Source organism: Barbus barbus (genome assembly GCF_936440315.1).
Source record: "Barbus barbus genome assembly, chromosome: 11".
NCBI lineage: Eukaryota > Metazoa > Chordata > Actinopteri > Cypriniformes > Cyprinidae > Barbus > Barbus barbus.
The window spans coordinates 16174555-16318733 of record NC_136739.1 but is presented as its reverse complement, the minus strand read 5'-3'; the positions used below and the strand labels follow the sequence as shown (position 1 = coordinate 16318733).

Genomic DNA, 144179 nt, shown 5'->3' with positions numbered 1-144179 from the left:
AAAAATATAGTCAAAGTGCGAGATACTAAGTTATATGGTGAGATATGGAGTCACATTGTAAAATATAAAGTCAAACTGCAATATAAAGTGGATATGACATTAAATGCTGTTAAATAAAAGCATTAGGCCTACTGCAGATATGTTCTGGTCTGTACACATTTCAGGAGACAAAACAATAACAAGAAGAACACAATGACAGTCTTGTTACAGGGCACAGATTCATCCAATCAAGGAAAAGATACTTTAAAAGACGAAGAACATCTAAAAAGGAAACAGGCCTAAATCCCCGGCTCATGAGTTCTTCCTGAGGCTCTTCTCCCTGGGAAAGCACGGGGCAAGCCAAACACCCCGAACTTTCTCAAAGCCCTCACAATCTGCAAATCTGACAGGCCCACTTCCTGTCGGGGGAACTTCCCACCTCTCCCTGCTGGAGAAGAACAGGATGCAAGGACCCCCTAGGTGATCCAATACGTGGAGAGGACATCGCTCTGGGGGCCCTGTACAGAGCTATCATAACACACACTACAGATTCACACGTTCCTACCCTTCCAACCCAGCCCGTACTTTCTCACAGAGTTTGCGATGAGCTTGTTTGTGTACGGCGGCCTCTCAAACAGGAGGACTGCCGCCTTTTCACCCCTCAGAAATTATTGTTCCTGCCTTGTCTATTATTTCAGCCAAAGACGCTGATGAACCAGGCTTTTTTTTTTCTTTCTCCCTCTTGCTTACTGTCTCTCTGTTTTTAAATGGCCAATTATCTTGATTTACTAAAACCTGACATGCGGTGAACTGCATTCTCACGTCAGCCCCAGGAAGAGCGACGCCACTCTCCCGGACATATCCCCATTTAAAAATGCATAAATATTTGTTCTCTTAAGGACCGCATTGACAAATGCCCTAAAAACAAGTCGTTTAGTGACTCAATAAATCTATATTTAGCTACCACTACAGCTGAAACTCAAGTCATTGACCCCGAGTCAGAAGGGATGGAAAAAAATAGGTTTTAAAGAGAGTGAAAATGTATTTGGTGCTGGAGCACATCTGGGATTGGTTACCCTCATGGAGGTAGGTATTAAAATGGGAAACACGCTGGATTTTCCCTGAGTGTATGCCTTAGTGACTCTAAACAAAGCAGAACATTTACACTTCCGTTTTACACGCGGATTAGAGAAAAGCAACATGCCCCCGTGAGTCCACCTGGTCGGATTCCGCTATCACAACAGTGTCGGACCAACGAACCAACGATCGGCCTAATCCTTGTGAGAAACAACCAACATGCCCTTTTGTAGATTGGGGGATGTCAACGAGTTAGAAGTTCTCCCGTACATTACTGGATGCTTTGCTGTTAGCGACTTGAAATTATCCCATGCTTCACTTGGAGACCATGTCATTTCACTCCATCCCAGATAAGTGCTCTAAGCACTGTGTTCTTTTTCCAGTTGCCTGACATCTCAAGCTGACTGCACTAACATCAGTGATATACAAATGAGGATGCGTTAAGGGCCGGCTAGTTCGTTACAGGAAGCTTTTCTGCAGGGTAAAATAAAAAACAGCTCATTTGGACAAGACAGTGAACACATCATGAGAAAACATGCCACTTGTGACACCCATGTCATTAGTAATCAAACAAATGTTGATAAATTGAATATAATTAGCATGTGTCAGATGCTTTTAGTGTAATCAGAAATGATGGGCCAGCCAGTTAAGCATACACATTAAAAAGTCCCAGAGTGCTTCTTTAAGTAGAAATATCAGTAATTTCTCTCTGGCAGTGTGTCCTTCAACTTTTCTGCGTGTTATCTTGGATGACGGATTATGGCGGATTTGTCAGTTTTAGAAGAATAATACAGAGTAATCACGCTGGCCATCTTAACACATCTATTCAGCCTTTGCGATATTTTCCCACACAACATATTGGGAAGTAAGAAAATGTAATGTTGTCAGGAGCATAAAGGGAAAAGTGAACCCAGACATTTTATGCTTTATTTGTTGAAGATTCAACAGTCATGCTACAGTACAACATAGAACGTACAGGGAAATTAAAACAAATAAAACTTTTTTTGTTTTCATGTGATATTGATATTGATGCGCTGAGAATTTTTTTAGTTATACGGTTGTTAATGTAACATTTATTGATTCTTAAAAAAAAAAAAGTATACTACTATTTTAAAGTTTTTAAAAAAAAGTTTATGCTCACCAAGGATTCGGTATACAGTAATATTGTGAAATTAATACAATACATTTTTTTTTTCTATTTTAAAATATAATTTATTCCTGTGATGATGAAGCTGAATTTGCAGTAACTGTTACTTCTAACCGTAACTGTAAACGTCTTCAGTGTCACATGATAAATTATTAATAATATGCTGATTTGATGTTCAGGAAACATTTCTTATTATTATCAGTGTTGAAAGCAGTTATGTTACTAATATTTACTAATATTAATATATGTAATATTAATTATTTATGTGGAAACTGTGATACTTTTTTTTAGCATTCTTGATGAATAGAAAGTACAAAAAAATGTTAATTGGAAATACTATAAATGTCTTTACTGTCATTTTTCATTAATTTAATGCATCCATGCTGAATAAAATTTATTTTTTTATTTAAAAAAATAAATACAAATAAAATAAATTTGCATGGTAGGTATTAATAGTTTACTTCCCTAGTGAAAAAAATATACTAAAATGTATTTAAAATACTACAAATACATTTACATATTTATGTGCTTTTGGTATACTAAACTGGTATACTTAAAGTCTGCTAAATTGGCACAACTACTGTAATTTTGTGCTTAATGCACTTTAATTGTGTGGAAGTAGTGCTGAGATCCAACTAAAGATATACTTAAGTATATTTGATAGTGCTAAAGTGGAACTATTGCAAGTACTTCAGGTACACTTGAAATATCTTACTTTTAAAGAATGATATTATACAGCGATCATACAGTCCTTATTAATAGTGATATTAAAACACATTTTAGGCATAATATTAAGAAATGTGAATTGTGTGGTAAAGAAATACTCCAAATAAAGTTTAATTATAATTTTATATCAGTATGTCAAAGTGATATGTCAATAAATATATGTTAATCGTTTTGAGGTATACTTTATGGCATAGCTTTTTTTTACTAGGGTTGATATTATTGTACTTGAACTCCTGAATGCATCAGGTGCATCAGTTGATTTGAATCTCTGTACTCATGTAACGCAAGTTATGTTTTGACTGTGGCGTGAAACTCCTGTGAAGAATGCAGTTCCCAGTAAGTGTATGAGCAAACTGTGATTATACTCATGCCTGATATGGCCTTTGTATCAACACCTCCAACCAGTGAGGGACTCTTAGCAGCCATTAGAGACCACATATATAGAGCTCTCAGCTGGAATCAAAACTGTATGCACTGCACAATGAACTCGACTTCCTCTAATTCATTTCCCACCTGTGGAGTTCCATGGTCCAGCATGTTCTCTTAAGGAGAACTCAGAACATTAAAGCAACTCTCCAAAGAACCAGTGATGAATAAACCAGAAACAACCTGATGGCCTTCTTGTACAGAGGACCTGAGAGAGAACAGCTGGCTTATAAAGGTCGAAAAACTCCTAACCCCTGATGATTTTTTTTTTTAAATAATGTAAAAGTAGCAGCCAGTTTCCAAACTGCAAACATACATTCAAAATGAAATAATCATGATTATTTTTGAGTCTGCTCAAATTTGGAGTCCCAATTGCTACTTTTTTTGCTTTCAAAATGTAGCGCATTCACTTTTAATGCATTTAGAGGGAATTCAATGATATTTAAAGTCCACCATACAAAGACTGCAAATGACTTTGTTTAATTTTCTATGTAAAAACAATTTAATTATGTTCAACATACTTTCATAGCTTTAGTATGTGCGTGAGAGACTTTGTTTAAGAGTGCCAATCATCAACAATACATTATACCAAACACAGTGGGCTATGCTTCTGCAAATAAAGACGCATTGGTTATGTTCTCAACAGAAAAACAATGGTATCAGATCTCTCCAGCCAAAGACAATAGCAACAACACATCAACATTGAAAACACTGAAAAAAGCACCAATATACAGCATTTATATGACCTATAATACACCTTGCAACCACAGACAGTCACACATTAAGCCAGCAGACCGAGGATTTAACCCAGGCTTACCTCTTCACTCCTGACATTATTTTTTTTTTCTCACCACATGGACGTTCAACTTGGAAAAACTACTCAGACAAGGTAGAGGATTTGGTGGAGCAGCTTTATTTTCATTAATCAGTCTTAAAAAAGCAATCTCCGGACAGATGTTTTTGCCTCCTCTTTTTTTATTTCTGACGGGCAGCTGTAAAGCCGTTTTAGGATGGGATTGAGAGCAGGACGCCACCTGTGTTGGCAGTTCCAGAGCACGGGCTCTTGTCTCTGGGAACATCTGAACTAATCCAGTCAGATACAAGAAGTGTTCAGTATGCTCATACAGATGTACTGGGCATATTGCTGTCGGTGAGCTGGGGCCAGACGTGTCATGTTGAAATTGAACAGCCGGTCAAGACAACCATGGATAAAAATGTTATTTTCCTTAATCTTGTGTAGAGTTCAGTGTGACCTCCTCATCGATCTCCAGGGTTATCGTATTGTAGAGCTTCACGTTTTTCAGCTCATGAATAAGTCATCCCATAGTAAGAGGAGTATAAATCATTAAAAAATATGGTTCATACTAAATAGTTGCATTAGACATACAAAATACCCCAAGTAGCCTACCAAATCACATGCTTGAACCACAATCATGGGTGTTTCTTCAACTGTATACACTCTTCACACTGCTCTAACAAAGGATTTACAATGTATCACATGCAAACTATTATTATTATTATTATTTTTTTCTGAACCAACTGATTCCTCCCAAATGATGCATTGTGTTTATGGTGGAAATGACAATTTTCGTAACAATTAGTTTTTTGAAAGAAGCATCAGCTCCTTTGTTTTTCTAAAGGTAACTATATAGATAGCATTTTGGTATCATAAATATTTTAATTGTATAATATTTTAAAATGATGTATTAAACAAATACATTATTAAACTTTTTAATATTTTTATTTGTGTTTCCCAATTTAAAATTACAGCTTGATTAAAAACATAACGACATATGTTTCATATTTCAAAACATGTTGGACATGATGGGATGATGTTTCGGCTAAGACATGCAAATTGTACATAAATTAGAATTTATGTAAATTATATGAATCGTATATAATAATTAAGATGGTTGATATATTTTATTAAATATGATGGATCACATTTTATTATTAAAAGTTTGGGTTTGGTACAAGGGAAAAATAATAAAATCTAAAAGGCACTTTAAAAGAAACAACAATAAATGATGAAAGCATGTTAAAAAAGTTTTAAAAATTCAAGAGAGAGAGAGAGAGAGAGAACAACACAATCAGGCCCAACCAAATCACACAGTTACAAAAACAAAACTACATCACCTATTGGAAAGATGCCACCAAAATACAAAAGAAGATGGAGCTGTATTTAAACCTGAAACGAAACTACAAACCAGCAGAATACCTGAGCTGTGTAAAATATCACAAATTAAGAAAGACACTAACGAAGTACAGACTGAGTGATCACTGTCTGGCTATAGTGAGAGGACGGCACAGACAAAGATGGCAGCCACGAGAAAAGAGACTGTGTTCACTGTGCTTGCAGAAAGAACTGGAAACAGAGGAACATTTCTTACTGCACTGTGATTACTATCACAACATTAGAGCTGCATATTTCACCAAATTCCAACAAATTAAACCAAATTTTATGACATTACCAAATTAAAAAAAAGTCACATTTTAGGGGAAAATCCCAAAATGATACAAGATATGTATCAGCCTGCCACAAACTAAGACTGTCAGCCAGTGGACAAAAAAAAGATAATTTCTTGCATGTTGTACAAAGATTTTTTTTTTCTTTTTTAAGCAATGTCTTAAATAATTATTTTACAGATCTATTCTGTTTTATGTATTATATAATCATTTGTTACTTATTCATGTAATGGACAATGCTTTGGCAATACTGTGCAAGTCATGCCAATAAAGCTAATTTGAATTTGAATTTGAATATGAGAGAGAGAGAGTGAGAGAGAGAGAAAGAGAGAGAGAGAGAGAGAGTTCTAAATGTAAAAAATAAAATAAAAAAAATCTGCTAGTTTAATAAAAATCAATGGCTGGAACATAAAAGATGCCATAGTTGAAGAAATACTGTAATATTAAAAGTATGTTTTCCAATGCCCTTTCTGTCTCAGAAGGCATCCTGTCATCACTCACCGCTTTGATATCATAGTCAGCACGCTGAAGGGATGATGATTCTAATCCTGAGGCAAGGATTTTGGTTTTGTCATTTAAAACTTCAGGACAGCCACATCCAATCAGATTCCATTCCATTAGAAGTTCAGTAGAGACGGTCTCCACCGCAAGACTCATGCAGCTCAAGATAATAATGCAGCTCAAGGTTAATTCTGCCAATGGCAAGCAGTCAGTGAGATTTGTGAATTTAAAATAATGGAGTGAATCATGCTGGACTATCTGTAAAGAGTGAGAGTTTATACTGCTACATGTAACAGGGGATACCCTGCAATTCACAACGAGGTGACAGTCACCATAGATGTGAGCCAAGTAGGGCGAGCTCCCAAAATCCCATTTACACTAAGGACTAGTTTAATCTGGGCTTCAGTGGCATAATTCAACATTTAAACCTTAGTATTTATGCAGCTCTTAAATGATGGATGCCCGCTTACAGTCCCCCACCTTTCTGTGCCCAGTTTAACCTCTGATCACAGTCTTGGCTTCCAGCAGCGAATTTAAAATTTATTTAGACGGAAGCCATTCAGAAGTCCCATTTCATAGACAAAGCGCTCAGCTCCTGAAAACCTCATCCATCCACCCCCATCCAGAATCATTTGTCTAGTGCAGCTGATGTGCATTCCCTACTGTTTGAATTTTCCTAAAAAGGAATATTCTGGGTTCAATACAAGTTAAGCTCAATTGACAGCATTTTTAGAATTATGTTGCTTATCACAATAAATAGTTTTGGCCTTTTTTTTTAAACAACAACCACAACATGATATTACAGTGAAATGAATGGGGCCAATTTTTTTAATGTTATGCATCAAAGGATAACTTTGAATTTAATGACTTAATAAAAGCATTTACATTATTCTTCTGTGTGTATTATTTGAGCTACAAGTTTTTCTTGTAATTTTTACAGTCATTTTAGAGTTTTAGCCATTCTGCTGTCATGGCATCGAAGTTGTTTAATTGAATATAGATTTACACAGAAGGTTAGTAAGGGATTTATTTTCCCACTAAAAATCATGTTAACACATACAGTATATATCTTGTGGATATCCTATTAAAACATCCATTAATCTAGGGTCACATAAATATTGAAAATGGGAGTATTTTTAAAGTTTATGGATTGGCCCCATTCACTTCCATTGTAATTGCCTCACTGTGAAGTTGAACACCACTATGATTTTATTAAGACAAGGATGGACAAGTGAAAATTATTTTTTGCCATTATGCCACAAATGCTGTCGATTGTGCGTAACCCAGAGTACTGAGTAATGAGTACACTGCTACACCAAACATTGCTTATTTGTGGCTCCTATTTTGACACCATCTGAACTCAAAGGGATTTGTTGGCAAATTCAGAAACTACAAAAATGTAGCTATGAACCTTAAAACTATCAGTTGAGCCGCCTTTCTGGAAAATGCTTCACAATTCCTGTTTAGGTGAAATGACTCTTTAATGAATCCACCAATGAACTGGAAGAGTATTGAATTACTTTAGGCTGGAATAAGCATACCCTCTACACTGGCAGCGTCTCACCACAAATTTGATATGATTATTGTTCCATTATTTTGCCTTTGGAAGGATTTGAGGCTCCTCTCTTCAAATGTAACTCAAAACAACCTGAATGAACGTGCTAAAAAGTCTAGAAAATGAACCGGGCTGATTAATTGAGGTGAGAGGCGCATGTCTGTTTAAAAACATCAGTGACATTTCACTGGGATTGAATAATTGCAGCCTGTCATATGCAAAAAACATTCAAAAGAAAACCGCACTCTTTGGCAGCGGAGACATCTCCTTGGTGAATTTAAAATTATATGTTGTCGATGGAAGTATTTGAGCTATAATTTGGTGTCTCTCTTTCATAAAAGTTTAAACTCATTTAATTTAACAGTGCTGAGGGAGCTTTCCAGTTCATGGATCACTTTCCACTCTTTTCACTCAATGGAGATGATCGCTGTCTTTGTTACTGAAATGTCGGAGATGTGATGCTATTATTCTTCCAGACCAACAAGGTCATTAACAGATGGCTAAAATGTTACATTTCCCCTTACGGCTGATGTGCCTATTAAGACAGATGTATATCTTCCCTTTCACCAGTGTTTTAAATAAACACGGTCTTCTTGATTGTTAAAGCATGAAAGGTTCTCAATTCACAGAAAGGTATAATTAAGCACAGGCTTCACTCTTTTAAATTCCTTAATGCATAATGTTTTTTTGGTTATGGTTTAATATGGTTTCCCACATTTTCCCTATGCTTTTTTTTGTATCACTTTGTTCCAACATCTGCCAAATAGATGTGCTATTCCAGATTTGTGGCATTTGGAGGCATTACATGGATTTATGGCTCGTTTTAACCTTTTTGCGCCTCGGAAATTGTGACAACAAATATTTGTTCCCTCAGAACCAGGCCCAGAAGAAAGGCATCTGTTCAGGGATACACAATGGTCTCAACATGCCTGACCTCAGAGCAGTGTCACAGATCAGTGGGGCCTGCGAGGATGAACCAAGAGGTCAGGATTTACCGATGTCCTCTCCGCACTCAGATGAAATCCTACTAGATGCTGCATGACTGGATATGTTTACAACGTACCTGCATTATGTTTGAAGGGTGACAGGCAGAAAGTGATGTATGGTCCTGAACCGCTCAGATGCTGAAGATATTATCAGATTACTGTAAGCGTCCTGCAGATAGTAAAGAGAAATAAATAAATAACTTTTTAAAAGCATTTATCCATGGAATTACAAGCTCATCTGAGGACATGGGTGTCTGCATGTGTTGTGACAGCAAAATCAGTTCCACAGATGTTTTAACATTTAGATTTAATTCACTTAATATAGCCTATTTTGAATCAATAGTATGTATTGTTAAATATTGTAATCTATCCATCTATCTATCTATCTATCTATCTATCTATCTATCTATCTATCTATCTATCTATCTATCTATCTGTCTGTCTGTCTGTCTGTCTGTCTGTCTGTCTGTCTGTCTGTCTGTCTGTCTGTCTGTCTATTAATGACTTTGCAAGTTAGTCAGGTGCTTTAAAAAAATAAAATCTTACTACGCTAGCAGTTAGCATAAAGTCCAAGCAAAAGTGACACAAATATAAATTAATTGTGTGACTCTTCTTAAAATAGCATGACCTTGGATATATATCTTAACCACCTTGAAACCGCTTGCCTGATATTCACCACTCAAACAACCAGGTTGATAGAAAGCTTTAAAACTCACTTGAAAACAGTGGTCTAAGGACCATCATGGTCAGCAATCGCATTTGAGATCCTCAGACTGCCAAGTGAAATAAGCATGGAGAGTAAAATTAACTGAGTGTCCATGTGCCAGACCTCAGCCTCAATCCTGGAATGCAGCAACCTCTCACAGGCAACACAATAGCAAGCCTCTGATGCCTCCTACCAGTCACACCCATACACGCAGACCCCATGACCTCATATTCCTGCTTCCCTCACCCTATTGCGAAAATCTCCCTGGCGTCAGCAGACAAAAGGAGAAACTCTTTCCAAGAAAAAGATATTAGGGCCTTTATTTGCTCAAGGGCTGTGAAGAATGCTCTTGATATAGAATCCAGTAGTTGATCCTCATTTTTATAATTTCATGGCCTCCTGAGCCCTAAGTATACAGTCGTACGGTGTGTTGATACAGTGGCGAATGGGGCGGTGGACGGGCTCACGCTGCACTATGGGCTGTTGAGAATGTGAAAGCACTGAGGTTTGAACTTTCTCCATGACAGATCAGTCCTCAGACCAACCGATCTTTACCACACTTTTGGTCGGCTCCTCTGGACATCCATTTGTTTTCTCAACCCACTGTATATGTGACTGAGGTTTCAGTCCTTGAACACAGTACGGCCACTAATTTGTACTCTTCCGGCTGTTTTTGAAAGATGTCAAACTACCACTGCACTGCTTGTAAGCTGTCAGATTCAGGAATGTGTCATGTTCTTGTTCTAATGCATTTTCTGAACTCCATTGCACAACAATTGATCAATGTCAGGGTCAGTGTTTTTGAATTTTGTCTCCAAATGTCAATTCACTGTAAAATAGTGTCACATAGCATGATATGATTGGAGCTGACTATGTACACTTGTCACTTTTGAAACATGGTATCATTCATAGACTTGCCATTTGTGCCTGTTGATTAGGCACATGGATATGTTTCAAGAGAAAAATACTGGAAAGTAGTTAAGTTGTCATTTCCACTCAATAGCATGTTTATACACAGCTGCGGTTTTGAAATCGGTACCTTTTGACATAAAGCACAGTCGATTGTCTAAAATTTGGTCTGCTGAGCACAGTCGAGGTTTTGTAGTTAGTCCCTCATCTCCGGCCTCCACAGGTATTTGAGGGAGGCTTCCCAAAACAGGACTGAAAAATAAAACAGTCCGGACCAAATCAGCCTCTTCTCCTTGTTTTTTTTTCGTCAACAGTTTTAAGACTTCTCATCTGACATATAATTTGAGCTGTGGTCCTTTTGAAAGCGGCACCGTGGCTTGGCTGACATTTGACAAACCTGTGTGGAGTTGACAGCATTGGTCTGTGGTCTACCTTATTTGAAGCGAGGCTGCTTACAGCACAAAAAAGGTTTGAGTTACTGTTTTGAGAAACACCGCCACGTTAACTGCAGGACCTAGAGAATGAGAGCTCAACTAGTCGAGGTAGTACTCCATGGTTAAATCTGAATTTTATGAAGCGACGAGAATACTTTTTGTACGCAAAGAAAATAAAAATATCGACATTTATTCAACAATTCGTCAGCCCTCTGTCACTCTTTGTCAGCTTAGAACCGTTTTGGAGATCATCCGATGGAGGCAAAGTGCGTACGCTATTCTCTGTCATTAATAACGCATGGATACGTATTGTACGTTTATTTACGCTTTGATTTGAATGGAAACAGCGTGTTCTGATGACCGTGAATAGCGTACGTACTTTGCGTCCATCGTATGACACAGAGAGACAGAAAGGTGACAAATTGTTGAATAAATGTCGTAATTTTAATTTTCTTTGCATACAAAAAAGTATTCTCGTCGCAGATTGAACCACTGATGGCAGATGGACTATTTTGACGATGTTGTTTATACTTTTCTGTGCCTTGACAGTGTAATTTACTTGGCAGTCAATGGGACAGTCACAAGCCTCCCGGTTTTCATCCAAAATATTGTGTTCCGAGGACGAATTAAGCTTTTACGGGTTTGGAACGACATGGGGTAAGTGATTAATGAAAAAAAAAATATTTTGGGGTGGAGTATCTATTTAATGAAATCCTGACATCACTAAAAGCAGAAAGTGTATTACAATGACTGGTAACACTTTATTTGAGTGTCTTATTCTAGTTGCTTATTAGCATGCATATTAGCCATTTATTAGTAGTAATTAAGCACATATTAATGCCTTATTCTACATGACCTTATTCTACATCCCTAATCCTACCCAATACCTAAACTTAACAACCTTACTAACTATTAATAAGCAGCAAATTAGGAGTTTATTGAGGGAAAAGTTGTAGTTAATAGTAAATAAGTGTTCCCTATTCTAAAGTGTTACCCAATAACTTTACCATGAAATATGGCTGTTCCTAGGCATAACAGAAAGCAGAGGGGTAAAAAATACTGTAATGCAGGTGTTTTGAGTGGTTAATTGCTTTATAAAATAGTGGGAACAGCAATGTGATAATTGAGTTACATTTATTATAAATAATTATAAAAATAACAATTCATTCCCCACATAATGACTCGTGATCCTAACAACATTATTAACAATATCCATTTTTAATAATAATATAATAATAATATAACTGTCTTTCAATATCTACCAAAATACACAAAAATGTATGTATACACTTATATTTACACATATACGTACTTATACATACACACAAATGCTGGACTTGCATATACAAATGAGATCACCTCTTTGTTGTGACTTTGAGAATTTGGTGCAGTACAAATGATTGATAGATGGTGAACATTTTTTGCACAGTGTATGTATCTCAAAACATCTAGGCTAATAAATATACCAGAGTACATTATGTTTGGACTGGTCAACAGTAAACACATGTTCTATGTTTCTAGCCAATACTCCTTCACTACAAATGCCGAAAGGCGGTAATGTGTGTGCATGCATTTCAAACACTCATAATTAAAGAGGTAAAATAAAAACGCATCACACTCATTCCCTGTTAATTTGCAGACACCAACAAAAATGGAAAACAGACAGCAAATGGACCTTCCGACCCCCATACACACTGGAGCCAGTGAAGTGTGTCAAATCTAATTGGAATATATGAATGTTTCCTTTGTCTGTTGCCCCATACCACTTGGAAGCAAGGGAAAATCAGCTAGATACTGCTTTTTTGATCACTGAATGAACCATAAACCTGTGGAAAAGTATATTTTATCTATCTATCTATCTATCTATCTATCTATCTATCTATCTATCTATCTATCTATCTATCTATCTATCTATCTATCTATCTATCTATCTATCTATCTATCTATCTATCTATCTATCTATCTATCCATCCCATGGCTAGAGTGACTCATTTTGTTTCTATTGAAATGTAAAAAACATATGCCATTATAAGTGTGATTGTTATATTTTAGACACAAATGTATTGCCGATTAAATTAGTCAACCACAACAAACTCAGTCAAACATCTAAGTGGGCAAATCATAAAAATGTGCAAACACAATTGACATCAAACCTTCCACAGAATCACTGCTGGCAAGAAAAGCAGTTCTCACCACATTTAGCAACATTCATTAAACTGTCTAGTATAATACCTTCACTCTAAGTATCCGCTTTTACAAAACAAAACTATTTTGTCACAGAAGTGAATTAAATCTTTCTAATGAAAGCCAACATAATCCTGTCCTGTGTGCAGATAGGTTAACCATTAGCCGTCAATCACACCAAGGTCTAGTGGGTGCCCCCTGGCACCCTGTCATCCCCTCACACAGAGGCAGAAGGAACACGGTGGATTCCTGGACCTGGGAAGGGCTGGAGTCTCTGAGAATAAACTATCAGAGGCTCTCAGCAGCTCCACCAACAATAATAAAAATGCCCCGACTTTAAGGTAACATTCCCAATTTATGAGTATTTGTGTCTATAAAGTGTATTCCTTGGCTCCTGACAACTTCAGCCTGTCTCGTAGAAAGAACAATACATTTGGCCTGCCTGAGACACTTGGAAATCCTTGTCCTTCTTTATTGAAACTACTCTCACCATCATGCTGTTTAGTTTACTTCATCTATTTGACTATATAATACATTACGTATAATAAATAATTACATTTTGATTTATGAATGCTATTATCTAGTATATAGTTATACAGTGAAACTAAGTACCCAAAGAAACTAACAGTAGATTTAAAAAACCCAGTCTACAGTTGCACAATTCACTGTACAATAACTGCACTGACCTGTGTACTGAGGACCCCAGTTTTCAGCATGCATTCCAACATTAATAAATCATGGAAATTGTTGCTTTTGTTTCAGATGTGGCTGTTTCCTTCTTATTTGACCAATTATCTGTACAGAACCACAACTATAAATATATAGCATTAATGCAATGCATGTACATGCATGCAATTGCTTTATTGGCATGACTGTAAAAAATACAATATTGCCAAAGCTTGAAATATATAGAGAGAAATATAATAACAATGAAAATATCAAAATATTAGAATAAAAACATTATAACAATATAAACTTAACCTGTTAACCTTCACTGCCATTTGTGGCCTCGCAGGTGAAAATAACCTACCTAAATTAAAATGGTAACAGTTTGTGACAAAGTGTGCTTACACAAACAAATTAGGTATCTTTGGAAAGAAGAGACTCTGGGCTTTACTATCTATCATCCAGAGTTGATAATGCTCAAAAAGATAAAAAGTTATAGGCACTGACGTGCCTTGAAAAATATTTTTCCACACTGTTGTTTATCCTCCAAGATTTTGTGACTGCTTGCTAATATCAGGCCTAATATGTCTCTGATTACTGGCAAAGACACATGTGAGTCTGCTGCGGTGCAACCCATTTTGTGGTATGAAGAATGGTCTTCCACTACAGTATCATTTGTTTTATCCTGTTGTGAACACTACATGCTCATCCTAAAAGGGAAATGATTTCTCAGGTTCATTAAGGAGTCTAGGTAGTTGTGAAGGAAACAGGTACAGAATCCATATATTTAAATTTTTTAAACAGTGTAACAAATAAGAACCTGTGTGTACATGCATACACTATCATTCAAAAGTTTGGAGTTGATCTTTTTTTTTTTTTCTATTATGCTCACTCCACATTTGAACTGTAGAATATATAAACTACTGTATTATTATTTTGTATTGGAAAAAACTGTGTCATAGGGTAGAGTGGGGGAAAATGCCCCCCTACTGTTTTTCCCAAAATAACCGATAAAAAAAGAAAGTCAAGATTATTTTTTATAATTTTAACTAAGGACTACGTTGACAAGAGTGATGTAGAAGTTTTCACTATGAAGCTTACACTGGTGATGTACTGGAGAGAAAACGGATTTCACAGTAAATGATCTAATTTTCAGCAGTAAGAAAAAAAGGGTTTTAAAGCTTGTTGTTTTGTAGAACATCACAGTTATGACATAAGAACAGTAGGGCCTGTATATATAGAGTATGTGTTATTTAATAAAAACATAATTATATTAATCAGAATAACAATTTTTTTCTCAAACATAGTGTGTGGGGTAAAACGCCCCCAGGGGGCAATGGGCAATTACTGTAGTGATTCTGTTCAAAATCTTCAAATCCTTTGTATTTCCATCAAATGAATAAAAATATTTGGACTTTATATTTAAAAATTACCTCAAGTTAGCATCAGGTAGCTAGTTAGCTAGCCAGTTATCATCAGCTATTTTTTTTTTTTTTTTTTAAATAGACTACTATAATTTTGTAGTTCATAATTATTGATTATATATATATATATATATATATATATATATATATATATATATATATATATATATATATATATATATATATATATATATATATATATATTTTTTTTTTTTTTTTTTTTTTTTTTTTTAAGCTAAAACTGCCTGTACTCTGATTTTGCTGTAAATATTTAAAGCAAATTGCTTTGTCAGACTGGGGGGCATTTTACTCCCCAGTCCCCTTGGCACAAATTAATTTTTTTGTTAAAAATCTAATAACATGAAAACTCTGGACATTTTTCATACTTAGTTTATAATTTATGTCATTGTCACTAAAACTATGATAATTTTTCTGAACACATTTAACTTTTGTTTCACTGAAAAAAAAGTAATATTCCGAGATCATCAATAGTTAATTGATTGCAGTAAATATGCCTAATCTATCATTACTCAATTGGGTAGGCAGGAAGAATATGGACATGCTTGAAATGCACAAAATAGGCTAAAACCAGCGGGACCGCAAAGCAACGCTTTATATTTTATTTGCTAAAAATGCTTGATTCTTTGTCTCATGCCCTGCAAGAAACTTCCTGTTTTGCTGGCCTTTCTTCCTCTTCTCAAAAAACAAGACAAAAAAGTTATGTTCTGTTCATAAAAGACATGATTAATGTAGAGAGCAAATAAACGGAAATTTGACGTCTACTGAAAAGGGGTCTCTTTGTAAAATGAAGCCATTGAGAACAATGAGCCATGCGGAGCCATTTTGGACCTGCCAAATAAAGTTTGACTTCTGTGGCGGCCACAGATGCTATGGCAACACGCTCTGACAGGGAGTTTATTTTCTCTAAGCTCTGGTGGAATATTAATAACTGAGGCACACATCCTGCCAAGTGGATCTGGATGGGGCATAATCCCAAACTGCGCGGGAAACACAAGTCGAATGTCAAATTGCTTGAGCTCCTGGTATTCCATCACATATATGCAAAATGTTTACATTCGACTGATGCCATTTTGGCTTTGGAAATGTAAGATGTTATATCTGTGAGCAGGTTATTTTCAACTTTTATAGCATTGAGGTTTTGTTAAAGTAACAAAAGACTGAATTAATCTCAACAGTTCAGAGCGTATTCAAGACAATATAGTTTTTTCTTCTCCTTTTGAGGAGGAGTACTTGCCTAGCAATTACATATTGCCCAATATATCTCAATAACACCACATTTGTACTGTAAAACACTGAGAAGCATCCAACATATTGTTATTACTAAATCATCAGCACAGTTTTGATTCCTACAATTCCCTGTTTGGGTAGAATCCCCCAATGCTCACACTACGGCTGCTTTCTCAGAGTGGGAGTCAGGTACCGCAGCCAGAGCACCTTGGGCCTGGTCTCTTAAGTGTAGGGACTACTATCTCACATGTGTTTGACAGTGTCAGGCCACAAAACTCCCACCAAAGCACTCAGGCACTGGGGATGTTATGTTTTCCCCAGCCCCTAATCATTTTTGGCCACGGACCCACTTCCTGTTCTGCAATGAAATGGCTCAGGAATGCCATTCCTCTGATACAAGCGAGGCAGGGAGAGAGAGAGGGCTGAGGAGGAAGCCTTCCTGCGCTCTATGTGTGTGTGAGATAGTGACACTGTCCTGTTTGAACAGTGATGGCTTGACTCTCACGTTTCTAAATCCCTTATGTCAACATACTACACATTAATACACATTTTTAGACCACACTCCCTCACACTCTTCGACTTGTCGAGCTGAAATGCATCAGGCGACAGGGGAGTACAGAGGACAAACTTTTCCCACATCGAAGTAGTGACAGACTTTCGAACCTTGGCCCCAAAAATAGCCCACTTCGGTTCCACAGAATTCGTACGATTGGAAATCAGCCGAAGACAGAGCTGGCCTCACATTTCATTAACACAAACAAGCACGGTGTCACAAACTTTCTGCATCTTTATGCACTGCTAACGGTCTCGGTTTTCGTCTTGGGCGAGGTTTGCTCGCTTGTAATTCATTACAATCTGTTCTAATGTTCCATATGCCACAACAGCATTGTAGAGGCTCAAATCTAGAGCACGATTCGGTATTTTATGGGTTTGATTTACATAACCCTCATCCAGACCACATCAAAGCCTCACGCGAAGAGTAAAGAGCACGTCAAAAGGCTCCCCGAAGCGACGTGATGTCTTGAGAGGATTCAAAGCAAACACACGCTGCCCACAGAAGTCCTTCGTATGGAGCCTCTCTCTTTTTTTCCGCTCCCCCCTCTTTTCCCTGCTCTTACAGGGGTGTTGAAGTGACTGCGGTGTATTTTTGTACAGTTCCATCTCCTCTGAAAAGAAGGCGCCTCAATTGGCTTGAACAATGTTTAAATAATCAAGGAGCTGTGAGTCTTTGAACTAATTTCACAAGGAGAGAGATCCAGATGTTGCGTCCCTCGCTCTGGCTCTCATTCTGGTTTTGAATGCAGCGTGAGTGCGAAAGGCCTTTACCTCATCTCGTGGCACCGTTTGGTTGAAGTTTGATTCTGTCAACAATAGAGCAGGAATGATGAAGTCAAAATAAACACTGCAAAAGTAGTAAAGATAAACCGACAAGTCACTCAGTGAGCTGCCAAATGCATGTGACATTTGCAAAAAACGTTCAAAGCAACAATTTGGAGAAATCTTTCATATCTAGCATATCTGCAGGTATAGCGTCTCCTGAAATGCTTTCTGTGCTTTCAGCCAATACACTGGAATTACAATTTATTCCTCCCTTCGGTGCCATGTGTTTGTAATTGCCCCAAATGATCCTGCCTAGAAATGTGTGCTCAACATTTTCTTGACTTCTCTTGGGTGTTGAGAGAGATAAACGTGCGCATGAAAATTCTGAGCGAGAAGGGCAGCATAAGATTTCATCAAACGTTTCATTTGTATACGTTCCTTCGGAGGGATATCTCTAATCAGATTTGAAAGGCTTGATTTAAGGATGATGAAAAGGAGTGGCTGCAGAGGAACTCCATTGCCTTTGGCAGGATGAAATTACTGAAATTTGGAAGGCAGTGATTTTATTTGAGTGCCTGTAACAAAGATAATTTTACAAGGTTTCCGTTCATTAAGTGCTGCTCAGGTGCAGCGCAGACAAGAGCGTTTGCATGCGTGCACACACACATTCACGGTCACGCACATCTGCACACTGTGATTGCAGAAAAAAAGCAATATTTAAACTTGAGAAGTCAATAATATAAACTTGGGGCATAGCTGAATAGAATAGAATAGAATAGAATAGAATAGAATAGAATAGATCAGCGGTTCTCAACTGATCGTTCCTGACACAAAATGGGTCACAGGTTGGTTGTGATAATGGACACAACAATTATTATTATTATTATTATTATTTTTAGTAGTAGTAGTAGTAGTAGTAGTAGTGAAATTTCTCATTCAATGTGTATCATAAAAAAAATATTACAGCAATACTTTTTTTTTTTTTTTTTGCTTTTGGACCTGTGTTGAGTCACCACTAATGTAAAATATACCAATAATTATATTATCAAAGGTGTTTCACAGGAAACATGCCACTAAAATGTTCTATCAACAATTAACGTGTTTGAAATGGGGACACACACACACACATTGGTTTTTGTGGTTTATGGGGACTCTCCATAGGCGTAATGGTTTTTATACTGAACAAACTGTGTGTGCTATTGCCCTACACCAACCCTACACCTAAACTTAGCCCTCACAGGAGACTTTGTGCATTTTTAGATTTTCAAAAAAACACCATTTTTTAAGCCTTTTGAATTATGGGGACATAGGCAGTGTCCTCATAAACCACCTTCATATTGTAATACCTCTGTCATACCCATGTCATTATACAAAATTGTGTCCTCATAAACATGCACACACACACACACACACTTCTTTTTCTATGAGATGTGACACAGAGAATGTTGAACCTTAAAGGAAAATAAACGGGCCACTTCTCAGCTGCTTGGGCTCTTTCCCAAACTTTCACATGAGAAACAGAGGCAGGAATGCTGAGGAGCAAATCTCTCTCTTACACAAGTACATCCTTCTCATGTATCCCTGTCATAACATACCTTTAATCGAGCCTATTTTTAGACGTTTCCTGCTTCTCCATGGGGCAGGACGGGGGGGGGGACGTCTGATGTATGTGTGTGTGTGTGTGTGTGTGTGTGTGTGTGTAACTTACAGTCAGTCACTCAGTTCCACAGGGAACAAGCTGTTGTTATAGCCTGGGAAAAAATGCACCTATCTCGTAAAGATTTTTGGGAAGGAGTAAAAAATGTTGGCAAGTCTCTCTGTCAAAAATCCCCCATTTATACAACAATGAGAACACCAATTTTAGTCATACTGTTTCCCATGATGCATAATGAGAAAGTTATATTTTCCAACACCTTCGCTCACATTACGCAACTCTGGGTTTACCTCTGAACTCATCAGAGATGACTGCATTGTTTCTGACTATATTGGACCTACCTATCTATCTATCTATCTATCTATCTATCTATCTATCTATCTATCTATCTATCTATCTATCTATCTATCTATCTATCTATCTATCTATCTATCTATCTATCTATCTATCTATCTATCTATCTATCCTCACACATCGCCTTATAAATCTGCTTTGTGTCTATATAAAATTCCATGAAGAAAAATGCATAGGGTGCAGGACAATTATGGTGCAATTTTGAAAGTAGAGCAATATCCATACCACTTTACTACAAACTGATTGTTTGCTTCCAAATACAGAATAGCAAAAATCTCTCAACGGAAACAGATATGTGGTCATGAGGATTGGCCTTTTAAATGAGCCTTGTGCTGTGTATGTGTGTGTGTGTGTGTGTGTGTGAGCTGGACAGCAGCATGAGGGTTTCCCACCAAACACACATGGCCTCTTCAAGCACTGGTGTGCTAACTAGCCTCCCAGATGTCAGGCGCTCTGAGTGACATCAGAGAATCCTGGACGAAGCCAGGGCAAGGGAAGAGAAAAACCAGCAGGGTCGTCTATCCAGAGAGGCTGGCACATACTGGCATTCCCGAGGTGGGCATTCCCTGTTTCTAGAGAGAGACAGAGAGAGGCTCAGACTTTGCTGCTAATGAGCGGCAACATCCCATGTACATTATTTAAATAGAGTAGAAATTAAGCGCGTGAGGGAAATAGAGATGGCCAAAGACAAAAACAGGGCGAGAGAACGAGAGACAGTTATGGAGACAGACAGCTCGAAAGAAACCAAAAGAAAGAATAAACCAGGAGAAATAGAGAGAGAGAGAGAGAGAGAGAGAGGTGTGTCTTGAGAGACGTAAGAGTTGAACTATGCTGCTCTTGGCAGCGCGGGGCCGGAGCGATGGAGCCGGAGGCGTCACGGCGCCACCTCAAAGAACGTTCAGGCACAGCCACTCACTCGGGCGTTCACTCCCAGCACATGGCATTCATTTAGAGGGGGGGCTGCCGGCAAGCATGGGCTGCTGTCTCCCCTCACAAAGCCCAGTGGTGCCTGGGCAATTAGGAGGCCGCAATTACCCGGGGTGGATCTCCTCCAGAACTTGGCCAGAAGTTACTGCAAGCTTCTGCCAAAGGGCTCTGAGAGAAATGACAGGGAGGAGAGCTGTGGGGTGCTCGGCGCACTTGATTTACGTGAGGAAAACTGTTTTTGTTTGTGGAAATGGGTTTCATTTGAGCCATTTAAGTCAAAGACACAAACACATTTGAGGCCCGGCCTCGGGGTGACGAGGATAATTAAAAATGTGTGTAAGCCACATCCTCTGAGTGTTGTAGCAAATACACGCAGTGACATCCTCCCCTTTGCGATGCTTTAGAGGTCTCCGATGGGCGCATTTCCTCACCGTTATTTTTAATGCCAGAGATTCCTCCCTACAGAGAAATAGGTTAGCATGTTCCCAGTGTGGCTGGAGTTTATTCAGATGATCTGATTCGGCATGAGTCATATATGCTGTGAGGTCAGGAAGGAATGAACATGTCAAGTGCAGCTTCAGCAGGTTTGCGCTCATTTAAAAATAGGTTACATAGAGGTTATTATACTATTTAACACAGCTAATGTCATTGCATTAGAAAACGGCATACAATCTACACTGCCGTTCAAAAGTTTGGGGTCAGGAAATTTTTTTTTGTTTTGTTTTTGAAAAAAGCTTTGATTTGATTGAACATACTTTAAAAATCTTAATATTGTGAAATATTAATACAGTTTTAAAATACCTGTTTTCTGTTTGAATATATTTTAAATGTAGTTTACTCTTGTCATGGCAAAGCTGAATTTTTAGAAGCCAGTCCTCAGTGTCAAATGATCCTTCAGAAATCATTCTAATATGCTAATTTGGTGCTCATTTTTGATAGAAATTGACCAATTTGATTTAGAATGTTTAAAATATATATATATATATATATATATATATATATATATATATATATATATATATATATATATATATATATATATATATATATATATATATATATATATATATATATATATATATATATATATTTAAATGTGATGGAAAAAAGAACTGGGCTTGACAAGAAAGAAATAGGAAAAATAGGCTCGAGTTTAAATACTAAAAAATTGTGACAATCTTATTGCTTAGGAAGCTGTTTGAAAGACACTCCTAATGTTGTTGCTCTCAAATTGCATTAGAGAGCTCTATTAGCACTGTGTAAACCTACATTAATGTCAAAGGAGCATTGTAGAAGAACACAGTTTAATGAGACGTGATCATAAACCGAGGTCAACAAAGTGGTTTGTAATCCCTTAGGCAGACTAGCTGACAAGTGACACGCTCTCAAACGGTTAAAAGTGAAGTGTTAAAAAAGCCCACACATGTGACCTGATAATCCTGCTGTTTTCATCCAGATTTTTGCAATAATAATCCTTAAGAGCTGCAGAGAGATATGAGGAGGGACACGTCTCAGGGGAGCGTTCAACATGAGAATTAAAATAGGCTAAATGGTAGGGTCCCCTCAAAAGAACCAGTGACTGGCACTTCATGTACAAACAACATTGCGGAAGCCAAATCTAAACGGTTGAATAAGTTATTCAATTACAATAAATTGCTCTTTACAGAAGCAACAGTGGAAGCGTTACAAACAAAACATCATGTCATAGTATTTTCGAGAATCATATATGAGAATATATATTTTTTTCAAATGTATTTCTGAGATTTTGCTTGCCACATGAATAATATATTTCAAACAAATTACCTTTGAATTTAATATTCAGCAAACAGACGAGTCTCTCTTGACGCTCTAAAGTCAAAGCAGCAAGTCAGCAAGAGCTCACTTCTGCATAAATAATCTGACATTTATATAAACATTCTGCTCAATTTTTAGTGACGGCTTTGTGCCTGGGCTGGACATCTTGAGGTTCTCTTACAGCCATCCAATGTTTGTCAATAATCATAAAATAAATTTAAAGAGACCCAAGGCCAGACAGTTCTCCAATTTAACCTGCCTCTGCTCTTCTCAGAAAACTTTTACTCTACTGCTGAGAAACCCAAGTGAGAATATCATTCATTTTCATTATAATATAAGATTCTATTGCTTTTGATCCACTGTGGTATTCCGTCATTGATGCTTTGGCACTGTAATGCCCACTTGAATTGTGACCGTTCCTGTAACTCCCTTCTAATGGTTCACATCTGTTATGGTTCACTCTTCTTTTGTTTGCATAAAAATTTTTTTTTCTTTATGATCATATTCACTGAGCAACAGTTAGTAAATAAAAGCTATATTTCAAAGGAATAAGTAGAAAAATTAATATGTTTAAGCTATGAATCACTGGAAGAGCACTTGAACTCCATCTCTGAAGAGTAATTGACGACAGAGGCCAGCAAAGATTTGTCCGCTCTATAAAAATGAATGAAATAATAGAGAAATACTTTGCAAATCTATATGGAACAGATCCAGCTGTCATAATTCTACTTTAGCTTAAAGAAAATATTGAAGGCAGCACACAGTGTTACGGTCTGTGTGGTTGTAGATGAAGGACGAGCGGACGAAAAAGGAGTAAAGAAACAGGAATCCATTTAATTAGCTTCAACTCACTTACACCATTTATTAACATTAAGAACAGACAAAAACTAGGGGAGAACTCAGGTCTTTTAAAGCAAACGGAAACAAAAGGAGCAAACAAGATAATTGATTAAACACAGGTTGACAGGATAAAGGATGATTAACTAATGACTGACAGGAGATACCAAGTGAAGGCAAAATAGAACTGAAATGAAAACCGACATGTGACAGATATCGCCCCCCCCTCCCGGTAGGTGCGTCCCGCACCGTAACAGTAACATCGGGGAGGGGGGGCGGGCGTCCTGGAGGCTGGCACAGGATCAGGACAGGGAGGAGAACAGGGAAGCCTCCAGGGCGGATCAGGGGCCTTGGGAGGCCATGGCAGGACTGGAGACCCGGGAGGCCATGGCGGGACCGGAGACTCGGGAGGCCATGGCGGGACTGGAGACTCGGGAGGCCATGGCGGGACTGGAGACTCGGGAGGCCACGGCGGGACCGGAGACCCGGGAGGCCACGGCGGGACTGGAGATTCGGGAGGCCATGGCGGATCGGGGTCCTCGGGAGGCCATGATGGATCTGGGTCCTCGGGCGGCCTTGGCGGATCGGGGTCCTCGGGAGGCCATGATGGATCGGGGTCCTCGGGCGGCCACGGCGGATCGGGGTCCTTGGGCGGCCACGGCGGATCGGGGTCCTCGGGAGGCCATGATGGATCTGGGTCCTTGGGCGGCCACGGCGGATCGGGGTGCTCCGTGGCCTTGGCCCTTGGCCTGGCCACACAGACTGAGACTATATGCCCCCCCCCCCCAAAATTTATTTGGGAAAGTTCCCCTCAGGCGGCCATATTGGAGGAGAGGGCTCTTGGGGGTGCTCTGGAGGAGCGGGCACTTGAGGGTGCTCTGGAGGCGCGGGCACTTGAGGGCGCTCTGGAGGCGCGGAGCTGGACGGGACCAGCGAAGACGAAGGAGAGCTGGACGGGACCAGCGGAGACACTTGAGGGCGCTCTTGCAGCGCGGACACTTGAGGCCGCTCTTGCAGCGCGGACACTAGAGGGCGCACGGGAGGCGCGAAGCTGGATAGAACCAGCGGAGACGAAGGAGAGCTGGACGGGACCAGCGAAGATGCAGGAGGGCGCTCTTGCAGCGCGGACACTTGGGGGCGCTCTTGCAGCGCGGATTCAAAGGAGCGCTCTCGTAGCGCGGAGCTGGACGGAACCAGCGGAGACGAAGGAGAGCTGGGCGGAACCAGCGGAGACGAAGGAGGGCTGGACTGGACCAGCGGGAACTCGGGAGGGCTGGACGGGACCAGCGGGAACTCAGGTGGGCACTTGCGAGGTGCAGGCACTAGAGGGCACTGGCGAGGAGCAGGCACTGGAGGGCACTGGCGAGGAGCAGGCACTGGAGTCCAAGACATTTCCTCATAAACTACCAGTATTCCCACCGGCACCTGAGCTTCCTCCTTCGGCGGCTCGGGAGGAGCCGAAGTAGGTGGCGGAACCATCTTCGCCGTGGACGGCGCAACGTTCATCGCCCTTTGCGGCGGAATCCTCTTCGCCGCAGGCGGAACATTCATCGCCGCGTACGGCGGCTTCCACTTCACCGTGGGCGGAACATTCAACGCCTCCTGCGGCGGTATCCTCTTCGCCGCGGGCGGAACATTCCTCGCCGTGTACGGCGGTTTCCTCTTCGCCGCGGGCGGAAACAAATTTGCCGCGGGCGGAATCCACCAACTCGTGGCGGACAGGGGAAGCGAGCTGTGGATCTCCGGAGCTCCTTTCCGGGAAACCAAAACTAACCGCCTCCTCTGCATGATGTCGTTCACGGTAAAGGTCTGTTCTTCTGTTACGGTCTGTGTGGTTGTAGATGAAGGACGAGCGGACGAAAAAGGAGTAAAGAAACAGGAATCCATTTAATTAGCTTCAACTCACTTACACCATTTATTAACATTAAGAACAGACAAAAACTAGGGGAGAACTCAGGTCTTTTAAAGCAAACGGAAACAAAAGGAGCAAACAAGATAATTGATTAAACACAGGTGGACAGGATAAAGGATGATTAACTAATGACTGACAGGAGATACCAAGTGAAGGCAAAATAGAACTGAAATGAAAACCGACATGTGACACACAGAGACACTGCACATAAATGCGATTTTAAAAGACCTGTCAACCTGACTCCAGACGAACACTTACTGGTTAGAAAATGTGGGAATTTGGTTCTAGATCACAGAAAAGTTACAAAGTTTCATCTTACCATGACTAATACCTCAGCTTCACCGCAGTAAACACTGCTTGTGTGCTAAACTCAGCTCGTTTGCGCTTACATCGATGGCCGTTTTAATGAGATAACGACATTATAATCAGGATGTGAGAGAGACTGAAATTGAGCTACAGGGAATGAGAGTAGGAGAGTGAGGGACACAGATAAAGAAAGAGACGGAGGAGAGGGAGGAAATGTAACATGACGAAAGAGTCTTCGTACAGACTGTGAGACGCCACACGGCCTGCGCAGACAAATAGCCTCTCCGAGCGTTGTTTGCTTGTCATGTGCTTGTCGCACACGGCCGCTGACATGACGGCATGTGATGGGAGGGCCTGTGATGATGTCAGTCATGTAGGAAACAGGTGGAGGCTTCACTGACTTCTGTAACCTGAGGCGAGTAATGAGTGGACAGCATGTGATGTCAAAGCCAGCAGAAGGGAAAATAAAAAAAAATGAATTAAAAATTAAAATAAATATAAAAAGTTTGGGGTGGTCTATTATGCTCAACATGGCAGCATTTATTTATTAGAGCAAAAATAAAGTAAAAATAGTAATACTGTGAAACAATATTCCAATTTTAAATAACTGTTTTCTATTTGAATATTTATATTCCTTTGATGCCAAAACTGAATTTTTAGCAGCCATATCTGTCCTGTCAGCCTTCAGTGTCACATGATCCTTCAGAAATCATTCTAATATGCTGATTGGGTGCTTAAGAAACGTTATTGAAAACAATTGTGCGACTTTTTTTGTGGAAACCATGATCCATTTTTTCTTGAGATTTCTTGATAAACAAAGTATGAGGATTCTTTTTGAAATAGAACATTTCTGAACATTATAAAACTTTACTCCCACTTTTGATCAATTCAATGCTTCTTTACTGAATAGAAATATTAATTTATTTTTAAAAAAATCCTACTGACCCCAAACTTTTGAATGGCATTAAATATTTCAATCACACTTAAATTTAAGGTCCAATTCTTGCTATTAACAAACCATTAACTATGACTTTTGCCTTTATAAACTACTAATTTGCTGCAGGTTAATAGTTAGTAAGGTAGTTGTTAAATTTAGGTAGGTTATCTATTTAGGTAGATTATGGTCATGCAGAATATGTGCTTTATAAATACTAATAAACAGCCAATATGTTAATAACAGGCATGCTAATAAGCAATTTGTTAATAAACAGAATTGGTCCCCATACTGAAGTGTTGCCAATATTTCAATATTGCTAAATGCTTTTTGTAATCGGATTATTACGGGGCTGACGAGACGTGAGACATGCGGATCCATATGCAAGGCTTTATTATAAAACATGGTCAGAAACAGGCAGGGTCAGACAGTGGCAAACAGGTATGGCAAGGGCAAGACAGAGCAATCCGTGGAGCAAGCGTGGGTCAACGATCAGCGAACAATATCCAAAGGGGCAAGGCAGAGAGATAATCCAGAGTCGGGAGCAATAATCCAAACGGGGAGCGAACACAGTCCAAATGGCAAGGCAAAGGGGTAAATCCAGGAAACACGGGCAGGGTCAGACACGGCAAGATAAACAAGGCAAGGCAAGACAAGACTATAACAATGGCTCTGTAAAGTTGCTATCTCTAGATAAGTGATAAACGCTAACAATACTCGGCCGTGAGCAAGAGCAAGTCCCAGGCTTAAATAGAGTGATGGTGATTGTGAAATGGTGATCAGGTGTGGGCGAAATAGTGAACAGCTGTGCAAGTCGTCAGTGCAATGGATTGTGGGAAATTGAGTCCAGTGTGCTGTGTAGTGTAAAAGTCCATGTGGTGAGCGGGTGACCTCTGGTGGTGAGTAAACTGAAGTGCATGGTCCAGATTCGTGACACGGATGGTGTAGTTCCAGTATCTACCAGCAGTGGCTAACTGAACAATGCTAACCAGCAAAACCCCGAGTCCTTTTTCAAATCTTTAGGTCAGGGGTCGGCAAGTAAGTTTGGCATCGGGCCAAAAAAAAAATTCACCACTAGATGGCGGGCCAGAACATAGTCACAATGTATTACAGTGTATGTTACAATGTATTTTGTAACTTGGTAGTGAGCTGTTACTCTGTGTAAAATCCTGCGACAGTCATTAACAAAAAGCCACATTTGTGTGGTGGTGTCCGATCAAGTGAGAGGAGTGGAGCGTCAACAATTTCCCCTCCGCGCATTTAATAATCACTCCGCTCCGCGTCTAAGTATTTCAGTATGTTTGAAATTTCACAGTTCTATGGAAGCCCGTTTCCGCCACTGAATAAAAGATAAATAAAGGTTATTGCGACTTTTTATCTGACAATTCTGACTTTTTTTCCACAGAATTGTGAGATATAAACTTGCAATTGCGAGTTATAGAGTCAGAGGGGGAAAAAAGACTGACATGTTCTCAGAATTGCGAGTTTATATCTCAGAATCAGCCTACAACTTTTTAACTCGCAATTCTGAGAAAAAAAAGACTTCCCGCTCATGTCCACTGCAGTCATCATAGCCTTCACATTCTTTTTGATTTGAGTGATCATTCTCTATCTAGCTAGCTAAATATGTTTAACGTGAATTCTCGCTAAATATGTAGTTATATTACGCGTCGTTGGCATGAATTGTACTCTTGACGGAGCGGTGATGGAGCGCTCGTGGAGCGAGTGAAAACCACGACGCTCTGACTTTTAAAAATCTGCTCTTCGCTCCATTCAAAATCACACCGCTCCACTCCGCTCACATACTCTGATTGTGAATAACTGTTGCTGTCATGAAAGATCTATTTCAGAACCAGCCGCTATCAAAATATTCTGACTGCGGGCCAGATATTATTGCTGGCGGGCCACTTTTGGCCTGCAGGCCACCTGTTGCCAACCACTGCCTCAGGCTATACTGGTAAGAGATGGATTGGATATTTAAAATGAAGCTAAATATTCAGCTTATGGATGTGTCCCTCAGTGGGCAGACAACAGTCCAATTGACTGCTTTCAAATCACACTTAAAAGAAACAGCGTATTGAAACTGTGTATCTATGCTCAATTGAAACTTAGCTGCTAGCACAGACTAATATGAAACCCGCTATAAGGAAATTGGTGGCCTGCTTGAACAAAGCAGTCATTTGTTGACACCAAATTCAACCAACGAGGTGTCATTTCCTCATATTCATTCAATTGCATTGCTTTCGAATGAAACAAGTCTTAAAGTTTATCACAGTGTTACCTTTTTATTTGTATTTTCAGCCTTATTTTATTTTTTTTTGCCTGAAAGGACACTAAATCACATTCTCAAACATGCAGTGCTATTGCTTTTGCATATAATAGAGTGTAAATGTAGTCTTGGCATCAGATCCACAGAGATACGGAGCACAAGCATTTACATGGAGAGCTGCTGTCATTACATCAGAAATACTCAAATTTTCACAAAAGCTTTTTTTTGTCTGTCTCACCAGATAAACACTGAGTTGTATCTATAGTTTAATTCCAGAAGTTACAGACAGTTATAGTCATGAATACAAAGAAGAGCACACAACTGTTGGACGGATAGGTGAAATCTGCCTTTTTCATTTGACTGACATTTTGATGAGCTTACTTTCTCAAGTTGACTTTCTTCCATTTATAATAAACTGGTTTATTTTGCACTGTTTTGGGAACATGTGACAAATTAGTTGTGAAATTCTTTTGTGACATTCCCATATTCTTTGTTGAACCCTCTTATTGTGCCTTTACTTTCAGTCCTCAACATCTGACATCATTCCTGTTAGGTTTGTCTAGGTGGACACGACTGTTTTCTCTGAACTAAAAAAGTCTGTTTTTGTTTCTTGTTACAAATGAGCCCGATAAAGAGATCGGTGGGATCAAAACAAATATCAGCTGCTGCGGTAGAGCGCCTTCATCAAACGTCTTGGGAGACCACCAACACTTCCCTCTTGGCTGGAATCCCTACTTATCCAATGTTTGTGTGTCCAGTGGACCGGTTGTTATTCTACACAACAAACTTGAGAGCAGAAAAGGTAGATCATGTTTTTATTAATTAGGAGAGCCAACAAGCTTTCACCTGCTAAAAACATTTTTCGCCCCCCTTATTAGGCACCTTGAGCGAACTAGAGCAACTTTTAGCAAATCTGTTTCTTTGAGGTCTCGGCAAGCTCAGCCAGCTGTACTGACAAGTCCTTTTGCCCATAAAAGTGACTGCTGACCTGGCCTGTGTCTTCTCTCAATGCATCCTTCTCCCCTTTTGGCCTTGGGAAAGCTTTGGATATTGCTTGCCGTGCTGAAGCAAATAATCTGGAATTAAAAAATGGATTCCTTACTCCTTATCCCTAGTAACAAGCCTTGTGCCATCTGCTAGACCAAAAGGGGCCACAGTCAGTGGGAATTTGGGCTGTTGTGAGGCCTCTGTCACCTGTTCTTGTGTGTTCTTTTGTCCATAAGATAATGATCCTCTTCAAATGTGAAGCAGTGAATAGCCACAATTCTTTCACTGGATCTCTTTTGTCAAAAGTTTTTTTTTTTTTTTTTCAAACTATGTAGGATTAAATGCAAATTATGTTTATTTAAAATTCTGATCATATGTACATATATCAAAGCAACCATTACAATGTTGACACAAAGTTTTTGTTCTCTTTTGAGACAATCTTAGGTTCTATACATATAGATCCATACATAAAATATATAAGATTCTATATAAGATCATAGATTTGTAATTAGTTAAGATTTTGTAATTAGACCTAAGTGAACTTTATTGTAAAGTGTTAGATAATTTCTATTGTTCGCTTAGCAACAGCTTTATAAAACTGTTTCTAGGAGATTCTGGGGGCCAAACAATTGTGGAAAGCGCTTTCAGGGTCTCATCTTACTAATAAAACAAAACACCAAAAATGAGCTATGCGATTACATGAAGGAAATATGAGTGAATGTTTACCCAGACATCTCTAGAACACTTTGAAGGATTAATCATTAAACTCTTACTGGTAGGATGTGAAGACAGTGGGAGATGACGGGGTGAGACAGTGCCATATCTCAGACAGCCTTAAGCCATGGGCGTCCAGCTCACCTGGGGGGCACCAACAGCTGCTGAGTTTCACTCCTGCTCACTTTAGTACCTCTAATCCAATCTAAAAGTCCATCTGAAACCTTAATCTGGAAGAACACAGATGCCACAAGTGTGAAGTTCCAGAGACAAAAAATATTCTTTTTTCTATAGTTTTTGCATTCTGTGAAACTACTTTTAATTTTTTATTTGTGCACTACACAAGACACAAAAGGTAACCCTTTAGTATAGGGAACAATTCTCCCTATTAACTAAATGCTTTTTAGCATGTCTATTTTTAACACTATTGGCTGTTTATTAGTACTTAATAGAACATATTCTGCATGACCATGTTCCACGTCCCTAATCAATACCTAAACTTAACAACTACCTTACTAACTATAAATAAGCAGCAAATTAGGTGTTTATAGAAGCAAAAATAGTAGATAATGGCTTGTTAGTGGTGAGAATTGTACCTTAAAATAAAGTGTGACCCCCCCCCCAAAAAAAAGAAAGAAAAAAGAAAATTGAATGATTACCACAGCTGCACTTTCACTGAATGGAAAAGTGCAACTTTATAGCTCCTATTTTAATATAACCCTTTTTAGTTGCATGAAAATGTCCAACAGGTTCATTTTTCCATGAAATCTCCCTTTAAATGAGCATTCACACTGTGCAATAAAATAAAACCCTGTAATTTGAGAACATTTTCTCTGTAAGATATGAAAACAGAACAATACTTGTAGTCAAATACTTGAATTATACTGTCCAAAAGAATAAAAAAGTTAAATCTAAAGTTCACGTTATCTTAATTGCTATCAAATGATAATCAATCAACTGTTTCTTGTGTAATTCTATTCATATTTTTTAAAACAGATGATTACATTTCAAATCTTAAAATCAAGCTGCTCCGTTTCAAACACAGGTAGTTTAAATACAGCAGAATCTTTTGCCTTTAAGATAAAAATACGAAATTACACTCCAGTCTGTGATTATCCAAAATCAAAGGATTTGTTTAGGCATAGATGACATAGTGACAAGGGGCATATTGAACCCAGATGGGCCAGTGCTGCAAGTCAAGATGTGCTCATCACTGGAATCAGAGTGCTACCTCCCACCAGGAGGAAACGGAGGAATGCAGCAAAATTATCTTTGTTCGGCTCAGGGGTTCTCCAGGGGGATAAAAGAAACATGATGAACAACATGGTGAATAGATATGTGCTCAAATGAGAATGTGGAAAAATCTGGATGAAGAAAGAGAGACAATATCGTTTAGGAGGTCAGTGGTTAAATTAGTGCTGCCACAACAGTCAGAATCCTTCAGGGAACCAGCGTCTGGGTGGCTGTAATTCAGGGAGAAGATCAAATTAAGGACATGCAGGACTTACTTAGGAACTCACTGTGGTAAAGTGCACAAAATATAGTCAGAGTGTGCAGTAATGATGTATTTGGTTAGCATGAGACTGGAAATCATGCTTAACAACAGGTATGAAATGTTAGTTCTTGGATCACAGATTAATAAATCATGCACAGCCCCCATAAAGTTAAAGCTCAACTTCAGCTCTGTGCCAGAATACAAGTGAGTTGATTAAATCTTTACTGCATGTACTTCTAAGAGCAGTAATCTGTTTGCTAAGCCCAGCGTGGCTTTTGTGTTCTTGGTCTCTATAAGTTTAAATAGTGATGGGTTGATGGTAATTAGCAAAGCCTTGTAAATAGTTGGCAACAGTGCCACAACCCTGTAAAATAAGATTAGACACTTCTAAACCATAGTATGTACCATGTGAGGGAAGTCGATGCTTTCTGATTTTTATGACAGATATTTGGAACAATGGATTTCTGGAAGGAGGAGGAAATGTGAGGAAAGTAGAAATTGGTAACTCTGGTATAATTTAGAATAAATCAATATACAGAACTGCATCGTCATGATCAGTTGTGTTAAAATTATGTGTGGCCACTCACTGATATTAAGGGGGAAATTTCCCTGCAGTCTCTGCACCTGCTAACAGGCAATCAATCAATCAATCAATCAATCAATCAATGGACTGTAACTGTGGATATTCCATTTACAGACTTCACTGAAGAAGTGACTTTTTAAACATGCTTTTTCCCTGCTTTGGAAAAGCCTTTGCTTCCAAACTGCCAATCAAAAATTAGATGGAAAAGGGAATCCAAGACTGAGAGCGATAGAGCATTTGCTATTTCAGAATGATTATTTCTGTTGCAATGCAGTCAAGTGTTAGTTATGCAAACAGCATCACTGTCAAAGGTTGGGTGCTACTAAAATTTGACAGTGATCAAAGTCATATTTCAGAACCATCCTAGACTTGTTTGTCAAGGTTTAATACATGACGTCTATAGCTAGACGTGTAAATCTATCCGTACTTCAATACAGGCCAGACACAGGATAATAACAGCACCCTGAGGCAAAAATATGTTAGACTATGAACAAAGAGTGTGTTTATTTGCACTGGAAACAACTTGCCATTTTGACAAAGGGATATTTTATTTACTTTCTCCTGAAAACATAACAAATAAAATCAAATGTAACATTCAGAACAAGTATGAGAGCTACCCATGTATGTTTTGAGTTAGTATTTCATTTTTATTTTGTCAGTTTGAAACCCCAAATGCAATCGTGTGCTACAGTTATAATGCTACCTCTGTTCCTAGAGCAGGGGGCAATGCGTAATTGTGCAAAGGAATGTATGACCAACTGCCATCCACAAAGACCTCCTTAATAGCGAACAGATCATCTCATATTTTTAGAATACCGTCCCAACAATGAGATTTCATCTACCCGCGAGTTGCCAAGCTTGAAATGTAAAGTCCTCTGTCTTCAATAAATGCAAAAGCTGGCATTCCACACACAGTCCATATGCATGTACTACCCCACTGATCTCTACCTCAAGCACAGAATCACATTGTTGCCAATCAAACCTTACAAAAAGCTTCTCATATACAGCACAATGTTATTCCACTTTTGATTTTGCTCTCAAGCCAAATAGTAAGTACATCAAAAGATATGTTATGCTGTCATGGAAAACTTGTAACCCTGGATGTCCAGCTCTTCTCCAGTTTCAGATACCAGGCTTCTCAGTTCCTCTAGACAAACAACTTAATATTGAGTGTTGAACAGAAGTCAGCATTTTAATACAAATTACTCAGGCTAATTTACTTGCAAATCCAATTTTATGGCAAAAGTAGCGCATAAACTTTAACTAGGGCTATTTTAGAATATTTATTGATATCAAGTTACAAGCCAATCTTGACATCACAGCTGGCTACATTATGACAGCAATATAAAGCACACATGCTACCATGGCTTTCAGAATACAGCTGATTTCTTTATAAAAATGTATTTATATTCTAACTTAAAATGTAATAATTCACTAATACTTTTACCTTATACACACACACACACTGATGAACTAGTATACAATTCTTTACCCTCTATAAAACCATAACTTGAAATGTGTATGACAAAATGTGACTTGTTTGTTAATCACATTTGTCCGCAATTAAAACTGGCTACATTAAGTCTGCCATCGGTACAGGTATCAAACGGGCATGTGTGTCAGGTGACTATAAGGGCAACCTCTCGTGTCAAGCAAGGCCACAACAAACACCACTTGCCTTGTAATCAGTTAATTATTCCTTTTTGGCCGGCATCCCACCGTGTCTAGGGCAGGGGGAGGATAACAGCACCCCTGCAGGCCAGTGAACCAGCCTTCAAGACAGGACTTTCCACCCCAAGCAGTGCAGAGAGGATGAAGAACCACATTGTATGATTCCCACAATGGTTACTCTGTCACCACAATCCCCACTAATTTCATTTGCCTGCGAGGTAGAGCAGAAAGTCCCCAAGAATTCCTGTGAAGAAGAGTTGCCCCCAGTCTTGTGAACAAAAAATGTATGTGTGTGCGTGCATACGTGCATGTCTTCCTGTGTACAGATCAAGAACTGCCTGAACTTCTTCTGAAAGGGGCATTTAATGTCATAAACACTCCCAAAATGGAATCATATCATCACTGGCATGAGAGTGCTGAACCGTAAAATATGATGGTTATTGTTTTCAGAGCCGTTTTTGATAAACCCAAAAGCTTAGATGATAGATTGGAATCTTAGTCTTATTATTAGCTTATAGTATAAGGGGTAAAAAAGTAAACTTTAAAGGCACAGTTCACCCAAAAATGAAAATCATGTTGTCCAAACCTGTATAACTTACTTTCTTCTGTGGAGAACAAAAGAAGATATTTTGAAGGATGTTGGTGACCAAACAGATTTGGCTACCATTAATTTCCATAGTATGGATTTAAATAAATAAATAAATCTCACAAAATATATTTCTTCACTTTCTACAGAAAAATGTGATGGTACAGGGCAGATTTTTTCAATAATGGCTGTCAAAGTAACACATTATTTAGTTTGATTAATAAATGCAATTTAAAAACGACAATTCAAAATTCTAATTTTAACATGACACTGTGTTTTAAACAATGTGAAACACTGGAAAAAGTTAGTTATAACAGAGCTGTCCTATTATAATTATGCTTCGGTTTATGTGATGAACTTTATGGTTTGGGTCGTATATTGTTTTTATGACTTGTACGATTGTTGAACAATTGGGGGACATGTTCTTGTTAGTGTACACTGAAAAACAACTGAAAAATATCATATAAAACAAGAATAAATCCTGTATGAAGACAAGCATCTTATGAAAGATTCAGTTGTTAGAGATTACTTAAATTATTGTTAATGCTACTGGATGATTCATTTTTAATAAACTTTAACACTGATCAATTACATTCATTCAATTTATTATTTCATTCAGTGACAGTCAGTGTTGCTTCACAATTTTCTTATACAGAACGGCGTTCACAGCGAAGAGCTTTTCATCTGTGTTCTTAATCTTTGGCATCAGACACAAGCAAGCAGGGCCTTTGAAGCTCTGCCATGGCTTCAAAACCATAATCATATTCTCAACAGATCTAACTTAGTTTGAAATATTATTTATAACCATTATCCAGTGTATATTGGAGGTGAATAACCAGATTCAATGTTTCTTGGAATTTTTCTCAAAATCTTGAGAAGCCCTTGTGAAGTGACATGAGATTTGCTTCTTCCCTCATTTGATCTGGCTCATTAACCTATTGTGCAATTTACAATTATACCATTTGACTTTATAATTTCTATTCCTAATCTTTCCTAATGGATAATTTGATGGGTTTGATAAGATATATAATTTAAACATATTGTTTTTTTTTATTATTAAAATGCTGAGAGACTGCCACTCATATGTAATTGGATGAAACCCTTTTGAAAATTGTGACATACAAACATGACCTTGGCTCCACCAATGAAATCTGCGAGTTCCAGGACACCACACAAAAACACAACACAAAATCTAAACCTCAGAGCTCAGCCTGCATTTAAACTGTATTCTTGTTTGTAAATACTGTGACATATTCAGCATACAGGACTAAAATCATAGGCTTTCAAGTGTTTGATGCTACTTACGTACCCACAGGCTTAATTTGAAAATTGATCTCTTTGAGTCACGCTCAAATCGCCACTGAAATGTAGACTGGCTTTCACACAACTAAATTTTGTTTTCATGAAAGACTGCAGCATGTGGATTTTAGGCATCTGTCTCACATGAAGGAGCTGCAGCTTTCATCAGGAGAGAATATTGTGCAAAAATGAGCAAGAATACACATCACATACATTTCTAAACTAAGTTTTTTTTTTTCTTGTGTAGCCATAGAAACCACACGTGTGTTTTAATTTATGGCTTCTGTTTTGGAGGTTTCAGATGTTGGAACACTGAAAGGGAACTTTTTTATATTTAAACACTTTTATGATCTAATTCTTTTCAAATGTCTGCTCTTTATCACAGAGTAAAGAGGCACCTATGTTCATCAAAGAGTCAATAACAAAGCCTTATGTCAATTGAAACTCTACACACATGCCACACAAACAGATGCCAGGAAATTAGTAAATGAAGGTAAAATAATCCATTTTGATAGTAACAAATGCCAAATTAAATTATGTACAGTATATTTATAATCAACATCAAGTTCATTCACCATCTTGAATAAAAGGTTTCACTGAGCTTATTGCAATACATTTTAGGATTACCACATTCACGGTTACATGCAATGCTGGCATAGACTCGGACCAAAATAAAGTGTCTAAAAATGCCTGTGTAATTTTTCTGCCAATTGAAGAACAACCGTAATGGCCTAAATCCTTTCTATAAAGGCAACTCACCAGGGCTTAGAATAGAGTTTGTTGGTCTGTAACTTATGCAAGCATTCCTGTTACTCTAAAGCAGGGTCATTTGATGACCTCTGGGCAGTGTCCCAGACCACTGTGCCCTCCCAGACAAAACGTTGTCCCTCTCAATAAAAGTCCTAGCATATTACCTAGCAGTATCTTTCTTCAAGTGCTGTAACATAGGGATAGGATAAGCAGTCTGCAAATAAAAAAGTATCTTTATCTCCTAGAAGTCAAAACCAGAGGGTTAAAATATATTTTATTTATTTATCTTATTGATGTTTTCTCACAACTTACATAGATGTACACTATCGGTCAAACGTTTGGAGTCAATAAGATTTTGAAAGAAGTCTCTTATGCTTACCAAGATTGCATTTATTTGATTGAAAACAACAACAACAACACATGGTAAAACATTAATATTGTGTAAAATAACAGTTTTCTATTTGAATTTATTTTAAAATGTAAAATATTCCTTTTTTAAGGGTTCTTTTATAAATAGAAAGTTTAAAATAACAGTGTTTACTGAAATAGAAATCTTTTGTAACATTATAAATGCTGTTATATGCAGTCTAATGCTGTAACCCTGTCAATATCATTACAACATAAAATAACAGTTTTCTATTTTAATATATTTCATATTGAAATTGATCCATGTGACAAAGCTGTTATCAATATTAATATATATATATACTGAACCAGAGTGTAATCTGTCCAATGGATGGGCGAGACATCATAGGTGGGTGACGTCACCGACCTGGAAGCATAAAAGCATGTGCGGTGGAGCCGGCGTTTGCTTCTAGGAATGAAGCAACCGCTCGCAGGGATACAGGAAGTATGGCCTCGAGACGCAGCATCTCGTTCCCTTCAGGGAACCAGGGTTACATACGTAACCCGAGACGTTCCCTTCCAGGAACTCGAACTGCGTCGAAAGCGCTAGGGGAACGAGATGCCCACGCCACCAGACTTCCAAGTACCTGCCCTGTGTGTATCACTAGGAGCACAGCGAGGGCGAAAGAACAGAAGAGCCCGGAGTGGCCCTAAGATCAAGGTCATAGAACCGAACAAAGGTGAGGGGCGTGGACCAACCTGTAGCATTGTAGATATCCTGCATCGAAACCCCTGCCAGAAAGGCCTTGGAGGCCGCCGTACTCCTGAGGATTCATAAGCAGAAAAATAGTATCCACAATCCACCGACTAAGGGTCTTCTTAGAAGCAGGCAGACCCCGCTTGGCACATACAATTAAGCTTCTGGTCGGGCTCCCCAAAGGGAAGAGGACTGAAGGGCTGCAGCACGTCAGGCCGTGGTATAGAAGAGGGGACCTAGGAAATAACCCACTCGAGGGTAGATAAATGCTTTGGCCAGACCAGGGGCAAAGACGAGATAAGAAGGGGCCAAGAAGGGCCTGCAAATCCCCAATCCCCTAAGAGAGGATATCGCTAAAAGGAAGGAAGTCTCAAAGTGAGAATGCGATCAAAAATCTCTTCAATAGGTTCGAATGGAGGTTACAGAGAGCTTCTAAAACCACAGCCAGGTCCCCGTAGGGACACGTCGTACAGGAGGCCTCAGCCTCAGCGCACCGTGGAGGAAAAATGTAACCAGGGGGTGTCGACCCACTGTAAGGCCACCGAGAAGGGCATGGTAGGCCGATAAAGCCGCCACGTAAACCTTCAGGGTGGAGTGAGTGACCCCTGCGGAGAAACGGGCCTGCAGGACCTCCAGCACTGTACCAAACGGGCAGTTAACTGGGTCAAGGTGGCGGTCTCCACACCAAGAAGTGAAAAGTTTTCACTTCAGGGCATACAGTTTCCTCGTAGAGGGACCTCTGGATTGGAAGATGGTCTCAGCAGCCATGAGCTGCGCCCCCTCAAAAGCCACAGCCACAGCTTCCACAACTTCGGGCGGGGGTGAAGGATAGTTCCCCCCGCCTGTGAGAGGAGATCTCTCCTGACGGGAATCTCCCACGGAGAACCATCGAGGAGAGAAATCAGGTCCGAGAACCATACTCGGCCTTGCCAGAATGATGCTACCAAAAGTAGGCTGACCTCGTCCTGGCGCACTCTCGCCAGAACTCCCGGGAGCAGAGCGATCGGGGAAAACGTACAGATGAAGCCTCGGCCAGGTCTGTACCATAGCGTCCAGTCCAGAGGAGCTGGAGAAACTATAGGGGCATAGCGCTGACTCTTGAGTCGCAAAGCCAAAAACTTTCCATATCTGCTTCACCACCATGGGTGAAGCATCCATTCCCCGGGCCTCGGCCCCTGCCTCGACAGGATGTCTACTCCCTGAAATACACAGGGATATCGTACGGCTCTCAGCGAGCAAAGTTAGCCCGGGACCACACGAGGATCTGGTGCGCCAGCTGTATAAGGGGTGCGAACGCAGACCTCCCTGGTGGTTGATGTAAGAGACCAACGCTGTGCTGTCGGTGCGCACTAACACATGGTGATCTCTTAGGTCTGGGAGAAAGTGCTTGAGTGCACGAAACACGGCCAAAATTTCCAAACAATTGATATGCCACGTTAGATGGCGACCACTCCACAGACCAGGTGAGGGATGCATCAGGCAGGGTGGCCACTCATGACCGCTCCCCAACCGGTGAGGGATGCATCCGTCGCTAGCATTACGCGGTGACAAGAAGCTCCCAGCACCGGGCCCTGAGACAAGAACCAAGCTTGGCTCCACGTGTCTAAGGCACGTAGGCATCGCCGTGTGACCTTGATCATGCGAAGCGGGTTTCCCCTCGGGGAGAACCCCTTGGTCTTGAGCCACCACTGTAGGGGTCTCATGTACAGCAGGCCAAAAGTTATCACGTTGGACGCAGCTGCCATGAGCCCCAGCAGATTCTGAAACTGCTTGACAGTGAGTGACTGGCCCTCTTTCACTCTCTTGACTGAGGTGAGGATCGACTCGATCCGAGCAGGAGACATACGTGCCTGCATCGTGGTCGAATCCCACACCACGCCTAGATAAGTGGTTCTCTATACTGGAGAAAGCACACTTTCTTGGCGTTCAGTCTCAACCCCTTCATGTGCGTGAGAACGACATCTCGATGCCGAATCGCCACCTGCTCTGTTCGAACTAGAATCAACCAATCGTTGATGTAAAAGTGCGGGGTGAGAGTGCAAGTAACGGGAAGAAACCGATATTGGTAAGCTTTGCCCCCAAAAGCAAACCTCAGGGACTTCCCGTGAGAGGGAAGGATGGAGACGTGAAATATGCATCCTCAGATCTATCATGACAAACCAGTCCTCGGACTTGGCCTGAGACACGACTGAAGAGTGTAAGCAGCCTGAACTTCAGTCACATGACTGAGCAGTTCAACTGACGCAGATCTACCATCCTTCTTTGGAACAATGAAGTACCGGCTGTAGAACCCAAACTCTCTTCCGTGAGGAGGGCTTTTCTCTACAGCACGCAGGACCCAATGAGATCCATTTGGCAGTAGTTTCCACGCTGCCTAAATGGTCTACTAAGGGAACCAGGGAACTCTCGAGACTGGCCTCTGATGTACCCAGAGCTGCTGGCTCGGTGCCCTGAAGCGGAGGACCGGCAGGAGACGGCCGAACCAGGAGCTCTAGAGACCCCCGCAGGGGTGGCGAGCTTCTCAGCTCCGCTACACTTCGGGGCGGAAGAAACTGAGAATATCGCTTGCTGGAGCCAGCTGCGCCCTGGAACTCTGGCAGGGTTGGCAGACTGGTCTCCCGAGGGCACTGGGGGGACACAGACACCCGATCTGCCCCAGAGGGGTCTGCCCTCGTAAGCCCCGGGCCACGCCCGTCAGGGCTTCTTAGCCGAGGACCTCTTAGACTTAAGAGCGGTCTGCAGATCCGGCTTAGCCTTAGAGGTCCCCGACTCAGAACGCTTGCCCCCATGACCCCACCTCGGTGTGGTGCGAGTAGCCACGCTCTGTTTAGTGCCTCTCTGAAGAGGGGCTGTCACGCGGTGAGGGCTGCTCCCGCCCAGCAGCCCCCAGAGCTAGAGATAGGCGAGGGAGAAACCGCTGAAACGCCGCCGCTTGTCTACGAGCCTCCTGGTACCTACTGACGACGTATTGACGGCGTCGCCGAACAGGCCAGAAGGCGCAAGCGGGGCGTCCATGAGGAAGACCCTGTCTTCTCCTTCATGTCAGATAGGGTCAACCACAGACAGCGTTTCTAGGGAGCTCAGAGATCAGCTTATATTTCAATCAAATTGAGCCCCTATCCCTCATCCAGCTCTCTAAGCAGGTACGCAGCTTGGTGCGCCTGTAACACTGCCATGGTGTGCAGACACGCACCAGCCTGACCTGCAGCCGCGAGCCTTCAGAGACAACGCCACGCAAGGAACAGATAGCTCGCGAGCGTCTGTTCCAATCGGGCATCGCGCTCTGATATGAATGAGAAATGCAACAGCGAGCTCTCACTCAAAGGGGACCACACACAGACTGTGTGTATCCCCAGCAGTGATATAACGTGTGTAGGGAGGAACACACAGCCCGTAATGCGATCTGCTATCGCCCAAGTGCTTGCACATATTGCTGGAGCAAAATTCAAGTGATTGTGCTAGGACAAACAACACTAAATAAGACTCACATCACAAATCGACAGACACACAGACAGAGTAGCGGTTGCTGAATGACAAAAAGCAAACGCCAGCTCCACCGCACTTGCTTTTATGCTTCCCGGTCAGTGACGTCACCCGCCTATGACGTCTCCCCCATCCATTGGACAGATTAGACTCTGGTTCAGTGCGTGGTCACGCTGGAGGCATTCCCCTAGCGCTTTCGACGCAGCTCAAGTTCCTGGAAGGGAACACTCAATTTTCAGTTAAAGGCATTTCATTATTGAATTCAGTGATGCCACCATCCAGCTCAGTTCAGTTTAAATAGTATCTGTGCAATCAGGTCGACGATATCGCTGGAAATGAAGTGTAGCACATCAGTCTTTTCAAATTAGTTCAGCTAAAGCCATTGACGGCATCAGCATTTGTCAGGGGTTTTAAAACTAGGTTACACAGAACCTATGCTCCTTTAATGAATCTTAATAATGGAGGTCATCAGAAATTATTTAATTTCGCTGGCCCTTCCACCTCATCATTAAACTCCTAACTGCCATACCTCAACCACTAACAGTGAGAAATTTATTTTTCTTCTGGAAGATGCTGGTCATAATTGACGGTCTAGCCCTCTCCCCAGGTTTCCATGAGCTGAAGGTGGAACTACTTACAGTTGTGGTCAGCCGTGTTACCTCACACCACATGGCTGAGAGGACGATCGGGAGGATGAAGCAGACGAGGGGTGCGGTTACACCATATCCAGTTTGCGCTGATGCCAGGGGCCAAACCCACAGGCTGAGTGAGTGCAAATACATGGTGAATGACAGAGAAAACAAACTGAGAGAAAGAGGGTGACGCAGTATTTAGGCAGTCAGAGTGCAGAGGCTGCTTTATGAGATGTGGCGGTCAAGTGTAAACACAGCATTTACACTCTACTTGAAAAAAGTGACTATACCGTCCCAGATGTTTAAACAAGCTTGTTTTGGAAGCGCAACAGAAGCATGATTTTATTTAGAAGAGTGAAGGAAACTTAAGCTTTAAAGATTTGCTTTAAATGTGCTGTGAGTGTTGAGAGCAATGTTTTGAATCAAGAACTGCATGGGAATTCACACATACAGCAAATTGCACTGACAAAACAACTAGACTTTGTGTGACGTATAGTGACATGAGTGGCTTTGACTACTGTTTTGTATAAAGGCCCATTTTTGTAGTAAAAAATGCCATAAATGTGTAAAATATTGTCTGAGAAATATTTACATTCGATAATAAGTACTTTACCACACTCCCATTTATACTTTGAAAAATTAAAATATTACAGGTAAGCGCAAACAGTCCTTACAGAGTAGAATAAAACCGTAATAATGTCAAATTTATAAAATGTTAACTTATTTCATATTCTATTTATTTATTTTAAATTATTTCTAAATAATTTTCTTCTTTTTTTTTCTTAGAATATTTCCTAATAAGGCCCCCTGGGGGTCCATGGATGGCATTTTACAGAAATTGGCAGCATTCTGACAGTTACATTTAAGTATTCATCTTGATAAGATTATGCATAATAAACACATATTTCAGAATGGATTTTGAATAAATATTATTCATCCTAAAATGCCTCATTTAAACATGCCCCCACATGTCTACATCACTGTATTGGACAATTTTTATAACACTGCCCAAATGTTTATGCAAAGAAAGAAGGCGTAACTTTTATTCTCGCTGTAGCATTGTTGCCATCGCGGCCATGTCGTTGAAACACTGTGTGTTTCCAAATATGGTAATGGATGTAACATTTCTGTGACACACTTGAGGTATTCAGACAATCACAACACACAGGATAGCTGGCCAACCAGAGCACACCTCTCTTTTAAGAATGATGAGCTTTGTAAAAATCAACATGTTTTAGAAAGGCGGGGCATACAGGAGCAACAATAATGTACGGTATGTGGAAAATAATGTTTTTTGAACCTTAAACCATGCAAACACATTGCATTACACCAAATACACAAAATAATGTTATTTTAAGCATTGTCATATGACCTTTTTAAAAACCAATGCCTAATTGTGCAGCCCACCAATAATGTTAAGACATCCATCTGTGGGAACGCCCACTATGACCAATAATACAGCCACTCTGTGACCACCAGCACTGTGTATGCGAACGCCCCATCAAAGTGCCTCTTACTATAACATAACACTCATCACATCTTATTCTAATTTATTTGTATTTCCACAGAATGAAGTTGCTGTTGGCAGAAAAGTACATTTGAAATACCGACATCCTCAACAAAAATATGCTAATTCAATAAATGCGTAATTATTGCTGACTGTACTGTTGCACGTTCCTAAATGTATTTTAAATGCCATGGAACAAGTGTCTCAGAGCCAATACTTCCTTCTTTCATCAATTTCCGGCCAATACACAAGAGTAAATGGATGAAGGTCAAGTATGCATAAAATTTCTGGAGCTCATCAGCTGCTGTGAGGTGCACTGGTATGACTCCAGCTTGTTTTCGTTAGTACCTGTGTAAATCTGGGACCTCCGCCAGCACCTCATGTTCCAGCGTTTTCCTCCCAGGCCAGCAGCTCATAAAGCTGTCAGTGCACTTGTAGTCCTGGTCACCTTTGCCACGGTTTAAGTCAGCAAATTTCCTCCATCTTGCCTCACTCGCACTCTCATCACTCTTGTACACGCATGACCTCAGACATGACGTGCAACGTGCAGCTCACGACAGACAGGTTGCTTTACTGCTGTAAAAAGAAAGATATTGCAAATTACTTATACATATGTGTATACTCATAAATATGAGTAATGAGTGGGTCATTTAAATCATAAAAACATGACATCCAGCAACCGTTGCCTGAATTCCTTGTGTTCATCACTGACTTGCTTCTGAGGATGTCAACCTAATTATTCCCAAACAATGTAACAATCATTTTTACTGTCGGAATGACTCAACTGAGTGCATCTGCCACAGCAACTAGAACGATATCACTTTTAGATTTGTACCATCCACATACTCGTTCAGCTGGGAATAATTAGACTTGTTTTAAATGTTTCCTTCAGCATGACTTCAATGCAGATAACTGGCTCGTGTGGTCTGTGTTTTGAGTTTTAATCGGGGTCAACATCCTCACTGGGAGGAAAGACGGCAAATATCAAAACATGGGTTTTCCATAAACAATAGACAGATCAAAAAGAAAAGGATCAGGTCACATCCACTCTACAATGAATATAAAGGGTTATAAAGCTAGTATGCTGCAAAATTATAATTAGATCCATTATATATTGCTAAAAAATAAAGAATTTACTTGATTTACTTTTTCAGAACATACTTACAATGTTCTTACAACATAATACAACTTTAAAAAATACAAGTAATACATGTTGATGCAGCTTTACCAGATTAAAAAACAACAACAACAACAATAGTCCTAGCTTTAAAATTATTGCGTACATAGTTTTTGTGGTAACACTTTACAATAAGGTTCATTGTAAAGGCACTCTATTGTCCGGCACGTCCGTGCTACGTTAGCTGAAGGTTACCCGCGATCCTGAAGTCGACGAGAGCATCGGTGCTGTCGTGCTGCACGCGGGGGTTAGCGACACCAAGCTGCGACAGATGGAGACACTGAATAGGGACTTCAGGAGCCTGATCGAGACAGTACGCAGCACATCGCCCGCGACGACGATCATCGTGTCAGGACCGCTTCCCACGTATCGACGAGGACACGAAAGGTTCAGTTGACTGTTTGCTTTAAATTAATGGTTATTGTCATGGTGTAAAGAACAGAAACTGCTCTTTGTTAATAATTGGAATATTTTCTGGGAGCGTCCTAGTCTTTTCCATGCTGATGGCCTACATCCCAGCAGAGTCGGAGCGGAACTCCTGTTGGACAACATCTCCAGGACGCTACGCTCCATCTTTCATTTTACATTGCACGCGCCAATTCTCAAATAACTACTATGATGACTTTTGTTCTACCCACTTAAATGATAGAAGTACTTGCGTTGTCCTATACAGACTGTGTCTGTTCCCCGAATAGTGAGGTCAAAATATAAATTTAATGCAGGATCTAGAAAAAATCTGATCGCGATTAAACCAGAAAAATGCAAAATAAATGAACAAAAACTATTTTTAAAGCTTGGGCTCCTAAACATTAGATAATTCGCACCCAAAGCAGTTATTGTAAATGAAATGATCACAGATAATAATTTTGATGTACTCTGCCTGAGTGAAACCTGGCTTAAACCAAATGAATATTTTGGTCTAAATGAGTCTACTCCACCAAGCTACTGTTATAAACATGAGCCCCGTCAGATTGGTCGTGGCGGCGGTGTTGCAACAATATATAGTGATATTCTCAATGTTACTCAGAAAACAGGATACAGGAGGTTTAACGCATTCGAGATACTTCTGCTTACACTGTTAGATATGCAAAATAAATCTCTCCTGTCTCTTGCTCTGGCTACTGTGTATAGACCACCAGGGCCATATACAGATTTCCTAAAATAATTAGCAGATTTCCTCTCAGATCTATTGGCTAATGTTGGTAAAGTGCTAATTGCCAGAGATTTTAACATTCACGTTGATAATACAAATGATGCGTTAGGACTTGAGTAAAACATAACCGGGCCCACTCATTGTTTTAATCATACGCTAGATTTAATTATATTGCATGGAATTGTTCTTACCGATATAGATATCGCACCTCAAAGTGATGATGTTACTGATCATTTCCTTGTATCATGCATGCTGCGTATTACTGATATTAGTTATATGGCTCCGCGTTATCGTCCCGGCAGAACTATTGTTCCAGCCACCAAAGACAGATTCACAAATAACCTACCTGATTTATCTCAACAGCTCTGTGTACCCATAAATACACATGAACTAGACGAAATGACTAGCAACATGGGCACTTCTCTAATACATTAGAAGCTGTTGCCCCCCTCAAATTGAAAAAGGTTAGAGAAAAACGTACTGCTCCATGGTACAACATTTATACCCATTCTCTCAGGAAAGAAACTCTTAATCTTCAGCGCAAATGGATGTCCAGCTATAGACAGGCTCTAAAAGCTGCCAGGGCAGAGCATATCCGCAAACTCATAGATAATAACCAAAACAATCCAAGGCTCTTATTTAGCACAGTGGCTAGATTAACAAATAAACAGATGCCACCCAATCTAAATATTCCCTCACAGTTTAATAGTAATGACTTTATGAATTTTGTTACTGATAAAATAGATAACATCAGAAATACAATAACAAATGTAGATTCTACTGCATCTAGTATTTCAGCTTCATTCATCGCACCCAAAGAAAAACTGCAGTGCTTTACAACTATAGGACAGGAAGAGCTAAATAAACTTATCAGTGCATCTAAACCAACAACATGTTTATTAGATACCCACTAAACTACGGAAAGAGTTGTTACCTGTAGCAGAAGAACCGATATTATTCTCAATATTATTAACTCATCGTTATCTTTAGGTCACGTCCCAAAATCATTCACATAACCGTATCAAGCCTCTTATTAAGAAACCACAACTAGATTATAATGAACTGGCAAATTACAGACCCATTTCAAATCTTCCATTTATCTCTAAAATTTTAGAAAAAGTTGTGTTTGCTCAATTGTGCTCCTTCTTGCAAAAAAAATATCTCTATGAAGAATTTCAATCAGGTTTCAGGCCTCACCATAGTACAGAAACTGCACTTGTTAAAATTACAAATGACTTGCTTCTTGCTTCAGACCAAGGCTGCATCTCATTGCTAGTATTACTTGATCTTAGTGCTGCGTTCAACACTATAGACCATGACATACTCATAGATCAATTACAAAACTATACGGGTATTCAAGGGCAGGCTTTCAGATGGTTTAGATCCTACCTGTCTGATCGCTACTACTTTGTTCATTTAAATGGGGAGTCATCTCAATTATCACCAGTAAAGTATGGAGTACCACAAAGATCTGTCCTAGGTCCTCTGCTATTTTCAATATACATGTTGCCCCTTGGTAATATTATTAGAAAATACGGGATTAGTTTTCATTGTTATGCTGATGATACTCAACTATATATCTCAACAAGAGCAGATGAAACTTCTAAACTATCTTAGCTAATAGATTGTGTAAAAAATGTAAAAGATTGGATGACCAATAATCCTATAATTCCAATAATTATATTCCAATAATTCCTCCTATTAAATCCAGATAAGACAGAGATATTACTTATTGGACCAAAAAACAGTACACAAAATCTCTTGGATTACAATTTGCTAGACGGATGTATTGTTACGTCCTCTAAAGTCAAAAATCTGGGTGTTATATTAGACAGCAGCTTGTCCTTTGAAAATCATATTTCCCATGTTACAAAAACAGCATTCTTCCATCTTAGAAACATTGCCAAGCTTCGAAACATGCTACCTGTTTCTGATGCAGAAAAGCTAGTTCATGCATTCATGACCTCTAGACTGGACTATTGTAATGCACTGCTAGGTGGTTGTCCTGCATCTTCAATAAACAAGCTACAGATAGTCCAAAATGCAGCAGCTAGAGTTCTTACCAGGTCAAAAAAATATGATCATATTACCCCAATTTTACAGTCTCTGCACTGGCTACCTATTAAGTTCCGTATCATTTACAAAATATTATTACTTGCCTATAAGGCCCTAAATGGTTTGGCTCCTGTGTACCTAACTTGTCTTCTACCACGCTACAATGCAACCCGCTCCCTAAGGTCGCAAAACTCTGGACTCTTGGTAGTACCTAGGATAGCAAAGTCCACTAAAGGAGGTAGAGCTTTTTCACATTTGGCTCCCAAACTCTGGAATAGCCTTCCTGATAACGTTCGGGGTTCAGACACACTCTCTCTGTTTAAATCTAGATTAAAGACACATCTCTTTAGCCAAGTATTCACATAATGCATCTTATAATCTTGTACTGCATTTATATCTGATCAAATGTACGTTTATTATTATTCTTTATCTTGGGTTGAACAAATCATTTTTGCTTAGATGGAACAGCAGCTACGCTAATTATGTGTCTATTTGTTTCTCTGTTTCTGCGAATTACAGAAGCTTCAGTCTGGATCCAACCCTTAAATGATCTGAGATGACTAAACACCTGAGAAAAGATGATGCCAACCCCTCAGAGGACCTCAGAGGATGCCAACTCTCAGACAACATACAGAATTACCAAATTTTGCCATAAGTTAAATATATTAAGGTTTTGCAATATATAAATATATTGTGGAAACTTAATTTCCTGTAGAGCTGCTTTGCAACGATTTGTATCGTAAAATAAACTTGAACTTCATTAGTTAACATGAACAATACTTCTACAGCATTTATTAATCTTAATTAATGTTTGTTTCAGCATTTACTGATGCATTATTCAAATTAAGTTGTGTTTGTTAACATTAGTTAACACACTGTAAACTAACATGAATAAACAATGAACGACTGTATTTTCATTAACAAAGATGAATAAATAGTGCAATAAATGCAATATTCATTGTACGTTCATGTTAGTTAATACATTAACTAATGTTAACAAATGACACCTTATTGTAAAGTGTTGGCGTTTTTGTAGATTTTTTTTTTGTGATGTTTTCCATTGTGTCAGACAAGCACTTTGCTTTCTATTTTGAGCATGTACTTCCGAAAACAGACGCTCGGCTCAAGAAATGCACACTCCTGCTTTCATTTTTAAATTCTACATTCTACAGTAAATAAGAAAGCTCACAAAAGGTCACAATGATGGCAGTTTAGATCCCATGACACTTCAGCTACTATCTACTTCATTAGTATGGTAATTGTTTTGACCTCAAAATTGCCCATTAGAAAGATGATCAGGCCATTAGCAGTTGTCAATAGTGCTTTATGTCTTATAATTGTCATTACTGGTTGGCCTTCTATGTGCAAATTTGTATTTTACTAGTGGGATCATTCAAGTATTTTCTGCGAGCTCTTGCATCAGATTCATCCTTACATTACATATTTCTCCCAAATGCATGTTATAAATCTTTAACCTAAACATTTATAGCAATGCTCGGAGTGAACTAGATGTGAGCGAGAAAATTTATAGGGATGTTAGTTATACTGTTCCTTACAACTCAAAAAACAAAAATAGCTCTTTTCCCCAGAAATGCAGCGTATGAAGCGAGGGTTTTAGAGTCTCTGTGACGGAAGGAGAGACAGCCCTTGTCAGGGTTCCAGATTCTGATAGCACACAAGCATCTCTATTCATGGAACATTTCAGTGGAGTCATCTGTTTTACTGGAGATTGACTTTTTGTGTGTGTGTGTGTGTCAGAAGAAAAAAAGGACGTTTCAGTGTGATCCTAGCTGTAATGGGCTACCAAAACACATGTGTCTTTGTGTTAGCTGCCCAAATCACTTGATGAGACTAGAGGCTATTTTTTTGAGTGCACTAAAAATGTCAGATGCAGTTTTACATGCTTCTGACATTCTGAAACATCAGGAAAAGTGCCGTTCACATGGTTCTATTATCATTTAAACTGAAATAAAGCACATATGACATTGTATAAAATTGTCACATTCATATGTTAAGTTAAGCTTATCTTGAGATATTGAATGCATGCAAAAACAGGCATATTTGAATCCATACTGTAAATTAGTTTTCAACTGACTTGTGATTTTAAAACTTTCTTGTGATTTGTTATATCATATATTAGTTTAGTTCATGATCAAATTTAAGTTCAGATTTAACATTTTAGGGTGTTGTAACCAATGTCAAAAGGAAACATTTTGTCAAACCCGTCATTAATTTTATAGACCACAATAGTGTTTTTGCATCATTTTCTCAATAATACATTTATTTTATCATAATGAAAAAGGAATTATTTAGGAGTTTTCAGTCTAACGGAAACAGTGCTGGTTATTGAGTCATTCACATAGTTTATAAGCCAGTCTCTCAGGGAAATGTCACCTCTCGCAAAAACAATCCAATCCTTTGTGAATTTATTCTCTTATATTTTCTTTCATCAGGAATGGAGAACATTTTGAAGACATAGTAATAAAGCTTTATCACTCTAGCCTTGTTTATTTCATACTAATATTCATATATATATTTTTTTTCAGAGACACACACTGGAGGTCCCCAGACCTGGGGTTTAAAACACTACCACAGACTTGCCACAGAAGAACACTTTTATTTAAAGCAGCTTGCACATTTATTATAGTTTGATTATTAAGTAGATCATGAAACCATGTATGTCTAATAAAACAACAACAACAAGGGTCAGACTAGCGTTATTACATTGCAACAGTTTAAAGAAGTATTTTGCTTTTTTTATGTTTGAATTTGTGCTAGGGGACGGGGTAATCACAGGTAGCTCACAAACTGCTCCGGTTCCTCACTGGCATCTTTCTACCTGATATCCTTTCTGACCACTTACCTCTACAGCAAAGGTTACGGAGGCCGTGCCATGACCCCAAACCTTTTCAAATCGGGTACAGGTCCAATTGTTGAAGCGTCCCATCAAAAGCAATCTCACTAATCAACCCTGATATAGCCTCTTCCTAACTCATTAGAGAGGTCGTTGGGAATTCCCTTAATGAGTTTTAAATCCTGTTGTGTGGCCACGTAGCTGAAGAGTGAGATGAGGACTGAATAGCCTGTGTGGAGGACTAGAGTGATGGAAGGTGTGAGTGAAGTGGAGAGCACTGAGGTAAAGAATAGGATTAAACAAGAGTGACAGCTGGAATCACATCACTGTAGTTAACTAGACGAGAGGAGCTTGGCAAGGTAGCTCGGCTAGTGAGACAACAAGGAGTTGCTGTAGTTAACACTTCTGTCAGGTCACTGCTCATGGAGACACTCTGTGGCGAATGGCTGCAGGCTGTGTTTATGGTATAGGAGTTAGAAAGTGTTAAAATATGAACTGCTGACAGTAAGGTCTGTTATTAAGGTTATTAAAAAAAAGGTTATTAGGGAGAGAAAAGGCTAAATGCCTCTACATAAAGTTGCCAATAATGATGATTAAATGGTAGCATATTAGCAAAATATATGCAGTATAGTCCACAAAAGAATTGACAATTATATGTCTCAATGTCATTGCATTAATAAAATATCAAACCAAATGGCAATTCATTTAAAGAAAGACAGCATAAGCAAACCATTTCATAAAAACTAGTTTGTTAGGTCTTAAATGAATAAACAATAGATATGCTGTTAAAGGGGTGGTCTAATGGATTTTTTCAAAGGCTTGATTGCGTTTATGGGGTGCACAGCAACATCTGTTCATGCTTCGTTTTTAAAAAATCTCATTATTTTTCACATATTTTATTTGCATTGTATACTGCTTTTCAGCTAGCAGTAAAACGGCCGGTCGATTTCCTGGTTCTGTGAAGGCCCTCCCTCAGAAATACACGATGGGCTCTGATTGGTTAGCTGGCCCAGTGTGTTGTGATTGGCTAAACCGCTTCTAGTGTGCATCTAAACATCCCGCCCCTCACCTCAGCTGCATGTGCTCCGGTTGGATTGTAAACAATGGCGTCGTCTAGTTTGCTTATCAGTTTGAGCCCAATTGAGAAGTAGGGGATATTAGTGAAGAGGATCGCGCAGAACCTGTGCAAGCACGGCTTTTAATGGTAGTCCTATGTTTTTTGATTGTTGTTGTCTCATACTTTAGATATGCTGTTATTATGCTACTGCTTATGTTAGCTTTTAATATACGTCTTTATCGTGATTAAAGCTTTAATACAGAACGCGTCCTTGTTTAACGCTTGTCATAGCTATGTGAAAATAAGTGTATAAATGGAACAGTTCATTATTGGAGCAGCTGAGCTGATCTGAATAGCCCCTTTCACACTGTACGTTGGTCCCGGAACATTGCCGGAAAATTGCCAGAGTGCCTTCTGTGTGAACGCAACCACGACCCGGGATTGATTCCGGGACCAATCCCGGGTTGGGGACCTAGTAACATTGCCGGGTTCAGTCCCGGAACGAGCGCTGTGTGAACAAAAGCCGGATAAATGCCGTAAAGGCTGATGACGCGCGTTATCATGCGACTCTTTCACCAGGTGTTTTGAAGGCAGATCAACATTCACACAACGAAAAATGTGTAAACTGGAATGAAGCAGCGATCGAAGCCCCTCACTATCCGCGCTGAAGCTGAAATCGTTCGCCAATTTAGTTTTTTTTTTCTTGTTTTTCGTTCGCCAGTTTAGTGAAATGGTGCGCGGCGCATTATATATATATGTCACAGGATGACGTCACGTGTCATTCCGGAACATTTACGGGTTGTGTGTGAACGCGCGCACAGATTCCGGAAAATCACTGGCAGTGTGAATGCAGCAAATCTAACGACCCGGGAACAATTGCCGGAACACATTACCCGTGTATTTTCCGGAATCTCTGTGTGAAAGGGGCTAATGAGAGAGAGAGAGAGAGAGAGAGAGAGAGAGAGATGCAGAACAGGGAGACGCAAACCGCTGCTTTAGAACATTGATTTTGAAGCTTGTGAATCCATTAGAATCGTTAGAAGACAGAATCACGATTCATACACTATGTGAATAGATTTTTACCTGCACCACTATTTTTCTTCCTCTTCTCTAAAGCAGCGCAGCATGGCCTCGCCCCCTTCATTGCATGTTCCTGGGGTTTATCTGGGTTTATGATGTCACTAACCCGAAATGAATTTGTTATAGTCCTTTACCAGCCGTTCGCTGCAATGCTATGCTAATTCTGAAAAATTTTTCCTTTTGCACTGAACTTTGAGCTTCGTAACTTTGCAGATGTTGCTCACACAGCTGCATTACACACTAACAAAAGTTAAAAAGGTGAAAGCGTATTATATGACCCCTTTAAAAAATTAAGACAACCTTATACATTCACCAAAGTGATACTAGTTTTGAGAAATTGTCTAGTGGCTAGACTTTGTCTAGACTCAAGCCACTTGGTTTCATATTTTAAATAATAATAAAATTAAATAATATTTTCATAAAATTATTAAATAAAAAAAAATCTAAATAAATGATTGTCTTTAAGACACTGTGTCATGTTTGGGTGTTCAGTGCAATCATTTAACCATTGTATTTCCTCATTCAGCAAACCACACCTGGGGAAACAACCTGATGTTGTCACTTCTTCTCTGTGGTCAACACTGCTGCAACATCCTTTTGACCACATCAAACATGAAATGTGTAACCAATTATTTTAAATAAAGGTTTTGCTGTAAATGAATCAATAGAGATTAATCAACCCAGAGATCAATAGAGATGAATTATATATTGCTAATTAAATATATATGAAGCTAATCAAATTGATATGTTTAATGACATTTAATGAAGGACATTAAACCTTGCTATATATGCTGTGTGGAATTTTCCAGTAGGCTACTTCCTTTTGCTTTAAAGATGTTGATTCCTAGTTTGAATAATTTCAGAGGAATGTAACTTTATATGGTGTCATCTTTGCAAAACACCTAGGCCTGGTTTCACAGACAGGGCTTAGACTAAACCAGGATTAGGCCATAGTTAAATTAGGACATTTTATGTCATTTTTATTTTGCATTTTGAGACAAAATAAAGGCACTTATATATTTTAAGATCAGTCAGAGCAAGTTTATTTCAGTTGAAAGAGCTCAGATTTAGACTTTAGTCTGGGATTAGATTTAAACCTTGTCTGTGAAACCGGGTGCTAGACTTTTTAAGACTATTGCTAAAGGAAAAAGTCAGTTAGTGAATTGTGAATTAAGTTTGAATTAAGTAATATATATAACATTTTATAAATTTTGATATTGATACAATGTTATATATATATATATATATATATATATATATATATATATATATATATATATATATATATATATATATATATATATATAACATTTTATATTTTATTAATTTTGATATTGATTATTGCAGGAACAAAATTATGAATGCCCCAAAGTCTTCGCTTTTGACTAATTCTGACATTTTAAAGTCATAATATGTAATTTATGTTATTTTTAAGTTTTTTACATACCAGTGGTTGGGGGAATCCAAAATATTAATTTGTCAACAAAACACAACCAAGGAGTTTTTTCAATTAGCCTAATGCATTATATATCCAAAATCTTTTGTGAAAATAATTTTTGTTTATCGGCTGAATGCTTACAGATGATTTGTGCTACAAGTGCAGCACATTTCTCTGAATGAATACAGAGAGCACACAAAATGTGCTTTCACATGCAAATATAAAGAGCAGTTTAGCCTCACATTATCCAAAACTAAAGGTTTAAATGCAGAACTTTAAATATTCTGAAACTGCGACAGTAAAGCTGTTAAAATAGGTCTAGATCATCTTGCTTCGGTTCAAAATTCAAAAGAATGTACTTTGACCTATATAGGTAACTATAGTAAAAACTTTAGTAAATAATAAAGTTATTGTTTTCATTGTGAGTTCAGTTTTTCCCATAAGAAACAATGTTTTCCATACAATGTAAATGCAGGGTGATCATTGGCTGTCAAAACTGCAAGACTGCAGTTTTGCTTGGTTTAATATAAGAATTTATATGAGATCAGAATTTGCCCAGCCTCTTGCATACTAGATAAAAATGACAGTAGACCTACTAGACTGCCATGACTAACAGTCTCAGGAAGAAGTGCCAGAACTGTCACTGGTGCCTCCTCCAAAAAAAATAATAAATAAATTTAAAAAAGCAATCAAAAGAAAAGAAAAAGAGAAAAGGAGCATTACGTATCACATCTCACAATTGTACATGTATTTATCTCAATTGTGACTTAAATGTATATTGTTTATTTTAAACTTTCTCACAATTACCATTTTTATTTGTATAATGTATTCTGGGACTTCCATATATGTCAGATGATGCATTTGATTGGGAGAAAGATGTGCTGCTTTGGCCCTTATTTATATATTTATATTATATTATTGGATAAGGCAAATGTATTGTATATGTTTCTCTTCTAGTTTATGTTTGTGTGATCAGCATTGGCAAAGAACTTGAGAATGAAAAAATGTTTAATGGTAAACCAAGCCAGTTTGTCACTTCTGTCGTAATGATGGCATACAGTTGAGAGTGTGGGAGTAGCAGCACACCCACTTTTGTTTTGCATGTTTATTTCCCACGACCTGCTCTTGATGCCAAAGTTGCAAAAATGCCACTGATGGTGCCAGCTCCTTCCAAGCCACATTGGCCCTTGTGAGCAAGCTTATTTTTTTATTTTGAGTTGTTATCATTTCCGGTTGTGTTTAATCAGGCACTCCCTATTTCAGACTATTTCCCCACACTACTATTGATATTATTGGTTGTCTCTACCATAACATGCGTCTCAAACAGGGATGAAAGTTCCTGCAGGCAAGATTAAAAGGATCGCTTGATTTGACGTGCTGGAGAAACACCTATGAAACAAAGAATTTATGATGGCTGCTTCCTCCTTGTTACTTTCATCTCACAAAAGAAAACATCAGTAATAGTTTCCCTTTCCGACCACTCGGTGACTATTCACCCGGGCTCCTGGACTGATGTGGACTTTCCAGACACAAAAGACACTCCTGGCGTGCAGTCAAGGCGCCTCCCTCCATGTAGAGTTTTCATAGCCATAATTGTTACTTAAAATATGCTTTCTCTGAGTGAAGGGAAATGGCTCAACTATTACTGTCAGTGTTTTTCTTTTGATGTGTTTCATTGCTGTAAATCAGGGGGGTGGTTTCACATTCCATCCTTGTGTTTTTAGACAGGAAATGTAACAGACAAGAGAAGAGAGGCCGTTTTGAGCTGTTGTGTAAACACGTTGTTTAGCTTGTAATTTATGGAAACATGGTTATGTTTTTCATGCATTTCTTTTTGCATCTAAATACTGTACCCTTGAGATGTCGATCCACATTTCAATCTATTTACCTTATGCATTTATTGCTATGAAAAGTAGGTTTGTTGCTTCAAAAGTTTGGGGTCTGTAAAATTTTATTTGAAGGAAATTATACTTTTATTAAGTAGGGATGCATTACATTGATCAAAAGTGACAATAAAGACTTCAAAAATGTTTCAAATACTAAAAATGTTGTTCTTTTGAAATTTCTGTTCATCAAAGAATCCTGTCAAAAGGAATCACAGTTTCCACAAAAAAATTTAAGCAGCGCAACATTGATAATAATAAGAAATGTTATATTAAAATATTTTTCTGAAGGCTCATGTGACACTGTCGATTGAAGTAATGGCTGCTGAAATTCAGCTTCATCATTACATTAATAAATTGCATTAAAAACATTCAAATAAGAGTTAATAATATTTCACAGTATTACTGCCTTTACTGTATTTTTGATCATATAAAGAGACTTAAAAAAAAAAAAAAAAAAAAACTTACTGATCTTAACCTTTTGACGGTAGTGTACAGAAACAAAAAAAAGGATTCTGATCGTATTTCACCCTTCAAGATATCCTCCATGACTATACAGTCCTTTCTTTCCCAAACCAATGTACTAAATCAAAAATGTCATTCTTTGCTATGGGCGTGTGTGTGCTGCGTATAACTTCATTAGCCACCAGTCGTGACAGTGTCTCTCATATGGGAAGAAGAATAACATGAAGAATTTATTTTTTTCCGCTATCACGCATGGCCATGAAAACCACCACTACAGGGCTCTGTCCCAATCTAAACACATTTTGTCATAACTGAAAGCCTCTACCTTTTCTGCAGAAACATGGTGTAGCGTTTCCAAACTGCGGCTGAACGCTCTGTCAACATTGTCTGTTATAACAAGAGACTATGGTGGGAGGTTAGGGAGCTGTGTACTCAGGCAGGTCTCGGTTTCCCCCTCACTAAAGGCTCTGGCCGTGAGTGATGAGTACCCAGTCAGACATACCAGACGCTTCATCTTTGATTTGTTGTCCCAGCAACCTGGCACCTCCAAGCCAACCCACCAGACTCCTTTTTTGATCCCCACCGCCAACAAAAACCATAATCATTCGACAAGCTGCTGTTCCCAACATTCCCCAAAACCTCCCATTATACACCCTCTCTACTCTGCCAGCTATCGGAAATCTAGAGATTTCCATTTTTACTTCTTCTTTTGGAGAAATGAAAGAATCCCCAAAGAATTTAAGCATAGAAATGTAAAGAAACCAAAAATGAGGAATTGATGCAATTGCATGCACAAAAGATTACAGAATGATCACCGTGAACTTCTAAACAGAGTATTATGGCCATCAGTAATGAAGATCTGTGTTTTATATATATGTAAAAAAACAATGTAAATAATAAGTATTTATTTATTTGGAATATGACATATTGTCATTCCATTGTGACATTTTCTTCAAAGCGCTAGGTCATCTAACCGTTATATTTTTAATTATTAAACAGTTCCCTTTTTTAAGAACAAAGAAATTACAGAGAATGCTGACAGTAAGGTTTCCATGTCTCAAAAGTCAAAAGGTAGTTTCAAAGGAGTACAGTGCATTTGCAAAATCTCTTCTTCTTTTACAGTAATCTCTCTGTCTCGTTTTTAATATTTTCCTAATAATTTGGATAATCTACAAATAAGACAAATTAACTTGAAACTGTCTGATACCTATTTGGCTGATTAATTACAGTGGTGTGAAAAATTGTTGGCCCCCTTCCTGATTTTTTTTTTTTTTTGCATGTTTGTCACTTTGTTTCAGATCAAACAAATTTAAATATGAATCAAAGATAACACAAGTAAACACAACATGCAGTTTTTAAATGAAGGGTTTTTTTTAATGAAGGGAAAACAAAATCCAAACCCACATGACCCCCCCCCCCCCCCCCCTTGTTAAAACATAACTTTTATTATTTAATTATCACACCTGAGTTCAGTTTCTCTAACCACACCCAGGCCTGATTACTGCCACACCTGTTCACAATCAAGAAATCACTTAAATAGGACCTGCCTGACAAACTGACATAGACCAAAAGATCCTCAAAAGCTACACATCATGTTGAGATCCAAAGAAATTCAGGAACAAATGAGAAAGTAATTGAGATCTATCAGTCTGGAAAAGGTTATAAAGCCATTTCTAAAGCTTTAGGACTTCAGTGAACCACAGTGAGAGCCATTATCCACAAATGGCGAAAACATGGAACAGTGGTGAACTTTCCCAGGAGTGGCCGGCCGGCCAAAATTACCCCAAGAGCGCAGCGACGACTCATCCAAGAGGTCACAAAAGACCCCACAAAAACATCTAAAGAACTGCAGGCCTCACTTGCCTCAGTTAAGGTCAGTGTTCATGACTCCACCATAAGAAAGAGACTGGGCAAAAATGGCCTGCATGGCAGAGTTCTAAGACCGCTGCTGAGCGAAAGAACAAAGGCTCGTCTCAGTTTTGCCAGAAAACATCTTGATGATCCCCAAGACTTTTGGGAAAATACTTTGTGGATTGACGAGACAAAAGTTGAACTTTTTGGAAGGTGTGTGTCCCATTACATCTGGCGTAAAAGCAACACAGCATTTCAGAAAAAGAACATCATACCAACAGTAAAATATGGTGGTGGTAGTGTGATGGTCTGGGGCTGTTTTGCTGCTTCATGACCTGGAAGACTTGCTGTGATAAATGGAACCATGAATTCAGCTGTCTACCAAAAAATCCTGAAGGACAATGTCCGGCCATCTGTTTGTGACCTCAAGCTGAAGCGAACTTGGGTTCTGCAGCAGGACAATGATCCAAAACACACCAGCAAATCCACCTCTGAATGGCTGAAGAAAAACAAAATGAAGACTTTGGAGTGGCCTAGTCAAAGTCCTGACCTGAATCCTATTGAGATGCTGTGGCATGACCTTAAAAAGGCGGTTCATGCTCGAAAACCCTCCAATGTGGCTGAATTACAACAATTCTGCCAAGATGAGTGGGCCAAAATTCCTCCACAGCGCTGTAACAGACTCATTGTAAGTTATCGCAAATGCTTGATTGCAGTTGTTGCTGCTACGGGTGGCCCAACCAGTTATTGGGTTTAGGGGGCAAGAACTTCTTCACACAGGGCCATGTGGGGTTGGATTTTGTTTTCCCTTCATAATAAAAAACTTCATTCAAAAACTGCATGTTGTGTTTACTTGTGTTATCTTTATTCAATATTTAAATTAGTTTGATCTGAAATATTAAAGTGCAAAAAAAAAAAAAAAAAAAAAAAATCCGGAAGGGGGCCAACACTTTATCACACCACTGTACATGAATAATATTTTAACAGTTGTTTCATTTTATGTCATGTGTTCAAAAAAAAATTTTCTAGCAAAAACAGTCAACTTTGCATCCCTCTACTTTCTGTTGTGCCTGAAGGCGTCATATGTTCTCATATCAGAAGTAAGTCAGTTGCACTTCTTAGTACATATGAGTAATGAACTTGCAACTTTCTGTATGGCATCAGCGATTTGAATGCTATCTTGTAAACTTCAGAGCATGAGGTAAAATCTCAGGAAAAAAAATATACTATGTACTTTTAAAATACTAATATGTAGCTTTAAGATACTAAAATGTACCATTTAGGTGTAAATACAGCTTTTGCACCTTGGGATACCACCCCAGTGACAGTTTTTTTTATTTTTTCTGAGAGTGTAGGCTACCCTTACTGTCAAACGGGCAATGAAAAAGATCTCTGCGGGATAAAATCCAAGAATAACAGGAGGCCGAGAACACAGCCCTGAAATGATGCCCCAAGATCAGCTTACTTCTCTAGACAAACAATTTGAGTGACGACATCCAGTGTGCAGTTCTCTAAAAGATTGGCATAGCCCTCATAATCTGACCAATTTTTTGGTGTTGTTTTTGTTCAGCAAAAGTGTTTAGTCATAATGGGTGTGCATTCTGAAACGCAGTGTCAGAACTTTCACATTTTATAACAATACCTTCCATTTGCATATTACTCATTTGCTTGTTTTGTTTTTTATGTCTAGCGCCCATTATGTTGGCGTCAAAATGGAGGCTTATGTTATTAGAGAAGAGACTTCGTTTCATGTATCATTAAAAACCTGTAACCTAGGACATTCAATCATTCAGACATGTAGCATTATGCCAATATTCTACGCTTCTAAATCTCACACAAGCTATAGCTGTCCATGGCGCCACGTCACGGAGTGAAATTTCATTACTGTAGTGAAATGAGCTGGGTCAACAGAAGATGACTCCCGCTTCAATAGGAGCAATACTTTTTTTTTTTTTTTTGGTTTTTGAAATTGGCCAAGCAGTTCCAGACACAAACACATTTGTAGCTGGGCCCGATGACAGAAGTAGCTGTGGCTTCCAGCTGTGTGTTAGCACAATAGCCTTAACACTTTGGCCGGATTCTGGATGGGTCCCTAGAGAACAGCTTTGCTTTTTAAAGGTAAGTAATATGTATCCAGAAAATCAGCCATAAAGGGGTCCCTTTTCCCTCCCACAAAAGCCGCCCTGGCCGTTGTCAGTTGCGCCACTAGTTTACTTTGGCTCAGTCTGTGGGGTTTTCAGTTAAAATGAAACACCTGACCCAGGATGACTGGTAATGTGACTCTAGTTTAAGCCAGGAACACTGATATCATGGGATGTTTAACAGTTGTGTAGAGGTTGTGGATTAGCTGTGTTTGTAGCAGCTCGTATCAGAAGATCATTACATTGTAAAAGTACAATGAGGACGTGTAATTTTAAAATTGATAGGAAATCATGGACCAGGTGTGGTCTTAATTTTGGTTCATTGCTCATATCAGTTCTATAAATGATTTTGTGGGTATGTGTGGGTGTAAGTACTGTAACTGTATATATATAAAAAAAGAGTTTTATTTAGCAAGGACACAAAATTAAATGTATTAAAGCATATTCAAATTTAAAATGCACAGTTACTTTAAATTGTAATATGTCACAATACTGTATTAACTGTATTTTCATTAACTATATGTATTTATCATACACTGTAAAAAATTGTCCCGTTAAAAAACAGTAAAGAACTGGCAGCACGGTTGCCAGCTAGGCACTGTAAAATTAACAGTGTTTTACTGTTAATTAAAATTACAGTTGCCTACTGTTTATTAAAAAAACAGGAAATAACTGGCAGCACGGTTGCCAGCAAGGCACTGTAAAATTAACTGTGTCTTACTGTTGGTGAAATTTACAGTTGAAGACTGTTTTTGCAAACACAGCATAATGCTGTTTCTACATTCAAAGTATATACATATTACACATACATACATGCATATATTTTCTAAACATTGGGATTTCATAAATTGCCCCTAACAGTCTTAAAATTACTACAGTGTATAAATGTACCTTTTGAAACAGTGACTTAAAAATGTAACAGAAGGAAAACAGCTTTAAAGTATTGTTTTAAAACATATCTCGTTTTATTAAACTTTTGAATGACTTTCTTAGAAAAAAGCCTAGATAACAGTAAAGAAAAGAACTGAAATTTCAGCTATTTATGGGGACGAATTGGTCATAACAGAAATAAACGTAAAATATTCCCCAAATCAGATTCTGACATTTGTACAAAATGAAAACAAATGGTAAAGTAAAGCTAAAAATTATTACATTTATTACAATAAATGTTAGTTCACTTTATTACAATAAATGTACATTTCAGCTGTATAAATGATAAATCAATTGCTTTAACAAGTCTTTAACAAAATATTCTGATAGCTGTCCAAGTCATACAGGCTGTCCAAAAAATTTACTCTGGACACAGAGATTAAGTGAACAACTTAAAGAACAGCTGAGTAAATGTTTATGAGTGAATAAAAACTACTGAATACCTGAAAAAACTGTGAACAAGAGAGACTGTGAGTGAATGAATGAATGAATGAATGAATGAATGTGTGTGATGTGTGTGTGTGTGGTCTGTGGTGTGTAATACTTATATAAAGTGCCACTCAAAATCCATAAATTTTTAAAGCAGACTGGAGACACGAGGGTTCACGGTTTTCTTTTTCTGTGTGACCTTCCCCGTCCGCTTTGATATGACTCCTCCAGCCTTGGTGCCCTTTTCCGAATTTATCCCAATGAACCACCTGCAAAACAAATGTGTGTGTTTATAATTAGTGTGGAGGGGGAAAAGATTACTCATGGGGAACATATAAATATAGCATATATCAGTATAGCAAGTCTATGCTTTTATCAAGAACACTTTGCTTTACATTGTCAGGCAAGGAAATTCTCTTAACAGCTCCAGCACTCAGATCTTTTGGGCTGAATGATGCGTTTCAGTCTAGATTAAAGATATCTCTTTGTTCAAGCATTGACATAACACATCTTATACCCTATATTATTTTAGTCATGACTTAAAAAAATTTTAACAAATGCACATGGTCATCATTTTAATGGCAACAAAAGATGGGTCCTGGATGAATCTGCTTCCTTTCAAGGTTTCCACCAACACGTCACCACCAATGGACATTTTATTTCCTTGACATTCACTTATGGCTACTTCATAGGGCTCAAATATTTGATAGGAAAGTTCTCTATTTGATGCTAGATTCTCTGTTTATTAGGGCCAAGTGTTTAAATGAAACACATTTTCTGTAAAGCTGCTTTAAATCTATATGTATTGTAATAAGAGATATACAAATAAAATCAAATGTAAATTGAATGTATGCATCCAAGTATCTAACCTTTGGATAAATTCCAGTGTGCATGTGGCTTCAGCTTGGTATTGAAGATTGAAATTGTAGTAAGTAGAGAAAAGAGCTGCAAGCCCAGACAGGAAAGACAGTTGGATGTCTTCACAAATGATGTGCTCCTCAAGGTTGATCATCCAGTGCTGGATACTGCTTCCTGGTGTTTTACCTGAACCTTTAAAATGAAAAATCAATTTCAGCATTAACATAACATTAATTTGACATTGCCAATTACAAATGAATGCAAGGAAAGCTAAAATAATTTTAAACAGTCACTGAGCCCTGGCCTTCTAAAAGAAATGCATTTCAACATGGACTGGTCAGGACAGACCTTTAAGTCAAAATGTGTATACATTTTGTATTGTTAAATTATGTTGCTTAAATTTTTTCTTAATATTTTTGAAGTGTATTTCATCAAAAAAAATAAATCCTCTCATAAATTACTCTCTCGTGTTGTTCCAAACTCCTAAAAATAAAATTTTTCAAAATGTTAAAAATTAAGCCATCATTTTCTAACCCTCGTGTTGTGCTAAAGCTCTGTAGGTTATTTTTTCAGACACACAAGAAATTATAAAAAAATAATCTGCTCGCTCTCGTCCATGTAATGGCAGTGAATAGTGACCAGCACCAAGCTTTTACAAAAAGAAGCAAAAGTTATCACAGAATGAGCCCATGGGACACATGTTGTATATTCCAAGTGTTTACAATAGGGGGTATACAATAGGTTTTGGTGAAAAACAAACTGAAATGTAGTGTTTTAAAATCCTGACATTGACTTTTGGTCTGCTGTGCGCAACTGTACATACAGGAGATGTTCTGTGTCATACTGATTTGTTAATCATGATTTCTTACAAGTAAAGTTGTTTATTCTGGGAGTGAACTGTGGCACTCAGACCACCAAAAGCCAATGTCAGGATTTCCATTAAATAATAAATGAATTTTTTTTTTTTTTTTTTTTTTTTTTTTTTTTTTCATTAAACCTATCAAATACCTATGAACACAATGGTCACACGGGACCATTCTGTGACACTTCTGCGTTTTTTTTTTGTTTTTTTTTCTTGATGCCAGTTGCTACCCACTGCTATTATTTGGATGTGCGTGATCAGGACAATTTTTTAAATACATTTCTCCTTTTGTGGTTTGAAAAAAAAACTTCAACGTCATATGACATTGGAAAAACACTAAGGTGAGTAAATAATGACAGAATTTGAATGAACTATCCCTTTAACATTTCGCTGAAATAACAGTAATACTACTACTACTACTATTACTACTTGCCTTTTTCTTTTTTTTTTTTTTGCTTTAATGTAGAGTAATCATAACCATCCAAAAAAAGAGAGATTCTGCTATACTGTACATACCAAGGAGTATAAGCCGAGGAGCTGCAGGTAATGTGAGCGTCCTTTCTACATCAGCAGCAGTGGCAGGTGCCTAGGACACAGATGTAATGATGTTGAAATGAGAACAAAATAAACAATGCCTTGTATACATACAATACATGTATTATGCTTTAAATTAAAAAAAGATCATACATTTTGCTTGTCAGGACAATCATAGCGTAGAAAATAAAAAAAGAAGAAGTAACTTACGTTTGCTAGAAGGATTAACCCTTCCAGGCTCTCAGAGAAGTGAGCCATAAGAAGCTGAATAACGCAGAAGGATGGCTCAAGGTCTGGGCGCTGTAAAAGGACAGCTGATAATAAGTATCACTTAGGCTAACTACAAAACCAACTTGGATTCATGCAAAAATGTAACCAACATAAGAATAACAGAACAAGCACAACAGCATTACAAAAAAATCGACCTCAGAATAAAGATATGTAGGCTACATATTAGAACATGCTTACCCAAATTTGCAATCACAATGACACCGAAATGAAGTTTTTTTTCTAACTCTGGAGGTTTCGCAGATTACAGAAAAGCAAACTAGCCTATTAGCCAACAACAACTGTCTTTTCAGCGCGCTATCATCGAGTCATCAATGTGATTTCAATGCAACAGTGTTTGAAAAAAAAACAAACATTGCAGATGAATTATCGCATGTTGAATGAAACTCACCTTGTAATTGGGAATAATATAATCAGAGTCAGAAATCCACTCCACGATGACGCATCTGGCGAGTTTATCACTGAAAACAGCAAATAAAAGCTAATTTCACTTCCAATATCCACACTACAGGTTAGTTGCTGTAGAAAATGTAATGTATTTTGTCTATGATATCGTGCAAAACTCACCTATTAACAGTATGAAGACGGATGAAAGTCCCTGCGTGCTCCCTGCAGTTTTCAAAAATACTGGATGGTAATGTTTTATTGCCTTCGACTAATAAATACAGTAAAGTGCCGTTATATTTTGTCTACGTCATTTGACAAAAACAAAAAAAACAGTAATGTACTGCTTTTGAGCATAACAGGATTATACTGTTGAAATTCTGCCGTAAATGAACAGCAATTTCTAAGAGTGTACATGATAAATGTGTAATGCATATGGTCATGTAAATGTATGAGCCACAGGAGCAGTCTCAGGTATCACAACGATGAATGCTGTTTGTAACTGTTCTGGAAAACGACTGAGTGGAACAAAGCGGAGGACAGGAGACATTTGAAGGGCTATCTTAAGTGGTGATGGGGAGGCGGAGCTTCCAGGAAGATGGACATAAACCAAAGCAGCGCTGACAGCATTAACATGACCTGCCACAGCATCCCAGTCTTAAGGTTTATTCTAAGCTGAAATTACACATAACACACACATACAAAATGACATACACTCCTACAAATATATGTCCACTGTGCAAACATATTTGCTGTAATATTGAAAATTGCTCTAAACTTGACAGCGAGACACTTCCTTTTTTTCCTTGTCCTTTTTTGCACTTAAATTCTGAAGTCTTCTGTTCCCTTCGAGAGCTAAAATAAAACCATAATACTTGAGCTTGCAAAGTGCTCTCACTCCAAGCCAACATCTCTAATTGTTACATATTTGTGGTTGCACTGGAAAACCACAATTTATAAAATTTGTTGAATTACTGAATGTTGAGTATTTGTCAACTTAGTTAAGTAAATCTCAGACCGCCAGTGACTTAAGTCCAGATCTGAAGCAAGTACAAGTGTTGTTACTTAATTAGCACAGTTAACAAAGGTCGTATCATAAGGTAAAATCTTCAAGCTATTAGGATATTTAATTATTTATTTAGGTGACAGGAACAGTAAATTACAATGAACTTAACAATTCTGTTCTGTTACTCACATAAAGCTGTCATGGCTTCAGAAGACTTTGAATATAGGATAAGTTGTTGCTTCATAACCCATGGTTGCTAGAGAAAAAATATGTTTTGATATTTAGAAATGTTTTATGTGTGTTCCCAAGAATATATAACAGCAAATGGTTTCAGAAAAACAAAACATGTTGAGAGACATGGCGAGTTCAGCTTTGACATCACAGCAGCAAATTATATGAATTATATGATGCATAAATGCAGTTTTGGTGAGCGTAAGTGACTTATTATTTCAGAAACATCTTACAGGCCTCAAACGTTTGAAAGTTAACAAGTGATCATTCATTAACAAGTGTATCAAGGAAGAATTCAAAGTGAAATATCCTTAAAAAAAAAAAGTTACTGCAGAATCAGAATCAGAATCAGAATGAGCTTTATTGGCCAAGTATGTTTACACATACAAGGAATTTGTTGTAGTGACAGAACAAGTCGCTTCAATCGCTTCAATCTGCAGTCGCTTCAATAAGCGAAATCGCATAATCACAGAAGAAAAACAGGAAGACTGAAGCCCCCATAAATAAATTGCCTATGAAGCCAACCGACATCATAACTTCACATGTAATAATTTCAGTTGCTCTTTTCTCATGATAGTGTAGCATTTTTTAAGGAATATTTGGGAGCATTGCTGTAAACCGAACATTATTAGCTTATCACTTCTAACCTCTTCCCATGGTGCTCTGAGCCAGTGGCTGTGGCTCTGGTCAGTTTCAAGAGCGTAACTACATTCTATATTTCCTCTTCCCTCTCGCTCTCCCTCACTCCCTTTAGCAGTCCCTGATAACGTGACATCCTGTTTAACTCGGTCAAATTCCTCTCCGACAGACTAACCTGATGTTGTGATAGAAATAGTGTCTTATTCTTCTGTCTGCCCAACAGCGCTGTGAAACGCTCATTCATTCCCGCTTTCGTCCTCCTACACACTCCCTCGCTTATCATCTCTGCTGCTAAATCTACCTGACAGGCCCCTCACAGGTAAACCTAATCCTCTCTCTCGCGCTCTCTCTCTCTCTCTCTCTCCTGCAGTCTTTCAGTCTCTCGCTGTCTGTTTTGCATGCTTCAGACAACAGTGGGAGGGATCAAACATGCATCCTCTCCTTGTTGTGGCAGTCGGTGTGCTTTACAAAACAGCTGACATTTCATCAAGGCAGTGTCTTTTCTGTTGTGTTTCTAATCGTTTCGACAGGATTTTCTTTACCACTCTTAGATATATTTACAGTTAACATATGAACATGACAACTGAATAAACTGATAAAGGGCCTGTTAAAACATCCTCTGTCTTAAAGCTCGAACATGTCAATAGATTTCTTATGAAGGAATATTAGGTACACGTTAACATTACCATAAAACTGAATGTAGAAAATAAGTCACAGACACATCACGTTATTCTCTGGTTAGTATCTATATGTGGTTCCTTTACTACAGAACATTTTGCAATTCATAATCAATAATACGATTCTACTTAAGAGAATAAATTACATTATGAAGAAATGATTGCCACATTGCACTAGTATGGGGGAATGGGGTAAGCTGTCTCACTTTTGATTTGACATATCTAGGCCAATGAGAAATTAGATGGGTAATTATTTCAGGACATCTGCTATTTTGTTATTATTTGTATTTGAGTTATGAATTATTTGTAGCGATATTATATTATTATTGTTTTTTTTAATATATATATATATATTTTGTTTATTCAGTACAAGCTCACTATCACTCTTAATTGAGCCACAAGCCCATATTACTTCAAAGCTTCACACAATTTACTCCAAAGCTGCCATTTTGAGAATAATAAAAGCTTAATTTTATAATTTATAAGTAGTCCATAGCAAAATAGTTTGACAGTTCACCAATATGTAATATTTGACCCTGGAGTCTTAAGTCGCTGGGGTATATTTGTAGTAATAGCCGAAAATATTTTTATTTTATGCCAAAAATTATTAGGATATTAAGTAAAGATCATGTGCCATGAAGATATTTTGTAAATGTATTACCATAAATATATCAAAACTTCATTTTTAATTAGTAATATGCATTGCTAAGAACTTAATTTGGACAACTTTAAAGGCGATTTTCTCAATGTTTAGATTTTTTTGCACCCTCAGATTCCAGATTTTCAAATAGTTTTATCTCAGCCAAATATTGTCCTATCATAACAAACCATACATCAATGATGTATAAATCTCAATTTCGAAAAATTGACACTTAAGACTGGTTTTGTGGTTCAGGGTCACTTATATACCTGTTTGCTCTGACAAATTTAAATAATAGGCAGCTGTTTATTATTTCTAAATATATATTAATGTGCCAAATATTATTCACAGCTTGCTAGATTAAACGGCTCCCTGTAGTGAATAATGAATATACTAAAATATATTTGAAATAAATCATGCTAAGTCTACTCCAAATACATATACCAATTGTACTTTTTAGTATAATAAACTGGTATATTAAAGTCTACTAAATTGGAACACAATGCATTTTAATTGTGCTGAAGTAGTACTGAAGTCCAACTAAAGATATACTAGAATGGAAGAATGTACTTCCTGTACACTTTAAATATCTTGCATTTAAAGACCAATATTATTCAGAAATCATACAATCTTCTTCAATAATGACAATAATTTTGGTAACATTTTTAAACATAATTTTTTTACATCTTACCTCCCCTTTTTTATCAAAACTCAATTTTAGTGTGTTTTCAAGCCTTCAGAGATCAGTAGAGAAAAACGCCTGTGTAAGAAACATCAGTTTAACCTGCTGCACTCTCTGTTCAAGTACATTATGTTGAAACAAGTCACTTTGCTTGACTGTCATAGCTAAACGCATTTCCGTTGTGAGCAGGCCACTGATAATGAGCCTCATACCTCGCCTCATTCAACGCACACACAACGCAAGTAAGGTGTTGACAGTATATGTCCATAAAAAAGAGTTCAAACACTTTCTTTCACACAAACACATACAGAGAGGGTACGAAAGGGAGAAGGTAACTATGCACAACACACATTCTGAGTGTAGCGGAGGAGGTGATGACGGCAGTGACAGCCGTGTGTACAGTAATCAGAGGCTGGTCACTTCCTGCAGACTTCCCTCTTCAGCCCACCAGGCTTCACCTCGTTGTTTCCCCCAGAAGATTAGTTCTGCTGTTTCCTGAGCACCGATTAAAGGTCCAACACAGGGCCAAAGCTCACTGAAGTTATAGGGTCATATATGGGCACATGTGGCACAGAAAGAGAAGGAAAGTAAGAAGTATGTGACATGAAATCATAGGGGAATTCACCTTTGAACTTACGTCACCTTTGAATTGCTTGTTTGCTTCCAAATGCATTTCGTTTATGGCTTTTGTGTTTAGACCATAAGGTGCTCATGTTTATGAACTATCGGTTTGGCTGAGGCAGTTACAAACCTTAGTACTCAAGGGGGGTGATAAGGTTACATTCAAATGCTTTTCCCTTTAAACCACATGTGTTATTATTCAAGTGGCCAGCTATAAACACGCCATCTTTAACTAACTTGCTCAGCAGGATTTTTTTTCAAACTGTTACTCTCCCATGACAGAAGTTGACCTGAAAGAGAAAACTGACTGTAAAAGAATATGGCTAACACCAGAGGTGCCCAAATTGTTTACTGTGAAGGGACAAATTTCAGTCTTGATTGAGTCAATTTTACCAAACATCCAACTATATGTGACCCTGGACAACAAAACCAGTTTTAAGGGTCAATTTTTGGAAATTGAGATTTATATATTGTCTGAAAGCTGAATAAATAAGATTTCCATTGATGTCAGAATAGGAAAATATTTGGCCGAGATGCAACTATTTGAAAATCTGGAATCTGAGGGCCTTTAAAGTTGGCCAAATGAAGTCCTTAACCATGCATATTACTAATCAAAAATTAAGTTTAATATATTTATCGTAAGAAATTTACAAAATATCTTCATGGAACATGATCTTTACTTAATATCCTAATGAATTTTGCATAAAGGAAAAATTGATGCTTTTGACCCAATCAATGTATTTTTGGCTATTGCTACAAATATACCCGTGCTACTTAAAACAGGTTTTGTGGTCTAGGGTTACATATTATATTAAATTCAATAAATTTAAAAACATTACATTCGCTTATATTCTCTATTTCAATGCAAAAATTAAATAAGCAAATTTTAAAACAAAATTATCAATTAGAAATGAAAGTATCCTTCAATGGCATGTTTTTTCCCTATTTTCTCCCCTCTTATTATCTATGTTAGGTCAAATCAAAGGTCATCACAGGCCAACTTTTGGGCTTCTCTGACTTATGCTAATGATCATTAAGGCACCCTGTAATGCTGAAATTTGTAACGTAACACTTGTATGTGTTTTATTTTCAGTGTAACTTCTTCAGTGTTGTTCATATACTTGCATAAAGTGTTTTGTATCTTAGAGATTAAAACTCTGTCATCATTTATTGACCCTCATGTCGTTCCAAAACTGTATTCATACCTGACTTTCTTTATTCTGTAGAACACAAAAAATAAGACATTTTGAAGGATGGGGTTGACGAAACAACATCGGACCCCATTGACTTTCATTGTATAAACAAAATGAACCATGCTGAATAGAATTTTGTTCCACAAAATAAAAGAAAGTCATGCTGATTTGGAACAACAAGAGGGTGAATAAATGATGAACTATACCTTTAAACAACAACAACTCAGTCTGGAGATAATCAAGTGGTGTGCATGTATCGATCACATGTGCTTACAGTCTCAGCGGTTCTTGGAAATATGTGTGATTTATAAATGTATGTTTAGAAGGACAACTGGCTTTCCATGTTCTTTCAGTACATCTGGAGAGAGCAGATTTCCTGTATCATTCTTCTCAAGCTCAGGGACACTGCGCACCAATGCTGTCCACACACACACACACACACACACACACACACTCCAACCTACAGTTTCTATCCTTTGTCAGACTTGTCAAGACACTTGAGTATCCGGCCTTCTTTATCGGCAAACCTGAGGGCAGCTATGACAGGCCTGAGGAAACACCAGAGACCAGCTCAAGAGTAAATTTAGCCCTGACCTGACAGCCTGTCTCTTTGTCTGCCTGACAGGAGCTCGACACATCACTCTGGGCACCATTGATTACGATTCTGAGCTCATTGTGGCTTCTGTGTCACTTGAAGTGATATTACTCGAATATTTCCTCTCTCAACTGTCTTTACCTCTGTCCTCTAACTGACAACAACATGAACTAAACTTCATTAGCACAGGTTTAGCAGTCAGTCATGCCAGAGGCAAATTTGGTTTATAATTATTTGCTAGTTGATCTTAAAAGAGAAATAGCTTTCAAATATGAATGTGAAATGAATGTTAATTTCTCAGCCTATTCATAATAGCTTCCTCTGAGGTTGGCAACAAGTTACTGTAACGTTTATTCAAAGAAACTTTTCAAAGATGGATCATGTTCTTCTTTTTTCACTTTTGCATTGAGTTTTGATATGTGTTGTCATATTGCAAATTATGAAAGCAAAACTGATGTTACTTAGTATTGCACAGTGGTGGACAAAGTACACAGATCAAGTACTTGAGTAAAAGTACAGATACGTATAGTAAAATATTACTCCAGTAAAAGTCAAAGTACTGCTTTTTAAATTTTACTCGAGTGAAAGTACAAAAGTACTCATTTTTTTATGTACTTAAGTAAAAAAAGTACTGATAGATAGATTTATTTTGCAATTTTATGTAGACTACTTAATTTAATTTTATATTTTTTTTATAATTTTATAATCCTACTGCCCAAAATACCTGTAATTTTCCCAAAATGACCACTATATGGAGTCAAGATATATATATATATATATATTTGTTGTTGATATGGACTACGTTGATAAGAGTGATGTAGTGATGTTCACTGTGAAGCTTACACTGCGATGTACCTGAGAGAAAACAGATTTGACCGTCTAATTTTCCCCAGTAAGAAAAAAAGTGTTTTAAAACTTCTTGTTTTGCAGAACGTCAGTTATATATGACATGAGAATTAGGCCTGAGGTTAGGAAGAACATTTTAAGAAAAATATAATTATATTTTCATGATTTTGTTCTTCTCAAACTTTGTCTGTGGTGTAACAAAAAACCCTGGCCAAATGCCCCAAGAGGGCATCACTTCACACTTTGATAATTACTGTAGTTACTGTGTTCTGAACATACATCCTTTCTTTTTACATCAGATGGAATCTATCTAGGTGGCTGAATAAAAATATTTGGACTTTATATCAAAACATTTCCTCTACTTAGCACCAGCAAGCTTGTTAGCTAGACAGTTAGCATTAGCTAACAATATTTACTTATTTTCAGTATGGTTATGAATAAACATTCATATCGGTCTGCTAGCTCGATGATCTAACAATATAAAAATTTGTACCGTTGACAAACAATATAAAAACAGACGTCACATAGGGCTAAATGCATAGCAATTGAATAAAACTGCTAACTTTACAGCAGCGGGGAATATGAACGTGCATGATTTATTTTAGTTAATCTGTGTTATTTTAATGTTTTGTTTTTGACCTAAAACACAGAGACACTGACATTGATCTGTGTGCATTCAAGCATTTATATAGATCCCCCTTTATAGCAGATTTAGTTCACAAACAACTGACAGTTTTGACTTAAATATGATTTTCAGTTACAATAATTAATTCTAAAATTCGACATTACTTACTTTTAGCAGCATCAGTTGCGCGCGCGGGCGCTCACAAGATCTCCAGTGTTTACTTGTGAGTTGAGTTCACTGGAGACTCGCTCTAAACGGATCATTTGAATCAGTGAGTTGTCGACTCAAGAACAGCTGCAATTGGATCATTCCAGTTCGTGAATGAATCGTTTGTTGCCTTTTTCCGAACCAATTTCACTGAAAATTTGGTTCATTGAAAATAATATTATAATATTATAATCATTGAAAAGATTATAAGGAGTAACAATATGTTTTATGAAATGTAGTGAAGTAAAAAGTACGATCTTATGCTTTGGAATGTAGTGAAGTAAAAGTTACTCAAAATAAAACTACTCCGGTAAAGTAGCCTACAGATACTTGAAAAATTTACTTAAGTACAGTAACTCATATTTTTTTGTATCTTTATTGTATTTATCTTTAGTAAATTAAAATAAATAATTGAAACTTAATTTTTCAATGAATTAAAATACAATTTAAATAAATTAAAAAACCTTTTTACTATTGTACCAATGCAATATATGAAGTAAAAAAAAAACTTTCAACTTTGAAGCTGAACTTTGCAGACTGTTGACATCTGCTTGTGTGGCTCCCCCTCACATCACTATTCTTGTTTGGCGGAATGAAGAGAACAGAAAACTCCCATCTCTCTTTCAGAACAATGATGAGCAAGGTGTGACTCATTGAGGTGAAATATTTTAATTGTTTTTTTTTTTCAAAACAGAAACTGGTTTAAATTGATATGAACTGTATTTCCATGACATAAACAGATTATCAGATTCAATTTGAGTTATATGGAAAATAAAACAACCATGTACCAGAGATCTTCCTTTTTTTAGGAAACCGTGACTGATTCACACATTTGTTTTTTATTATTATTATTATTACATGCCAGCAATCCCATTGTGAATGAATTCCTGCAATCAGGACTAAATTTCAGTAACACAAATCAGTTGAATTTTTCAAATTAAAATTTTATTATTAACTGCAATTATTTGATTTATGAGCAAAATTGTCTTTGTGCATTGGATATTTCATGGTAAATATGGAACATTAAAATCAATATTTTAAGAATTTAGATTTAGCTTATTTGATCATTTCTATATTTTCAAATTTTAAAAGTAACCATTTTTGGTTGTCTTGTTCCACTGACATCATCTGCCAAGAAAAATCAAGCGTAGGTGTGTTGTGGCAGGGATTTACTGATACAGCTTATGCTAGGCATCCTGTCAGGGAGCTCATGATTGTGCATGTGAGTGTGTACATGTGCGTATATGTGTGTCTGCACGCATACGTGTGTGTGTAAACGTGCATCTGAATGCCACCACCTGGCACGAATCACGCGGGCCCCACAGTTTGATAGACCCACAACAGGTGTGTGGAGGCACAGCAAACACCCTTGACTCCTGACAGGTGTTGAAGTTTGGGTTTCAGCCCAGACTGCGCTGCATTTGCTTGTGACACTCACATTAGTCACTGACTCGCTCGCCGGACCTCTGACTCTAATAGCCAGCTAGGTATACTAATCCCTCCATGGGCCATAAATGTTAATAGCTTACTAGGTACGGTAATCTCCAGTGGTGACATTTGGTCTACCTTAATCTGAAGATGTATTAGAGGAGGAGGGGTAGAGAGAAAAGGATGGAGGGATGGCAGGATAGATGGATGGGTGGAATTACAGCGATCGTAGTGGGGCACAGGCGAGTAAAATGTATCACTTGGCTTAACCCACTACATCATACTCCTGAGCGTGCTGGGGGGTCCAAATCCGGTAGGCTGTGGGGGGTCCAAATCTGAGGCTCTATGGGTAAAAACATAAGAGGCACTAAGAGTAAAAGACATAATGCTATTTTAATGATCCTGTCCAGTACAGCATTTGCTTATTTGTATGAAACATGAAGGTTGTTGTGGGAATATGACGCCGGATCTCGCCGGAAATAACAGATGTCAATATGGAAGCCCATTTTGGCTTTAAAATAAAAAAAATAAAAAATAAATATATATACATGTATATATATATATTTTTTTTTCTTCTTCTCACAAATGTGACTTTATTCTCAAAATTGCAACTTCATATCTCTTAATTATGATTTTATAGCATGCAGTGTGACTTTATATCACAATTGCAACCTTGTTTCTCAAAATTGGCTTTATAAATTCACAGTATGTCGGAATGTGACTTTATATCTTCCAATTTGTGAGTATTTCTAGTAATTGCAACTTAATTCATTTCTTTATTTAACATAGCTCACAATTACCTATTTTTTATTATTTACTTTGAGGTGGAAACAGGTTTCTGTTAGTGCGGTAAAACGATTAACTGCGATTAATAGCATCCAAAATAAAAGTTTTTGTTTACATAATGTGTGAGTGTACTGTGTATATTTATTATGTATATATAAATGCTCACACACACAGTATATATTTTGAAAATATTTAAATGTATTTATATTAATATATTTATACTAATATAATTGATATTATATATAAATATATTTCATGTAAAAAAAATTCTGAAATATATACATGTATGTGTGTGTATTTATATATACATAATAAATATACACAGTACACACACATATATTATGTAAACAAACACTTTTATTTTGGATGCAATAATCATGATTAATCGTTTGACAGCACTAGGCTCTACACACACACACACACACACACACATGCATATATGATATAATTTTGGTCATTTAGAACTGAAAGCAAACATTTTTACTGTAGAATTAAGTTACACAAAGCAAGTGCTAGTACATAGAAATGCTGCAATTGTGTAGTCATAAAGTCAGATTTATTCATGGAAACACATGACATTTACAGGAAGGCCTCTAAACAGGAACCTGGTCAGGAAAAGAGCTGTTGCACCATATTAAAGAAGTAATCAGAACGAAAGTGAATCATACAGGGGCTAAGGTGTGCCTCCCATCTGTGCGGTCCTGATGTCTTTCAGAGAGGGTCAGGTGGTCACAGTCCTGCTTCACACTGTAAGATTTGGAATAAAGAGTCTGCGTTATGTTCAGGTCAGCAAATCACAGTATACAAAATTGCATATAGACCTCAATGCACTCCCTTTTCAATACAAAAATGAGATGCTGAAGTTGTTTTAGCGCAAGACTTGATGTTAGAATGACTTATAAGCCTTGGTCGAGATCGTTACACAATTAATAGCCCCTTAATGCAAGTCTTTTGTAAGACACCAGTGTAATCAAGTCACAGAACCTCGTCCTAAAGCACTAATCCTCCTTTATTTTGTAAGCTGATAGAGCAACCATATGCCCCTGCATATCACTCACTCAATTTTAGGTGAAACCAAGCCCTGACCTCCCCTCCCCAAAATAGTGTTATATTTCCAAGGTCTATTATTAATCTGTATTTTTCCCCCCTCAGGATTAGGCCGCAGCGCTTCCCCACTCTTCTCTTTTCCACTTAGACTGGTATTATTGCCATAGATGCACTCAGATTAGTCATGTGTTTATGTTGACAGCGGCTGTAGCTGGATTAGGTCATGCTTGTGGGACACAGGGGAGGGATGTTTGTGTCCGTCTGCATGCACATCAAGGGCCCCCCTCTCGTTTGACCTGCACCTAGAGTCTCCCCATGCTAAACTGACAATAGGTTGGGCAAGACCATCGCCACATGCCGACATCCATTGTCCTGATACGTAGAGCTGTCCAGACGCAGAGGGGGTGGAACGGGTGCAGCTTGATGGAGCGAGAGTGGTGACAAATAAAAATATGGGACAGAGCAATATCATAGGTGTCATGAAAGTAGTTTGAAGAAAGTTTGAGTCAGAAGTTCCAAAGTAGTTGTCCTTTTTATGATAGTGTCAGACCGCAACACATGCAACATTAATTAAATGCATCGTTACAGGGGAAATATTTTTTTCCAGTGTTTCACCCTGGTGGGTAGTTTATACAGAGATTGTGTTCCTTGCAATGTTGCAAGATGTACTTACGCAACAGTGTGTGTGTGTGTGTGTGTGTGTGTTGGTTTGTTGGGGAGGTGACTAGGAGTCACAGTATGGTAAACCTTTCCTCAGGTTTTTGTTGACTCATTCTTTCAGTTCTCTTTTATATTTCCAAGAATTTGCTGATTTTAAACTAACTTTGCCTAGACTAAACCGTGTTACTCTCGTCTACGTGAGGGGCTAATGGCACTGCAGATGATGAGGCAGAACTTCCCTCTTTCCATCCTACGCCCACAGGTATTTTGTTCTGAGTTTTTGTGGCAAAATCAGGCCTAACTAGTTGTTCAGTACAGGAAAAGACTCAGACCGTTCGGTCTTCCCCTTGATTTTTCCATCTGAAAGATCAATGATAGTGGTCTCTGATGTCCTGTCAAACATTGTTGGTAAAGCTGTATTGAGTGAAGACAGGATTTCATTCTCTGCACTTTTTGTGAAAAACTTTTTGAAAACAGTAAACTCCCCCAGACTGATGATGCAAAAGGACGTTTTGCTCTCAGTAAAAGCTCTGATAGTTTGATTTGTTCTCAACACTCACTGGTTTGTCAGTGGTTAATGCTATTCTTTTTTTCCAGCCATTTCACACTTAATCAATAGTTGACAGAATTTATTAAATCTTTTTTTTTTTTTTTTTAACATTCTTTTTTTTTTTTTCGAGTGATGCCAAAACAAATATCTAAATAGCAGTAATGATTAAGTCCTAACAATTTAACAAAACTAAATTCAGGGCAAACGATGGAGAGAGGAGTCTTGGTATAAATGAGACAAAGGGATTATTTGGGAACAGAAGTATGTGGGTGAAACGTAAGAATATGAGGTCACGTTGGTTTCTATCATTGTGAATGGCAGTTGAAGAATCAGGAATTGAATATATGCCGTTTTATCCTCGGAATGTATTAGTGAGAAATCTCGCGAGGGGAGCTGATTCCAGTCAAAGTGAATGAGTAATACAGCAGAACTTCTGCTGCCAATTGACACAACAGCACACACAGAACGGTTAGCTGAGCACCGTCCTTGTTGCACTCGATTCTTTCGTTTACTTCTCCAGAAAATAGGTCATAGTGTCTCAGAATACAAAAAAAAAAATTATCGACACGAATACATTTCTAGGTTAGGGTTTTATTCTCTCGACTATGATCCAATTTCACGCCACACTCTACAGCGGCACAAACACACATTCATAAAAATAAAAATGCATGAAGAGGGAAAAAGAGTGAAATCAGCGTCTAGTGTTCCCATGTTTTATGGACAAAAAAAGTAATATTGAATATTATATGATCAATTTATTAAAAATAAAATACGAATTATAGTTAATGTTAATACTATTATTATTACTACTACTACTGTTGTTGTTATTATTATTATTATAGGCGTCATGAGCGACGAGGGATTTCCAAGCAAGTGCGCAATGCTCAAGCAATTTCTAAATAAAATGCATCGATTAATATAAACGCCTCCAGTGAAATCCAATTGGTCTTTAATGAGTACATCAAACAACACTGACATTTTATTGGTCAATTAGCAATCCATACAAAAAACAAATGCATGAATTTAGGGAGGGTAAATTTCTTCACACTGTACCAATCAGAGTGCCTTCAATAAATCACGGAGTGTTGTATTAAAATGAAATATTAAGGGCTAAAGACAGCTGAAGAAAAGGGGAGAACGTTCTAAAAATCTATATTTAGCTTAGATTTTGATGGAAATAAATGATTCTTGATCGCCTACTGCAACGAATTCATCTGGTCTGGCTTGAAATATGCAACATAAAGTCAGAACACTATCACTTTTAACCCTATCACCCTGGAGCCTGTAAACAGCCCGCATTTTATACAGTGAATGACATATAAGACATACGCGTGCAGATATGCAACATACATCACCGCGCAAGACCATGAAATGCTAGGTGAAAGAGCGCGCGCGCGCACAGACACACACGCACACACACCATCACACACAGGTGAGCTACCTGTCAGATCACTGCAGCACAGGCAGCCTCTCCTGCATCTTTTCTGCTCCTCTTCCTTAATATAATGCTGTCGATGCTCGAGTTGTAACCATTCTTGCTCTGTTCCACTTACAGGGTAGAATGCCCACCGCCTCACCTTCCCAAAGTCCCACCTGTGTTGCAGAACGACAGACGCGAGCACCTGATGTGGCTCATCAGACGACCTCAGTGTTTCTCCATCTATCCCGCCGTGTAAAGATAGGTGGCGTGTGTGTCAGTCTCGGAGCGCAAAAGTAAAAGAGAGAGCGCAGAAATGTCATCTGAAGAGGCGGAACACGTCAGTGCGTCCTCAGGTTTGTTCCGTGTTGTGGCTCACAGAGATCAGTCCAAACCTGTCCATCAGGAATAACGGTCCCTCATTATAGAACAGAGTCCTCCTCAGCGCTCCAAACATCTCTGTGGCGTTTTCCTCCCCTCTAACCGGCTCTTTGGGGAATTTTCATATAGAATCGGGTAGGTGAGCCTGTTTCGTGTGTACTTGAGTCCTTGTGGATGCTTATTATACACCCTATGTGACTTTTTTGAACCCCCTCCTGAATACGAGATTGCAAAGAACTTGGCTTCAGCCGGCGCAGGTGAGAAAGGTGCGCGCGCCTCACGGATGCTGACACACCGGCAGCTTCACGCAGGGATGATGATGAGGATGATGTCGCTCGTAAAATTTATTAGTGCATGTTTACGCGTCTCTCATAAACGGATGCTTTCCCGTTAGACAACAACATAAGAACCCTTTTCTGATCCGCATCTCTTCAGCCTTATTTTAGATGTTAGGTACATGACTTTTAGTTGAAATATTTAAACACATTTAATTGCAAAAATAAGCTTAAAAAATAATCATTTTGATTTTGTCATCAGCATCCACAAATTTTCCAAGACTTACATTTACGGTGATGAAAGGGCAATGTAGTTTTTTATTTGTTTGTCTATCATGCTTGGATTCCGTGTGTTATTCTTAAGGATTCGCCTGCACAATACTGCAGGTTTTATTAGCTACATTAGACAAGCTGACAATTAAAGATTTCAATTGTATGATATATTATAAGCAGTTATTAGAAGAGTTTACACGTAGCATGTTTTGTTTAGTTTTTTTCCCCTCTAAAAAAAATAAAATTTGAAAAAGGAAAATATAACCAAATAATTCTTAATAAGTACCGTTTCTCTTAGTATTTTAAAACATTAACGACATTTTAATGACAATTCCGAAGTAAATATACTATGAAATTCGGTCAAATAGTATAAGTCAGGCAACATAAATTACGAAGCCAATATTTACATCTATCAGACTTACAAAGTAGCCCACAAGATTAGATGTCTATAACTTCAAGCTGTCAAAGGGGGAAAAAATAACAAACTACATAAAGCATTTCCCCTAAACACAAGTTGCCGAAAACTTTCATTGCATCTTATTCTATGAAATGCTCTATACGCACAGCACATGCTTTATGGTGACTTGAAGGTGTCGGTGTGTCCGTCCCCCTTCATTCGCGCACTCACGCGCTGCTGTCCGATCACACACACACACACACACACACACACTTCAAAAGATCAGACGACGCGCAGGACGCTCACGGTCCCTCTAAACAAACCCTCTTGGATAACTTCATTCGGACTTCTCAGTCACTCTACCCCCCAAATATAATTTGCTCTCCTGTGAGCGACACACATCCTCCTTCCTGCCCTGAGAGTCCAATTGTTGCCGTGTGTGTGTTGGTTGCTAGATCTTGGATGAAGGAGCGGAGCCCATGCGGACTGCTGCCATCTGACCCACTCTTATCAATGAAGCAGGAGATCATGGCGGAGGGTCCCCGGTTTAAGAGGAGAAAACAGGCCAACCCGAGGAGAAAGAACGGTAAGAAAGTGACTTATGGCGAAAAACTGAACTCCGGCTTGTTCTCGCGTCTTTAAAACACAGTTGGGTTTGGGTGAGATTGTCAAACGAAGCGCTGTACAGAAGAGTGCGGAAAACTCAGCGACAGTGTAAACTATTCTCTTGTGTGCTTAAGGTGGAAGTTTACCGGTTTGAAGTGTTTTCATTGCCGTGGAAATATTTAAGTTGTGACAGAGCAAGAGTTCAGATGTGAGCGTCTATTATCTCACAGGCAGCTCAAAACCGTTATGTGTGTGTGAGTGCGTGCGCGCTCCCGTGTCTCCTGCTGGACAAGATACGGCTCTAAAATACCTTTAAATGCTTAAGAAAGTTGTTTTGTGTATTGTATGTGATTTGTAAAAGTTGTACAGTTACACTTGTTATGGACTTCTGTCTTTGCTGAAGTTGTAAAGGAGTGAAGCACTGCTGTACAGTTACAGGTTATGTTTTGGGACACTTTTCGTCACTTTCTTAATTTATAAATAGTCATAAGTGTTATGACTTATTGAAAACATGACTTTTGGTTTGTGTTGAAGGCATAATTGAAGCAAAATTTAGTGACTGATGTTTTTGTTGGAATCCTAAGGAAAAAAAGGCTAAAAGAAAAGTCCTGGTGCCATAGTACTTAGCATTTTAGACACAAAGAAAAACAAACTCATCTTCAGACTATCACTCACGCTGTCCTGTCTTTCGGTTATTGATAAAAAAAAAAAAGTATTTTATGGAAGAGGAAAATATTTTATTTTAATCGGAACAGTAATATTCTTAAAATAGCTACTTCTGATTGTTGTTCAATCTGTGTTTTACGCAAATAAATGTAAATTGCTTTGGTTATTTTGGTATTAGCATTTACACATATTCCCGGGCTCTGTTAGCTATGTTTGACCTCCATACTTTATTAAATGCGATCTATTGATTTTATAAAAATCAATGTAGCCTGTCGTGGAGTGTAAACTCGATGGTTTGAAACTTATTTTCAAATGGGGCAAAAATGAGTGAGGCGGTCAATCAGTGATTGTTTCGGATTGAAACAGAAACGCATCATGTCGAGTTTATGATTATTTTCAGATGTGGTTTGAAAATATTTGCTAAGGCAAAACATTGCTCACTTATTTAACTTTTGGGGTCACTCTACATTTTTATTCTTTATAATGACAAAATGTCTTTGAGGAGACGAAGCAGAGGACTGGATAAATAGTAGCCTACATATCGAGCGATGATTAAAACGAGTGTTGTATGGGACGTGAGTTGAGTAAAATGTTTTTAATCGTCTTAATAGGCCGTTATAATATTAATGTAAATAATATAGTCTAAATAAAACACACATTTTAATAATAGCCTACTTCTCAGTTGAAAAACTGCGCTTTTAAGCTTAGATAAAATTCCGTAAAAAATAACTTTATTATTATTTTAAATGGTCCTTTACAATTTATTTCTGAATGAAAAAAATCGATTGTTTACGTTATTGCATCATTAACGCAGTAAAATAATTATTTAAAAAATATATATTTTTTTTACCCAAGTTACTGAATATTAAAATGACAGATTCGTTAAATAATGAATCCAAATGTATTTTTATAGTTTGTAGTTCAGGTCCTCTTCTCTCGCAGCGCGGCCCCACCCCGCTGTTTCGAGGGCCCAATGGGAGGTCACATTAGGCCCTATGTGAAACTTGATCCCTCTCTGGCTGCAGTTGTGTTGTGGTTGTCATTTCCCCTTCCACACCCCCAACCTCCCCCTTTTTTTCACAGTACGTCACATCCAGCTGTGAGGGCCAGCTTGACAAAACTGTCAGAGGCTCAATACTATAAAGTTGTAGCGTTCTATAGATTGCATGGTTCTGTTGTTGTGTGTCGATTTCTCCTTAATGACAGATCGCTGTAAGCTTGTTGTAATGCTCAGCTGCATTGGTTTTTTAATTTCTCTCAGGTTTTTCCTGTTATTAGGCATAATTTGTCTATGATGTGTTCTACAGCTGTCACTTTAAAATTTCTTTGTGATTCATTCTTGTTTTTTTTTTTTGTTGGCTTGTTTAGAAACCGATGCTGGAGCTGCTAATACAAACGATCAGAAGCCTTTGTGAGAAGTCACTGCATTGAGTCACAGCAGTTAACAGATTAAATCACTTGTTTCTATGAAAAGAACATTGTGTGATATTTGTTCGGATGCCATAAAGAGGCTAGCAGGTTCACCGAGACAAAGCGCTAAGACAATGGCTTGTCATTGGGGCATCTCATTGGCATGCTCTTATAATCGGCAGTACCAGGGTGTCTAGTGTACTGTCTTTGGCACGTAACGCTCACAACCGGGCCATTGTGAATGCAGCTGCAGCAGATACCTTTCACCCTCCTTCTTTAACCACTTCCTACAAAAATCGTCTTCTCAAAAAAAAAAAAAAAAACATAGATTCTCACAATTAATTATTCACACATTTACAAATAGAGGTCTCACTCTCTAAAACACATGTATACACCAATCTCAAGTAGCTCTCCAGCAGTACCATCATCTGTGCTGACCTGAATGCCTTTCATATCTGCTATGCCATGTTTCAGACACCCCCTTTCCTTCTCTCTCTCTCTCTCTCTCTCTCTCTCTCTCTCTCTCTCTCTATTTTTTCCCTCCCTTACTCACTCCCTCTCTCCCTCCTCCACCACACACCCCCTCAGTAAACACCCCCGAGGGCAGAACAAAGAAAAGGAGCTCCTCTCCTCCTTCTTAATCACAATTCAGCCCTTTCACTGCCGCCAGGCCACTCTCTCGCTTTCAGCATCCCAAAGCCAGAGATGAAAAGGGCACAAGAGAGAAAGGAGAAAGGGAGAGCAAGAGCGAGCAAGTAAGGAGAGAAAAGGTGGAAATTATGAGCTAGAGCTAGAGGTATAGAGGTAGAGTGACATAACTTTGGTGCCTCTTTTCGATTGTTAAACTCCCTTGGTTACGCTACCCATGCTGGTCAACTGCCTCAGCCGAGGGATGGGGTCCTCACTAATGGCTAGATAATGTTACTGGATGCCAGTCTGGAACTATTAATGGCCGAATTGCAGACGAGAGAGAGAGAGAGAGAGAGAATAGGGAGGGACTTTGAGAGACAAAAAAAAAGAGAGACACTGATAAGGATAGCAGGAACTGAGTGAGAGAAAACAAGTTAGTGTGTGTATATTGGATGGGAGCTGGGGGACAGTGGAATGGAGGGGCGAGCAACAGATTGTTTTATGGACCCAAAAGAAATATCACAAGTGCTTGAGACTATGCAGAATCCATTTTTAAAGTGCCGCAACAGACGTTAGGTGTTAGTTGTTTATGTTGTCACTTTGTAGCAAAATCACATGCTCAATTTTAGCTCACTCATTTTGACTAGTTTCCTATGGTTATATTTTTGTTTCCCCCCATCACACCCCACCCCTAAAGTTGCCATACATCTGCCATATTCAAGATAAGCCAACGACCCAGATATAGAGATAAGAGAAACGAGACGTTGGTCTTTAGAGATCCGTGGATTTGTATGGGTGGCGGGACAGATGCCACTCTCAGGACCGACACTTTCTAGCAGTCCATCGCTTTCACAAAGTGAGACAAAACATCCAGTCAGGGGCCAAACGCCTGTGCCTTTTCACTGACAGACAAGACATCCATTATTGTGTTAGTCTTTCATTCGCTTTTCCCCCTGTACCTCAATAGGTCAGGGATCACAAATGCAAATCCACAGGCATACCGAGAGAGAGAGGGAACGTAAGAATACTCAAATGCACCATGTGATATGAATTCTTAATTTTATCTGTTTCGCTCCCTCCTCCCTCAACTTTTTTTTTTGTTTGAAAGAAAAGGAGATTATCTGTACACCTTCATTCAAGGCCCCTCCCCTTTCAGATGGGCCAAGCTGTGCAGGATTTAGGCCGATTTACTTCAGCAAACACCTATGGACACTGGGGAGGGGACGGACCCTGCTTGGAAAGAGGGGGTCCTTTGTTTGCTGGGGTGCAGAAGGCCTAATGCTTCACCGGGCGGCCGTATTATCGCATTAAGCTGTATGCTGGTGGCCCAGGGAGGCTGGTTAAAGCTAAAGCAGTCTGCTATCTGCCAAAGACAAGAGAACATACATTAGTGTAGAGACGTGCCCCCATTGTGTGCCTCAAACTTCTTCTCTGGACGCGAGAGATTAGATGGTTCTAGGTAGAGGAGTTGGAGGAGGAGCATCTGCAAAAAGTGCATTGGTAGATGCCAATTCAAAAGCTTGAAGCTTGTGATATTTTTTAATATTTGCTAGTAGATGCTTAGATTCCTATATACTTTGTAGCAGGAAACGGTCTAACCGTAGCATAACTATGGTGTTTTTATTCCAAGTTAAGCCCATCCCCCATTTTTTTTCTCTCCAAGCTAGTGCAGAGAGCTTTATCTGACTCTGTTCTCCTAACATCTGTCACCGCTAAGAGGGACAGGAGAACACCACCGGAGGCTTTGTTAGTCCTGTGTCACTTGTGACTAACCGGAATGGGCAATTCACAGTAGTGAGTCTGTTCCCTCCTCTTTTCTCTTGCTCTCCCACTCTCTACTAGATGATACAGCTTCAAATGCCACAGCTCTTATTTTATGCAGTCCATCGCTACATTGGGTGTGGGTAGTTGGCCTAAGAGAGCCAAAAACACCCACACCGGCCATGGTGATCAAGATGTGTCTACTGATTCCGTAGTCAGTGGCTGTACTTTACAAGTTATCTGTTGTTGTTCAAGGTGCTCAGCCGTGGATGTGTATGTTTGCGGTTCAAGGTGACTGACAGAGTTTGTTGTGTGTCTCCCCCTAACTAACCATGTGCACATTTTCTTCATGAGTGAGTGCAGAGTAGCGTTGTGACATTTTGTGGCGCCGAATTGCCGTTAGCCTAAACAGCGAGGATTTACCAAGGTCAATAATGAGGTATGTCACTGCAGGCAGCAGAAACAACAGATAATGAATGGGACTAAGGTTAAGCTCGACTGGGATGTGTGTGTGTTTGTGTGTGTTGTTGTGAATGCAACTCGCATAAAAATTGATAAGCTTCTGATAAAAGTTGTTTTTCATGCATTTAACACCTCTATTTTTCACCCCTTTTCGACAGTTTGGAATCATAGTTAATTGTTCCCTCAAGTCCGACTTATGTTTGCCTACACATATGGATGCTCTCTCACAAACCCCACACGTACACCATACACACTCACATGGACATGTCCCGTTTGATTAGTGGAACACCTCCGGCAAGGTCACAGACACATGGAACAATCAATAACAGATCGGTGGATTAAGGTGTCATGACATCTGTGGACCCAGACCTCCCATGTATGGGTGAATGCCTCTTAAAGCCCACTCTGTTGACAATGCTCCCGCCCTAATGCCAGATCTATATTACAGGCCCAAAGAGTCCGTGTCCATGGGCTGCGGCCTTGCTGCCAGTCATCTGCGTTTGAAGGTTTCCCCTCACCGAGCTGCTAGGAAAACACAGGCTGCGTCTGTCGGCGCATATCTTCCCTTTGCTGTGATGAGGGTGGAGATGTTGGCCTGTGATACGATGGTTAAGTAATTGGAATAGATTGCTCTCAGAGATTAGCTTGAGTGTAATGGCCTCTTTCATTCTGACCCACAGTCACAGGCACTGCTCCGAGATCAGACTAAACATGCACGTCTATGTTGGAAGGGCCAATAGCTGTAATTACATCAGCCTTGTTATCTAAACATACTTATTCAGTCACCCATTTGCAACATAAAAGTGAAAGTAAAAGGACTGGCGTTGGGCTCTAACATCTTCAGACGACACAGATGTGGATTCCAAAGTGTGTAAGGGTGGTATGTGCTATTCCCAGCACTTGCTTGGGACAGAGGGGCTGCGGGCACTGTCATAAGCAAATGTCAACCTGCTACCTCAGGAAATGAACAGTACTGAGGAATTAATCCTGACAGCATTCTTTCTATGTCTCCTGTTTAACAGACAGGCCGTGTTTGTTGCACCTCACTCCCCGTGTTCCTTGAATCTGCTGTGTCTTATCATTATCTGATGTGAGGTTTTGAAAGCAGTCGCCAAGCTCTGCCTTTTCTGTTTTACTGCTCCTCCGACTGTCCACCAGCAGGGCTCTCGTCGGAGATTACAGGGCATAACTTTTTTTGAGGGTTGCAGGTCTAGCAATTAAAGTAATGAGGAGACTCTCCGCTCACAGAAGCCAAGGCCTGAGTGTAGTGCTGACTTGCTGCCTTTCAAGTCGATAACTCCTGGCCCACAACCTCGGGCAAGGCATGCCTGCTCCTTATCAGGGAGGATGTCCTGTGCTTTACATTCCTGGGCTAAATGATCCTCTTCCTTAGTGTAAGCGCTAGCACTCAGGAGGATTGGATCTGATGGTCCCGTCAAAGCAGCCTCTGGTCGCTACAAATGAGATGCTAGCACAGACTAGCTCTTTTGCACACTTCAACCAGAGCCTTTATTCCTGATAGGGAATCTGAGCTGTTCAAAGGTGTGGGAAGTAAAGTTTATTTAACAAAGAGTGTGCAATTTTAGTCACATTTTGGATTTGAGAATTTAAAAGCTACTTGACCATGGCTGTAAAGTGCTGAAGTTGTCAATTACCTGACTGAATGATGCTAGACTTCCTTATATTGATGTACAAGGTGCCCTGAGGGTCTACTGTAACTGAGTGATGTCAGCCCTTAATAGTATTCCATTTGCTAGGCGGTAGTGGGATTGAATTGCCATGTGTGCCACAGATCCAGATGGTACAACTGAACCCACCTTTTCAGGCTGGCAAAATCACAGGTCTTAATGCCATCGGCTTTTCAAGTTTTACAATGGGCCAGGCCTCGTTATTACCAGCGGCGGCCTCTTTGGCGAGACTGCCATAAAGAAAGTGTTCCTCAGCAATTAAAGCTAATGAAATATTCATGTGTGGCACCTTCCTCAGCCATCCTCGCAAATGAGCAAGCCATGCCACCCCCCCCTCCAAGTAACTCCCAGCTTTATTATGATGGTAGCCTGGCATGTCTGCAATTAGTGCGCTGTCTAGCAGCGCTGGCTGGGTATGGCAGGTTGCGATTGGAGGTGAGTGTTAGGGATATCGGAGAGGTCACGTGATGCTTTGGGAAGGTACACAGGAAATGGAAAAGGAGAAGGACTGAGCAAGCCATTTGTAATGCGAGGGTGGCACCGCCTGCTGATTCACTTCACACACCAGCTTTTGTGCAACCATGCAGGGAGGCAAGGATAGTGATACTTGTGTTGAGGTTTGAAGTGTGAGACAGTGAGTTATTACATGTTTTGTGAGCAATACTTATTGAAGGCACAGAGCTCCATTTTACAATGTCTTCAGTTTGGATGTGATGTATCTAGTATTGGAAATTCCTCTCGTCATGTTGTATTAAAAAAAAAAAAACAGCTGTGAGCTTTTTTGTTAAACAAAAGCTCACAGCTGTCAATCCACTACAGTTGATCTTTCACACAAACGCACACACAAAGTTTTTTTTTTCCTCTTCTTCCTTCATTCTCTCTCTAATGTCTCACACATAAAGGCAGATGGACACGAATAGCCATGACAATGTTGTTTTGTTAAGGCAAAGACAAAAGTGGGAGGAAACACTGAATAATTGTTTATTCAATCGAAAAAAAAAACTTTACCTGTGAACTCTCCAGTTATATAACACAACTTTTTATGGTTGTTATGGCATTCAGGACTTCAGCACTGATTTAAATTCTTTTATTGTACCAATCCTAAATTTGCATTAACCAAATACTTTACCCATCTCCACATCAACCTGGAGAGGCCTTTGTCACTTTATGAGGTTTTCACTTTGCCAGTGACCCTTTTGCATCTCAATGAGGTGCTGTACCCTCTCCTCCCTCATTCCCACGCAACGAGGCCCAATCCATGATGCACCTTTCCTTGGAGCTCTGTGAGAAGTCCCGTGCATCCTCCAAACAGGCCGGCCCTGCCGTGTTTACTGTGGGATTAGGGGGGTGAAGGGGGTGGCTGCGGGAGGGTCCGGGGGCAGCTGAGGAAGAGGTAGCCATGGGAAGGGCCCCCCAAAGGCATGGAATGCCGGTGAGGTCAGCAGGGGTTGGTGCGGGGGGAACCAAAGAAGCTCTCCGGGGATGGAGCAGGTGCTTTTGTGTAGTCCGTCAGGCATCAAAGACGTGACGAGGCTGAAAAGGTTAGTGCTGGCGCTGCAAAGCGAAACCCCCCCCCCCCCCCCCACCCTGCACACACACTTTTTTTTTGGCTCCATACTTGTGAGAGTGGGTGCAGGAGTGAAAGTGAAGGCTGGCTCCCATGCTCTAGTGTTCAGAGGTCACTTTTTGTACCTGAATGGGCTCCAAAGGAAGAGAGGTCCATGGCAAATGCTCAAAGTAAAGTTTTCCGCTCCGTAACGGCCTGTTTGTAGACCTGTCATCACAAATGCGCTTCATTCGGACACATAGGGGGCCCGAAAGTCCCTATCAATCTCTAAGATGACAGTAAATTCATCATACCTACGGATTGTTTAGTTAACCAAGGTCCAGTGATCTTGTTAGGCTAAACTACATTTCACCAGCTTTGAAATTATCATTAGAATTTCTTCCAACAAAGTCAATTATGTTTTTTTTTTTTTGGATACGTACAGAAAGGAAAGTCTTTCAAATAACTTTCTTGTTTGTTTGTTTTTATCAGTTTCATGGCCTGTTACTTCTCAGACATTGCATTGGGTCAAAAAGCCCAGTCAGGCATAATGCTGAGGAGTCTTTACAGCCTAGCGACAAATTGTCTTGCCTCTCTCTGCACTTGACGTCCCACCCTCACCCAATCAGTGCACCTCATGTCTTTTTTTTCTCCCCGTTAGGATGGGCAAAGCAGGAGGAGGAGGTGAGGTGAGGAAGCAGGGGGGCGGTGGGTTTCAGTTGTTGCAGGTTGCGTCATGGGACCCGCGTTGTCCCCTTTTGTGCAGCACGTCAAATGTGGTTAACATGCGGCCATTTATCTGCAAAGCCCCCTGGGTGTACAATGGCCTGGCTGTGTGTGTGTGTATGCAGAGGGGGAGGAAATGGTAGAGCGGTGGGCTTAGCATCGGAGCGTTCCCATTCTCTTTCCCTGTCGCTGTCACCTCCCCTCCTCCCCTCATTTCTCCTCTTGGCTGCACACAACCCTTCAGTCATTGTTTCATTCTTTTTTATTTCTCTCCCCTGGGGTGCTGTGTGGAGCGACTAGGTCAGGCGGCATCTGACAAGGTGCTTCAGAATGTTGTGAGCTCCCGTGAGACGGATTGTTCCCCATAAACGGTGTAAACCTTCAGGGTGAGAAAAAGAAGGTGTGCTTTAATTCCCTACAGCACCTTATGTATTGCGCAGTGCTTTCTGCAGAGTCAGAACCAAAAGACCTAGCATGTTGCTTAGTCATTCTTTAAGAACATTTCGTATCTGAAATGTGAAGGGTTCCTCAGTGAGGTCCTTTAAGGTCCTTCAAAACAAAATCATAGCTAGCGAGACAGTTATGGCTCTTTCGATCACCTTGTTTGTTTTGCCTGAGCTAAGCCTCCTTTTCAGTAGTTCTTTGCCAATAGAAGTGACATGCATGCATTTCACAGGTAACAAGATTACTCAGACCGGTGATTGACTCATTTGCCAAGGGAGCTGTTGAAATAACCGCACAGGAGCTCAATGTGAGATTTGTTTTTTGTCATTTTATTTCTTCAAATGTGACACAGTCAAACAGAAACTTATGTCATCGGTTCTGACAAACAGCCTTTGCTGTTTATGTATGCCTCCCATAGAGAGAGCAGATGCAATAGGGTAAAGGGCCAGTGTAATGATACAAGTGATACGAGGATAGAACGTAAATGTATTTTTCCATGTGAGACTTCTCTCTTTGCATTGGCATGTGGTCACTGGTCATATCTATCGCAGTCTGATGAGAGAGATTATTAAAACAGCAAACTGATAGACAGTTTGTCACGAACTCAAAAATACTTCACTTGACAGAATAATGTATTAGAATAGAAATAAGATAGGTGGAACTGAATTGCTTTTTGCAGAGATATTTGTTATTGAAAAGCCAGCTCATTTTCGGGTGGACGAGTCACTGCTTCAAACATTGTACTTGTACATGTTGTTTTCCTTAGAATGGGTGGTTACTGTCCCTGGAGGCGAAGAGCTCTGAGAAGCCACAGAGAGCACTACCATTTTCATTTTCCATGTTCTCCCTAAAAATACACCACAGTACATCCCTGCATTTTTGCGGCGAGCGTTGTGAACCGGATCCCGATGGTTGGATTTTTGAGTTTCAACCCCATGTCATGTAAGGGCAGCTGATTTGTTTGGGACCGGCCAATAATTTCCCATTTCATCTCATTCAAGGAAGAGTAGTTTACATTAGCAGTGCCAACAAAAACCATCGGCCAAAAACGTTCCAGGAACCTCCCAACTGACCGTGAATGTTGTCTATAAATTTGTCTGCATAAGCTATTTACCCTTGTTCACTTTTTGCTGCTTTTTTACCTTCATTTTATTTTCTTTCAGCTAAGCATACTGTCAACAGCAAGTTTGCATCACATAAACAGTTCTCAAGCCAGCCCCACACTTATTTCCCATGACTGCAGGGGCAAATGTCTTTGGACTTTCTTATTGTGATTCTGAGTTTAATAGTATAAGGTGAGCAGGAAGCATATGGTTTCGTAGCTGCTCGGTTACAAATATTTGCTGGAAAGCAGCTTGTTTGGTCAAAAGTTGCAACTTTATGTTTGAAATAATGACTTACTCATAATGTTTCTCAACATAGGAAGTGGCATAAAACAGTCATACCACATAAGATAACTACAGTCGAATGTTTGAGAGAAACAGCACTCTCCAGCTGTCTGTTGCTAGTCAACTGACGGCAATCAGCAGCGAGCTGTTGACACACGGCCATCTGTAAACATTTAAAAGGATGAGTTTGCTTACAGTCTCTCCCTTTTAATTAAAGACCCGGGATGGCGCCCACCCTTTTCCACAGGTTATGTGATAACTGCACCTCTCTGTGAAGAATGAGAAGGTCTGCTGACGTCTTCTCCAAAACACTCGAGCAGGGGTGGAGATTCAGCCATGTCCTAAATTAGGTGCTCTGACAAGAGCCATTACAGTGCTCGGGGAACTTCCTGTTGCATTGATTTGAACTGGGCTGTTTTGAAACAGGGCTCATCTGAAATGAACTGGAGTGAATTGGATGAGATATCAATGACCTTTAAGAGGACACACTTTACATTTGCTTGCCTTCCTATGATCATGCAAAAGTAGACATATTTTCTGCCTAGGTTGCCATAAGTGTGTGTGTGTTACTGTACATGATGAGTCGTTTGTTTATGGCAGTCGCTGCTAAAGCAGAGGGGAACAGCTCTTTCTGTCTGCCAACCAAGTACGCAGGGAGAAACAAACAAACAAATAAACAATGTGGGGTGAGACAGGAGACAGGACGGGACAGGGAGGGAGGTGGAGGGAGTGGGTGGTTAAGGCGCATTGAGGAATCCTTCTGGGGCACCATGTCAACCAGTTCACCTGAAACTAATGCCCCAGCAGACACTCTCCCTTATGCAGAGCCCTAATGAGTATGAAGTTTGCGTGGGAAAGAAGACGGGGAGGCACAAATAGGTGACCCACTAGGCCAGGGTGGGGGTCATACCTCTTGTCTAAGGGGGTCTTTTGTTTGCATGTCTGAGACATAGGAATTAGTGAGACCATAGTGTTGTGGGTTATGCCTGGTTTGTTATGAACAGCTTGAGGGAAGGCATATTACCCATGGATTAACAGTGTTGTAATTGTATACTCCATATAATATATGTTATCAATAAAGATTTTTTTTTTTAGTTTAGGTTATTTTGTATGTTGTTTTTATTTTTAAATTTGGTGTTGTTTTCACTTCAAACATTTTGTATTTTCTTTGCTTTTTTAAAATGTTGTGATACTTTAAGTAATAAGATGCAGGGTCGCAAAATAGGACACAACTATGAATCCTATGAATATGCTATAGCCTGAAGTCAGTCTGTAGAGGTAGTCTGTTAGTTCATATTGACCATGCCAATCACATGGTGTAATCCCTGTCAAACTGGAAATCTAGGTTAAATGCAAATTGATTCAAGCAATACCAGACAGTAATTAACATGCTAGTTGTGTATACATGCACTAGACCAGAAAGTCATTCATTAATATCTGGCTATGTCTACAGTTACTATTCAAACCAATTGAAGGAAAAGCAATTATTTTCCGAATGCTCCCTAGAGCAAGAGCCAAAACTGTCAGAAAATATTTTTATATGATGTGAGAGAGGGATATTTTGTTATATTTTGGTAAAATATCCTGTGAGATCAAAATTAGTAATGTTATATTGCCTTGAATATCGTGCATTTGTAGACTGAAGCCAATCAGGCATGACATAATGACAAAAATAAATGTTTGAAAATAAAAACTAAACTAAAGTAATATATAAATGGTGAATGTAAATAATATTACTAATATGCTAACTACTATTATGTGCCTGGTAATTCTTTTAAATCTGTAAGCACTAATTTTCTCCTTCTTTTTTTCTCTCTCTTCCTCGGTTCTTTATCTCATCTGTTTATCGACACAGGTAAGAACATCTTCATATGCACACGCATTTCACAAAAGCTAAAAGCCTGTTTGTCATTGTCTACTGGGTCAAGACGCCTTCAAGAAAGCTTTAGACTTCCTCATTATACTTCCTCTTTTGCACAGTAACAAAGTCACAATTGCAGTACGGTTTAGCTAATTATTTGACTCATCCCTGATAAGCGGCCTCACTGTTCTTCAGTGCTTTGTGAAGTCTATATTGCACATCCAGCTGTTCATAAGTGATGATTATCTGTGCTTGTATACGTGATTAGCTGTGTTGTATATTATTAGAGCTTACCTAGCAACAAGTTCACCATACTTTTTAGATTGGAAACGTGACAACTGACTTTAGGAAACCATGCCTTTCTTGATTCAAAATTAATTTTTGAGCACTGTCCACGGTTTGAGTCCGATAGAAGCTTCCTCAAACATATATAAATAAATAACACTCTAAACAAACAAACTTTGAGTGTTTACTGGACACGCTGCGTGCACTTCTTGTCTTAGTCCATTAGGACTAAGTGTAGGAAACGGCTTTTTAATCTTTCAGAGGAGATCTCACAAGTGGAAATATCTGTCCTGTTGTATATAAGGGACGTGACACTACAAAACCTAAAGTTGCTTTTCTCAGCAGCTAACAGAATGATTAATATTAAACCGTTCTAATAAAAGCTGCATGGTTTCACGGGCCCCTTTAAGCAAGGCAACAATATCTCTTTCCACCTGGGGAAATAAATAAATCCCGTTTCCCAGCTGTGCAAAATCTGTTCTTTAATGTGTAGCACAGCACAGCCTAGCCTGCATCATGTGGGTGGGCCTGTGTTCTTCCCACTAAAATTCTAGGATACTTCTCTCCTTTTTTTTTTTTTTCTTCTTTTTGATTTGCCTGGCTGAGAAATGCATTCCCTCGCCAAGATGGGAGAAAGCTTCGGAACCAATGAAAAGGTGTCCCCAAGGAAGCTGGGAATTATTTGCAAAATATAACCCAGAGCTCAGAGTGGTAATGGAAAACTAATTAAAACAGTTCATTTGATTTAGAGATGTAGTTTTGTTTTTGCTTTTTTCAGCTCTTTTTCAAATAAAAATTGTGTCTGTCCTTGGGTAATATAAATCAAACACGTAATAAAATACAATACAATACAATATTATGTGTTATTAATGTATTTTATTTCACCCAAGGATAGATAAAACATATTGAAAGTGGGCTTAAAAAACTACAAAACTTTCAAAACTACATTTTTTTTTTTTTTTTTTTTTTTTACATATATCTGTTTTATATTTATAAGTCATAGTTTTATATTATATTATATTATACTACACTATATTCTATTATTAAATAATATTTATTTTCTCTTCAGAAGGCCTACAGCTTTTTTATTTTTATTTTGGTTAGACTACAATTGTAGCATCTGATTTTTCTAAAGATGGGCAATTTTATTGTTGTATTGTTGTTTATTGTAATTTCATCTGTCCAGCATGTATACACATAAATCAGACTATATTTGGGCTTGACAATGTTCACATGCTCTGAAGGAAGACAGAAGTTTTTTAACTTGAAAGTCAAACCCATCACAAGCGAGACAGATTTATCAAAAATTTATTTGCATGTATATTGGAACAGACAGATGACGACTGTAGACCTATTATGCTGTAGCTTGATTGCAACCCCCCCATATAAACATGCTTAGTGTGAAAAGTTTAAACAGGGATAAGAAATTAACATTAGTGTCATTTCAAAGCTGCTTATCTTCACCTATTACATGGTTTGGTTATTAGAGGGCATGACTGTTCCACACCTTTACCACAGAAGCTGACAGTAAAGGCTATTTTGAAAAGTGATGCTAGTGAGCAGATACCACTGAACTTACAGTGTGAAGAAGTAGTGTGCAAGTGCTTCCTACATACGTGTTGAGTGTTTAACAGACCTCATGTAGGATTGTGGTTGAAGAAAAATAAGAGCAGTGTTTAGGGGGAGTAAAACGTGGAAATGCGCATGGAAATGCGCAGAGAGCGAGCATGTGCATATGCGTGAGGATGGGTGTGTGAGTTACAGAGAGCGTTTGCAGATAAAAGCTGTAACTCATTCTGCTTTTCAGCGACACTTCTATTACAGATACGATAATGTCCTCACACCGATCCCTATTTCTGCTGCACTATCAAGACTCTTAAAAGCGACTAGTGCTCTTAAAACTATTCTAAGCAAAACAGCTCAAGCATTTTGAGAAGTCCAGTTTTAAGTGGCAAATTGTTTTCCCACAATAGACCCAAGCAATTGCTAATTGGAGCCCATAGTAAAATTGACCGAGGACTGATTGGGAAAGAAAGACAGAGGAGGAGAGAAAGAAAGACAGAAGGGTCCTCCACGCACTTGCTTTAGAGTGCACCTTGAGTGGGTACGCTAGTGTCTCAATGCTTTGGGATTTAAAGAGCAAAGCGGCAGTGGCACAGGTCCCAGTCTGCGGCTTTGGATAGTTGCACTCGGGTTTCCATTTTCAAAATGTTTATCCCCTGCTGACTTCTCCGGTAAGGTAGTCGGTGAGCTGCATGACTTTGAAAGGGAACGTGAGGAGTAATCTGGGAGTGATGGAAGGATTTAATTTGGAAATGCGCTTCAATCTTCAAGCTCCAACCCATATTTCCTGATTTACACAGGACTGCGACACTCCCCAAGTAATAAGTATCTCTGAGAGTGACCTGCCAGGCTAAAGGCAGAAGGATGCCAGCATGACTTGGGAATGAGACGTGGCGGGTTGACATTTCAGTTTTAAATTCTGTAGGTGTCGTCCCCCCCGCTCCTTAATCCGACATCTGGAGTTGATCGAGCGGTCACTTCCTAGTGCTTTTAACCACCCCCGCAACTTAAAGGGGGTCGACAGCTGTTAAAACACCTGAGCACGCTTGCCGGAGACCCCTTCCTCTCCTACCTCCCCACAGAGGTGCACACATTACATGCTGGTGCGGAGAAAAAGGGCCACATGCTAACTCAGGTGGCCTGGCAACCTGACACCACTGGGGTTCAAGAGTCTAGACTAAAGTTCTGGCCTAATTTTCAGGGCATTTGAGGGTCTGCTGGGATTATAGCCCTACAGGTCTCTCTCTACAGCAGGGACCTGCTGTCTAGGGTAGATTGTATCAGCAATTTAGGTCTTGTCGGCGGGTGATCTTTAAGGTTGCGGGACAAGCTGGGGTTCAGACAGCTGTAGCCCTTTTGATCTTCCAGTCTCCCACTGTAGCGGTCCAAAGATAGCTGTCACTCACATTCACCTAAAAATAGTATATCTGGAAAGCAATACGCATCAAAGACACCTTGCGCTGTAGTATGCGTTCACAATTGTGTGACCAGCTAAATTACAGAAGGCTCTTCGGATTCAAAGGGTGTTTTTAGTGTGAGAACAAAACAATGGCTCAGTGCTGAGGTGATTCAAAAAGTAGTTCATGACCTAGCCTTTCTTTCTGCTGCGACTCAATGTAACAGAATCAGTGTTAGCCTCTAGCATCCCTTGGGAGAGGGCATTATGGCTGCTGTATTGTTGGCTAACCTCCTGCCAACTGTGCAGGGAACAAAAGGCCGAGCGTTTATTACCAGACCCTGCTGTGTTAAAGGAAGCCCAGACCAGCCCTCCTTTCCTGGGGATGGCCTTCTTTGGCTGCGCTTTCATCAAGCAAATGTAGCCCTTGCTAATAATCAGGTAGATAGTGAGTTCTCAAGAACTTTGTTTCATTTTGAGATTGGTGCGAATTGGATTACTGCTTAAAATGTGTAAATAATCACAATGAGGAGGCATGTCAGTTCGTGAAATGAGCAGTTCTGTATTTTTGTATGCTCGGGTTATCTTATATTTCATTGTTTTTCGGAAAATTATGTTGTAATTTATATTTGAAAATAATTTCTGTGAATTAACATTTAACAGTGTGTTTTCTTATTTGGCATCATATAGTTTTCATGAATTATTAAAAAAAAATAAAAAAATAAGAGAGAGAGCGAGAGAGAGAGAGATATTTCCATAACATCTTGGGTTTTTCTTTCCAAACGAGTTCTTTTAGATTTTCACAGTAAAATCAGCTTCCGTATTTCAGCACAGTCATATGATACAACAGGAAGTGGCGAAGAAAACAACTGTGGTAGGCTAATTATTGCTAAAAATGGCTGATTCTATGACTTCTGCTTAATATAATCAGAGTTGCTTTCTCGCATGTCCGCTTTAATTTTACATTTAGCATAGTGTATTTGTTGGTTAAGTGTGTTCTTGTCATACCGAAGCTCTTCTTTGTGTTCTACATGTTCCAAAGAATGACATGTTTATACAAAGCTGGACACAAAATGGCAGCTCAGCGCCAAGAGGTGTGCTTGCTTAGCTATCCCTGTCCATCCCTGGCTGCTAGAGCACATTTTTGGCGCTCGCCCTTGGAATCATCTCCACCTGGATGTTGTAGGCCAGAGTCCAAACACAATAAGGAAATAAAATACGAGTGTGAAAAGCTAGCAAGAATGGCTCTTTCCCCGCTGGGACCCGCTGCACTCCACAATGCACTTCGATGACAGGAAAAGTTTATGGCGATTTGTTGAATCAAAAGGAGGAGGATGGGGAAAAATGCTAAGAGCATGAGCTGTCACATTCCGCACCCATGACGGAGGCATGCGTATTTTTTCACTAGCTTAGTCCAGCTGCTACATGCTAGCCTGAGAACTAATCGTCAATGTTGGCCACTGGCCCACATGGAGGAAATTTGGGTTGTTGTTAAGTGGGAGTGAAAGTTATTTCCACTGAGATTGATCATTATTGTATGACTGAGGGAAACAGTTATGTGGGCCATCTCAAAAGAGTATTTTAGCCGACTCTTCAGTGTTTTCATTAGCATTATGACCCACTGTAAATTTTATTATATGTTTTACTGTGCAGCCAACTCTTCTCTTAATATGTTCTCGTTGTCATGGGATAGATTAGCTACTTAGCCTTGCCCAATTGGCTTTTTAAGGCTGTATTGGACTTTAGGGATTGCACAGAGGCAGTAGGTACAGTTGGAGCTAATGCTAATGTTGTGCAGTTGCCAGGACAGATTCGATAATATTTGACCAAAATTAATTTAAATATTAAACTTTTAAGGAGTTTTAAGAGTTAAAACCATTTCTCGTTCTTATATTATTTTTTTAAACCCTAAGGTGGATAGTTTACAGTTATCATGCTACTTGCAAAATATGATTTGCCAATGAAGCAACAGACTTAATAGTCCCGTTAAATGCATGAGGGTGTGGAACAGGAGAAAGATTTTTTTTTTCTTTTGAGGGGGGAGTAATGAAGACCAAATGACTACTCAGAAATCATTTATTAGATTTTTTAACCTTCATCCTACCGATTCACTTGGGTGGAAAGTTTTGCCCTGGGGAGCCCATGGCTGTCAGTTCCTGTTACCTCAGACAACCATCGCCATAGACAGTGTCGAACAGGAACAGTGGGACAAATTACCCGCACTTTGCCCAGGGGGCAGGTGGCTTTTAGGGGTCGTTTTCTCAGGTCATATGTAGGAGATGTACATCTGTCACTGTGAAGGTAGCACTGGGGGACACACGGCTTGCCGTTCCCTGATGTGTAAATTGATTCAAATTGACAGACAGTGGTACCTTTTACTTCGTTACTCCCTGTGCCCTCTTTAACCGGGGGACAGGATCACAAAGCAGGGTTTGTTAGGGTAATCTAGGCCTTTGTCCACTTATCAACATGACGAATCATCTGTGTAGAGCTAGACGAGGTATAATGCAGTTCCATTGAAGAGCCGTTTATTTGACGTTTATTCAACACTTGAATTAATTCCCCCATAGGTCCTTTCACATTATCTTTCTGGTACACAGTAGTCAGACATGTATAGGTTGGGTTCAGGTTGAGGACAACAGGAAGATATTTGCAAAGTAAAAAAAACAAAACGTGTTAAATAAGTGTGAAAATAATCATCCTTTTAAAAAAAAGACTTGTATTTCTGTTTCCCATATCTGTAAGCTCAAGGACAGATGTGAGGAGACCAGTATCAGAATTTATGTTTCACTGGTCTAAACAAACTTGTTATCTTCATTTGTCATTCACTTTCATTTGTAGTTCATCTTATCTTAAGCAAACATTGAGATGGCCCTAATTAGGAGTTTTTGTTGTGGCCACTTATTTATTTGTAGCATTAGTGACTAACAGTCTAATCTATTTTTTGTTTGTTTATTTTAATTAATTATATATTAATATTATATTTATTTTTTTAGTTGATAATTACATTTATCTATGTTTTACTATTAATTAAAGAGAATTCAAGACATTCTGACTAATAATGTGCTTACTCTTCTCATACATTACTGGGAGCGTTATAATACATGTTCAAAATCTAGGTTGTTGAGCAGCACTGAACAATCAGCAGAGGTCTGCTGAGTTATATAGTTTCACTACTGCAAAAGTTTGTCACAGGAAATTAACAAATAGCTGGAAGGGCATGCCAAAAGTGGCTACAAATTGCAGTTTGAGAAAAAGATGTTTGACACTGATAGATGTTTGACGTGTGCGAGATTTAAACCTACCAATGACGTGTGTGTGTGTGTGTGTGTGTGTGTGTGTGCTAGTGCGTGCTGTACTGGTATGGGATCATTTCATCCAGTGACTTTTACGAATATTCATGAGGCTCTGGTGTGGTGATATCTGTAGTGTTATTCATCATAGAATAATTGCATAAATTCTATTCGGTGAGAGAACCCAAGATGCCCCACACATTTAATCTCAGATATTATACTGTTTCCTTGAACAACACTCTTGCTGGAATATCCACGGCAAAAAGCTTTTGCAACAATTTGTTTTTCTAATTTATATTGCGGCACTATCGCACACACACACACACACACACACACACACACAAAGATCCATGTCAAACCTCCCTCCGGTTACACTAGTCAAAAACTGGAAAAAGAGGAAAGAACATACCAAACAATATTATCATAGAAACGTCTATCCATTTATATTTCCTAACTTTTTAAACATGCTGAGATGTGAAGTCTGCGCTCAGAAATGTAGATCCAAAAATGAACTCCACTAGCAGGGCATGCTTCTGTGCCAGCACGCATAAATTACATCACATACAAGCCAGTTAATATTTCACAGGGGAATGAAAAACCCCCCAGAACGATTCTATGCCCTGGACCAATGCAAGCCTGTTGCAGAGATTACAATACATAGTAAGGTCTGAATTGTGTTAGATGTGAAACAAAGGGTTCCCTGCAGTCAGCCTCTCAGAGGTGAAAGGTCAGCCCGGCACATCTGACATACTGCACATTAAGATATGTGGGCCAGGGAGCCTTGAGGTACTATTGCCACCTGGCAAAGATCAAGTTGTAGTGCTTTGTCTGTGTGTGCGCGTGTGAATATGTGTTTTGAGGGCACCTACAATTTTATTTATTTATTTAAAATTTTGGGGTAAATTGTAAATCAGGAACTCTGATATAGCAACAGAGTAAAATAATACGGTGCACTGTTTGCCTGTGCAGTCATTATTAAATGATGTATGGAGAAAGTGAAGCTGGTGTATTTTTGATTTGATCTGAAACATTAGGAATTAAACATGTTGCTTTCTTTTGTCAAAAAGGGTTTGAACATTTCCAGAGAGCACTCCCACCTAGGTCAATAAATAATTCAGGCTTTTTGGAAGTAGGCCTTGTGCCCCTTGAGAGGCTAGCGGGCTGCTGAAGCCGGAATGGCTTCATCATTTCTAACATTTACACGTGCATACTGTATGCCGTTAGACTGGAGCTCATCTTCTCTGAGGCAACTTTTCAGGTCTGAAGAACGTCTAGATTTTCGAAAAGGCGCGAGGTGATTCCCCAAAGTGTTTTTTTTTTGCAAATGAATGTGATATAAAATGTGTAAAAGTAGAATTAGTTACTGTTAGGAGGAAAAGGGAGAATACATTTCACAAACACACACACACACGGAGCAGTTCATATCTTTATGTGTTAGGGTCTTATCAGAGACAAACAGCTATAGAGCTTTCTTTTTCCCTCTCTTTTGACAAACGACACTCTGTTGCAGCAACATTACCGGTATGATGAGATGAAGTGTTTTTTTTTCTCCTTTTCTGTTTTGCTCACCTTAACCAACCCAATATGTTTGTACTAATATTTAAGGATAGTTCACCCAAAATAAAAAAATATCCGGTCATAGTTTACTCACTGATATGTTTTTTCAAAAATAACTTACTTTCTTCTGTGAAACATGAGGAAGTAATGAATGTCCAAACTTGTTTCTTTTCTTCATACAATAAAAGTGAATAGTGACTGTTGTCAAACTCTAAAAAAACAAGTATAACATGTATAACATTATATGTTTTTTTACCGATTCATTTCTTTTTCACAGGATATGTGAACTAGTAGTGCTTATTGATCAGTGATGGCTAAATTATTATTATTATTTTTTATTTATTTAATTTATTTGTTTGTTTGTTTATTCATTTATTCATTCATTCATTGATTCTACCACAACCCAGATTAAATTTATGCATTTTGGCCAAAGTAAATATTTTCAGTGAATAACAACTTATGTTGTGGTCAGGTCCCCACACTACAATAATGTATGGTTTAAAGGACTTGTTGCATGATTTGTATAGACTATTTTCATGATGTTTTTAGGATGTGTTCTTTCTTTCTTTTTTTTTTTTTGGCTCAGTCCCCATTTACTTCCATTTTATAGAAAAGAGCAGCCTGGACTTTCTGCAAGAGACCTTAATTTGCGTTCCATGGAAGAACGAAAGCAAATCGAGGGGTGCGAACCAGAAGGGCGTAAGTGACATTTTTGGTGAAATGGAGATATATACATCAAATGAAAGCTCTTAATGAGCTCTTTCTGCTGGCAAAAGTACTGTCATCCATGAGTGTACAAATTTGTATTATAAACAATTGAAATCAGTACACAAAGTCTAAGTTTAACTATGTTAAAATTTTTGTTTTGGCTCTCCTGTAAAGTTGGTGAAATGTCACTTACGCCCTTCTGGTTCTCACCCCTCGAAATGTTGAAACAATTGGGTGAAACCTTAGTTTAATATTAATATTATAAAATATATGTTAACAAGTCTGGGGTGTGTAAGAGTTAATATATTTAAATTTTTTTAGACATTTTTTTTTGGAAACCATAATAAATATTTTAAGTATTCTTTATAAATAGAACGTTCAAAAGAACAGCCGTTATTTGAAATAAAAATCTTTTGTTACAATGAAAAAGTTGTAAAAGTATATAAAAAGTGTATATATATTTATTTATTTATTTAGTCATTTAGCAGACTCTTTTATCCAAAGCGACTTACAAATGAGGACATAAGAAGCAATCAAAACCAACAAAAGAGCAACAACGTGCAAGTGCTATTACAAGTCTTGGTTAGCCTAATAATAATAATAATTATTATTATTATTATTATTTTTATAAAAATACATATAGATAAAATAAAATTAGATTAGAGAGTGCTAGAGTTAGAAGGTCAAGAAAAGATATATATATGTATATATATATAAACTTACTGACTACAAAATTGAACAATAGTGTACATGTAGCACTAATACATGTAGTTTGCAAGAGATGTGTACACCTCACATTGCGGTTTGTTTTAATTAATATTGTGTTTAGAAGCTCAGAAAAGGATATGAAACTAAATTGTAGGGGTATGACACACTGATATGACACCTCGGACATTAATCGGCTATAGATTCTTCATTTGAAAGGAAGTTGAGCTCAATCAAGTGACACGGCCTCTCGCTCAGATGTTCGCTTCTTTCTCAGTGCGATCCATGGTAACACAAAATATTTGGTAAACAGGACCCAAGGAAAATGTGTGTGTAGCCGTGTGTGTGTGTGTGTGTGTGAGGGCACGGTAGCTCGCATGAGCGGTCTGTATATCACATGCTTTGTGATACTCTATCTGAGTTCAAATGAAGCTTACAGTGACTCGCAATCTCACCAGGTTGTTTACGCCAAGAAACCTAAATAACGCTGCTAAGATTGTTTAACGACTTAGTTCACTGGATCACGAGAGGTAATTATGTAGAACATAAACATTACATAAATGCAGATAAACAAATTAGATTAATTAATTATTTAATTATTATTATTATTTATTAAAGCATTTTAAAATGAAAATTAGTTTGCTAATCACATGTATCCAACATATAGCAACATATAAGTCCATTGCATGTGCAAAAGAGGTTCAGCTGCCATTTCTGTTAACAACTACTCAGCGCCCATCTCAAGGTGCTAAAGGCTGATTAAGTTCCTTCTATAAGCGCTTCTGGCTCAATTGCTGGGCCTCAGTGATCACACCTCTGAAAGTGGAACTTGCCACCCTTACCAGGTCACACCTTATCCCCTCATGACTGATAAGAGTAGCACAAGGGCAGAAAAGAGCTTGTGTTAGCAAATATGTGACAAACAAAGCAGCAATATTTTTTTTTTTGCCGCCAAGTCACCGTGACATTCGGTGTACCAAAGACAGTTGTGGTTTAACGTGCAAACATGTTCTATTTATCAGTTCATACTAGAGAGGTGTCAAGAAAAAAAGGGAAGCGAATAAATTCTTTATTTTTCATTCGTAATGCCTCGAAATATTGTTTAAATGGAGCTCAAAGAGTTAACTGTTTTATAAGAGCTCAGAAAACGAGAAGCCATCCATGGGAGAATGTGACCTATGGTCCTTCACCCTTGTTTAAATAACAGGTTTTGAGACTGTGGAGGTTTTTCTTGGCACCTGTTGAAGTCAAAACTCCCCAAAACAGACAGTTTCACAGGCTTTTGTATTTTAAGAAAACATATTTTTTTGGCCACTGTCTTGCTCTGGTTTCCATGGAACTCTGAGAGAAGGTCAGAAATCAGCTTTCTTTTGAGGTGACCATGCAAACATTGTGTTATTTATTGGTATATGTATGTAGACATTTTTAACTGAAAGGTTTGAGCTGTATTGCATTTTTAAAGGCACGGTTGTATTACCCAACAGTTAAAATCAACAATGACAGAGCCAACGTTTAAAGTTTATGAACATAATTGGGATAATCATACAGTAGAGTTCCGGTGAATGAAAAAGAACAATACACATTGGGGTGTGAGATTAGAAACTCATATCTGTCTTATAGGATAGTTATATGGTCCCTTTTAGTGTGTATAGGTTTCAACACAAAACTACCTGATGCTTTAAAGAAAACAATGAGTTTAATGGTGATATCCATATGGCTTAAAATGAAAGACTGTCTTGTATAATGAGAACCTAATATTTGTAGACTATTACCGTCAATATAATTGGAATAATTTGATTAATATTTTACAGCACACTCCACTGTTTTTGATGGTTCCTCCTGATGGCTATTATCAAGAGGGATTTGGTCACAAATCAGCTGCTTTGAGCTGCATACACTCTTAAAGTGACTGTCCAGGGTACAGTAACTCTAATGCCAATAATTCCGCCTGTTTGTAAATGGCCTCGGCTAGCTTTATTAGCCCAAAGCTTTGCCACTCCCTGCGTTAAATCATAGATGATTCCCTAACAAAGCGGCAAACCCTGGCTGCTCAGGAGTTAACGTGGATCGTTCCTGTTCTGTGAAAGCCCTGCGGTCCTCAGCATTACGAATGATGTGGCTTCTGAGAGCCTTAACACAGTCGACGGAATGAATATGACTTCCGTTTTAGACGATAATATGATCCGCGTGTGCTCCCTGGAGGTGTCATCAAGGGGAAAGACGAATCCTCCTTGCTGAACAGAGGAAGTGAAGGGAACAATGGCCCCCTCAATATTTACTGGTTCTCCACTCTAAGCCTGCCTTATAATCGCCTGAGCCAAGGAGATGTTTATGGCTTCCCCCTGGACTATTTGTTTGTATGCTTGTGTGTGTGTGTGTGTGTGAGAGAGAGAGAGAGAGCTTACCCAAAGGAGTGGTTACAGAGGCAGGCTAGCTTTAAGCTCTCCACTACCTTTTGATTCCTGTAATCGGCATTCTAATTATCCACTTGAGCTAATTAGCACCTTGCTTTACCCCAGGTTTGTTACTGTAAACATCATCAAAGTAACTCACTTTCACACTCTTTGAAGTGCTCCTAATCCAGCACCTCCTCCCAGAAAACCAGATCAGGGCATCTTCATGCCCTACGTGTTTTTCAGGGTAACCAAATAATGTTGTTGTTTTATAAATCATTATAAACATATTTAAATATAAATTTTGTGTCTAAAATAATTGTGTATATATATATATATATATATATATATATATATATATATATATATATATATATATATATATATATATATAAAAATATATATATATATATATATATATTTTTTTTTTTTAGGTTTATATTATATAAATTTGGATTATATAATCTTATATAATTTATAATTGAATTATTTGTAATTTAGTGTGTGTGTGTGTGATATATAATTAGACACACACAAAACAAACAGAGAAACGCACACATAGATCAATATAAATTTTGAATATTTCGATTTTTTAGACACAGTTATTTAAATAATTTATTACAATTAGTAATTGATCATTAAATTATTTTAATATATTTTTTTAATTATTTCAGCTACATATATTTAATACATTTCAATTTTTATATTGTGTAAGTTTTTTTATATATATATTTACTTTTTTAGATTTTAATATTTCTTATAGGTTTTATTTTATTTCATGTTTATATTTTTTACTATATCAATATAATATTTCTGTGTTTCTTATGTATATAAATTAGTTTGGTGCAATTTTATAAATGCTCAAGCCAATACGAGTCACTGATCAGCGCTATTGTCAGCATTGTGGATATTGTAGTTCATTCATTCAGCTCTCGCCTCTATCTCTATTCTGACAATACAGAAGGGCCAAATATGGGTCCCTGGTGCATCCCATGGGTCACTGACCTTTGATGGTAGTTATGGGGAAAGGGCATGGAAAAGGTTTCAGGGGAGTCAAAGATTGACCACATAAAGGGCCGAATCCTTCCCTGTGTGCTACCTGCTGGGGAAGCTATTCAGGTAACCAAACTCCTCACACAAGTGTGTATGTGTCCATTAGGATATGTGTGCGGGAGGGGGTGCTGAACAGATGTGTTTTACTCCCTCATTAACATCAGAAAGAACTGCTCTGATTGAAGGTCCTGGACCAAGGGGGCTTTATGTCTCATTGGATGTGGACTGTCCCCATTTACTCACACACACTCACACTCACACACACTGACCTCTTTAAAAGGCTCCCACCTACACTGCCAGCTGGCAACTGGTGAGGTTTTGCTGTGGTCTCCACAGTCCTCACCACAGATCCGTGCACATGAGCTCTCCGAACACCTCAGTCGCACACACCCATAAACATATGTTGGCAGGCGCACACAGGCACGCATTTGCCCCAAATGGACTCGACTTCCCACTGTAGCGTTTCTGTGGGGTCAAACGATCCGTTTGAATCCATTTAAAATGGGACATAAGCTCTGAGATATTACATATCAGCCTCAACACAAATTCAAAAACCTTTTTGGATTGAATATCTTGGAAATCCCTGCTAACTATTAACTAGTTGAGAATACGGCGCCCACAATCGGCAACAAAGTACTTAAGCGGCGAGTCGTGCTGCGATTTAGGTTTTGCCCGGCTCTTTTTCGAGTCAAAGGAATAAGGCTTACTGTAATCTGCACTGGCAGTGCCGTATGTTATTATCGTGTCCTAATTAATCTTACAGGAGGTGTAATTCAACTTCAGATTAGGCCCGTACCTCACACAGATTAATTAATGTCTCTAATCAGCAACAGCAAAATTAATTTTGCCCTGATTACGCGCCTTTGAATTTGCATGTGCTTAAAGTAGGCTCTTTATTTCATTATGATATTGAGCGCAGAATCTCACGCACACACACACAAAACAGGTTAGGCTGCCGTAAATGGACATGTACCTGTACACACAACTGGATGAGGGCATAATCTGTGTTATTCACTCGTGTTTTGGCACACACAGCGCACAAGGCGCATGTACACACACACTTTCGGCAGTAGCCAGGAGCTGTTTGCAGTAGAGTGTTATTGATGGGGCTGTGGGAGTGATGGAGAGAGAGATGCTAAAGAACAACGCAGCAGATGCGCTGACAGTTGTTCACAGGCAACCTTGTGCATGTTTAATACCACCCCCAGCTGATCCTGGGTCTGCTGAACACAGGAGAACACAGCTTCCATCCAGCATGCATGTGTGTTTGACAAAGCCACCTTTGCCCCCGCAGCAGCACATATTAGCGGCCGTTTATACGGAAAGATATGGGGAGGGATATCGCATTCATCTTAGCTAGAAGTGGGTGAAATGGTGCGATAATATATGGTCTTCTTAGAGATATTTTGTTGAAACTTCAACTCAGACAGAAGTCACTTTCAAACTTTTCTGTTGGTCAGTGTAACCAGCCTAAACCAGTTGTGAAATCTGTGGTAAATCTTAAACCCTCACGCTAAATTCCCAATCGTATGGATTCATATTGAAATTTAAAATTTGCAGAACAACGTTAAATGTGAACGCACCTTTAGGCTTGAGTTAATCTCTCTGAATCGAACGTATAACTCTCTATCCATAATTGAAGCATTTACCAACCCAAAGAATGTGAGTGATTTTTAAGGAATTGTTAAAAGCGAATGGTTTCCCATGCAGGCAGTACTTGTGAAAGTACAATTAGCGGTCATATGCTGTGAACATTTGCCAAGATACACTGAAGAATGTCCAAAAAAGAAGAAGTTTTGAGAAGAAGGCTGGAAATCAAGCCATGTATCGCTAAATTCTCTGAGGGTTTCTTATGATAAGGTAGAGATAGTTTGCTTTTGTGGTGCCAGTGAAAGAGTGCTTGCTTTCTTTCTTTTTTTCTTCACAAATGAAGCGTACCATAAAATGGCGGAGAGCAGAAGAAGGAAGTGTGGGAAGGTTGTGGGCAGGATGGATGGATAGATATGGCCACTCCTTACATGAATATTTCATTAGCAACCTGTCTGCTGGTCTGGAGCCTTCATTTAAAGCCCCCCTTTGAGGTCTTATTTTTTGCTCCATCTGGACCTGTTAGCTTTCAGAAACCCAACAAGCACCTCTGGCAATGCCACTGAGGAGTCTTAGCAGAACCCAAACTGTTTCCTTTTAGTTTCGCCTTTTGTCTGATAGTAAACGGGTATTATGGAAAGATCATTGCGTTCCATTAAATCAGCCTTAAATAAAAGTAACCAAAAGACAGGAATCAATTTTTTAGAAGTGGAGAAGTTGGAAGCTGTTTCAGACAGCTCATTAGGTCTTACATTAATGGCCTACAAGGAGATCCAGTAATGTTTACAACAAAATGTGTGTTTCAAAATAATAGTGCACCCAAAAAATACAATTCTGCCATCATTTATGCACTCATATCTTTTGTGGAACATAATATATATATATATATATATATATATATATATATATATATATAGTGTTTTTTTGTTTTGTTTTTTTGCTTGTTTGTTTTTGCTTTGTCCATATAATGGAAGTCAGAGGTTCCCAATATTCTTCAAAATATCTTCTTTTGTGTTCCACAGAAGAAAGTCATACAAGTTTGGAACGTTGTGAGGGTGAATAAATGATGGCAACGTTTTCACATTTTGAGTGAACTATGACTTTAAATAAAAAAAAACCCAAGCAAGTATTTTAAATTGAGTTCTCTGCATTCTTACTAGAGAAACAAACAAAAAAAGGTCAAAAACATTGCCTATGTAACCAAAAAAAAAAAAAAACACACGACGTAAGGTGTCTCATTGGTTTTTCTCAGAGAGAGAACCTGGTGTTGTTTTGCTCGTGAAACTGTTTGAACAGCTAGTGACCAATGGGCCAATCGCATGCTGAGAGCCACCGAGCATCTGCCGGGAGATTTGCATATTAATTGACCCATATTAACTTCCAAAAAAATTGATAGACTCCGAATTCAGCCAACAAATTCATCTGCCCGCGCTTCTAAGCCCTCACCTGCCGATTTTATGGTAGAGTATCAAAGACGTCGTGCTCAAAGGAAAGAAAACCTAAAATTGCAGGTTTTGTTAGCGTGTGTAATTTGCTTCGTCTCTTTTCAGCTCTCTTGCCCCGAGGCGGTTTGGGCTTTCTGTGGTTGTTCTTTTCTCCCAGAGTGCAACCTGACTGATAGTTCGCCTGAGATAGAGGTTGACTTCTTTATCTTCCTCTGCACAGCATATTGTGTTCTCCTCTCCTCCTGTCTTTTCTCCTCCTCAGGGTAGCTCAGTGAGCTATTGTGTGTCTCCAGCTCTACGAACTTACACACACACACACACACACACACACACACACACACACAGGCACTCTGAGGCTGGTAGAGGCCCAGAACAGTTGTCGAGAGAGAGAGGGGTAACATGTGCATGGGGTGGGCACAGATGGTGGGTCTGCGTGGGGGAGGAAGGGGGAAAGGTGGGCCGTCTGGCGGCATGAGCAAGCCTCAGAGAGCTCTCTCTCTCTTTCTCTCGCTTCCTCTCCTCCCCTTCTCTCCTTCTTGCCTGTTGCGTAGGGTCCTATAGTAGACAAATGGGAGTTTAATTAAATTAGGGCCAGGCTACTGTTGCCGCTTCACGGCAGGGTCTGTGGAGCACCGCCACCTATTTACAGATGGGTGCACGCTAGAAAAGTACACGCACAAACACGCTGTCTCTCTCTCTCGCTGTCTTTTTTTCACACTCACAAATATTGGCAAGCACTGAAATACTTAAATACAAGGAAAACAAAGCCCACCACAGTACACAGACAGACACACACACCCTCTCCAGGTTTGCAGTAATGGTTCACGCATTGCTGAGTTTTCACTGAGGATCATGGCGGCACAAAAGCGGCCCCTCTCTTCCTGGGCCCTTTGTTCCCCCAGCACCAGAGTGACCTCTCCGGCTGCCTAGCCTTAAAACAAACACAGAGAGCCTCCTCTCCCATCACACACACCGTAAACAAGAGCACTTTCACCGGCCGTTATCTACATTCTAACCCCACAAGAAAAAATAGACCCAATCCAGAAGCTAACTGTCAGGTTCAAGGCCTTCGCTGATATAAACAGCCTTGTGTGGGAGTCACAGATTCATTGTTGAAAAGTGTGGAGTTCTGTACAGAACTAATTTTAAAGGTCCTATCGTCATCAGAATTACAGTTTCGTGTTTTTTTTTTTTTTTTTTTCTGCGTGTTAGCTTTAAGGCTATTTATAATGCTCTTGATGAGTTTTACAAATTTAACTTATAGCAGATTATATCAGATAATCTGCGGGTTTTTTTATTTTCCTTCTCAGAAAATTGACCAAAAATACTGATAACTCATCCTACACAGTTGTTTAATTTAATTTAATTTAATTTTTAATGGAATGTGCATGTCTAGCCAACACTTTATTTTTCATCATTTTCTTGTATATTATATTATTATATTTTTTAATGGAATTTGCTTCTCCTGCCAAAACTTCCTTTATAAACAGACACTTTGATACCGTTTTCTGAGACTGCTTAAAGCTATATATAGCATTATACGTCTTATTATGTCCAACAGGTGAAAATCATATAATTTCCTGTCAGATTACTTTACATTTGAAAAAAAAATTTCAAATGTATTTCAAATTTACCCATTTATTGTTCATCAAACAGCTTCTTCAGCATATACATTACCTCTGTGCACTTTTCTGAGGCATGAAACAGGTAAAAGTTTGCCCTCCCAGTCCTTTTTGCGCATGAATGGAAGATGGCTGATTTGATTTACATGGATCATTTCCAGGCTATAGCCACTAGGCAGCGACCTCCTTTCAACTGTTTGAAGCCTTACCTAGTCGCCTCCTCCCCCACTGCTCGCTCAGGTGATGCGCACCGCACAGGAGAGAGAGAGAGAGAGAGAGAGAGAGAGAGAGAGCAGAGCAGTTATTTTCCACCGTCTGTTCCGCCGGGTTTCATTACCGTGGCAGAGAGGCACCTGGGAAAGACCTGCGGCAGGCTGTCTGATTCTCAACATGGATGTGGAATACGTGCTCACCTTTCTGTTTCGGCCGCTAGGAATAGACGGAAAGAAGATGAAAGGAAGGGGAAAAGATGGATAGCAGGCGGATTACCTGTGATCAGGGAATGTTGAAAAGGTGTGTGAGCCAGTGGAGGTGGCGTTCAGTCCAGATGGATGCGATTGTTGAGCGTTTGGCGCAGCAGAAACCTTTTCTGCCTGAAATAATCGAAAAGCTTGAATCATCTTTCGCCACGTTCCAGTGAAATGGCTCCAGCGGACAGTGTGGCTTTGGGTTTGCAGGTGTATCTGCAGTTTTCCCCCGAGCACTGGGAACACAATCCACATATGAGATGAGAGGATTGTAAGAGATTGTGACAGAGCACACACATACCTGTCTAAACAGCTAAACTGCTCAGAAGAACATGTTTACGTGTGTGCGCACACAACTCCAGGCTATGGAATGTGTGAATCTCTCCCAGTTAGCGGGAGAGTTTTAGTTCGTCCAAACTGGACTGACACAAGGTATTGTTTCTGTAATTATGTTAAATGTTTGTTTGCTAATGTATTCCACATTTAAAAGATTCTTCCTGTCTAGCTTGTTGCTCAGGATGGCTAAGGTACCATCTTGAAATGCATTATGTCTTATTCTCAAAAGACAGCTACCAGAATGATAGGTGGAGTTGCTCGAGAATATGAAACAGCAGAGAGAGAGAGAGAGAGAGAGAGAGAGAGAGAGAGAGAGAGAGAGAGAGAGAGAGAGAGAGAGAGGAGTAAGGAGAAGTCAGGGCGAGAGAGAGAAGAGAGGTGGCCTCTTTGTCTCTAGGGTGAGCACAATGGACCGTTCACTGCAGGAATTATACGGCAGGACAGCTGCCGGAATGACACACTGAAATGGCAGCCAATAGAATTGAAATGGGGGCAGATCTACATAGGGGAAGTGCATTAAATTGGTATAGATATAAAATAAAGTTACACGTATATGTAAAATATCGGTATGCTTTAATCTTACTTTTAATCATATTTTGTAGTTTTACTATAAAAATATTAAAAATTGAACTCAGAAACTAAGTCTAACTCAAAAGTTAGAACCTGCAAGAGTTCTTTTCACTTTTTAATCAATTTGAATTTAATTACTGATGAAGTGGTCTTTTTAATTTTTTAATTTTATTTTATTTTGCATTTTAACTTTTTACTCTCACACACATAAAATTGAACATTGAAAAACTTTAAACCAAGTTACACCCTGCAGAAGCTCATTCCAATTTTTAATCCATTTGAATTCAATTATGATCTGAAAATGCTAAAATGTGACAAGCTGATGACAAGTTACATGAATGAAAACAAAGATCTTAGATCTCAAGAATTTATATGAATGAAAACTTTATACTGTTCTTTAAAACAAAAAAAATCTTTTAAATCTATGTTTCAACCTGCAGGGGTTCATTCAAGTGTTTAATCAATTTGTATTTTAGCTACAGATGAAGATCAAATTTTACGATCTGAAAATGCTAAAAATGTCGGGTAAAAATAGTTAGATGGATGAAAACAAAGATCTTATAATCTTAAAAACATTTATACTCTTCTTATTTTTTATTTATTTTATTTCTTTTTTTACTCCCACGCACACAAGTGCACAAAGCCATACGATATCTTGGTCAGACCCATGTGACCTTAGAGGCAGATCATTTGATGGATTGCTTTGAGTGCCCATCACTTGCTTTTCTATCACTCTCTCCGTCTCACACACACACACACACACACACACACACACACACACACACACACACACACACACACTCACACAAAGGCAAAGTATCTGCTTGACAGAATTCAAAACTTGCATGTTCCTTTTTTCAAAATGGTTTTCAAACCTCAGCATTTTCTATGTCTATTTGTGTCATGAGAGAATCTATGCAATTACAGTAAAATTAGAACATACTTCCAGAACAAACCATACTGACTTTCTGTAAAAAAAAAAAACTATCTCAAGCATCCACTCAAGTATTCAAGCTATGCCACTCGGAATGTGGATGGCTAGCATATGCTGTCGAAAAACACAAAACACAAGAACAGGAAAATGTGATGTAAAGAGTTTAGTGTTTTGTGTGGGCTTGAAGTCAAACCACTCAGCAGTTCACTATTATTAATATTCAGCCCTGACCTCTGTATTCATCCTCTTGATTCTTTTCCCAGTCCTCCCACTTCTTTCTTTTTCTTCAGAACACACCCACCATTCAAACTCTGAATGATTGGCCACAGCTTTTTAGCTCTGATACCAAAATTCAGGGCTGCCTTTCGTACCTGCGCAAGACACAGTGAAGTGCACTTGTACGGGCTTAAAGTTGGAGTAAATGGTTGAGTGAAAAGGAAGAGATGTGGGAGGAGAAGGGAACAGAGGAGAGAAACAGGCAAGATAAAGTTGCTTAACGTCCAAGGTATACTCGGACCACACAAAGAGCCTCTCATGTCTTACTTTCAACCACTCCCTTTATGTCTCTCTTTTGCTTTCTCTCGCTCGCCTTCTCCTTTTCATTCAAGGAGGGGGGGGGGGGGGGGGGGGGTCTTCACCCTCGGCCTGAAGTCGCTCCTAAATAATCCCGCTGGTCACACCTCTTAGTTAGAAAGCTTTTTGTCCCACGCCCCTCACCCCCGCCATACCACCTCACCCCACTCTTTGGTATTCAGCCCGGGTCAGTGCATTTCGACCATCCCTTGTACCCGAGATGGTTCCCCTTTTAATTTGCACCTGTTGCGCAGTTGTCCGGGGAGCAAATGCAGCCCCACGGATCAGACAAAGATCATATTATGATCAGATACGTGCGGTTAATCTTCACGTCCTCTGGCAAGGGCCACCAAAGGGAAGCAGTCAGCCTTTTTTGCATGGGAACCTGTGAAAAAAAGATGTCATTGGTATTTTTTTTATTTTTAAGTGAATGGGCTCCTAGGGAGAGATATAGTTAAGGTACGAAGGAGGGAATGAAGCATTCCACAGCCCAGACGAGTCCATTTGATGCCAATGAACTGGAAAATAGAGCACGGATGGAAGGGAAAGTTTGTTGTTTTTCAAAACTCGGTGTTCGGGAGAGGGAGAAAATTGTCCTGAAATCAGCAATTAGGCTTTTAATCTAACCATTAGAGAAACTTCCCACTAGATCTCACTGCTTTGGCAGCGTGCCTCTGAGATAAGGTGCTCGGAGAGCCTGGGGAGATGTATGCTGTATTAGGCAAGGAAAGAACTTAAAATGAACCTGAACGTTAAACTGCTGTTCCCATGATGTAAGCTTCATAGTTTATTAGACCCTCACCACCTCTCATCACCAGAGTTGTTGGTTTGCTTTATCGTGTTCTCTCTTGTTGTATATCAAGCAGCAATCTGGTCTAGTGAGGTTTACCCTTATCTTGACAACTAGAAATTGTTATTTGTTACTGTTTATATTAACACACACACATATATATATATATATACACATATATATATATATATATATATATATATATATATATACATACATATATATATATATATATATATATATATATATATACATACATACACATACATGCTATTACAGGTTAAGAAAATGTTATCAAAACCTGTTTTTACTTATTGCCTGGCTATATACATTTTGCACAAATGCCTATATAGACAACTAAGATTGCACAAACTCTTGAGATAAACTTAAACTCAAATAATAACACATGGACTATGTTCTGTCCTCAGTCCTGAGTTATGAAAACGTTGTGGATGCCGGTTCAGGGTCTGATGAGGAGGACAGACTCCTGTGTTCTGAGGGCGAAGGCAGTCCAGCAGGTGTGCCGAGTCTGGAGGCCTCACCCCGGGTAGCCCATGCCCTGCTCTCCTGCCGGGGGGATGAAGAAAATGAAAGTCAGGATGGGGCAGGAGCCCATGTCTGGCGACATGGAGACCTGAATGCTTCAGGTAAGAGTGAACGCTGAGAATATCACACTGAGAATATTTTGTTTTTTTGTCATCAACCTTGCTGTTTTCATATTACCAGTACAGAGCAGCTTTATTTCTTAGGCCAACAGCAGCTGTCTGGCATTTTTGATGTAATGGCAACTTTTAGACTATTAGCTCACATTTCTACTTCGGTTTCTTACTTTTGTCACAAAGTCTTCAGTGCCTCATCTGGCTTCGTTTTGACTCACCCACCCAAAACCAAAAGCGATCAAGATCACGGACAAGACCCAAGCTAGTGAGGCTTTAAAGACAAATTCTCTTAATTAGGATCGCAGAGCTATCATTTAGCATGAGCGTGCCATGCTGAAGACTCATTAAAGGCCTTAAATGAAATTTTTAGCATTATGATGGTCATTTACATACATAATAGGCCCACAATTCCCTGGGCCTGGCTGACAGTTACAGAGTGAAGAGAGAACTCGTGCGAGTCGCCCGGTTTGAAAAAAGAAAAAAAAAGAAATAAAAAAAACCCGACCCCCAGCAATCAGTCTCGGCTAATGACTAAACCATATGCATCACTTAAATTCAGAGAGTGTCACAGTCGTAGAACTAAACAGGGTCTTCAGGGATGTGTCATTCGCTTGAACAGTGTTATGTTTAGTTGATGTTCACACCATGATATGCTAGATTAATTAATGTCATCCAAGTTTATTTGAAGGCCACGCCTCTGGCATCGTAGCTTTTTATTTTATTTTAGTTATTAAATATGAAGGTATGAGTCTGCTAGCTGGAGAAAAAAAAATATATTGTGGTATATACATCTTAAAAGAGGCTGCATGATTCATCTTGTGTGGTTCTTCCTCTTTTTTTATCAGTGCGCTGTGGTTGCTAGAAAAGATGCACCTCAAGTCCCTTGTATATGTTTTGCTGAGACAGCGGGGTTTAAAAGATGACTTTTGGAAGTGCTTCTAATTTGCATTTTTCTGATTTATAAAAAAGCTATATATTATTAAAATAAATTTCCATTGCAAATTCATTCTACTATCAGTATTGCAATTTGATTGAAAAGCATTTATTTATTATTATAAAAATAATAATATTGTGAAATGTTTTACAAAATAACTGTTCTCTATTTTTAATATATTAAGATGTAATTGGATGACAGTGATGACAAAGTTGAATTTTTCATTATTCCTGTCTTCAGTGTCACGGGACCCTTCAGAAATCATTCTAATATGCTTATTTGGTGCTCAAGAAATATTTCATATCATTGTCGATGTTGAAAATAGCTTAATATTTTGGTGGCAATCGTGATACATTTAATTTTTACTTCTCAGGATTCTTTAATAGAAGATTCAAAAGGAAAGCTGAAATATAAATCTTTTATAACATTGTAAATGTCTATCTTATCACTTTTAATCAATTTAATGTCCTTTCTGAATCCAAGTATAAATTTCTTTCTTTAAATTTAATTAAATAAATATTAAATATATATTAAGTATATCTAGTATTAAATATATCTTATATAAAGTGTAGTTTTACATCAGAACCTTTCTTTGTTTTACATTGCTCACAAGTCCTAAAACTTTGTTTGTTTCCCTGATCTTCAATGTGGTATGTGACATCTGGAACTTACTGTAAGAACATGTTGAAAAGAAATGATGCTAAGTTGTTACGTTCATTATTGAACTACTTCTTCCATCTCGCAATGTATTGACATATATTAAAAAAACTAAATATAATTTAATTGTTCACCTAAAGAGATATGGAACTTCTGTGTTACAGTGGTTAAAATCACACCATTACCTCAGGGAACCTGCAGCTACCACAAGCAGAACTGAGACTCTAATGTAGTTGCCATTTTGTCACTCGAGGAAACTGTATTTCTCTGTCATTCACACACAGTTTATTGATTTACTCGAAATTATTCTCTGATACCACTTTGGCTTTCCTTCAACGGGGTTTTTGGTGCACCACACACGACGTTCGGTCCTTCGTATGACCTTAAAATATCCCCATGCTAATACAGCTAATCGCTAACCTTCCCAAAGAAGTTTTAAGCCAATGTACCTCGAAGGAAAGCACAATGCTAAGAACTCAGGAGGGTATTTTCACTGGCTCCAGGCCTTGCACTTTTATCTACACAGCGCAGAAGGAGACAATTTCATCACGAAGGGGTTTTGCGAAGGCAAGCCCCCTATTAGCAAACGCCTTGTTTCTTTAAAACTTTTTTCAATGAAACACGTCCAAGTCTAGTAAAGCTTTTGATGCATAAAACATCCTTTCTAGAAGCATTGCCCTCACAATGATTTCAAACTCTGCTTTGAAAGACGTCTCTTAAATGTGGTGAAAAGTGAGAGAATTCGTAGACTTTCAAAAGCTCTCTCGGTTGTCATACTTAGATAATGAGGAAGGAAGTGGAAGGCAGTTTTGAAATTAAACAGTACTAATGCAGTGGAAGCGTGTGTGTCAGGAATCTTGAGTACACTTGTTTTCCCCCTGCGTTGTGGTGTAAGAGGTGCTGTATATCCTCCTTTTGTGGGAGAAGCTTATGATACTTGTGACTGCCGGTACGAAGTCACATGAGGGGGAGGGGGAGGAACAAACACAATAGCTGCAGTATATGAGCAAACTCCTCTCAGACCACCCTCCTCTCCTCCCTAAATACTTTGACATGATTTCCAAAACCCCGCTTACAGAGAAGGGTTTCAATCTCTGAGCTGCTGTCAACGTGTTTGAGACATAACTCTTCCTGAAATGTAGGGTGTTCTCTGTCGTGATTTTTTGTTTGATGTGCTGTCACGTTTATCTCCTTTAATTACAATTTAACATACATTAAACATTTTAATTAAAAGTTAACTGATAATAGCAGACGATTTGCTGCTGAATTGTTTTTGTTCTAGTTATGATGATCATTAAATAAAGTATTTTCTCTTATTACAGAGGAGCGAAAAGCGGAGTACAACTCCATGAGCCCTGACATCTCTCTCCATGGAATTGGAAATGGTACAGGTGAGATAACTTCACAATATATTGAAATATTCATGCAAAGATACATAGCAAATAACTGTATTTAAAGAGTTGGGTCAATGCGGTAATCAAGACACCAAATCTTGGACATATTCATTATGAAATGTTTCCTATGTAAGAGTGTAACATCTCTTAGACTATACGTGAATGCATGCTTGGCACACATGTGAGCATGTGAGATAATGTGCGTCTATGGGAGATGGAAAGTAAACATTTTTAAGTTGAGGGCGAGTGCATGGCAAATCACATTTTGCAGCCAAATTGAGTTTAAGGGCAAAATCAAATTTGTTCAGTCCATGTACTTTTAAATTGATTACAAGGAAACAATAACATTTTCATTTGCTTACCCAATTTCCAGTCGTCTAAAGAAAAAGTATGATTTAGAATAACTTTTGTCATTTTATTAGTTATCTACCCACATTACCTAATTTTTTACATATATAAATGTTTACTTTTTGTAAGGCGCAGTTGTCTATTCATCCTGTCAGTATCTTTAAGTAGTTCTCCATAAAGCATCCAAAAACCTATTGTTTACGAAAATCACGTTTAAAATCTTGTTCTGTGCAATTACACATAACACATGATCTATAATTAGATTACTGGGTCCAATTTTATGTATACGATGAGCAATACAAAGTGAGATCAGTTACCCTGGCACGCCTAATTGCCATATAACCCAATTACCCATAATGCTGGAAATGTTTAAAGCATTTTCAAACATGCAAGAGGATGCTTAAAGAGTGCTTGATGATCAAGCTGGCTCCTATTAGTCTTTGAAGTGGCCATTATGTTGTAACTTAAATAAATACTTCCACCTTGAAAGGCCTTCTAATGGTTTGGTCTCCACTACATCACACTTAAAGTGGCCAGTGTCCTAATGTTCAGCTTGGTCCTTTTCAATGACACTGAGCATCAACCACTGGATTCATTTGTGTTTTTTCTCCCCACTTCCTCTGTGCAGTTAAGGGTTTTGATGCCTCTTCAGAGCTGGAAAGCTTATTTGCCAAGAGGAAACTGGATGAGAGTGAGGGACATGCAGCGAGCATTGCTGAATACCTGCAGGATACCGTTATCATTTACCCAGAGGACCCAGAGGAGGGTACACGACTGGGCACACCAGAGGCCAATGGACAAGATGAAACTGAAAATGGTAGGCATTAAACTATATATACAAATAGGATCTAACTCTCTAAGCACCTAATGAAATTAGAAATTTGTTTAATAACTTTATTATTTTATATTCTCAAAGGGACAAAAAAAAAGAAAAGAAAATTAATGCAAAAACCTTTTTGTGGCCTGTTAGAAATATCTTTATTTTATTTTTAAAATAAAATTTTAGCAAATTAGGTTGTGTGGACAAAATGCATATATTTAGTTTGTAAAATATTTTTTTCCAGTGCTATTTGAATGATATAAATGAATAACATGTTTTGCTGTTTCACATAACTGAATGCAGTGCTTTACCTATCGTTCTCTCATTGCCTCATATAGCAACTGTTTTTCCCACATATGCTGTTTTTTTTTTTTCCTTCAATCCCCCCTCCTTCACTCTGTTCAATTTTGCCCAGATCTGGCACTGAGGACGCCAGATGCCTTTGCCCAACTGTTGACCTGCCCCTACTGTGACCGGGGCTACAAGCGGCTGACCTCCCTAAAGGAGCACATCAAGTACCGACATGAGAAAAACGATGAGAGCTTCCCCTGTCCCCTGTGCAGTGACACCTTCGCCTACCGCACCCAGCTAGAGCGCCATATGGCCACACATAAGCCTGCCAGAGATCAGGTGAGATGAGGCCCACCTCAATCCGTACCCACACTCATTACTTCCTCATGCTTTTTTAGTATTATAGAAGTCTGAGTGCATTGTGAAAGATGCTGCATCTCTCGTTCTGAGCCTGTTTACTTGTCCGAGGAGAACATGTTTCAGCCTGTTGATAGCTCCAGCACTGAACAAGCTCCTCCGGAAGCTCCTTAATACTTGAATCCTTCACACCGGAGCCACAGCTGTGCACTGTCATACTCCCCTGAGTGTCCGCCCACAGCCGGCCATGTGTGGGCTGTTCTAGCACATTGAGTCCTATAGGCCTGCCGACTTCTCGCATCAGCAGTTGGAAAGGAGTCAACTCAAAAGATGCAGGGAAAGCTGATGTTATTTCTGCCTTTTATGTATGTCTCAACATGAGCATGCTGTGAAAAATGCAGTGATATCGAATTATTTTGAAAAGGAAACTCTATATTTCTTTATCACTGAAGGAAAAGGTCTGTTTTTGATGTGGTAAAAGGGCTCTCGGTTGTTTGATAGGATTATAATAGGATATTCCGCATTTAGGCTTTCAACTTTGAACCTTAAGCAGACTTGGGCATGTTGGAAAAGAATTCAAAATACTTGCCTTGCACGCTCATCTTACTGGCTGAATCACACTCACACATATGCACACACACATACACACATATGTGCACCTTTTCAGACTGAATTAAACATGACCAGATGGCTCTTTCCCCGGTGATCTAGAGTGTCCTAATCCTTAAATGACTTTAAGTGTTTGTTTATTTGCTCTAAAGAGGTATTTTCCTGAAGGCTTTGAACATTATTCCTAGGCTCACCTTGCTAGGTTTAGTTTTACATTTCATGATGTGTATATATTTGCATACACTCATACAGAAAATGGAAGACCCAATACACATCTTAAACTGGTCTATGTGCACGAGTATGACTGAACTTTTGAAGAAAGAACTTCACAGCACTGTATATAGTGACTATTAAACGTGCACTTGTGGACACCCACACATTTTTCACAGACCTTTTGTGTCTGTGTGTGGGGTGTAGGGTGAATGCTGTTGTTTTTGTTGTGCATCTGGGGCCCACATTTTAATTTCAAATGGAGGAAGATCACCTACGTTTAACTTTGAATGGTGAATACAAATTCAGCCTACAGTGTTGTAACTAAACCCAGACAACAACTGTTTAAAGTATGCAGATAGTAGTTTAACGAATAAGGTACTAGAGATAAAAGGCACCACCAATTCATCATGTAAACTTTATGCAGATATCCAGAAAAAAAAAAGAATCTGAATAACACACATACCTAAATACAATTCTGGTCTGTTTTCTGTGTTTAATTAATCAATCTATATATCTATATATATATATATATATATATATATATATATATATATATATATATATATATATATATATATATATATATATACATATATATATATATATTTATTTCAGCATCAGAATGAATTATATACCCTTTTGTGACTGTTTTCTACCTGTATCAATTTCTGTAATCTTTGTCTCCCTTGCAGCCTCAACTGCTAAACGAAGGGGCTGGTAACCGCAAATTCAAATGCACAGAGTGTGGCAAAGCCTTCAAATATAAGCATCATTTGAAAGAGCACCTCCGCATTCACAGTGGTAAGTGTTTCTTTGAATAATATGTTAAGAGCCTCCTTTCATAAGTGTCTGTGAAAAGAATGCCAATAATGTATATAATCTTATTTCATATGTCTCCAATTTGCCTAATGTTAATTCAGTGTGGTTTGGATAGTCTGGATAGATGATAAATATTTAAAACCATAATTATATAATTATGCAATAATTATTTTTTATTGTAGGATCTCATCATCCTATCAATCATTAAATTGATTGATGGGATAGGGAAAGAAGTTTGAAGCAATTATAAAGTAATTAAATGGCTAAAGTATGTAAAGGAACATCACTTTACTTTTGTATTTGAATAATCAAAGTAACGCTTTTATTTATTAATTTTTAAGGTGAAAAGCCATATGAGTGCTCCAACTGCAAGAAACGCTTCTCCCACTCTGGCTCCTACAGCTCCCACATAAGTAGCAAAAAGTGCATTGGCCTTATCTCTATTAATGGACGGGTACGCCATGTAGTCAACAGCAAGCCTGGCTCATCACCAAATTCTGCTGCATCCTCCCCTGGCAGTCCTGCCTTAGCTCAGCTCCGTCACAAACTGGAGAACGGCAGGTCCATGAGCCTCCAAGACCCATCTGCTCACCCAGACATCAAGTCAGAGCCAATGGACTTCAATGAATACCGTCTTATGATCGCATCTCAACAAGAATATGGTGGGTCAGGAGCCTTTCTCAATGGTGGTGGTCATGGAGGTATGGAGGGGATGCACGGCTCATCTCAGAACCCCCAGCAACATCTGGGCATTGGGTCGGATTCTCATCCATTGAGCTATCCAGCGTTCCTCAACAACATGAGTGAGGTTCAGAAGGTTCTTCAGATTGTGGACAACACAGTTTGCCGCCAGAAGATGGATAGCAACCCTGAAGAGATCTCTAAGCTCAGAGCATACATGAAGGAATTAGGCTCCCAGATGGAGGAGCAGAATCGGGTACTGGCCTCCCAGCAAGGCTTACTGGGCGTTGGTCACAACAGTCCCACCAAGACTATCATTGACTACACACTGGAAAAAGTCAATGAAGCCAAAGCGTGTCTCCAGAGTTTAACAGAAGATTCGAAGAGATGGCCTGTAGATATAAAAAAAGAAAGACCCAGCCACGCCATGGATCTTCTATCTGAAGATAAAGCTCAGGAGAGGGATGCGCAGTATGCACCATTCTCCTGTCAGTACTGCAAGGATAAGTTTTCTGGCCCTATTCCATTACATCAACATGAGCGATATCTCTGCAAGATGAACGAGGAGATCAAGGCTGTCCTCAAACCTAATGATACTGTACCAACTGGCCGCAGGGGGCTTTTCGGCTCAGAGCAGCAGGCTGGTGTGATCCCCTCATCCATTGAGAGGAATGCCACCAGCCCAGTCAACTCCTACAAGGATCACTTGTCAGAGTACTTTGTCATGAACACTGAGCCCAACTCAGAGGAATTGAGGAAGATCTCCCTGGCAGTAGGTCTTCCTCAGGAGTTTGTGAAGGATTTGTTTGTGCAATGGAAAACTCAATCTCATCATAGCTTCTCTAGGAAAAGATCTCCTCCCCCTGAACGAAGTGGAGAGATCAACCATGGCTTGAGCAGGGAGTCAGCATTTGCCCGGTCACCTGTTTCACTAAGCCAATATGGCGACTCGACAGCAGAGTTCCAAGCCATCACCAATGGCGATTCAGGGCACAAGTTGTCCAAACCGCATCAGTATACAGGCATTAGGCAGACCAATGAAAAGCTGCTTGACTCTGTGGACCACTTGAGAGGTGAGACACCCTCACCTTTGAATCTCTCATCATCATCATCCAAACACTCACATAGCAGTTCGTACACCCCTAACAGCCTCGCCTCTGAGGATGCCCATGGGGAACCACTGGACTTGTCTTTGCCAAAACATGTTTCCAAGGCAGAACGGAGGCCAAAACCGAATGGCTTTTCTGTTGACCACACTATCAACTCCTCTGCACGTGAACCAGGAACAGAGCCTTTAAATCTGGCTCACATCAAGAAGGAGTTCAATGGGCCCAACAGTTTGGGCAATGAAAATCAGTTGGAGAAAAGCTCAAGCCCTATCTTTAGCATAAACCCTTTTGGTGGTGGGCACATGTACACCTCACTTCCTCCTCATGGAGCATTCCCTCCTCCTACTTTCATGTCTACGGCTCAAGCCAGCATCCCGGGACTCAGGCCCTACCCAGGGTTGGATCCCATGAGTTTCCTTCCACCTATGGCTTACACTTACGCAGCAGGGGCAGCCACTTTTGCTGAGATGCAGCAACGCCGGAAGTACCAGCGGAAACCAGGCTTCCAGGTAAATTAAATGTTTTGGTACAAGGAAAAAGAATTCCCAGTGCATTCCTTTTTTTTGTCTTAACCCTTTAAAAATGCAATAAATCACATTCAAAATGAATGTTATTATGCTTTTTTGCCAAAGTGTGATTTATTTAAATAACTAAAATAAATAAATAAATAAATTAGTTACTAAAAGTATCTATAAATTATAAAGGTTATTACTTCCTACAATGTTATCTACAGAATGTCCTTGCTCTGTTACATACATGAATTCATACTTCTTTGTTTACTAAGCTGAGAGAAACCATGTAAGTCAAGCCATATGTCCCTCTTTTTGAGATGATGTCTAGTGATAAAGGCCTTATACAGGTTACAGAGATAAGCTCTGTCCAGACTTGGGATCAAACATGGGGCAGGGGCTGTCTCTTCCTAGGTGGCAGGTTAGGATTAGGATTTGTGGCAGGTTAGGATTGCATCAAATGTGTCTAAAATCTGTTTATTTTGCAGGGGGAGCTACTGGACAGCGCAGGGGACTATCTGTCAGGGCTAGAGGACCTGACAGACAGCGAGTCGCTGCTCGCCCGGAAGAAGATTAAGAAGACTGAAAGTGGTATGTACGCGTGTGACTTGTGCGACAAAACATTCCAGAAGACCAGTTCCCTCCTAAGACACAAATATGAGCACACAGGTATATCACATTTAGACAACTCTTTTTTTTTTTACCCTCGTCCACCCCCCCCTCCAAGTAATCTCTTTTACCACATTGTGTTTTTTTTTTTTCTTTTTTCTTTCATTCCTTTCCTGCTTTAATTTTTTTCATACCTACTTTTTTTTCTGTCCATTGCATTACATATTTTTGTTGTACATTTCAAAACCATGACAAAGGTGTAACGGTTTTCTTCCTTTTGACAGGCTCAAAGGGGAAATATTTTAAAATTAGCAGGTGACACCAATGATATTTACAGCTATAATCCAGCTAAAATGTACAAAAATAGTTACTACTTTAACTGGCAAACGCACACACAACCATTTCTCATCTTCGCGTTTTGTACAATGAACCACAAATAAAATTTCACATAGCTTTTAATTTGAGCATTTGGACCACCAGTCTATATGGAGACACATTGTCAGTGCAGTTTTGTTGGCAAGCCAACATGGCGCAGTATGCCAGGTGTGTGAAAGCCTGATGTGTGCGTGGCATTTCTACGCCACAATGTGACCTACCCTTCTGGGGGACTCCTCTCTTTCACATGTTTGCATCATCCTCACTTACATTCTTCGGTCGGAATGCATAGAGAGGAATCTGCCGTCTCGTCTATTTTTGAACTTGATGAGGGGAGGTGGGGAAGGGGACCATCTCAAGTATGGCTGCTATGGAAGGTGTTGCAGGCATGCCAGGGCTATTCATGGCCAAGAATATAGTACATCTGTTCATGTGCTTGGTGCTGATGGCGAGTGTGTGGGTTTTTATGGCAAGTATGTTACTGGTGGAATGACTGAATGCCAAATGGCAGGTCCCTCCTACTTCACTGATTAGAGTAGAATTCATTTCCTATTTTTTGAAAGTAAACAATGTGAGCCAAGTTGGCAAAAGAGGAAGGTGTGCAGGAGGTGAGGCGTTTGGTGTATGCGTTACACAAGGCATCACAAGGCAAATGTCTTATCTAAGCATTTTCAAATCCCGAGACATGATGTCATAAACTCTGTCAGGGATGCTGACTGCCCCACTTTCACCTTGTGCGGTATGGAGCGATAATCACCTGATCTTCTTGGCTGCATTCAGAACAGTCACAGACAGCCTCAGAATAGCACCTCAGGACTGTGGCTTCCCCCTCACCTTCCTGCACTGTTTTGGTAACATCTAAAATAAACCGGTGGGGTTTGTCGCTGCACGATATGAAGGGGTTTTCAGTTAGGACTTTTTGTTTTGTTTTTTTGTTTCTTTCACCCAAACTAATCCCGAACATGAAGAATTTTAATTTTAATTTTTATTTAATTCAATCATAAGGTACAAGTAAGGAGGGATATGTGTGGTTACTTGAAAAATGTGACTTAGCAATATGTACTAAATATGTTTTACCTTACATTTGCCGATAATGCAAACAATGTATTGAGATATATTTGAAGTTTGTGCATCCTCCACATAAATTGCTTTTTATAGCTTTAAGATGTTATGGATGCTGAGCTAACCTGTTGGCTCCTCTCTCTTTGTGTCTCTGTAGGAAAGCGGCCTCACCAGTGCCAGATTTGCAAGAAGGCCTTCAAACACAAGCATCACCTCATCGAGCACTCACGCCTACATTCAGGCGAGAAACCCTACCAGTGCGACAAATGTGGCAAGCGCTTCTCCCACTCTGGCTCTTACTCGCAGCACATGAACCACCGATATTCCTACTGCAAACGGGAGGCGGAGGAGCGCGAGGCCGCCAAACAAGATAGCCACGACAGTAGCGGACCCTTGGAGCCCACGGAGCTCCTCATGCGTCGGGCTTACCTTCAAGGCCTCGGGCCCCTGGGCTTTTCGGATCCAGAGGACCAGACCGAGGACATCACACGAGAAAACACCATCTTGAGAGATGGTTCTGAGGGCAGTGCCAGGGAGGCAGAGGAGGCATATCCGGAAGTGACTGACAGGCAAGAGACAAGGTTGGCGGAAGAAGAGGAAATGGAGACTGAGGGGCAGAGATTTGACACTCTGAGCCCTGATGGGACAGCAAAAGATGAGAAAGAGAGTGAAGTAATGGGAGGGACAGAGGACGAGAGGTCGGAAGAGGGGAAATTGGCGAGCAAAAGAAATCCTGACGGCGAGAATGAGGATGCTGATTAACTACTGCATTTCGGAATAAGCTTCCTGTATTCTATGTTTTCTTTTTCGTTCAAGCTTGCATCGCACCCTTCTTCCACCCTTTTGGAGGGACTTTGTGCCAGATTCTCATTTGTACCACACTGCCATGTCTTGGTTATCTGAGTGTGTGCCTAAGGCTTAAACTCATCGATATAAAGAGTGGAACTCCAAAATCAGGCATCAGAAACTAGGCTGGAACATGAAGGAATCCATATTATGCAAAAATATAAGTGATAACGATTTTCAGAATAAAAAATAAAAGAAAGGTTTTTAAAATGTACAGAGATTTCAGCCAGAAAGCTGTGCGGTGCTGATTTCAGTATAACTCCTGTGTTTCATTGTGGTCCGTAGCACAAGTCTGGAAATTGCACTCTGAAAAAAGAAAAGTATTAGAAAAAAGGAAAAATAAAAAACCACAAAAAATAAAATGAACAAAAAAACTCTTAGGTAAAAAAAAAAAACATTGCCTATATGTACTTATACTGCGCTTTAAGACGCAGTAGTGTGTCAGTGTTATATTTCATTATCACTTACTGTGATACCCTTGGTTTTACCTTTCTTTTCCTGACCAGCCATCCAAGTTTTGGCGTCTCACCATGGCTTTTTTTTTAATGAAGCGACTTTAACTAAATAATACCTATATGATTCTTAAACGTACAAAGTCTTAAAGTTGGCCAGGGGTGGATGGAAAGAGTTTGGGTAACTGTAATGACGAAGGCTCATTGTATGAGGTGACGTCAGAACCCCTGCGTTTTTTTTTCGTTCGAGAAAAGCCTTATATGCAAACCCTTTCACCTGTGTTTTCTGCAAGTGCCATCCTTGTACAGTATAAAGCGAAGTCAACTAGTGTTCTCTTTGCACCTGCTTTAGTATTAAACAAAATATTTCACCTTGTCATTTGAAATACCTACGTCAGTATTAGTATATCTAGACTGCAGTTGTTTAGTTTACATATTGTTTGTGCAATTTTCTGTATTTTTTTAAGATCATCTGTCAGTATTATCTTGGTTTGTTTTGTTCAATACAAAATTCATTTTTATTTTAAACTACCATTTTATTTATGTGACTCATTTTATATTTCCTAATTATATTTATTTCATACTGTAGTGTACAGTATTATAGTTCCTTGATATAGATATATTTTAGTAAATAAGGATCCTTACAAGTGGAGCAAATTTTACGTAAAGAGAGCATTTATTGTATCTGGAGCGATTGCTGTGAATTGCTCTTCATACTACACTTACCTGATGAAGGAGAATCTACAATTTGGGAACTTTTGATACAATATTGTGAAAACACTGTATTTTTGACTGAAAGGAAAAAAAAATCCACTTTATTCATCTTATTTGTTTTTTCCTTTTTTCCCTTTTTTAGCTACAGAAATAAAGGGGGGCTGTGGTTGTTGGGATTTTTTGAAATGTCTGTTGAAGTATAATTTAATTTTTAATTTGTAATTTCTCTTGAAAATGACCTTGCTCGAATAAATGTAGCCCAATTTAATTTTGAAAGCCTGTGTAACATCTCACTTAAGTCACTTTTTTCCTCACAATCTGACAGATATCAACACTTTTAATTTATTATTTTAAATACAAAATAATAATTCCCATATATCCAGGGGGAAAACATTAAATAGTTGGCAGTTTAGTATCTTTAATGTATGCGCGTGTGTGTGTGTGTGTGTGCGTGCAATAAGTAGTGTCATCCATATTATAAATCACCTCCATAAACTGGAGAAAAATAGCTATCAAACATCAGACTTTAATATTCCTCAGTATCATTTTCTGTGCTATCATTTAATTAATTACTGGAACCTTTACCTTTTGATGTGGATTACATATAGCAATATAATCCACCTTATCAAAGTCTCTCACAGTATGATAGCCTTCTATTAGTCTCTTTGAAGTTGAATGATGTTGGGTTGCGCTAAATTAACATCAGCTGCAGGCTGCCAAACTGGCTGTGAAGTCTCGACGTTGGAACTCTAAGGAGTTCCATTAACCATGACCTTGCTAATTTTCTCAACTCACATACTCATCTCAAGTTTAATTTTCAAGGAACCATTCAGTACACTTTTCTCCCGCAGGGATGTACAGTCCATTTCATTTTAAAAGCTAATTATATATACTTAATTATAAGGTTATAATACTGGCATAAATAACTGTATAGCATATAGGCTAGTGGCTACACATATATAAATATATATATATATATAGGAATTTAGTGTTCATATTTTAATTGTAGAGGTGTGCATAGCACACACACACACACACACACACACACTCACACACACACATATATATATATATATATATATATATATATATATATGTGTGTGTGTGTGTGTGTGAGTGTGTGTGTGTGTGTGTGTGTGTGTGCTATGCACACCTCTATAATTAAAATATGAACACTTTTGGTTACTAACATTTACTGTTATAATTGTACCATAGTTAGGGTTACTGTATTAGCATTACTCCCATTAATAAATCAAACAATCAATCATTAAATAAAAAAACTAAAAGGTTTTTACACTGTTTGAAGGATGAATAAATGAGCTTTATAAATAATTGAAGATGATAAGGAAATGCCACAACTGTCTGTCAAAATCATGTATGGGCATTATATGGCCCAAGCCGAACAGCTGGACTACCAGCTGGTGGGTCAGAGTCAGAGATCAACCTTTTAGACCTTGATCAAGTTGGTTAGAGTTAATAGACCACCTTGGACCACAAACCAACAGCCATGTTCCAAAACCCAGCGTTTTCCAGCATAAAATTAAATTTGTTACAATAAACTAAATATTTTTATATTATAAATTATTAATCCATAGTGACTTTAACAAAACAAACGTCTGCACAGTTCACACTACGAAGCGTGAAGAATGATCACATCTTGATGCCTGCAAACGACTTGGAGATCGTGCTCACGCATAGTGACGTCATGACGTAAACACGCGCCGTCTTTCAGGAAGAGGTAAGACTAAATAAAACCTAGCTACCGAGTGCTGCTTATCTATCGATCAACTAAAGGCAAACATCAGGATATGCGGTTGTGCAGTCATCGATATGTGTCTTAGCGTCTCTTGTCTTCTAAACAAAAGTTACACTTAATTGCTTCTCATTGCCGTGGCTGTGATATGAATTAATGTTAAGAAAAAGAAAAAACTAAACTGAAAAAGAAAACTAAAGAGTAGTCGTTTGTATGAATGCAGCCCTTTGTACAATGGCCCAAATTGTATTTGAACACAGTGTTTTATGTGTTTGCGTTAAATAACATCATATCAAACCAAGTGGAATTTTATAGCATAAGCACACTTTTCACAAAAAAGTATTTGACACAAATAAGTTAGATTTGATTTGAAATTATTAAACTAGATATACAATTCAAAAACAGTAGCTAGAGTCGACATTCTGGTTGTCAAACATTATTGGAACCTGTTCAGTTACTGTGATGAATTACACCTATTGTTACTCTGGTTGGACACTTGAGAAGAACTGACAAAAAATTAGAAATTACCTCCATTTCGTTAAGCAATTTTATTTGCAAACATGATTTAGAAAAGTTAATATGTATGTAGGCTATTTATATGATCCATTGCATGACATTTTATAATGGCACTGAAATTAATGCATTTTAAAATGTGGCTTTAGCTTCTTTATGCTTTTCGTATGTTTGCTGAATAACAATTAACAATCAAATAAATAACCATCTTTAAACAGCAGTCAGATTTTTTGCTGAAATAAGGAATGCATTAAAAAGATTTCCAGAATGATTATATTATTAATCTGTGGTCAAAGAAATGTTAACAATAATGGACAAATGCAGTACATGCCGATAAGTGAGACTAATGAGAGTGAATACAAAATCTACTCCATTCAGATATTCCAGTAGTGCTTTTATTTATTTAGACCAAACAATATTTTACTGAATATTACAGCCTTTGCTCTAAATAAGTTCCTCTTGCACTATATATATATTCACTCTATACATATACACATATATCTGCACAGTTTTGTTTTATTTAACTGGTTTGCACTCTATCTGCCATGTGCCTTATGCCACTTTATCTATCTCTTTCTTTATTTTTCTACAATGTCCTCATTTGTATATCTGTATAGTTGTATGTACATATGTTTAAACTGTATTTATCTGTATTTGAACGTCTACTGTCAGTGTCTTAAATGTTAACTGTATGCACCAAGGGTCTGAGATTTCAATTCTCTGTATGCATGTGCCGTACATGTGGAAGAATTGACAATAAAGCAGACTAGACTAGACTAAATGCTGCAATATGATGCAGAGTAGTTGCTTCAGATCTTAATTCGCATGGTTTCAGCTGGACCAGCTGTGTTTTGCTTGAAATGAGTCAGAGAGAGGAAATGAATAATGCAACCTTGAAATGTCACAACGCTGGTCTTGAGATTTTTGTCACCAGTGTATGCATTGTGTTTGATCCCTACTGTCGTATTGAAGAGAGAAAAGGTATATAACATATTTTACCTTCCCTGTGTCACAATTTTGGCAAAACATTATGGCAAAAAGACAAAAACTGGCAGCAATTTGTTCCTTTATTTTAGTGTACTTATTTTGATCGGTTTACCTATTTGATAGGTCTGTTTTGCTTAATTTAGCGACTAAGTGAGAGATATTCAAGTCCTTTCTATTTGGAATGGAATTATGTGTGTTTCAGTATATGACCCATAAATGAAGGAGAAACCGTGCGCTGCATTGCATTTAAGCAGGAAGCATATCTTACCCACGTATGGAAATATATAGACATGGAAAGCTAATTTGAAATGCGGGTATTTTCGGTAAGATGATAACTCATTCCAGTAATCTGTATAGACGAGTATTTGAGTTGAAATTGTAATTCTCGATAATGATAAAAGAGAAATTCAGCATTGAGATATTTTCCAAATGCAGTTCACGTAGCTAATACTCTTTTGAAATAATGTCATTCACACATCCAGTTAAGTTTTTGCCTGTTGGAGGTATCTCTGACACCAAAATTTCCATTTATTTCACTTTAAAATAATTTATTTTGATTTAAATTTTTGGTTGTGTCTTGATAGTTTAAACAAAGCTCTTTTGAACTTCATTTGATCCACTTCATGCCTCCCATGTCTGTGATAGAGGCCATATTCAGCCATCCTATTAAATCTCGAACAGTAATAGACACAATTTTCTTCTACTAGACACTTGAAATTATCCTTTTATGAAATCTGGAGGAAATTGTCTTTCAAATGACCTGTTCAGGAATCAAGCGTTTAGCTTTTGTTTTATTGTATCAAGCCTGGTCTAATTCAGAATGCTGTAGTCTGTCACCTAATTGTCACTCATAAATGATAAAGAATCAGGTTAAACTCTTCAATTCATGGCACATGATTACCGTGCACGGCGTTTGGCTCGCTTCATCTCCGTCAGCCGAGTGTGCAGTGATTAGCATGTAAGCGCTAGCATGTAATTACAGAGCAGCTTCCTTTCCTTTAATGATTACCGTTAACACAAAGCCTTTGACGAGGTGAATGAGGACACGGCTCACTCTATTAAAAGACAGAACAGACACTTGGATGGTCTGAAAATTTAATTCGTTTAAAATGTGAACTTCCTCTCGCTTCTCTAACGTGAGATCAAAGGCGTTTATGAATAGTACTTTGTGCCCTCGGTGCGTGTGGTGAACCTTCTGAAAGTGGCAGTGTCAGTCTGAGCACTTCGAATTAAAAGGTTCAGGAACAAATGACTATCATTTTACAAGGCTTAATAGTGTTTTAGTTGATTGGGATGCCACTCAGTTCAGTAGAGACTGTGGAGGTTGAAGAATGTGTGTTGGCAACGTTCATTACACCAGTTTGTTAAACAATATCATTGCAGTAAAGCTTTTTTGACAGTTATTTCATGCAGCTTGAGCTGATTAAATTTTATTACTCATATTAACTAACAATTAGAAGGAAATGGAAGTTTGGTTGGATAGTTGGAACATTTTCTTGTATTTTACCTCATTCTGTTTGTTTTTAACAACCGTTAGGGCATATAATGTAAAGGTTTTCACGTCTTAGGCAGTGTAAAATCATAGCCATGGTAATTATAAGCCACAGTATTTGTTTGTGAAATACAAAATCATCTGATCTCTTAGATTGCAGCACATAAAACAAACATCAACTGCACTTTGGCAAATGCAAGCCATGGAGACGGCCCAGCGTCTGAATTTATGAGCACAGTGAACTTTGTATGAGCTCCACAGTTTGCCCACTCATTCGTGACCCAGACGTTATGTGATGGCACTAATATTTTTCCCTCTGTGTGTAGGTTTCACTTTTTTTAATTTGAGCAGACAAAATGTTGTGGAAACAAAGCGTGTTGTTAATACGGTGTCTACTTGATCTCTTATTGTGCACTTCATTACAAAACATGCCTACCAACTCTCATCTGTCGCGACTTGACTCGTTTGACTTTCAATATGAGCATAAGGTCAATAAGAAATAGGAGTGTTTGCGATAAAGAAAAGGAAACCTCTCAACACACAGGTTCTTAGAAATGTGTTAGCATTCACTTTATTTGAATATGTGTGTGCATCTTATAATAAGTATGTTATAATAGTATTTAGTAAACAAGTATTTTTTGTTTCTGTATTATAATTTCAGGACAGTTGAATCACTGATTTTTAACTTTGTGCCTGAAATCAATTTACTTTTAATGTAGAAATTAAAAACTCAAAGAGATTTATTCAAGTCATTCTATGCATGAATTGTATTTTTAAATAAATTGACCAGTTTTTTTTTATAGTCCAGTTTATTTTGTTGGTGCTTTACTTTGGATACAATTCAGATGCAGCACGGTCAAGGCTCGACCTCATGTTGTTTCCTTGTATCGCTCGAGTCTGATTTCAAGTGATCAGCCGTGGCTTTGGTCTGCTGTGTGGGAGTACGTAATCGGATGTTTCATTCTGGCTGAATTAGCCCTCCAGAAAGACCACATCACTTTAAGGCCTCCTCCTGCCCTGTCAGAGTCCATCGCGGGTGATGACGCAAACACACACACATTCACACACGCTTACACACTCAAGACATCCACGGATGGCTAGAGGCAGTTAAAATGAGGTGTTGAGAGTTGGCTCACACGCTCCAATGCGCCATGTTTCTGGGTGCTTGTCACTGGGCAGTGCCATGCTATCCGCCCCCCTGTACTGGCACTTATTGGTGCCATTGGTAGAGTCACTTTTACTGATGGGTTTAATCGTCAGGATTGGTACTGGCGCTTGATATGACGTCCTCGTGCACTGCCCCTGCGGATGTATCAGCTGCATCCCAGTTTTTTCATACTCTGAGGCTGCGTCTCTCTAAAACTGCCTCTTCCCCAGTATTTCAAGAGCCAAAGGAAATCCTGTATTTCATCTGGAATAATGCAGATTAGATAACGGCTTGTCTCTTCAGGGGGAAAGTATGTTTTTCTATGAGAAAGGAGGAAGGAATATCTATGGTTAATTCTCTGGGTAACCAAATGGGTAGATTTTGTGCCAGGCCTGTATGTTAAACTTATAAAGCATATTGTATCATATTTCATCTCTCATATTTCAAGTCCTCTATATTATAAACGTGACCAAAAGTTTGCTGAGAAACCTGTTGTACACAATCTTCTACATGCCTTCTGTGGTCTGATTGATATTTTATTGATATTGATATTTTATATTTTTTAGTAAAAGGCCTTTTTTTCTAATTAAAAAAACCTACAGTGACAACTGATATTAATATGCACTTTATGTAAGTAGTATGCAAGATTTTAATCGTACTTTTTGATCAAATATCAGGAACTATACCAAATGGAATACTTTTGCTCGGTTTGGGCTTTTTTTTCTATGTTATACTGTATGAGCAAAAAAAGCCTGATGTATAAAATATGATACTCAACAAACCCCCCCCAAAAAACCATAGGCAAACGTTTTAAATATTTTTTATAAAGGTTCAATTAAAAATATATATATAAAAAAAAAAAAAAATTAATTAGGGCTGTTGCGATTCATCGATTTTAGTCGAGTAGTCGATTTTTAAAAATCGTCAACTTCATTTTGCTTGCGTCGACTAACCGGCAAAATACCGGAAGTGGCGCATTTCAGGGACGAGAATCCATAAAACACATTTTTAGACAATTTTCCAAGGCTGCATGATATATATTAAACCCATTTAAAAATCATAATTAAGCATAATTGTGAATTCACAAACGCTATGATTTAATTAAATAATTATATGCGATGCAGTTCTAACACATTATATGGGCTTTAATTATTTCCATGCGTGTAGGTTAAGTTTGTGTGTCTCACAGCGGCTCCGTTCCCAGTAGCTCCACAGAAACTGTTATCATTTACATATGGAGCGACTCATACTCATCTCTGCATGCTGTTGTGAGTTTGGGTTTATTATAACATTCATCTGGGAACTTAAATCTACACAAACACAGGAGAATACATCGTGATTTCAAAATAAAAGCTCAAACCCTCACTCTCAGTTTACATTAGTTTGATGTCCACATATTCATTTAATTACAGTTGCTATAGCATTTCTGTCCTACAGAAATGGCCAAATATTAAAGATTAAGTGTACATTTGAATTAAATGGTGCTTGGTCGATATTAAACAAGGATTAGATCGCGCAGTAATGTGTAAAAATAATCATCAGGCCTTTGTTGTAATGCGTAATCTACAGTAGCTCTATTGTTTATAATTAATTATGTATTTTAACAGTTTTGTTCAGTAAAACCATATAATTTCTTGCTTTTGATACTTTATTTGAACTAATTATTATTGCATCATTGCTATTATATATGTATTTTAAGTCATTTTAAAAGCTATTGTTCACTTAAATCTATTTTTATTACCACAAAAAAAAAAAAAAAATATATATATATAAATAATTATAGGGCCCTATGAAATCCGTTTTATTTCCAAATTCATTTTTTTTTTTTTTTATTAATCAAAAAGTCTAATTAATTGAGTTTTACCGTTTTATCTGTACCAAATTCGGTTTTCCATTATTTTCTGGATTCCATTTTAATTGTTCCATTGAATTTTAATAATAAAAAGCATCTCCAATTAATTGATATATATACAGTCAGGTCCATAAATATTTGGATCTCATCTTGACAGTTGACAGCAACAGATTCAAATAGCACACTTGATATGAACTCTGGACCTTTTATCTGCTCATTGTAATTGGAATAATGAGGGAATAACACACACCTGGCCATGGAACAGCTGAGAAGCCAATTGTCCCATTACGTTTGGTCCCTTAACAAGTGGGAGGCACATATGCAAACTGTTGTAATTCCTACACCGTTCACCTGATTTGGATGTAAATACCCTCAAATTAAAGCTGACAGTCTGCAGTTAAAGCACATCTTGTTCGTTTCATTTGAAATCCATTGTGGTGGTGTATAGAGCCAAAAATTTAGAATTGTGTCGATGTCCCAATATTTATGGACCTGACTGTATATATGAAAAGTATTTTATTTTTAGGAATACTGCACATTTACATTTTTCACCTAAATAAATTCTAGTAAATAATATTTCTGGTAAATACTCCTTTAAAAAGTGTTTTTTTTTTAAATATTATAATTGTATTATTAGTAGACTAGAACACGTGAATATGTTGTCATTCTCACACTATAATACTGAACTTTGATTTCAGTGATTTGAACTGAGATGGACACTTGCTTCTTGCACTCTGTGTTGCGCTTTACTTTTGCTTTAAAAAAGGATTTCATAGAAATTTGGATTTCATTTGGTTTAATAAAATATTCTTAAGTAAAATTGTAGATTTTTTGTGTGGGAAATTAATAATTTAGATTAATCAATTAAATGAAAAATTTGTCGATAGATTAATCGAAATGAAAATAGTCATTAGTGTCAGCCCTAAAATATATATATATATATATATATATATATATATATATACTGTATACTGTATATTATAGGCTAATGACTTTGTTTTCATATGTCAGGCTTTACAGGTTTAATCTGCCTTCAGTGTTAGTAAAGATGAATTTTATCAGGCTTTTTATTTATATGACTAATATGCTGTATACATAGTTACTTTTTATTGTATGCCAATTTATTCTGTTTTTTATTTATTTAAATTTTTTTATATGGTCATGGCTTGGCAAAAGGTTAGCTTGTTATTTATAATAGTCTTAGCGTGTAAATGTAATTTTTCATGCCGCCTTCAAAGGTATTTTGTGTAAATCAGTAGAAATTGAATCCCCCACTCTTCTGTTATGGTGTTGTTATATGGCATCCCATTAATTGGAAGGAGTTAACTCTTACACAGGCGAGCCTTTTGAATGCAGTTGAGCAATGACTCAGCATCCATCGACAGTCATGATGGTGCTGCTTTTAGTCGTGTGGTCGGGCACTGCGGGGTTTCCCTTTCGCATGAACTGTGGGGGTCTGAACAAGGCAACATTAACCCCTCACTTTCCTCTCCATCTTGAGGTCGAATGCTTTTCACGCCCTACCTGTGCAAAATGGAGGCACTGAGGTAAAAGGGTAGAGGTAAATCACTGTGTGAGAAAATCCCACTATGTACATCTGAGCGATTGGAAAACCCCAGCCTTTCAGGTTAGACGCTTAAACCTACTTAAGTTGTTACATTTCCAGTTCCCTGTTGTAAAGTTTTGATTCGTTTTCACAGTTCTGCTTGCTATGAAGTGCTGTGCTCAGCAGTGTTTATCACATGGCTGTTTACATGCAAAAAAAAGGATGGTCAATGGCCGCCACAAGATACCACTAAAATTTGTAGAAACTAATTATTGTCATTTTGAAGTGTCTCGAGTGCCATTTGAGAGCATCAGCTTGTCGTCTGTTTAATTTATTCAGTGTTCGGCAAGCTACTTTGAAAATTTGGAATTTAGCTGCAAGCTAACTACATAAAGGTATTTTATACAGCTATTTAAAAAGTAGTTGGCTACCACAAGTTGTTTACTACATTCAAGCATAACTGCAAACTTATGCATTACAGACAATGCAATTTATTTACACAAATTAGCTGTATTTATCTGCCACATAAACAGCCAGGGGTTTCTGAATGAATTACTAATTTGCTTAAAAACAAAACAAAACGCCCTGATTTATACAACAGTTGCAGCAGTTTTTAACTAAATATTACGCCATTGAAACCTAAAATGTTGGGTTGGAACGTTGGATCTTTGTTTTGTTTTGTTCTATGTCTGAATGAACCAATTGTCTAAAATGAATCAGACTTCCCAATGCTACTTGAGGACAAGCTTTTGATAGCATTAGTTCATTCTGCTGTACATGTCACGGTTCATGGGATCACGGTCACATCTTTGCTTGGTACTGGTGTGTGTTTGTGAGTGGGTGTGTCTGATTACCGCAACGAGCTAATCATTGTCAGGTGTGGCTCGTTTGCGGCTCTATATTAGCTGTGCTAATCTCGCCTTGTTTTGTCAGATCCTTGATGTTTGTCCTCGCGTCCTGCTCTCTCTGTTGTCTCCTGTTCCTGGCTCGGCTTCCTGGGATTCTTCTTCCGTGAGCTGCCCATTGCATCCCTGCGCTACAGTGACTTTTCAGCTGTCGGCTAGACTGATGTGGACTCGTTTTGTTGTTTCTTCAGAGATCCACTAATAAACTGTTTGTTTTACACCCGCTATTGAATCCTGTCTCTGCTTCATTGTGACAGAAGGATCTGACCCTAAAACACTACCAGATGGATTCAGCGGAGGCTTCAACACTGCAAGATCTTTTTGACTCTAGCAATGCTCGTATGGATCGCCAGGATGAGCAGATGCTGGCTACCGGGCGTGCTGTGCAAGCACTCGTAGCGCAGGTGTCTGAGCTCACCACCCAACTACAACTTTTAAGAGCACCCGCTGCGCCACCCCCACCACCCGTTCCCCCGATTCCAGCGGACAACACTCGTCAGCATGAACCCAGATTACCCACACCAGAGATGTACGGGGGGGGAACCCGATCTCTGCAGAGGCTTTCTAACTAAATGCTCTGTTCTTTTCCCTCCAGCCTCTGACATTTGCCACTGAGGAGGCGAAGGTGGCCTTGGTGTTAACACTACTGACTGGGGAAGCAGCGTTGTGGGGAACATCGGTGTGGGAGAACCAACATCTCTGCTGTTCCTCGTTCCACGCCCTCAAGGAGGAGATGAGACGGGTTTGCGATCACGCGGCGACAGGCCGCGAAGCAGCTAGGAGGTTAGCTGATCTCCAGCAAGGAGAGAGAAGCGTCTCCTGTTATTCGATTGAATTTCGAACCCTAGCGGCAGAGAGTAAGTGGAACGAGGCGGTGCATTGGGACATGTTCCGGCATGGGTTGGCTGATCGCATCCAAAGGGAGATATTCATGTTGGAGCTACCTCCTGATTTGGACGGTCTCATATACCTGGCACTGCGCGTGGACTCACGCCTTCAACAGAGTGGTCAGCAAAGTCGTCACCTGCGGGACTTCGCGTTTCCTGAATATTCTCCCACCAACTCCGATGATGCGATTAGTCAGCCGCCAGGAGGCGAACCCATGCAGGTGGGGAGAGCTCAGCTTTCCCGGGAGGAGAGAGAATGTCGGAGGAGGCAAGGTTTGTGCATTTACTGCAGGACTGCTGGACATTTTTTAGCTGAGTGTCCCATAAAAGGGCAAGCCCGACAGCACATCTGAGGCTGCTGTCGGGTAGCATCTCACTTAATAAGACCTCAGCTAATACTCTCCTCCCAGTTAGATTTCAATGGGCGGCCAGAAGTCAGGAGTGCAAGGCGTTAGTGAACTCTGGGGCTGAAGGTATTTTTTGGGATTTTTCTTTTGACAAACACCTTCATATTCCCATTATCATGCTCGACCACAGGATTTTTGTTAGGGCACTCAACGGACAATCACTGCCTTCTGTTACGCACTCCACCAACCCCATTACCCTCATCACGTCTGGCAATCACACCGAAATTATTATTTTTTTTTTCTCACTGACTCCCCCTTAGCACCGGTCATGTTGGGCCATCCATGGCTCACCAAACACAATCCCAGGATCGATTGGGGCCAGAGCTCTGTGTCCGCTTGGAGCTTCATAGCACACCGTCCCTATGACTGTGCTATATACCTAGTTCCAGGTACGTCTCCGCCTAAAGGCAGGTTATACTCCCTTTCTGTTCCGGAAAGGGGGGCCATGGAGAAATACATTTCTGATTCTCTGGCAGCCAAGTTTATTCGTCCTCCTTCTCCAGCTGGGGCAGGTTTTTTTTTCGTCGCGAAGGATAGCTCTTTGCGACCTTGCATTGACTACTGAGGCTTGAACAACATCACGGTGAAGAATACTTATCCTTTGCCGTTGATGTCTTCAGCTTTCGAGAGGTTGCAGGGAGCATCCATTTTCACCAAGTTGGACTTGCGCAATGCATATCATTTGGTCCGCATAAGAGAAGGAGATGAGTGGAAGACCGCTTTTAATACACCCAGGGGGCATTTTGAATATCTTGTTATGCCCTTCGGGCTATCCAACTCCCCCGCGGTTTTCCAGGCACTCGTCAATGATGTGCTGAGAGGCATGGTCGATCAGTTCATATATGTCTACCTGGATTACATATTGATTTTTTTCTTCTTCTCTCCAGGAACATGTTCAGCACGTCAGACGAGTGCTCCGAAGTGCGCGTTTCATGCACAGTCGGTTCTGTTTTTGGCTTACATCATCTCGTCCGAGGGGACACGCATGGATCCCGATAAGGTTAAGGCTGTGGTGGATTGGCCAACCCCTGATTTCCGTAAGGCCCTGCAGAGGTTTCTGGGGTTTGCCAATTTCTACCGGCGTTTTATTCACAATTTCAGCCAACTAGCCGCTCCTCTGACTGCCTTGACCTCCACCAGGGTGACATTCAGGTGGTCAAGTGCAGCTGAATACGCATTCTCCAACCTCAAGAGCCGCTTCGTTTCGGCTCCCATTCTCGTTGCCCCTGATTCCACACGTCGACGCGTCGGAGGTGGGGGTAGGTGCGGTGTTATCTCAGCGTGCTGCTTCGGATGACAGGGTTCATCCCTGCGCGTTTTTCTCTCATCGATTATCTCCCGCCGAACGCAATTACGACATTGGGAACAGAGAGCTGTTGGCGGTTAAGTTGGCTTTGGAGGAGTGACGTCATTGGTTAGAGGGGTCAGGGTTCCCTTTTATCGTCTGGACCGATCACAAGACCCTTGAGTATATCAGAACCGCCAAACGCCTTAACTCCAGGCAGGCTCGCTGGGCATTATTTTTCGGTCGTTTCAAGTTTACCCTTTCTTACCGACCGGGTTCTAAGAACACCAAACCTGACGTGCTGTCACGCATTTTTGACCATTCTGAACACCCGTCCTCTCCCGAGTGCATTATACCTGAGAGACTTGTTGTCGCTAAGTTCACTTGGGAGATCGAGTCGAAGGTTCGCACAGCCTTAGAAGGGGTAACTCCTCCACCCGGATGCCCAACGAGCCGGTTGTTTGTGCCGGAGAGATTACAGTCCAACGTTATTCGTTGGGGTCATTGCGCTAATGTGGCTTGCCATCCAGGAATTGGTCGTACTAGCTTTCTTGTTAAACAACGGTTCTGGTGGCCTTCCATGGCCCGCGACGTCTGGGATTTTTGTTTTGGCCTGTTCAGTCTGTGCTCGGGGTAAGACTTCCAATTGTCCGCCAGAGGGGCTACTCCAACCGTTGTCCGTCCCTTCGAGACCCTAGTCCCACATCGCACTCGATTTCGCCACTGCCCTCCCGCCCTTCCAGGGCAATACGGTTGTTTTGACCGTAGTGGACCGGTTCTCGAAGGCGGCTCATTTCATCCCCTTGCCCAAATTACCCTCTGCCAAGGAGACAGCGGTAACCGTTGTAGAACACGTCTTTAGTGTTCATGGCCTCCTGGGTAGACGTGGTGTCTGACAGAGGGCCCCAGTTAATATCCAAATTTTGGAGAGAGTTTTGTCATTTACTGGGGGCGAGTGTTAGTCTGTCTTCGGGGTTTCACCCTCAGACCAACAGTCAGACTGAGCGGGCTAACCAGGATCTTGAGAGGGTGTTGCGGTGTTTAGTCACACAGAATCCCACTTCCTGGAGCCAACAACTCTCGTAGGTTGAGTACGCTCATAACTCGTTGCCGGTGTCGTCTACGGGCCTCTCGCCATTCGAATGTAGCTTAGGTTACCAGCCACCTATTTTTCCCAGTCTGGAATCTGAAGTCGCGGTCCCCTCTGCTCATGCCTTCATCCAGAGGTATCGTCACACCTGGAGAAGAGCCCGTGAGACTCTCCTCCGTGTGGGAGCATGCACCAAGGCCAAGGCCGATCACCACCGGTCGAGGCCTCCCGTCTACGTCTTAGGTCAAAAGGTGTGGCTTTCTACTAAGAACATTCTGCTCCACCCCGTATGTAGTAAACTTGCTCCCAAATTTATTGGCCTGTTTCCTGTCACTAAGATTCTTAGCCCAATGGCAGTCCGCCTCAAACTTCCTCCGGCGTACCGGAGAATTCATCCCGTGTTCCATGTTTCCAAAATTAAACCAGTTTTTCATTCACGACTTAATCTGCCTACTCCGGTTCCTCCACCGCCGCGTCTCGTAGATGGGGAACCTACATATTCGGTTAATCGCATTCTGGACTCGAGACGGAGGGGACGCGGATTCCAGTACTTGGTGGACTGGGAAGGTTACGGTCCGGAGGAGAGAAGTTAGGTTCCTGCCAGGGACATATTGGATCACTCACTTATTGATGATTACAATCAACAGGTAAGATCAGCAGAGAACGCCAGGAGGCGTTCTGTCAGGGGTACTGTCACGGTTCATGGGATCACGGTCTCATCTGTGCTTGGTACTGTTGTGTTGGTGTGTGAGTGAGTGGGTTTGTCTGATTACCGCAACGAGCTAATCATTGTCAGGTGTGGCTCGTTTGCGGCTCTATATTAGCTGTGCTAATCTCGCCTTGTTTTGTCAGATCCTTGTTTGTCTTCGCGTCCTGGTCTCTCTGTTGTCTCCTGTTCCTGGCTCCTTGATCAGCTTCCTGTGATTCTTCCGTGAGCTGCCCATTGCATCCCTGCGCTACAGTGACTTTTTTCAGCTGTCGGCTAGACTGATGTGGACTCGCTTTGTTGTTTCTTCAGAGATTCACTAATAAACTGTTTGTTTTACACCCGCTATTGAATCCTGTCTCTGCTTCATTGTGACAGTACATCTATGTACACATAATTAAGTAAATTTTTTTTGACACTACATGTAGCTTGCTGGACAGGGTGGGCTGTCGTCTTATTGAAGAAGCGAGTTAAATTGGTAACGTCGCTTGTAGTTAATTTCTCCCTGACTCTATTTATCAAAAAAACAATCGAATTGAGAGGTAAATTTCTAAGCGATCCGCTGAAGTATTTTTTTGCTATGACTTAACTGTGACACATATATGATGAAATTCTATGTGATTCGGAAAGTACTGTACGTGGGTGAATTTTGCCAGTTCGATTATTATTAACACCCTCTCCAGTACGTGGTTATTAATCATAGGTTATTACGGTCTTCTTTTTTTAATGTGAGCCATTGAAATGTGATGTTTTTAACTTAAATAGCGTGCATTCACACTAAATTTCAGGTTTGGTTGGGCCTGTATCCATGCGTGTGCTCTTGCTGGAGGCGTTCTATGGTGGCTCCCACAAACAGCTGGTTGATCTTCTCAAGGAAAGTGTTGAAGACTGTGTAAGCTTCACTCTGCCTGCAAACAAATGGCACTGGAGGGCCAGAAATTCTGCTCTGTACTTCATGCAAGCAATTCCAGCAAGTTCCTTGTACAGGTCAGATAAGTATTTAAACATATATAATACTGACATACAATTATTTTACACACAAACATGTATTCATTCCCTTGCTATGATAAACAATTATGGCCATTTACCACAATTTTAGACATTTGCATGACCTTAAATGCTGTCAGATTAAGTATAATTTGTGATTAATTCACTTACACACTTCTGTTGTACCTCATACGTCAAACATTTGTCATCCCCCCAGTCCCATACTTTAAAGCCACATAGCTGTGGTTTCCTCATTACTGCAGAACATGGCTGAGGATATTGTTGCTATACAGCTCCGGTGTATAGCAACTTGCAACTTGCAGAAGCAAGACTTGTACATGCAGACATATACCAAAGATTTTCCAAATGTTAAATCTAATACATTTCTGCATTTCTTGTACAATCTTCTCAAAAAATTATGGGGCAAAAATGATTTGTTTTGTGTGTGACTGGTTTTTTTTTTTTTAGCTTGGGGGTTCTCTGAGAAATGTAATCAGGATAGGAATGTTTGGAGTTATATTATTTTATATTTCT

General features: G+C 39.1%; 1 protein-coding gene and 1 long non-coding RNA gene across 4 annotated transcripts; one reads left to right on the top strand and one right to left on the bottom strand.

Annotated features, from left to right (window-relative positions):
• Window positions 1-73599: 73599 nt before the first annotated feature.
• On the bottom strand, window positions 73600-80449 carry LOC306876739. Its single transcript, XR_013784849.1, has 3 exons — window positions 78864-80449; window positions 75834-75912; window positions 73600-74722 (listed from the first exon to the last, which is right to left on the bottom strand). It is a non-coding gene; the product is annotated as an uncharacterized lncRNA (long non-coding RNA).
• On the top strand, window positions 78978-128364 carry LOC306876738 (zinc finger E-box-binding homeobox 2-like). 3 transcript variants are annotated; one of them, XM_079428109.1, is made up of 10 exons: window positions 78978-79355; window positions 80621-80751; window positions 115059-115277; window positions 118203-118271; window positions 119251-119439; window positions 119858-120072; window positions 121605-121713; window positions 122073-124030; window positions 124519-124621; window positions 126234-128364. In XM_079428109.1, exons 2-10 carry the CDS (start codon window positions 80628-80630, stop codon window positions 126836-126838), a joined length of 3591 nt encoding a protein of 1196 aa, XP_079284235.1. In that variant the 5' UTR covers window positions 78978-79355; window positions 80621-80627; the 3' UTR covers window positions 126839-128364. The 3 variants fall into 3 exon arrangements, with proteins under 3 accessions (XP_079284235.1, XP_079284233.1, XP_079284234.1); XM_079428107.1 differs by having other exon boundaries at window positions 124519-124699; XM_079428108.1 differs by lacking the exon at window positions 78978-79355 and having other exon boundaries at window positions 80425-80751; window positions 124519-124699.
• The last annotated feature ends 15815 nt before the right edge of the window (window positions 128365-144179 follow it).

Coding starts and splice junctions, on each gene's coding strand:
- LOC306876738 (XM_079428107.1), top strand. CDS start 80,628: ATGAAGGAGCGGAGCCCATGCGGACTGCTGCCATCTGACCCACTCTTA. Junction 80,752..115,058: donor CAACCCGAGGAGAAAGAACG/GTAAGAAAGTGA, acceptor TTCTGTCCTCAG/TCCTGAGTTATGAAAACGTT. Junction 121,714..122,072: donor GCACCTCCGCATTCACAGTG/GTAAGTGTTTCT, acceptor TTAATTTTTAAG/GTGAAAAGCCATATGAGTGC.